This window comes from Garra rufa, chromosome 10 (genome assembly GCF_049309525.1).
Source record: "Garra rufa chromosome 10, GarRuf1.0, whole genome shotgun sequence".
NCBI lineage: Eukaryota > Metazoa > Chordata > Actinopteri > Cypriniformes > Cyprinidae > Garra > Garra rufa.
The window spans coordinates 39,222,133-39,366,311 of NC_133370.1; the positions used below are offsets into that span (position 1 = coordinate 39,222,133).

The following is a 144,179-nucleotide window of genomic DNA, read 5'->3' on the forward strand; positions in this document are numbered from 1 at the left end:
TTAAGGTGTAAAGTGTTTTTGAGCTGCTTTGTGCTCTTTAAAATCCTGCTTGCCGAGTCTCTCATCAGACAAGGAAGCAATTAAGTTGTTTATTGATGCAGAAGAGCAAATGTGTGATCCCACCATTCAGGAGGGTCTCGAAAGTGTTTTTTGCCCGCTTTGATCTTGCATGAGGACATCCAGCTGGACGATGAAGGAGCCGTCCAAATCACAAAGGAAAATGCCTTGGACAGACAAATGAACAACAGACATCACTGTAATGAGGTCAATTAGAAGGTTATTTAAGGATATGGTTCTTCTCTTTTCTTTTAATAATCTAAGAATCTTGCTCATCTAAGCAATTATTTTAGGAGACAAATAGGCGACTACAAAAACCTTAAAGAGAAATTGACTATGTTTTTACTTAAAGGGACAGTTCACCCAAAAATGGTAGTTTAGTGATCATTTACTGCAATTTTCATACAGTTGCTCCAAACCTGTATGAATTTATTTATTTTGCTAAGCTGTGTATCAACATTCTTTAAAATATATCTAATTAAATTGTATTTTGTTTTGTGTAAACATAGAAATGCATACAGGTTTAGAACAATTGGGTGAGTAAATGATGACAGAATTTTCATTTTTGAGGCAACCATCTCTTCAACTTAAGGTTTGATCTACCCAATGAATATGAGTTTATAGTTATTTAAGGAAATATAGTTTTATATTAGGGAATACAGTTTCATTTTTCTTTCACAAACCCAGATGAAAAGTTCACAGTACATAAATGTGACCCTGGACCACAGAACCAGTCATAAGTAGCATGGATATATTTGTAGAAATAGCCAACAATTCATTGTATGGGTCATAATTATTGATTTTTATTTTATGCCAAAAATCAGGATATTAAGTAAAGCTCATGTTCCATGAAGATATTTTGTAAATTTCCTACCATAAACATATCATAACTTAATTCTTGATTTAATTAATTAAATATTTTTTTTTGTTGTATCTCCACCAAATATTGTCCTATCCTAACAAACCATACATCAATGGTAAGCTTATTTATTCAGCTTTTAGAATAACTGACCATTATGACTGTTTTTGTGATCCAGGGTCACAAATATTGTTTTTAAACTTTTTTTAAAGGTCCCACATTGTACACATTTCTGGAGGTTTAGTTTAGTTGTTGATGTCCTTAAGAATATATATTTGCGTTATAAGTGCCAAAATCCATCTCAATATATTTTTACAGCTCCTTTTTTAGGAGCTCTGTCAAAAACAGGTCGATTTTGGCCCATCTAATTAATATTCATGAGCCTCTCTTCTGATTGGCCTGTTGTTTTCTGAGTGACCCACAGCCAGGCCAACCACAGTTAACTACGGTCATGTATGCTTTAGCCGATCCCAGAGCCATAGAGAGAGCCTAGCCTGCTGATACTCAACAGGATATTTCAGAATGATCATTAATGTTTTTTCTTTTTCAAACACCGAATGCAGTAAGCTACATAACTGTTGCTTTAGTAAAGCCCCTTTCACAATGCGCGCTGATTCTGGAAAATTACGGGAACGAGCGCTGTGTGAACAAAAGCCAGAACCATAAAGGCTGTGTTGTAGTGATGATGCACGTTATCATGCGACTCTTCACGACGAAAAAATACGTGCAAAGTGGAATGAAGCGGCGATCAGACAGAGCCAGCTCCGCACTATCAGCGCTGAAGCACAGTTTGTTCAGGTTAGTTTCAGTTTAGTGAAACGTACGCGTCACATTACATCTCACATCCAAATGTCACATGTCTTTATGGGTTGTGTGTAAAGCACGCACAGATTCCGGAAAACAACTGTGAATGAACCAAATTAAACAATTCGGGAACAAATCATGGGACACATTATCCGTGTATTTACCGGAATCGCTGTGTGAAAGAGGCTGAAGTTGACGTGCCAGTGGTCTCTTATATTAACGTTGTTCTGAAGCCTGTGCAATGATGTAGTTTAGACATCTATCGGCTGAACAGGGTTTTCTCGACTTGTTTTCGTGTTGTTGTTGCTTAGCAATGTTATGGACACGATATTGTCTGGGTTTGACAAAAGGAGGGTGGGACAGTGGTTGGTGCTCGGGGTGGTGACTGAAGGCGGTGACTGAGTAGATCGGACGTCACATCTTTGCGGAAGTCACAGTGGCTCGTGAAAATGAACAGCTACTTTAAGCAGGCTGTGTGCAGTTTACTGTGGATTGACTGTTTTGAAACTCATATGGTAGTTAAATAGCTCCTAGACCTCAGTTATTATGAAAAAAGCTAGGAGATTTTGACAATATGGGACCTTTAAGACTATCAGTTTTCTCAAATGAAATGAGTGAAATTGTCGGGTTTTACAGTAAATTACGTTAAATTATGTTTTTTTAGTAACTAGTTGATTGTTTGTTTGTTTGTTTGTTTGTTTGTATTTTCCAACAGTGGTTTGAGTTATGTTGATTTCAAACACAACTCTCTTAAATGTATTTATTATTATATATTATTTTGTATAAATTCTAGCTAAAATCACACTTTTGGTACAATTTTTGCTGACTAAAATATTGCTTTGATTTTTGTTTGTGACTTTAAACATTTTTGTGAATTAATGTTTTTTATTTATTTATTTTTTTAGTTGTCCAAGAATAAAAAATCCTGATAATTTAGTTTGTTTTATCGTTTCACTAGATAAAACTCTTATTCATTGGCTGGGATTGTGTAGAGCCCCTTGAAGCTGCACTTTCAACCTTCAATTCATTGAGCACCACTGAAGTCCACTATATGGAAAAAAAATCCTGGAATGTTTTCCTCAAAAAAAAAAAAAAAAAAAAAATTCTTTGCGACTGAAGAAAGAAAGACATGAACATCTTGGATGTCATGGGGGTGAGTAAATTATCAGGAAATGTTTATTTTGGAAGTGGAGTAATCCTTTAAATAGTCTAGAATATGATATTTATTACTAGCTATGTAATTCATATTTGTGACCCTGGACCACAAAACCAGTCATAACCACCTGAAAGCTGTGTAAATAAGCTTTCCATTTATATATTGTTTGTTAAAATAGGACAATGTTTGTCTGAGATACAACTATTTGAAAACCTGGAATCTGAGGGTGCAAAAAAATCAAAATATTGAGAAAATCACCTTAAAAGTTGTCCAAATGAAGTTCTTAGCAAAGCATATTACTAATCAAAAGTCAAGTTTTTATATATTTATGGTAGAAAATTTACAAAATATCTTCATGGAACATGATCTTTACTTAATATGCTAATGATTTTTGGCATAAAAGAAAAATCGATAATTTTGACCCATACAATGTATTTTTGGCTATTGCTACAAATATACCCGTGCTACTTAAGACTGGTTTTGTGGTCCAGGGTCACATTTAATAAATGAAACGCAATTTAATTACAGGCACAAATTTATGCTACATGATATAATGTGAGGACATTCTCCAGCAAAAACAAATTTGCAGTAGCTTTTTCATATGCTGTTCATCTAAAGTTTGTGCACTTTGTTTGACTGATTTTTGCCCTATAAAGGTTTGAAAATGACTCACTCCAGCACCTGCCATGACAAATGTTTAACACATTAATCACAACCACAATAACTAAACCACAGTACATTCAACTGTTCTCTTTGCAGTCGCAGTCCTCTAACAAATCAAACGCTGTTTAGCGGTTCTGCTCTAATTATTAAGTAGCCATTGTAATTTGAAGAGCTGCGCCCACAATGCTATGTTGAGAAGGCTGGAATCTTAAGCTAAAACTGCTGCAGGCAGTACAAACAGAGAAGAGAAATAATTAGACTTAATTAAGGAGGGGAGTATGTAACATAACATTCCATAGCAGCTGTTCTCCTTAAGGCTGCCTGCACCCCACCTGCCAATCATACAGATGAGGATATGTCACTGTCATAATCTGGGCTGTGGGTTTTCCCTCAGCCACCTGAGGTCGTTGTTTCCCTTCCCTGCACTGCACTTCCCTGATTGTCTACACCTGTCTAGTTGTCATTAACACTCATTTACACTCACACCTGTTGACACTTAACGGACTATAAAGTTGCGCTTCATCCACTACCCATCATGTCTGCATTGGATTCAGTTCTGTCTTGTATACTCTGTGTTCCTGATCCCTGGCCTTTTGATCATGTTCTTGGTTTTGTTTATTTTGTATTTAAGTTGAGTAGTTTGTGCCATGTTGGCCTTTTGCTTTGTTTGTTTATTTGTTGCGTTTTGTATTTTCTTTATTAAAAGAAACCTCTTACCTGCACCTGGACCCAGACCCCTTGTTTTCCGTGACAGTCACATTATTACAATTAAAGTCAACATTAAAGCAAAACTGACCCAATTTAATGCGTGTTCCAGTTCTCACTGTGAATAAATAATCAGCTCATGTTATTCCAAAGAAAGAAACTGTGTGTCATCATGATCTTTATTTAAAATGTAATTACTGACATTTCTACTGAAACATCCAGTGTGAAAAAGAAGTACATTGTAGCACTTTTTTGTAAGTACTTATTATAGAAATAATAAAAGAACATATAGGCTACTTAAATGTGAAATGCAAACATTATACTTAAATGTAGTTCTACTGGAACATGTACAGTTGAAACCAGAAGTTTACATACATCTTTCTGAATCTGCAAAATGTTAATTATTTTACCAAAATAATAGGGATTAACAAAATGCATGTTGTTTTTTATTTAGTACTGACCTGAATAAGATATTTCACATAAAAGATGTTTACATATAGTCCACAAGAGAAAATAATATTTGAATTTATAAAAATGACCCGTTCAAAAGTTTACATACACTTGTAATACACTCTTAATACTGTGTTGTTACCTGAATTATCCACAGCTGTGTGTGTGTGTGTGTGTGTGTGTGTGTGTGTGTTTTTTTTTTTTTTGTGAAAGTGAGTCCCTTGTTTGTTCTCAACAGTCAAACTGCCCACTGTTCTTCAGAAAAATCCTTTAGGTCCCACAAATTCTTTGGTTTTCAGCTCTTTTGTGTATTTGAACCCTTTCCAACAATGACTGAAAAAAAATTTAAGGAACAACGTTATAGGTAAAACAAGTTTTAACAGAAATAATGTAAATACTGTCAAAATAGCTGGCAACAAAAGTGAGTACACCCTAAGTGAACTTGTCCAAAGTGACAACATTTTGTGTTAGCACCATTGTTATCTGGCACTGCCTTAATCATCCTGGGCATGGAATTGACCAGAGCTGCACAGGTTGTTGCTGAGATCCTCATCCACTCCTCTATAATGACATCACAGAGCTGCTTGATGTTGCTTCTCCACCTTACACTTGAAGATGTCCCACAGGTGCTTAATAGGGTCCAGGTCTGGAGACATACTTGGCCACCCCATCACCTTCAGCTTCAGCTTCCTCAGTAAGGCAGTTGTCATCTTGGTGGTGTGTTTGGAGTTGTTATCATGTTGGAAAACTGCCATTCGGCCTAGTTTCTGGAGGGAAGGCATCATGTTCTGCTTCAGAATGTACAGTACATAAGGAAATCCATGTTTCGCTTAATGAACTACAGCTCCCCAGTACCAGCAGCACTCATGCAGCCCCAGACCATGATGCTACTACTACCATGCTTGACTGTAGGCAAGCATGGTAGTTTTTTGTTTTGCAAACACGATCAGTTTTACCAGGGATGAACTGCTGAACATTCGGCAGAACACACCACATAATATCCTACCGGTTTTTGATTATTCGGACGTTTTGCTGAACATAGTAGTTGGCGGAGCAGCAGCGCTGAGACGCTTTCGGACGCGCAGGACGCACAAGCGGGGGAAGCGCGCCGGCGTGCTCGTGAAGCTTCGTCACCGTGGATTCAGGCTGTCGCTGCCAGGCATACATCTGGCGAATCTCCGCTCTCTACCCAACAAAACGGACGAACTCCTTCTGCTCTCCAGGACAAATAAGGATTTTTCACATTCTGCTGCTCTGTGTTTCACGGAAACCTGGCTGAACGCGGCTATACCAGACAGCGCGATTCATCTGCTGGGATATCAGCTGTTCACAGGAGACCGCGACACAGAATCGACGGGGAAACCGCACGGCGGCGGGATGTGCTTTTACATCAATGAGAGGTGGTGTACAGATGTAACAGTGTTAAAGAAGATGTGCTGTTCTGATCTAGAAGCGCTTTTCATTAACTGTAAGCCGTTCTATTCGCCGCGAGAGTTTTGCTCGTTCATTCTCGTGAGCGTGTACATTCCACCGCAAGCGCACGTAAACCTGGCATTGCAGAAACTCGCTGATCAGATCACAGAGACAGAACAACAACACCCGGACTCTGTTTTAATCATTCTTGGGGATTTTAATAAAGCAAATCTCTCACGTGAACTGCCAAAATACAGACAGCACGTTACATGTCCGACCAGAGACAGTAATATATTGGACCACTGTTACACCACAATTAAAGGAGCATATCACTCTGTCCCACGGGCAGCTTTGGGACTATCTGATCACTGTCTGGTTCATCTTATACCAACCTACAGGCAAAAACTTAAATCTGCTAAACCTGTAGTTAAGACTGTAAAAAGATGGACCAACGAAACAGAACAGGTCTTACAATCCTGTTTCTATTTGACTGATTGGAGTGTTTTTGAAGCTGCTGCCGCTGATCTGGACGAGCTCACAGAGACTGTTACTTCATATATCAGTTTCTGTGAGGATTTATGCATTCCTACCAGAACCTATTTAACATACAACAATGACAAGCCATGGTTTACAGAAAAACTCAGACATCTTCGTCAGGCCAAACAGGATGCCTACAGAAAAGGGGATAGAGTCTTGTACAACCAGACCAGGAACACACTGAATAAAGAGATTAGAGTGGCTAAAAAGACCTATGCAAAAAGGTTAGAAGATCAGTTCACTTCGAATGATCCAAGTTCAGTGTGGAAAGGCCTGAAAACAATCACAAACTACAGGACACCACCCCCGTGCACTGAGGCGACTCAACGACTTGCTGAAGACCTGAATGAGTTTTACTGTAGATTTGAAACCCCCCAAACCTGTTTTGACGATCTCTTCACACAACCATTACCACCTCCAACAACCCCCCTCTCCCCCCCTCCTTCACTTCTAATCAGCGAAAATGAGGTGCGCCAGGTCTTCAGGAAGAACAAAAGAAGAATGGCACCAGGACCAGACGGTGTGACACCAGCCTGTCTGAAAACCTGCGCTGACGAGCTGGCCCCCATCTTTTCACAGATCTTTAACAGGTCTCTGGAGCTGTGTGAAGTCCCTCACTGCCTAAAACGTTCAACTATTATTCCTGTCCCAAAGAAATCCAAGATAACAGGACTTAACGACTACAGACCTGTGGCGCTAACATCTGTCGTCATGAAGTCGTTTGAAAAACTGGTTCTGGCTTATCTGAAGGACATCACCAGACACTTACTGGACCCCCTGCAGTTTGCTTACCGAGCAAACAGGTCAGTGGATGATGCAGTGAACATTGGCTTGCACTTCATCCTGCAGCATCTGGACAGACCAGGGACTTATGTGAGGATCCTGTTTGTGGACTTCAGTTCGGCCTTCAACACCATCATTCCTCCACTCCTCCACACCAAACTAAACCAACTTTCTGTTCCTAGCCTATCTGTCAATGGATCACTAGCTTTCTGACAGATAGGCAACAGCTGGTGAGACTGGGGAAATTCACATCAAGCAGCCGCACCACCAACACTGGCGCCCCTCAGGGTTGTGTTCTCTCCCCACTGCTCTTCTCCCTCTACACCAACGACTGCACCTCTAAAGACCCCTCTGTCAAGCTCCTGAAGTTTGCAGATGACACCACGGTTATCGGCCTCATTCAGGATGGTGACGAGTCTACCTATAGACAGGAGGTAAAAGAGCTGGCTGTCTGGTGCAGTCACAACAACCTGGAGCTGAACAAGCTCAAAACTGTAGAGATGATAGTGGACTTCAGGAGGAACCCCCCTGCACTTTCCTCACTCACCATCATGGACAGCACTGTGGCTACAGTGGAGACATTCAAGTTCCTGGGATGTTTCATGTCCCAGGACCTGAAGTGGGACACTCACATCGACTCCATTGTAAAAAAAAAAGGCCCAACAAAGGTTGTATTTCCTTCGCCAGCTGAAGAAGTTCAACCTACCACAGGAGTTGCTGAGACAGTTCTACTCAGCCATCATCGAGTCTGTTTTGTGCACATCAATAACTGTCTGGTTTGGCTCAGCTACAAAATCAGACATCAGAAGATTGCAGAGAATGGTTCGGTCTGCTGAGAGGATTACTGGTGCTCCCCTGCCCACCCTTCAAGAACTGTACACATCCAGAGTGAGGAAAAGAGCTCAGAAAATCACTTTGGACCCCTCACATCCAAGCCATCCCCTCTTTGAACTCTTACCATCCGGCCGGCGCTACAGAGCCCCAAAGATCAGGACTACCAGACGCGTGAACAGTTTTTCCCCCCAGGCAATCCACCTTATGAACAGTTAAAATGTTCCTCCCATTGTGCAAAAATGTGTGGAATAATCTGACTTTATCTACTGCTACCACCTCCACCCTAACACATCCCTGTAATCCATCCTATCACCTATAGCACAACTGTACATACATATTTATTGTCAATTTTTACAAATTATTATTATTATTTTCTATTTTTATTTTTGGTCTATTTATGCTTACATATGTGTATTTTTTCTTATTCTCTTATTTTTATTGTCTGTGCGTCTCTGTGTACTGGAAGCTAATAACACTGGAACAAATTCCTTGTATGCGCAAGCATACTTGGCAATAAAGCTCTTTCTGATCTGATTCTGAAACAGGATCTAGAATTACAATTCGAATTTGAATTAAAGGAAGCAGAATTGCAATTCAATACAAATTCAAAGAAATTCACATAACATAAGTGAAGTGTTTAACAATGAAGCTTTACAATATATGTCAGATATGATTTCATTACATATTCTATAAATTATATTAGTTTGAACTACTTGTAAAGATTGTGTTATTTGATTACTTTGAAATGAAAACATTTTGAACAAAACTAATCATTAAACATTGAGGGAGTAATTTATTTCAAGAATTTGATCAATATCTATATGTTGGAACAAAATGTATGCAGGGTTGAGGAGTGACTAGTTATGTGTAATGAAATTATGCTATTAAATTACAAAATTAATATAATTGTGAGATTCAACACATTCTTTCTGTTTTATGACTGTGTGGAATGTGTTTGAATTGCCATGAATTTAATTCCACTTCCTGTCATTCCAACTCCAATTCAAATTCAACTTCCTGTGGGGTGGAGTCAATTCAATTCAAATTCCAACTCATGAATTGAATGGCGGCCAATTCTGAAATTCTGAATTGTGCACAAGCCTGCTGACCACTGTAGTGTAACTCAGTTTCAGGGTGTTACTGAACCTCTAATAGTCTTGGCCATCTTTGTGGAGAGCAACAATTCTAATTCTCAATTCCTCAGAGAGTTCTTTGCCATGAGATGCCATGATTAACATCCAGTGGTCAGTATGAGAGAATTGTGTCTAAAGCACCTATTTTTAACTGCTCTAATACAAGATACACAACTTTGTATGGTCCTGTCAGGCAGACAAAATATAAACATAATGAATCATTGTATGAATCACATGTAATCATTGTTTCGGTAGTGACAAAGGGGAACACATAATCCTTTATTTAGAGGAAATAAACACAATTTTAGTACAGTTATGCAATTTTTTGGTATTTTAGTATGTTTTAGTAGTGTTTCAGTATGTTGGTTAAAAGTCTGTAATGTGATGCGGTCAACACCGAAAATGTGCTGTCACTGCTGAGATATGGGATGTTTTGTCAATAATAAAGTATACTGAATTATCAACTAAGATGTCATGATAGTGTTTTATTCAGTGTATGTTCAAACTAATGAATCCTTAAGTTTGAAATCAGTATGATCAACTTTTTGCCTTTTACAAAGAAAAATTGGATTCAAAATACAACAAATCTTATAGATTCCACTTGAAATATTGTTATATTGGGATTTTTGTTGGGAAAGTCGGGGGACAGACGCACACTTCGATTAGACTGGATAAACACATGCAGCATCTTAATTGTTAAGAAAATGGTATTCCTAATAAATGTCTCGAGTATTTTGATTATGTCCAATGCTTCTCTTTCTTTTTGGAAAGACACATTTCACTATGTCTTTTCAAATGCCTAGGTCTGTTTAATTTCCTTAATTATACAATGTCTAGCACTAATTTTAAACGTTTATTCAAGCAATGATATATACATTATCTCTTGTATGTGCTTGTTTAAAACCAGGGATTAAAAATGAATTCCAAGTAAAAACGGTAGGCTATTTTTTCTTTAGGGTAAATCCAGGTTGATTGGGACACATTTTGTAATTGAAATTACTTGGAAAAATTGTCCCAATAAACCTGAATTCACCCTACATTTCCAGAGAGCGAAACGAACGAAATTAAACATTACTTAATATATTATTCATTTGATACAACTATTATAGCTATACAATTAATATATATATAAAATAATATTATTTTGTCATATTCGTGATTCCTGAATTTATATATGAAAACTTCATTTTGAAGTGCATTCATCATGTTGGTATAAGAAAATTCGTTAACCTAGCCTATTAAGTTGATTTAATAGCTATTCTTGATAATTTTTATAATAAGTTAAAAGTTAAGAAAAAGTAATTAGCTTGTAGTCTATATATATTTAGGGCTATAGGCTAATCTTTTTCTTAACTCTTATTACACTGTAGATCGAAATAAAATAATTATTGATCATATTTAACATCGGAGAATCACTGACATAATTTAGAGTAGGCTACTTCGAAAACGAAACTATTTAAATATGTATAAAGGAAAGACAAAATAAAACAAGAACTGTTTTTCAAACTGTATTTTTCTTCATCAAGAACATTTCTTTTGACAAAATTAATTAATGCCGAATGATGTTTGACAGTGTACACATCTCCACCGCATAGCCGCATATAATCGCTGGTGTCAGTCGCAAATATTAAACATGCGGGTCAGGAAGCGGGTCGGTACAATTTTATTTTATTTTTTTTATTTTTTTATTTTTTTTTGGGTTCGGGTTGTTCATACATTGACCCGCGCATGGCTGATAGCCATTAAAGAAGAAACTCGAGTTCTTACCAGTCAAAATATCATTAGGCTAAGCACACTCTTTTTTTTTTTTTGACATCTGACAAGATTTTTTTTTTTTTTATTGGTGCTGTTATTATTTTTCCATTTTCCCTTGAATGTGTACTGGTATTTCAATATAATACCTTATTGTATTGTAACTTTAGGATTAAAATGACATAGAGACATATTTTTTTAAATGACACATAAAATGACATATTTTGGCTTCCACTCAGCAATAAATATGACCTGAATAAAATGGCTTCATTTTAATATGTTGTATATACACTCACTGAAAATAATACTTGACAAAGATATTATGCTTTTAATCCATTAAATTTGTTAAAATGCTCTAAAGTTAATACTTTATTTTAACTTTATAATTGTAACATTTTGCATGTGAGTAGAGAGCATCACATTTGTGTAAATTATTATTTATCAATTATTACTTATTAATATTCATCTCTACTAATACACAGGTTAGAATATCATCACAACACAATATTGGCCCTTTAAACCAGCGCATGCGTATTATATTCAGAGATGCTACTGCGCATACCGCGCAGGCGCCTAACAACGTCTAGTATCAAAAAAAGATACAATTAAAGAATATTTTATCATTATCCTACTATTACTACTTGCACAATTTCATATTCACCGCTGCAAATTCACTCAACAAAATCCTTTATTTATTAATTTTTAAAAATAGGTTCAACAGTATATCCAAACTATTTTATTATCCAAAAATCTTAAACTGTCAATTTGTTTCATCTTTTTAATTTATATTGTTAAAGGTTTTGTTTTGTATTTATTTTATTATTTTTAATTGTATTGTATACATGTATAATGCTGACATTTTTGTACTTTTGTGCTTTGTACCTTGACAATAAAAAAAAAAATAAAAAAAAAAACCGTCCAGTAGGTATTGGACCCGATCCATCTACGCAGCCTGCAGCGAGGACCTCTTGGCTGTATCCGAAATCGCCCTCTACACCCTCAAATAGGGCACTATTTGAGGGGACAGCCATTTTAAGTGGTGTTCGAAACCATAGTGGACGTTCCCGAGTGCACTCATTCAATCCCACAATGCACCGCAAAAACGAGTGTACAACCGATGTACGCTCAACAGCTAGAGATAACCCGCGTCTCGACAGACGATAGCGCCCGCAGCTGAATCATCCATCCGTTCGTTTTACAATGCGCTCGTTCACTGCGTAATACAGCGTACAACACAGGTACAAATTTGTTGGAAATTGATTATTAAATTGTTTAACCAGGGTTTATACGTAAACTCCTTGAAATAGTTCAAGATAAATCCTTTAATCTTACTACTCGAACTGTCTGTTTAAATGAAAAGCGGCAGTTCTTCCGGAGCACTTAGCGTCCGAATTCACTCACTCGTTTTCATTCACTCCTTCAAGTGAACTGTACGAGTGGACTAATGTAGGGAATAGTGAATAGGGTATAGGGGGCGATTTCGGATACAGCCCTTGTCGTTTTACAATGCGCTCGTCCACTGCGTAATACAGCGTACAACACAGGTACAAATTCGTTGGAAATTTATTATTAAATTGTTTAACCAGGGTTTATACGTAAACTCCTTGACATAGTTCAAGATAAATCCTTTAATCTTACTACTCGAACTGTCTGTTTAAATGATTGTTAAACAGTAAGCAATACTATGCAAAAGCGGCAGTCCTTCCGGAGCACTTAGCGTCCGAATTCACTCACTCGTCCCCATTCGGCACTCACTAAATTCCAGGGGTTTCATTACCACGACGTAAAATGGGCGTTTCTGGGGGCGTTAGGAAAACGCCCCTTTCTAAAAAAAAATTATTAAGAGAGGTCACCGATCATGCGCAGTAAGTCAGTTTTTTTGCGCGGGCATTTCAAAACCTAGGATCAGCACTGATGGATAATGAAGGACAACACAGTCATACAGGTTATTTTATGTTTTAAAATCTTACATTTAAACGATTTTCGAAAACAAATAAACAGCCGTTATAGAAATGCAAAACGTGTAGCGTCTATTTACGAAAATTAATCATGGTTTACAATGGTATCGTGTACAGGTATTTCAAGACACTGTATGTGAATATAAATATGAAGGGTACGAAACCCCTGCGATCGTGGACAGGTATTTCATGATACTGTATATGAATAGCCTATAATTATGAAGTGCACGAAACCCCTGCGACCGTGGACAGGTATTTCATGATACTGTATATAAATATGAAGGGCACGAAAACCCTGCGAACATGGACAGGTATTTCAAGACACTGTATATAAATATGAAGAGCACTAAACCCCTGCGATCGTGGACAGGTATTTCATGATACTGTATATAAATATGAAGTGCACGAAACCCCTGTGATCGTGGACAGGTATTTCAAGACACTGTATATAAATATGAAGAGCACTAAACCCCTGCGAACATGGACAGGTATTTCAAGACACTGTATATAAATATGAAGAGCACTAAACCCCTGCGATCGTGGACAGGTATTTCATGATACTGTATATAAATATGAAGTGCACTAAACCCCTGCGATCGTGGACAGGTATTTCATGATACTGTATATAAATATGAAGTGCACAAAACCCCTGCGATCGTGGACAGGTATTTCATGATACTGTATATGAATATAAATATGAAGTGCACGAAACCCCTGCGAACGTGGACAGGTATTTCATGATACTGTATATGAATATAAATATGAAGTGCACGAAACCCCTGTGATCGTGGACAGGTATTTCATGATACTGTATATAAATATGAAGTGCACGAAACCCCTGTGATCGTGGACAGGTATTTCATGATACTGTATATAAATATGAAGTGCACAAAACCCCTGCGATCGTGGACAGGTATTTCATGATACTGTATATGAATATAAATATGAAGTGCACGAAACCCCTGCGAACGTGGACAGGTATTTCATGATACTGTATATGAATATAAATATGAAGTGCACGAAACCCCTGTGATCGTGGACAGGTATTTCATGATACTGTATATAAATATGAAGTGCACGAAACCCCTGTGATCGTGGACAGGTATTTCATGATACTGTATATAAATATGAAGTGCACAAAACCCCTGCGATCGTGGACAGGTATTTCATGATACTGTATATGAATATAAATATGAAGTGCACGAAACCCCTGTGATCGTGGACAGGTATTTCATGATACTGTATATAAATATGAAGTGCACAAAACCCCTGTGATCGTGGACAGGTATTTCATGATACTGTATATGAATATAAATATGAAGTGCACGAAACCCCTGTGATCGTGGACAGGTATTTCATGATACTGTATATAAATATGAAGTGCACAAAACCCTTGCGAACGTGGACAGGTATCATGATACTGTATATAAATATGAAGTGCACGGAACCCCTGCGAACGTGGACAGGTATCATGATACTGTATATGAATATAAATATAAAGTGCACGAAACCCCTGCGAACGTGGACAGGTATCATGATACTATATATGAATATAAATATAAAGTGCACGAAACCCCTGCGAACGTGGACAGGTATCATGATACTGTATATGAATATAAATATAAAGTGCACGAAACCCCTGCGAACGTGGACAGGTATCATGATACTATATATGAATATAAATATAAAGTGCACGAAACCCCTGCGAACGTGGACAGGTATCATGATACTATATATGAATATAAATATAAAGTGCACGGAACCCCTGCGAACGTGGACAGGTATCATGATACTATATATGAATATAAATATAAAGTGCACGGAACCCCTGCGAACGTGGACAGGTATCATGATACTATATATGAATATAAATATAAAGTGCACGAAACCCCTGCGAACGTGGACAGGTATCATGATACTGTATATGAATATAAATATAAAGTGCACGAAACCCCTGCGAACGTGGACAGGTATCATGATACTGTATATGAATATGAAGTGCACGAAACCCCTGCGAACGTGGACAGGTATTTCATGATACTGTATATGAATATAAATATGAAGTGCACGAAACCCCTGTGATCGTGGACAGGTATTTCATGATACTGTATATAAATATGAAGTGCACGAAACCCCTGTGATTGTGGACAGGTATTTCATGATACTGTATATGAATATAAATATGAAGTGCACGAAACCCCTGTGATAGTGGACAGGTATTTCATGATACTGTATATGAATATAAATATGAAGTGCACAAAACCCCTGTGATAGTGGACAGGTATTTCATGATACTGTATATGAATATAAATATGAAGTGCACGAAACCCCTGTGATAGTGGACAGGTATTTCATGATACTGTATATGAATATAAATATGAAGTGCACAAAACCCCTGTGATAGTGGACAGGTATTTCATGATACTGTATATGAATATAAATATGAAGTGCACAAAACCCCTGTGATAGTGGACAGGTATTTCATGATACTGTATATGAATATAAATATGAAGTGCACAAAACCCCTGTGATAGTGGACAGGTATTTCATGATACTGTATATGAATATAAATATGAAGTGCACAAAACCCCTGTGATAGTGGACAGGTATTTCATGATACTGTATATGAATATAAATATGAAGTGCACAAAACCCCTGTGATCGTGGACAGGTATTTCATGATACTGTATATAAATATGAAGGGCACGAAACCCCTGGGAACGTGGACAGGTATTTCATGATACTGTATATAAATATGAAGTGCACAAAACCCCTGTGATCATGGACAGGTATTTCATGATACTGTATATAAATATGAAGTGCACAAAACCCTTGCGAACGTGGACAGGTATTTCATGATACTTTATATAAATATGAAGTGCACAAAACCCTTGCGAACGTGGACAGGTATTTCATGATACTGTATATAAATATGAAGTGCACGAAACCCCTGTGATCGTGGACAGGTATTTCATGATACTGTATATGAATATAAATATGAAGTGCACGAAACCCCTGTGATCGTGGACAGGTATTTCATGATACTGTATATAAATATGAAGTGCACGAAACCCCTGTGATTGTGGACAGGTATTTCATGATACTGTATATAAATATGAAGTGCACAAAACCCCTGCGACTGTGGACAGGTATTTCAAGACACTGTATATAAATATGAAGTGCACGAAACCCCTGCGATCGTGGACAGGTATTTCAAGACTGTATATAAATATATGAAGTGCACGAAACCCCTGCGAACGTGGACAGGTATTTCATGATACTGTATATGAATATGAAGTGCACGAAACCCCTGTGATCGTGGACAGGTATTTCATGATACTGTATATAAATATGAAGTGCACAAAACCCCTGCGACTGTGGACAGGTATTTCAAGACACTGTATATAAATATGAAGTGCACGAAACCCCTGCGATCGTGGACAGGTATTTCAAGACTGTATATAAATATATGAAGTGCACGAAACCCCTGCGAACGTGGACAGGTATTTCATGATACTGTATATGAATATGAAGTGCACGAAACCCCTGTGATCGTGGACAGGTATTTCATGATACTGTATATAAATATGAAGTGCACGAAACCCCTGTGATCGTGGACAGGTATTTCATGATACTGTATATAAATATGAAGTGCACAAAACCCCTGCGACTGTGGACAGGTATTTCAAGACACTGTATATAAATATGAAGTGCACAAAACCCCTGCGATCGTGGACAGGTATTTCAAGACTGTATATAAATATATGAAGTGCACGAAACCCCTGCGAACGTGGACAGGTATTTCATGATACTGTATATGAATATGAAGTGCACGAAACCCCTGTGATCGTGGACAGGTATTTCATGATACTGTATATAAATATAAATATGAAGGGCACGATACCCCTGTGATCGTGGACAGGTATTTCATGATACTGTATATAAATATAAATATGAAGGGCACGATACCCCTGTGATCGTGGACAGGTATTTCATGATACTGTATATAAATATAAATATGAAGGGCACGATACCCCTGTGATCGTGGACAGGTATTTCATGATACTGTATATAAATATAAATATGAAGGGCACGATACCCCTGTGATCGTGGACAGGTATTTCATGATACTGTATATAAATATAAATATGAAGGGCACGATACCCCTGTGATCGTGGACAGGTATTTCATGATACTGTATATAAATATAAATATGAAGGGCTCGAAACCCCTGCAATAGTGGAGGTATCTGAAGTAAATGGCTTTTCCCTAACTGCGCATGATCGGTGACCTATGCAAATTCTCAAACAGGCCACGCCTGCCTGGTGACGCAGTATCGAATACGCTGTACTGAAACCCCTGGAAAAAAAGTGCATCCCGTTTTCATTCACTCCTTCAAGTGAACTGTACGAGTGGACTAATGTAGGGAATAGTGAATAGGGTATAGGGGGCGATTTCGGATACAGCCATTGTCATTCAATTCACAGCACATTTGAAGTGGCTGAGTGCAGCTGAGAGCAGTATCATCATAATTGGTTTGTTTTTTCGGATCAGCTGATCAGACTAAATTGCAGTGTTCATCACCGGCTCCTCACCAACGCAACCTCTGTGTGAAAATTAAAACCTTGAGCTGATTTTTAATTGAGCGCTATTAATACCCACACAACCAGAGGCCACCGCAGATGTCTTTTCACTCTTTAATGTGTGAAGCAGATGAATGCATTTTCCCATGACTGAGCTTTCAAAGACCTCTCCGCCATTATTGGTCTCTGCTCTAATGCTGTAATTTGTCTTGCTGTTATACTGTATTAAATACACAACACTTACAAATGTTTTAACACTTTTAACAATTTTGCTGAAAGGACTACAAACGTTTTAGTAGACATTTAGTCCCCACAACGTGCTGAATACCAGGTACACACACACACACACACACACACACACACACACACACACACACACACACACACACACACACACACACACACACACACACACACACACACACACACACACACACAGACAGACAGCTTTTCCTTTTGATGTATTTCTAACACACTGAAAATAAATCTGTAAATTTCTTAAAATAGTGAACCACCCCCATCTTGTGGTGGCCATGAAATGTCCACTGTTCAATCCCAGGTGTACCTTTCAAATTTCAAATGTTCTCATCCCCCCCCCAATTTAGTGTTGCACAAATAAAACAATTAATTATTTAATGGCTCAAAATGTTTTTTTAAACACCCAGCAAACACAGAACATTACTGTTTAGTTATCTTTATTTTATTTTATTTCTTTTTATTTTATGTTATTTTATTTGTATTTTATTTTATTATTTTTAAAATAACATGAATGTTCTTTTGAGGGTTTTGCAACCAGAACGTTGCAAGAGGCCGTTTTTATGTGTGTGTGTGTGTGTGTGTGTGTGTGTGTGTGTGTGTGTGTGTGAGAGAGAGAGAGAGAGAGAGAGAGAGAGAGAGAGAGAGAGAGAGAGAGAGAGAGAGAGAGAGAGAGAGAGAGAGAGAGAGACTAAAGACAGCATACACAGAATATTATCTAATGTTTCTTTTTAAATTTTATTTTATAACCAAAAACGTTCCCAGTATGTTCTGGGAACTATAAAGTCGATAGCCGGTAGAAACATTTCCATATTCGTGAATATTTATAAAACATATCTGATTAATTATTTTGTATTTTAGGGCTGCAAACCTTCCTGGAAATAATTAAATAAATAAATTGTGATAAAATGAAAGCAGAAGATTGCACCCAAACAGAAACTAAATATAAAACAGATTGATCAATAATTCCTTGATCCATACACAGATGTGACCCTGGACCACAAAACAAATAATTTTTTGAGATTTTTAATTCTGTACATCTGAATAAATAAGCTTTCCATTGATGTATGGTTTGTTAGGATAGGACAATATTTGGCTGAGATACAACTATTTAAAAATCTGAATCTGAGGGTGCAAAAAAAATCTAAATACTGAGAAAATCGCCTTTAAAGTTGTCTAAATGAAATTCTCAGCAATGCATATTACTAATAAAAATAGATTTTTTTATATATTTACAGCAGGAAATTTACAAAATATCTTAATGACCTTTACTTAAAATCCTAATGATTTTGGCAAGAAAAAATCGATAATGTTGACCCATACAATGTATTTTTAGCTATTGCTACAAATACAACCGTGCTACTTAAGACTGGTTTTGTGGTCCAGAGTCACGTATTTGTTTCTTGTTTCCCCAATATTCTGGAATCAGTGGACTAATGATATTATTATTATCTTATTAAACGGAAGGATGCTTGACCGCTGGAAAAACTGACGCTGACCCAATTCAACGTCCGTTTGCCAGAGGTTACCGTCAGTGTCAGCCCGCCTACCTAAGACCCATTTTTACACCTTCATTGATCTGTGATTGACAGGAGAGAAATTAGAATGAAGACGGAATGAATGGTGCCTACTAGTCAACAAGCATCACAGCCCAGTGAGTCAGAGCGCATGCGCAGTGCTTACGCTCTGGATGCTGCTCAATATAGAAAAGCAACCTGCCTGTTCGCCAAGGTAACGCTTTAAAGCAGAAGAAATGCCTCGAAATAGTGCATCGGATAGGCAAGATGGAATGTATATTGCCAGGCAAATGACAAAATGTGCGGACGCCGATGCTTCTCCGCGCTCCGATGGTTTCATCTTCGGTCCAAAATGCCACTTGCTTAACTGACATACGAGGATAGAGACATAAATAGTCATCGATAAAGGAAAAAATCAAGCGAATCTACAAATATGAACAGTACGTTGCTTAAAAAACGAAGGCTGGACTGTGTGTATGCAGTGCTGTTGTGGCTCCATCACGCTGTGTGGATGTGCTGTTCAGCGGCCGAAGAGCATCATTTCAGCGTTGAGGTAAGACTGGCCCAACATCAGCATCAGCATCTTCAGCTTGAGTCATAAACACAAAAACGTGAGAATACGCGTCTTGCTTTTAGTAAGACCTACAGGAACGAGATATATTGCAGGTCATAAATAAATCAGGGCAGCACTTGCACAAAATCACATTGAATCACCTGGTGGATCTGCACCATGTGCGGTCTGAATGTGTGCTATGGTAAATACAGCTATCCTGTTCCAGTCTAGTCTAGTTTAATCTGTACTCAGTATACAAGAAATGCAACCCCGTTTTGTTGTTTGGTACACCTAGTAAACAGAAATGCTATAGTCTAGCCTGGTGTACAGTAGTAGAGAAGAATGCAATTCTATACTGTTCTATTCTGTTATTCTGTACACAGAGTAAAATGAATAGAAGAACATAAAAATAGACTAGACTGGAATGGAAGAGAATATAATTTCCGTTTACTTTGTGTTACAGAGTAGAACAAAATAATATGTAATTCCTGTTTACCTTCTATTACAAAAAAAAAAGAAAAGAGTAGAATATTAATCATGTCTACAAAACAGAATAAAGTAGACTAGGCTACTTGTAAACGGGAAGTATTGTATTGTATTGTATTGTATTGTATTGTATTCTATTGTATTCTATTCTATTCTATTCTATGATTTTGTATATTTATCAGAATTCTATTCAATTTTGTAATACAAAGTAAACTGAAATGTTATTCTATTCTGTTCTGTTCTATTCTATTCTGTGATTTGGTGCACTGAACAAAATTATTTCTATTTTGAAATGCAAAGCAAATTTGAATGTTATTCTATTCTATATAGGCAGGTCTATTCTGTTATTCTGTGTACTGAGGAAAATTCAATTGAATTTCTGTTATTATTAGATTAGATTAAACATTACCAGAATAGAATACATTTCTCCTATTCTATTCTAATCTATTCTTAATAGAAATTGGACAGGAATTCCATTCACTTCTATTTCAGTCTATTGTATAATTGTTTACTGAATAAACATACATCATATTCTATTCTACTCTTATCAGAGTTCTATTCAATTTTGTAATACAATGTTAACTTAAATGCTATTCTGTTCTGTTCTATTCTATTATGTGATTTGGTGCACTGAACAAAATTATTTCTATGTTGCAATGCAAAGCAAATTTGAATGTTTTTCTATTCAATATAGCCAAGTATATTCTGTTATTCTGTGTACTGAACAAAATAGAATATCATTCCTGTTATTGTTAGATTAGATTAGACACAACCAGAATAGAATAGAATGCTGATATTCTATTCTAATCTATTCTTAGTAGAAAGTAGACAGGAATTCCATTTAATTCTATTTCAGCCTATCGTGTAATTGTTTACTGAGTAAACATGAATTCTATTCTATTCTTTTCTATTCTATTCTATTCTATTCTATTCTATTCTATTCTATTCTATTCTATAATTTTGTATACTTATCAGATTTCTATTCAATTTTGTAATACAAAGTAAACTTAAATGCTATTCTGTTCTGTTCTATTCTATTATGTGATTTGGTGCACTGAACAAAATTATTTCTATTTTGCAATGCAAAGCAAATTTGAATGTTATTCTATTCAATATAGCCAAGTCTATTCTGTTATTCTATGTACTGAACAAAACATAATAGCATTCCTGTTATTGTTAGATTAGATTAGACACAACCAGAATAGAATAGAATGCTGCTATTCAATTTAATCTATTCATAGTAGAACGTGGACAGAAATTCCATTCGATTCTATTTCAGCCTATTGTGTAATTGTGTGCTGAGTAAACATGAATTCTATTCTATTCTATTCTATTCTATTCTATTCTATTCTATTCTATTCTATTCTATTCTATGATTTGGTATACTTAACAGATTTATATTCAATTTTATAATACAAAGTAACCTGAAAGGCTATTCTATTGTGTTCCGTTCTATTCTATTATGTACTGAACATAATTATTTATATTCTGTAATGCAAAGCTAATTTAAATGTTATTCTGTTCCATATAGCAATTTGATATACTGAACAAAATAGAATAGCATTCCTATTATTATTGGATAAGACTTAACCAGAATAGACCAGAATGCTGCTATTCTATACAAAGTGAACAGAAATACCATTCTATTCTGCAATTTTTAGTAATAAGCAAGAATTCTATTTATTCCATCTATTTTAAGCCTATTGTGTAATTTTGTACTGAGTAAACATGAACTCTATTCTATTCTATTCTATTCTATTCTATTCTATTCTATTCTATTCTATTCCATTCCAATTTCTTCCTGTGTACTGCTGGACAGAAATGCTATCTGAAGTATACCTTTAAACATGCTTCATACTTAATCATACACTGTTATGCAATTTAATTCACAAGCTCTTAACAGTGCAGACCTGAGGCATGAGTGAGAGAGAGAGAGATCAGCAACAATCAGAGATATTACTCCTTCCTCCGGTCCAAATCCATTCAGTCAGAGATGACAATCGTACGCCTCTGACTGGCCATGCAACGATCAATAGGGGTGATAGGGAAAGTAAGACCTTGATTCACTCAGTGCTACTCAACCGCAGACTCTTGCGATAATGTGAAGCACATAAAGATTATGTAAGTTGCTTAGCAACTCTCCCCCAAACTCCTTTGGGCTGGAATGGGCACAAATGTGATGTTTAGTGCTGCTGGCAGAGCTGGTTGACATTGAGGGAATTTGTCACCCACCCGGTCTTGTATGGCTGGGAGGCGAGAGTTGTAGAGGGCGCTGTGCCAATGGATCAGCTCATGGTGGACATGGTATTGTCATGATAATATTGATGCTCTTTTGGAGCCGACTGTATTGATGAAACTGTCTTTTACAAAATGACAATAGCGCCAGTGGGACAGAACCATCTGAATGCTAAATTAGTGGTCTTCGCTTTCTTGGTAAGTAGGACCTCTTTCTTCTTTTCAGCTCTCTGCCACCCATGTAGCTCCTGTGTGGGTTTTTGCTGGCAGGGCTGCAGTGGTTGGCAGCAGTTGTGAGCTGAGTGCACAGGTCAGTGGTCTTTGGGGAAGAGAAAGATTGTGTGTGTGTGTGTGTGTGTGTGTGTGTGAGATGAGTAATGACTGCTTGGAGGGGGGACCTCTGATCCTGAACTAGGAATAGACTAAAGAGCGCAAGGTTCAAGGATTCAGCGTTGAAATCAAGATTGGGCTCCCAGGGCTTTAATTACGCACGTCTTTCGCATACAGGTGCAAATGTGCTTAGCTTAGTGCTAAGTCTGAAATGACACCTCATGACTCTGGCTCTATATGTGATTAATAGGGAGTAAGGGGTTGTTGCTATGTGCTATTGACCACTGAGCTAGTGTAAACAGTCATATGTCTTATTAATGGTTTGGATAAGAGGGTGTGGGTTTTGTGGATGATAGAAGTAGACATAAAAGTACAGAACCTTAATCAATTTAAACTAAGTTTTAAATGCATTCGAGTCTGTCATGATGCCATGAAGGGAGGAGGAGTAAAGCAGGCGGTGATAATTAATACTGCTGCTGGCTAATCGTTTGTGCTATGGATATGAATATTAACTTGTCCCTTGCAGTGAACCACCAACACACTCTTATTGCAGTTCTCAACTTTTTTTTTCTGGCAAATTGGTGAAGAATATATGTGACCCTGGACCAAAACCAGTCATAAGGGTAAATTATTTTTAACTGATTTATACATCATCTAAATAACCTTCCCACTGATGTATGGTTTGTTAGGATAGGACAGTATTTGGAATCTGGAATCTGAGGGTGCAAAAAAATTAAAATATTGAGAAAATTGCCTTTAAAAGTTGTTCAAACTAAGTTATTAATGCAAATAAATAATCAAAAATTACGTTTTGATATTTTTACAGTAGCAAATTTACAAAATAACTTTTTGGCATAAAATAAAAATGTATTCAAAATTCATACAAATTCACCAACTATTCGCTAAAATGTCAGAATCACTCACAATGGGAGTAAATTTGTCACAACTGATAAATAATAAATTACTCATTGTTTCAGGATAGCCATGTCAACTATCAACTAATATGTGTTCAAATCATACAAATTCATATGCATTTACAGAATCACCACCAAACATTTACTAATTAAATTTTCTCTTAAGATTGGGTTGGAAGCTCGATGATAGAAGTTGGTAAACGTTAAATCATTAAATGTTAAAACTACAGTTAAGTAGTATAGCCTTGAAATCAATATGCATTAAAATTGTACAAATTTATACAAAAGCATACAAATTCACACAATTTCACCACCAATTTGGAAAAACATTAAACAGTTTTCCCATGTCAATTGGTTAAAATACTCAGTTTTAGTATAGCCACACAAACAATATGTGTTCAGATTGTAAGAATTCATAAAGCATTGTAAGAACTCAGACATTTGTCAGACATTGTAAGAAATTCACCACCAATTTGGCAAAACATTATAACATTATAATTATACACTAGGGATGTAACAATATTAAAATCTCACAATACAATAACATCACGTCCATGAAACAATATTATTGTGACATTTTAAAAAAATACAAATGAAGACTTGAAAACTTGAAAAAACGTTGTACATTTTAAAGCATTTTGAGTTCAAAATTAAGAGCTCCAACTCATGTCCTTAACTAAGAAAGAAAAAAGTCAATGAATTTTAAAGGGGACTCAACCGTCTTTTTATTTGTGGAATTTAGACTACAGTAACATTACACATTTAAATCGCTAATTGTCAGCAAATCGTACTGCACTTTTAAACTTTTATTTTGACCAAAATGGCAGCAGAGCTTTTATTTAGACGGAAAACAGACTTACAAAAACACATCTCACTATAAATCTAGTGAAATGCTGTAATCATCTGCCATGAAAATAAAGCATAACTAGTGGCCGTTGCATTCCCAAATGCACACTAAACTCACAGCAAATGCAATAAACACATGCACTGTTAACTGAGGTGTTCTGAGGCGGAAAACACCAGATCATGAGCTGATCGCTTGAACAAATTGTGCGCTTCGCTTTGAAACGCACAGCGAAAACAGGCTTGATTATGGCCCAAAACACAACTTTAAAGACCTTTTATGTTAGAATAAGAGGTTTAAATATATTTTCAAAACTACACTTTCTGACAATATCGATAATATCATGATATATCGAGACATCCCTATCGATAATATCATTACATCCCTATTATACACCTATGAACCATTACATTATGACCACGCAACGAGGCATTGATTCGGTGAGGTGGCAATAGTTCTACTGAAGTATCTGGCACAATAATGTCAACAGCAGGTCCTCCAATTCCTGTACATTGCTTTTCAATTGGGTTCATGTCAGGTGAATTTGGAGGACAATGCATGAACAGAAATTCACCATCACGTTCCTCAAAACACACAATTCTGGCAGTATTATCCTGTTGGTAACGACCATCACCGATAAGGAACACAGTTTGTCATGAATAGGTCAACTATGCAGGCCCATATGCAGAAGACTGCGGTTACACATTGCCCTGGTCACCACTGTTGTAGCTGCTGGTGATTTGTCGCACTGTGGCCCTGCAGTCGCTTGAACAATACTCGACAGTCTCCAGAAAACACATGGCTGGATGACGGTTCGTCATTTGACCATCCATGCACCTTTTTTGATGCATACTCACTACAACACTACTCAATGCAACTCACAATGCACACCGTTTCTGAGATCGAAGTTTAAAGGCACTGTGCCATCACAATTTGTCCTTTAGCAAACTCCGATAAATCAGCAGCTTTTCCTTTTCCAACACCGAACACTCTACCACTACTGGCTGTGTGAACTGCACCTGCAGCACCATTCGATTGTCCCATTGCTCTAGGCTGTATGTACATGTCATACAGTTGACAGATGAAAAATATGATGCAGAGTAAGAACTCCATAAATGCAGTTATGCTACTAAAATTCAAGATATTGGGAAAAAATGTCCCTGTATGCATTTTTGCCTCATATTTATATCATGATAAAGGGTAATCACATGAGCAGCGAGAACAATAGGCCTATCACACAAATGCTGTTTTGTCATGAATATCACAAGTTTAGTGTGATTTTATACAACAGCTAAAGGAGAAGTTCACTTTCAGAACAAAAATTTACAGATAATGCACTCACTCCCTTGTCATCCAAGATGTTCATGTCTTTCTTTCTTCAGTCGTAAAGAAATTATGTTTCTTGAGGAAACATTTCAGGATTTCTCTCCATATAATGGACTTCTATGGTGCCCCCGAGTTTGAACTTTTTGAGTTTTCCTCAAAAAACATAATTTCCTTACGATTGAAGAAAGAAAGACAAGGGAGTGAGTACATTATCTGTACATTTTTGTTCTTAAAGTGAACTACTCCTTTAAGTAAAAAAAAAGAAGTCAAGATTGTTACATTTTAACTGTTTTTTATTTTATTTTAAATATTACCTTTAAAGCCACTGCAAAACTGATATGCGTCTGTGAGCAACACATCCTGCAGTTTCTGTATGAATCTGCTGAATCAGCAGTTTGAATGAATCGAATGAATTATAAAGACATCTACCGCCACCTGCGGGCAGTTTTATTTTCTTATTTAGAGTATCATTTCATAAAAAAAAAAAAAAAAAGACTGTTTGTAACTAAGCTGTTTTGGACTTTCATTGTATGAACAAAAACTACTGAGATGTTTCTCAAATTATCTTCTTTTATGTTTCATAGTTTATATTAGGCCGTTGTAGCCTAAATGTTTGTGTGTAATAAATTTTATGTTGAATCAAATAAAATATTTCTATTTCTAATGTCTACTTGATACTTTCTCATTTAACACAATAATGACTTTAAATAATCTTTTGTGGGTAATTTCACAGCCAAATTTAATTTGCGATTAATTAGATTAATTAGAAAAAAATTGACGGACAGCCCTAATAATAACATGAATAAATTGATGTTCCATTGATGTATGATTTGTTAGAACAGGACAATATTTGGCCGCGATACAACTATTTGAAAAGGTAAAAAAAATACAAATATTGATAAAATTGCCTTTAAAGTTGTCCAAATGAAGTTTTTAGCAATGCATATTCCTAATCAAAAAATTTAATTTTGATATATTTATAGTAGGCAATTTACTAAATATCTTCATGGAACATGATCTTTACTTAATATCTTAATGACTTTTTAGCATAAAAAAACTATAATTTTGACCCATACAATGTATTTTTGGCTATTGCTACAAATATACCCATGCTACTTAAGACTGGTTTTGTGGTCCAGGGTCACAAATACTACTTTAGATTGAAGAAGAGACTTGAACCGGAAACACTTTAGCAATGACCTAAAGACACCTTAACAGCCACTTGCATTAGCTTACAGTCAATCACATGAAGTTAAAACCACTTAGCAACTACATAGCAACATCTTGGCAACCATCCACAACAGCCTAGCGTTATAACAGTGAGCTTTGCATGGGCAAGCTCCAAAAATCTGTATGAATATTGCTAGTAGAGAGTGAAAATAAGCCAATTTTCACAGTATCGTTGACTCATGTGGGCCTGAAACCTGTTTCAGCTCATAATGCACACCGTACACACACCCATGTGCTTACAACTGATTAAAGGCATAGAAAGTGGATAAAAGGGGTTGTTTGGCTCAGCAGGAAGTTGCAGAAAGAAAAAAGGAAAGGAGGGCGAGATAGAGACAAGCAAGTAGAGGAGATTAGTATATTCCTGGCTGCTGGTTAATGGGCAGACTATGTAGCAGTACGTGTGGGTTTACCCCTCTACAATTGGTTAGTTCTGTCAGTGACCCCTAGGAAATTGATGGCGTTGCACTCAAGGGAAAATATGGCAGCTTATTTGCACAAAGAATTGTTTGCCTGGAAACAGTAGCACATTTTTGGATGCAACTGCATTTCAACATATTGACTCCTGTAATTGACTTCATTGATTGGCTTTTGCTGCAAGATGCAAATGAGAGAAGCTAGAGAGAAAGTGAGAATGAGCTACAGAGAAAGAGCAAGTGAGAAAATTCTGCAGTGGAAAGAAAAGAAGGACGTGCTCCCTTAAGCAGAAAGCTGATGAAGTTGTACTCTGATCTGTTTATGTTCATGCAAAGCATGTAGTATTGAGTAAAATGTTAGATATTGTATTTTTTGTTTTTGTTTTAGTTATACAATAACTTTGATATAAATGACTGAACTGACTGCACTAATAGATTATGTAAAAGCACCCAGTCTCATCTCTCTCAGCCTCTCGTCAGATGTCACAATCAAGACATCATGTATTTATGATGGATTTTTCATCTTAGTGGAAACACTCAAGGGTCTCCATAAGGAACACGGTTGTTCCAATGTCCTCCAGAAGGATGTTTTTCATCATCATCTCGTCATGCCCCTTTTCTGTCTGTCTCTGCCATCTGGTATAAATGTGGCAGCAGCTTCTGGGTAATGATCATTTTCATGTTGTCATGGTAGGGCGAGATTGTGACAGGATGCACGCCACCACCTAATGACTAAGCACTTTGAATATCAAGAAAACCTGTCTTGGACTGGCTGGCTTTTGAAATCAAACCTCATGTTTAAAATAGGGTCTTTTCACAAATAGTGAAATGATTTATTTGTTTTGCATCTTATCTTTCTTTGGGTAATATTCACTTTTGTCAGATTCTGTCAAACAGAAATAATTCAGGTCTTTTCAAAGTGTAATCATGTAATTAAGAAAGCCTGTTTTATTGTAAATACATGTTGGAGAGATCATCTGGCTAGTTAAGATAAAATTTGTATTTTTTTCGCCTCCCAAATAAATATTAATGGTCACTCAACTTGCAGTGTTGAATGTATTAAGCCATTTAGTGAAGTGGGTGATATACAGAAAAGTAAATACTTAAAAAACAGCTGGTTTTACCATAACCAGTATGATTTGGAAAGTATAATAAGCAGGTTTTATTTAAAATTGTAAAACAAAATCATATATTCATAACGTGCAGTTGAGGTCAAAAGTTTACACCCCCCCCCCCTTTCAGAATCTGCTAAATGTTAATTCCTTTACCAAAAAAGAGGGATCATACATGTATGTTATTGTTTATTTAGTACTGACCTGAATAAGATATTTCACATAAAAGATATCTCCACAAGAGAAAATAATAGTCTAATTTATAAAAATGACCCCGTTCAAAAGTTTACATACACTTGATTCTTAATACTGTGTTGTTACCTGAATGATCCACAGCTGTTTTTTTGTTTAGTGACAGTTGTTCATGAGTCCCTTGTTTGTCCTGAACAGTTAAACTGTCTGCTGTTCTTCAGAAACATCCTTCAAGTCCCACAAGTTAAGTTCTTTGGTTTTCCAGCATTTTTGTGTATTTGAACCCTTTCAAACAATGACTATATCATTTTGAGATCCATCTTTTCACACTGAAGACAACTGAGGGACTCATATGCAACTATTACAGAAGGTTCAAATGCTTACTGATCCTGCACATGGAAAAATTATGGATTAAGAACAAGGGGTGAAAACTTTTGAACAGATTGAAGATGTGTACATTTTTCTGATTTTGCCTAAATATCATATTCTTTCACTTAGTACTGCCCTTTACAGGATGCAAAAGATGTACATGTTTCCCAGAAGACAAAATAAGTTAAATTTACCCTGATCCTCAAATTCAAAAAGTGAATGCATGGTTTTTCCTTTCTGGAGCATCAGTGAGCGTTTAAACCTTCTGTAATAGTTATATAATTATATTATCAGACTTTTGTTATTTCTTAGCTTGGTTCGTTTAATAAATAATACCAGCCTTGTGAAAAGGCTGAAAAAATATAAAAACAAATCTTGGACAGATTAGCTGACTCATTTGGACGAAATTCCTTTGGTTGGGGATGTTGGAACATTGTTGGACCATGGAGAAGATGTTAATTATACAATCATGTTTTCTGGATGTTTAATTTTTCACCTATTAAGCCTGTTTTTCATTGCATTGCTTTATTTATGCATAAACATGAGTGTGAAAGCGCCTGTGTGTTTACCCGCAGAGCAATCTTGGTTTTATTCGACACACATTGAGTATATTAACAAGGCATGTTTTTTTTCCCTTTCATTGACATTTTTAATGCGCATCATTTTGGCTGAGCTCTGTATTTATAGCTTCACAAGAGAGTGATTACAACACCCGGAGGATGACAAAGTTGATTCTATCTATGACTCTTTATCACCATGGTTACACCCTGCCATACCAGACCCCTGCGGCTCTGTAGCACATCTGTGTTTTCTTCATATAAATTAGTAATCAGCCCTTGTGTTGGTTAGAGACGCAGGGTCTGATTAGAGCTACAGAATCAATTTGGCTCTCAACCGCTTTTTGCTTTCTCATGAGGAGAACTAGGCCTACAAAGATGTGCTACATAATATTTGCATGCATATTTACGTATCATACGAGTACATATACAGAGATTCATATTGAATTATTGATTTATGTGGCGGCAGAGCACTAAAACGTTTAGTTGGCTTTTTGTTTATGGATTGTTTCAAAGTATGTTTGACCTCAAGTACATTATCTTAAAAGCTCTTTCCAGCATAATGTTGTTTGGAATGAAATGATCTTAACATGCACCTTCAGAATACCACTCTCCTGGAATCACAGCTCTCATAGGATGCGTTACAACAGCCCATTACAGTTCATTGCAACAGCTAAGAGAGTTCATGAAATGTTCCTTTGCTCACACCTAGCACTCTCTAGTTATGCCTTTTGCCGAATTCAGAACTGTATACTAACAGCCATATGGTAAAAGTAGTATGCTAGTATGCTGTTCCAAATTAATTCAGGAATTTAAATCCTGAGGCTAGAAATGTTCCAGAAGGTCTGTGTGTTACATGTTCAAAATTGTGTTGAAATTTTTGGCCTTTATTTAACATAACTCATTTTGAAAAAGTGTTTGCCAATTAAGTGTCCAAAAAATGGTCACAGCTCCATTATGATACAGTTACAGAAAGCAGGAAAGAAACAATGCTAAGTGCTAATATAATGTGTATAGTTAGTGTAGCAGCCAAAGTAAAAGAGAGGCAAGACACTTTGTAAATCTTGTGTTGTTGATGTCAAATGCCATGTGACATGTCCAGTCAACCTCGACAGTACCAGAAAATCCCTTGTGAGAAAGATGTACACTCTAGCAATAGCATACTTTAAAAAATATACATATTACAGAAATAATATGCTTTAAGTGAATATACATAAGTGTGAACTGATAAGGTTGAATGTTCTTTGACACCTAATTGAATCAGAATCAGAATCAGAATCAGAATGAGCTTTATTGCCAGGTATGTTTGCACATACTAGGAATTTGTTTTTGTGACAGAGCTCCACAGTGCTACAGAAAGACAGTGACAAGACGATACATATTATAAAAAGAACAATATAGAGGTATACAAGACAGACAATGTGCAAAAATAGCAAAGACATTTGAATGGAGTAAGTATGTGCTTTAAATAAATAACGGAAAAAAGAATAAAGAATGTATAGTGTTGTATGTTCCACGATCAAGTGTTCATGAGATGGATTGCCTGAGGAAAGAAACTGTTTCGGTGTCTGGTCGTTCTAGTGCTCAGTGCTCTGTAGCGCCGACCGGATGGTAACAGTTCAAAAAGTGAGTGTGCTGGATGTGAGGGGTCCAGAGTAATTTTGGCAGCCCTTTTTCGTACTCTGGATAAGTACAGATCCTGAAGGGTAGGGAGGGTTGTACCAATGATTCGCTCAGCAGTCCGGACTATCCGACGTAGTCTTCTGAGATCAGAATTTGTAGCTGAGCTGAACCAGATGGTAATTGAAGTGCAGAGGACGGATTCAATGATGGCAGAGTAAAACTGTTTCAGCAGTTCCTGTGGCAGGTTGAGTTTCCTCAGCTGGCGGAGGAAGTACAGCCTCTGCTGGGCCTTTTTCACAATGGAGTCTATGTGAATGTCCCACTTCAGGTCCTGAGAGATGGTATTTCCAAGGAACCTGAATGACTCCACTGTGTTTACAGTGCTGTTCATGATGGTGAGTGGGGGGAGAGCAGGGGGGGTTTTCCTGAAGTCTATGATCATCTCCACAGTTTTGAGCGTGTTGAGCTCCAGGTTGTTATGACTGCACCAGACAGCCAGCTCTTTTACCTCCTGTCTGTAAGCAGACTCGTCACCGTCCTGAATGAGGCCGATAAGTGTGGTGTCGTCTGCAAACTTCAGGAGCTTGACAGAGGGGTCTTTGGAGGTACAGTCATTAGTATACAGGGAGAAGAGCAGTGGGGAGAGGACACAACCCTGAGGGGCGCCAGTGCTGATAGTCCGGGTGCTGGATGAGAATTTTCCCAGCCTCACTAGCTGCTGTCTGTCTGTCAGGAAGCTGTTGATCCACTGACAGACTGATGTGGGCACAGAGAGCTGAGTTAGTTTGGGCAGGAGGAGGTTTGGGATGATAGTGTTGAAGTCCACAAACAGGATCCTCGCGTAAGTCCCTGATTTGTCCAGATGCTGCAGTATGAAATGTAGACTCATGTTCACTGCATCATCTACAGACCTGTTTGCACGATAAGCAAACTGCAGGGGGTCCAGTAAGGGTCCGGTGATGTCCTTCAGATAAGCCAGAACCAGTTTCTCAAACGACTTCATGACGACAGATGTTAGCGCCACAGGTCTGTAGTCGTTAAGTCCTGTTATTTTGGGTTTCTTTGGAATGGGGATGATTTCAGAACGTTTGAGAGAGGCGGGGACTTCACACAACTCCAAAGACCTATTGAAGATCTGTGAGAAAATGGGTGCCAGCTGATCTGCACAGGTTTTCAGACAGGCTGGTGTGACACCGTCAGGGCCTGGTGCCTTTCTTCTTTTGTTCTTTTTGAAGACCTTGCGTACCTCATCTTCACTGATTTGAATGGGAGTTGCAGGAGTGGGGGAGAGGGGTGATGTTGGAGGTGTAAATGGTGTCTTTTCAAACCGACAATAGAACTCGTTCAGATCGTCTGCCAGTTGCTGATTCTGCAAAGTGCTGGGGGATGATGTCTTGTAATTGGTGATTTGTTTTAGACCTTTCCACACTGATGAAGAGTCACTGGAATGAAATTGGTTCCTTATCTTTTCGGAATAATTTCTCTTTGCCACTTTGATCTCCTTTTCCAGTGTGTATTTGGCCTCTTTTTATGTGATTTATGATCATATAAAAAGGTATTTAAATTTAGATTCAATTCAATGAATTGAGCCATTTAGGTACGACTAGATAGCACAGATAAGCATTTGTGGTCATGTATTTAAATATATTTGTAATTACACATTTGTAACAATGACGTTTATAATATATTAACTTTAAATTTAACAAAAAAATTAATGAAGGTGTACTCTCTTTAAGTACACATATATTCAGGACTTGACATGAACTTTTTTGCTTACCAGCTGCTGTGGCTAATGTTTCTCAAAAATTACTAGCCACTCAACATTTTCACTGGCCACCATTTTGTTATTGGGTTTTATATGACTAAAGTTACTGCATACTAAAATTTATTGTAACTGATTTCCATGTCTTTTTTTGCCTACTTAAAGAGCATTTTTCCAACTAAGTCAGTATTAACACTGAAAAGCAGCTGAAGTGGCATTTAGATGCATTTACACATGTTTAATTAAGCTAAAATATAGCATGAAAGCATTTACAATATAAAACTGCAACAGTATAAATACCTGGTTCTGTCATGAAACTCTAGATGACGCAGACTGATGGGTTGTTAACGTAACTGATGATATCACAGAGTTATACGACTCGGCACAAGCTGATTGGTTCATGTTGCATACGCAACCAATGAGCTTGCAGCTATTTAAATGGCTCGAAGCATTCACTGGGCTTTTCGCAGAGCGCTTTTAGAGTTCCTCTGAAACCCTCCACCTTCCCCAGCTCCACCTGTATAGATCTGCTACAGGTTATTTTATGCTATTTGTGCAGCAGCAGTATGTCTTAAATACTCACAGCACCGTATCACCATATACTTTGGCAGTAGCAAGTTCTGTACTTGCTTGCAGCAGCAGCAGCAATAATCTACAACTTTAGCAATAACCAACAACAGCAGCAATTTAGCAGCAGCACAGCATATCTATTCCGCTAAGATCAAATACATTAACATTGTCATATCCATTAATATGTTGAACTTTTTCAAGTGTTGTCAAAAAAAAATAATGCAAAGATAAGCTACTTTTAAATGTGAATGTACACCGCCAATAGGTGGCAGCAAGTGACTGTCCTAAAGGGTTACTCCCCCCCAAAATTAAAATTTTGTCATTAATCGCTTACCTCCGTGTCGTTCCAAACCCATAAATGCTTTGTTTGTCTTCGGATCACAATTTAAGATATTTTGGATGAAATCCGGGAGCTTTCCCTGTTGAAAAAAACAGTCTTAGCTGGTTTATGCTGGTCCTTAGCTGGTCATGTTGCTGGTCAAGGACCAGCATAAACCAGCAAAGGACCAGCATTAACCAGCAAAGGACCAGCATTAACCAGCTAAAACCAGCATCCCAGCAACAAAACCTACCTAACCAGCATATGCTGTTTTTTTCAACAGGGTTGTCACTGTACCATTGACTTCCAAGTAAATAACACTGTCAAGGCCCAGAAAAGTATGAAAGATGTTGTCAAAATAGTCCATGTGCCATCAGTGGCTCAACCATAATTTTACAAAGCTATGAGAATACTTTTTGTACACAAAGAAAACAAAAATAACAACTTTATTCAACAGTTTGTCTCCTCCGCATCACCATAGCGTATCCACGGGACGCAAACAGTGTACGCTGTTCTGTGTCAGACACAACACATGGATTCTTATTACACATTTATTTATGCTTTGATTCAAATGAAAAACAGTGTATCCGCGTCACCATAGCGCAATTTTAGAGAGTATCCCCTGGACACAAACAGTGTATGCTGTTCTCTCCCTGGTGAAAAAAACAGCTAAAACCAGGTTTAAGCTGGAAGTAGCTGGTTTTAGCTGGTCTCCCAGCCTGGCCAGGCTGTTTTTAGCTGGTGGTTTCCCAGCCTGACCAGGTAAGACCAGGCTGGGAAAGTGGCCAAAACCCCTATAAAACCAGCCTGCTGACCAGCTTAAACCAGCCAACCAGCCTAGGCTGGTTTTAGCTGTTTTTTTCACCAGGGAGAGAACAGCATACACTGTTTGCGTCCAGGGGATACTCTCTAAAATTGTGCTACGGTGACGCGGAGGAGACAAATTGTTAAATAAAGTCAAAAAGTTTTCTCATACCTTTTTCACAATGGTATGGCTAATATGAATGTAATAGTAAGCCCAGTGTTTCTCCTGTGTGATTGCATGGTAAATTACACTTTTGCTGCTGTTAATGCATATATAATATTGTTAATATTCTTATTAAACAATTATCATTTCAGTTATTGGCATATACTGTACTAATATGCCCGTGTGGTTAATGTTAATCAATTCCAACGTTTGATTCAATTCAATTTTTGTAACTTTTGTATGCTAAACAATTTTGGTATTTTGGGTTACCATTTAATGTCCAATATACAATGTTGGTCCTCGAGCAAAACTGAAAATTGAAATAATTGAAGTGAGAGTTTCTGAACCCCTTAACCATGTAGGCTTCCTTCCAAGCCTTGCGAGGGCATGTTTAGCTTCTTATTCATTGTTTTGTTGTTCAGGCTACAGCTGAGCTTTGGGGTTTAGCTAGGGACATGTTGTCAACTTATATTTGTTCTGTCTTTTGCAGGCGTGGTTACAGAGGTATGGCTACCTCCACCACACACAACCTAACATGGCCGTCCTGCGATCAGCCCAAACCATGTATTCTGCTATTGCTGCCATGCAGCACAAGTACGGACTAAACATCACAGGGACACTAGACAAGGATACTATAGAGTAAGTACTCCTAAGCACACATATATACAGTAAATTCATACACAAAATGCACAGACATACTGTACCTACCAGCTAGAACAAACCAGGCCTGTTCTCATGAAGGTGCGCCGTTTTTGTGTATGAAAATGGCCTTGCAATATGCCTAACCCTAAAATGCTTTTATTAGAACTGTTACAATAAATCTGGAATTTATGTGTTAATTTGATTAGACAACTGAGCAAATTCCGTCAGTTTAATTTACCTTGTAATAAATCACACTTTATAACGGAAAAATGACCTAAAATGACTCAGTTAATGTGCCAAGCAATAAATCCAACTTTATAATAAAGAAAAAACAAACCATTCTCTTACAAAACATGTCTTTTGCAACAGCTATTTGACCCTGTTACATTCTAAATGTTGCAGGGTTGAGTGTTACTGTGATAAAGGTCAACACAAAAATGGCTAGAATATCATCACACCACATGAGTAAACATAATGACATTTAGTCAAAAAAAAAAAAAAACTTTGATGTCACTTCCTCTGATATTATGGCAGAAGCAAAGAAAGAAACATTGAAACCATGTTATTTTACACTTAAAAATAAAGGCGCTTTAAAAGGTTCTTCACAGCGATGCCATAGAAGAACCATTTTTGGTTCCACAAAGAACCATTCAGATAAAGGTTCTTTAAAGAACCATCTCTTTTTTTTAACCTTTTTATAATCTGAAGAACCTTTTTTTGCCACAAAGAACCTTTTGTGAAACAGAAAGTTTTCCAAAATTTCAGTAAACACTAATCATTAGCTCTATCAAACAGTCCAGTATTTATTTTCCATGGCAGTTACATCAGTAGTAAGTAATGTGCATAATTTCTAGTTTGATTCAAATTAATCACCTTTTCTTTGGACTGAAAGTTTCAACCCTGGTCGCTGATGTTTAACTTGGACGCCATAAGCCATTTTCCAATCTAATGTTTTGAGAACATTTTCTACTGCTTGTGTAAGTTATTTGAAGAGGACTGCACTGTGTTATGAAGTATGAGCACTCTCTGTTTGACCTTGGAGTCAATTTTATTCAGTTCTTTTTATTCTCTTTGTGTCTTTATGTTATGATTTATTGATGACAAGTTGAAGACGAGGCACTGATTTTCACATTCAGTGATATAAATAAATATATTATCTTTTATCTGAACATCTTGTGCTAGTGTGTTTGTAATTGTCAATGAAAGTAAGCTGTAATGCTGAAATTATGTAACTTGGAGTAAAATAGAACAGCATGTTTCAAGAGCAATTTTCGATGACACTTGGGATATTGTGATTTTGATGACTATAATTTGGTGCTGAATGCCTGTGATATTGATGTTTTGTGCATAGAATGTTTTGTGTATCTCCAGCACTGTAATGCATTGACTTCAAGTATTGCAGAATATATGCAGTTGAGGTCTAAAGTTTACATACACCTTGCAGAATCTGCCAAATGTTAATTAATTAACCGAAATAAGAGGGATCATACAAAATGCATGTTAGTTTTGTATTTAGAGAGGTTTTTTTTTAACATAAAAAGATGTTTACATATAGTTCACAAGAGAAAATAATAGTTGATCCACAGCTGTGTGTGTTTTATTTGTTTAGTGATAGTTGTTCATGAGTTCCTTGTTTGTCCTAAACAGTTAAACTCCCTGTTGTTCTTCAGAAAAATCCTTTAGGACTCACAAATTCTTTGGTTTTTCAGCTTTTTTGTGTATTTGAACCCTTTCCAACAATGACTGTATGATTTTGAGATCCATCTTTTCTCACTGAGGACAACTGAGGAACTCATATGCAACTATTACAGAAGGTTCAAACACTCACTGATGCGCCAGAAGGAAAAATTATGTATTCAGAACTGGGGGGGGGGGGGGGGTGAAAACTTTTGAACAGAATGATTATGTATACATTTTTCTTATTTTGCCTAAAAATTATTTTGTTTGTTTTTTCATTTAGTATTTCCCTTCAGAAGCTACAGAAGATACTTACATGTTTCCCAGAAGACAAAATAAGTTAAATTTACCCTGATCTTCAAATTCTAAAAGTTTTCACCCCCTAGTTTTTAATGCATTGTGTTTCCTTGTGAAGCATCAGTGAGCTTTTAAACCTTCTGAACAGTTATGAATAGTTGCATAATCGTCCCTCAGATGTCCTCAGTGTGAAAAGATGGATCTCAGATTCATACAGTCATTGTTGGAAAGGGTTCAAATACGCAATAATGCTAAACAACAAATAGTTTGTGGGACCCAAAGGATTTTTCTGAAGAACAGCAAGCAGTTTAACTGTTCAGGACAAACAAGAAATATCTTATTCAGGTCAGTACTAAATAAAAAATAATTGTATGATCCCATTTGGTAAATTAATGAACTTTTTTAGGTTCTGTAAGGTCACACAAGAACACTGATTCATTTTAAAAATCTGATGAGTATTTTTGATGAATAAACACAAGCAGTTAGTTTTTAAATCCATTCAAATACTTATAGTTATGCCTTAAAGCAGCAACGTTAGCTAACCTACTTTTTCATTGTGATGAAGGGCAGAAATGACCTCACACCTCATCCCTTTGCTCTTATTTTCTCCTCTAGCTGGATGAAAAAGCCCAGATGTGGGGTACCAGACCTGCTTGAAGGCACATCTGGATCCCGCAGGAAGAAGCGCTATGCACTAACTGGACAGAAGTGGCAACGCACACACATCACATACAGGTTAGAGAGAGACATAATGCCTCTGTCAGTGTTAATGATTTAACAATTTGGTCTATAAATACAGCACAGACATTACCAGACAGAACTGTGAAATGAAATGCTGGAAATTTATAATGGAGCTTTAAATAAGTTGTCTTAAAGGGACAGTTGTCTATACCTGAGTAAGCTAGTGTTAAGAACCTTATACTGCTCTGACCTGCAAATTCATATTACATGAAGCTATTTGACCATTAGAAGCTTACATTTTGGATTTATTATTATTTGGATTTATTACAACGTTTGGTTGCTATTATTTGACTCTGTTGTCCTTGACCATTCTTTATTTTGGTTGATATCACTTCCTGTTTACATATCGTCTGACATCTTGTATGAATACTGGCCTCTATCTGATGTTTAATTCTTAAGATGAGTAACATTGTACTGAACCAAAACCTGATAGGTTGAAACAGACAGATGTCGCTCAAATCATCCTGTAACTGCCATCCTATATGCTGCACTGCACTGAAGACACAGCCAAGCATATAATAACCTCTAGCATTCATTCTTTAACCTTCAAGAAACATATTTGAATTCCCCAAAGATTACCTTCTAAAGGGCTTGGAGGAAATAGAGTGTTCTCTCACCTCAATTTAGACTTTCCCGGTTACAGCGGCCGATAACGGAAATGATTTATTCAAATCCTGCTTTTTTTAATTGATGGGCCACCTATGCAAATGGAATGTAAATGAAGACAGGCTTGGCAGTGAGTGACTGGCCTCTATAGAGAAAAGTCAGCTGAGATTTTCAGGGCCTCTCAGTCTGTTAGAGGAAGATAAAGACTTCAATGTGGGAAATTTAGCAGAGATGCCAGTCTAAGGGCAGTTGGTGCAGTTCACTTTGGAAATTAAAATGCTCTCTCTTTTCTGTGATATTAACACATAATAGTGAGTTTTTTTTTTTACTATGACATTTGATAGTGATGGATTTTGATCATAGTGAAGGTTTTGATATTAATATCTTATTAAATCTGAAAAAAAAAAGAAAAAGAAAAAAACTCATCTAGACACAGTTTCAAAAACATATATGAAACAAAGTATTGCTGAAGATACTACAGACACGCTAACAGAGACAAATTCCCTCTGGTACCAGAGGAAACTGCATACATTTTTGCTTAATGAGACAACATTAGTAAGACAAATTAAGTTAGTAAGACAAATGAGCACTTAGTAAGACAAATTAATTTTGAAATTAAAGTAAAACATATATTATAATGTGTGTGTGTGTGTGTGTGTGTGTGTGTGTGTGGGCATGTTTTTGTGACATATCAGGACACAAATGTGTGTAATAACATGGGTATGACATAGGTATTACAAGGAGAGGGTGACTTATGAGGACATTGCCCATGTCCCCACTTTTCAAAAGGCTTATAAATCATACAGAATACGTTTTTTTGAGAATGTAAAGATATGCACAGTCTCCTGTGAGGGCTAGGTTTAGGTGTAGGGAAGGTGTAGGGTGATAGAAAGTACGGTTTGTACAGTATAAAAACCATTACGTCTATGGAATGTCCCCACAATTCACAAAAACAAACATGTGTGTGTGTGTGTGTGTGTGTGTGTGTGTGTGTGTGTGTGTGTGTGTGTGTGTGTGTGTGTGTGTTGGTTTTTGTGGTTTACAAGGACTTTTGACCTGAATACACACCAGCATTACAGGGACATTTGGGTTTATGAGGACAGGGACCATGTCCTTATAATTCCGGCAATGTAGAAGCCATTTTCTAAGTCCCAGGAACTCCCTCTCAAATTTTGGCGCCATGTCCTAATATACCACAAAACCCTGAAATCTTACTATACACTGTGTATCTCTGAACTCGAGAGTGCGCCCCTGGAGCCGGGACCCGGTACAACATCTGCGTCATCAAAAATTTGCATATTACACGCAAGTGTAAGTTTTGAGGCCGCTGATTGGCTAGATCGGTAACGTGGGCGGGAAATCGCGAAAACAAGATGGCGTCGGTGGGCGTGGCTTCAGCCCGCTTTAGTGCACAGCAGAGCCATATAAAAAGAGAGTTGCGACACGCTTTGATCTCGCCGCCGCACGGTCACGTGGTTCATGGAGCTCTCAATAGTTCCAAACAGCTCCGCGCTGTCAATGTGTTTGAATGGAGTTAAATAGGATAGACAGCAGTTTTACTTTATTTGCAGCAATTTCGAGTAATTATTAACACATAATGTGCATTGATTGTGTATTAATAACTTCTCTGAATACGCTTTACAATCGCATTTTATTCTGGGGAGTGATAAAGAGACATAATTAATATGTTCTCATACTCTTTGGCAGTCAAATGTGACCAAACACCTTAAGTGTAACTTTTATTCAATTAAATAACTGTAATATATATAGTTAAGTTCTATTTAGTAAATATTTTGAGGAGGTTTTTTTTGTACTTAATATGTGCAATAATGATCCTGACCATTTAAAAAATAACATTTTCTAATATAGTATTTAGATTACAGTTAGTGTAATATTTAAGGTTAAATACATCTGCATGTGTATTTGGACATGATCAAACACCTTTTTTATACAGTATGTTTCGATTTAACGATTTAATGTTAAATTTAAAAAAAGTAATTTACTCTTTTTTTATGATATTCAAATATACAACATAAGTGAATATTATAAAAAATGGCATTTAACATAATAGAAAAGATGAAAATAATGTTTAAAAAACACAAGGTAACGAATTGCATTCAGCATACATTTTTATCGTGTTTCTTGAATGCAGTCTTTACTGAAACTCATTCAACCTCCTACAGTGAGAGAAAGATTGCAGAAAGACTAAAAACATAAAAATATGACAACTAGTATCTGGTTATGGTCCCTATTACGGTGTTTCTCACGTTATCCAGCTGCATTTACAGTTTAACTGTTTATTTTTTAACGATAAACATTAACTATAACACGCTTCATAAAACACCACTATTGGCCAGTTTTCCGAGAGGTCAACTGATGCGTTAAAATGTAAAGAAATGCAGTAATTTCTTCAATATACTTGCGACTGTGCTTGAGAAGCGGTGAAATGAATGTGCTTCAATGGAGGAGCTATTGGTTGTTTGGAACTATTGACAGCTCCATGACACGCTTTACTTCCGCATTCCTCAGTTCCTATGGAAGCCTATGGGAGTGTCGCAACTCTCTTTTTATATGGCTCTGGTGCACAGTATCTTATAACATGTAAGTTAATGCAATTTAGATTATAAACCGAACCACACATTTAATTACTAGGCTTCATCACAATTATATATTAAATACATATTAGTATTAGTATTTAATTTTATATTAGTATTTTACAATTCGTTTATATTATAATCGTCGTGGTCTAATCAGAGGTCAATTTCCTGTTTGGACCGGACGCTGTTTAAGTGAAGACATCTGTGCTGTGGACCTGTAAGTTTGAAGCGACTGTAATGTAAAAGGTAAGTTATATTTTGTTTAATCGAATCTTTAAAAAGTTTATGGCTCACGTTGGCTTGTTTGTGCATGTTTTGTAAGCGCATCAGAGCTCGTTTTACAATTTTAAAGCAGCTAGCGCGTGATGCTAACGGTGCTAGCGAATTTCTACTGATTGCTTTCATTTGCAATATAGTTTTAACTGTTTTGTAAAATAGCATATCTGTAATAATAATCTGCTGGGGTATAAGAGATTAATAAACAAAGAGATGTGCATGTTTTACTCCTGAATAGTAACTTGCACTATCAGTCAAAACGATTTTTTTAAAGTCTCTTCTGCTCACCAAGCCTGCATTTATTTGATCCAAAATACAGCCAGAATAGCAGTAATATCGTAATTTTTTTGTATTATTCAAAGCTGAATTTTCAGCATAATTACTCCAATCTTTAGAGTCTCATGATCCTTCAGAAATCATTATAATATGCTGATTTGGTGCTCAAAAGATCTCTTCCTCTCTGTACATTTTTTATATATAAAACTTTATGAATGTCTTTATCACCTTTCATAAATTTAAAGTGTCCTTGTTAAATAAAAGTATTAATTTATGTATGTATTAATAATAATGTATTTATGTCTCCCTGAAATGCTGATGAAATTAAATTCTGATCTTTGGATCTTTATATTTAGCAAAGAGTCCTGGAAACAAATTACCCTACTGTTTTAAATATTGATAATAGTAATCATCAGAAATGTTTCGTGAGCAGCAAATCAGTATATTGGAATGATTTCTGAAGGATCACGTGACACTGAAGACTGGTGTGATTATGCTGAAAATTCATCTTGAATCACAGCAACACAATCAATTCAATCCATTTAAAATGTATTCAAACAGAAAATGGTTATTTTAAAGAGTAAACACATTTCAAAATTGTACAGATTTTGCTTTGGTTCAAATAAATGCAGGTTTGGTCTTAGTCTTAAAAATAAAAATCTTTTGGTTCAAAAACTTTTGACTGGTAGTGTATATTTCATCCCTGTAGAACTGTCAGTCTTAATGTGAAAACAAAATTACTGAATTATCTCAAATGAAATGCAGTGGTCAGTATTATTGAGGGTATTTTTCTATATGAGCAGACACATCAAATAATGACCGAGGTGAAAAGACGAAGAAGAAAACTCAAACCAGTCGAGGAGGCCATACAGTTTGCAATTGTGAAGAAGGACAAACATGGGCTTGAGGGCAGATTCATCAGTGAGTTTAAAGGTGAGTTAAATGTTCTGATTGATTATAGTTATAGGGTTAGTTCACTTAAAAATGGGTGTCCTCCAATAATATGACCACTACACAAAATGCAATTCACCAAGACAGATTCCTATTTTCTACTGACTTCCATGGTATTTATTTCAATGCTGTGGATGTCAGTGGGGACCAGCATTTGATGGGGAGTAAATCATAACAGGATTTTAATTTTTGGGTGAACTATTCCTTTAATGAACAGATTTCAGAATTGCTTAGAAACAAATGTAAACATAGATTGCCACAGTTATTTGAGACTGAATTCTGTTTAAGAGCACAGATGAGTGAGTCATAATCACCTACAGGACAGCTAACACAAGCACTATGGCACCATAGTCTCTCTTATGCACAGAAATGCTTGAACTAGTTGTTACTGAGATACTGAGTTACCTCTGTCCCGGTAATAACTAGTGTCCTCATAAACCAGGCTTTTGTCAAACTAACACAACACACTGAGATTCTTCAGTCAGATATCAAGAATATGTGATGATGGTCCTCATAAAACAGGTGTAAAGCTTCACACAAACTGACGTACTGTAATGAACACACATGTAATGCAGAAAAAGACATCATTACACTGAGTAATATTTAAATATTGATTTGAAAAATAAATATTGTGCTTTTATTTGTGCATTATCATGTTAAAATAAAAGCAAGGTTTTGAAGTCATTTTAAATCATTATTTCATTACATTACCAATTGTCTATGCATTTATTCCTTGGATATATTTCTCACATTCTGTTGGATTGATATTGTTCTGTATCTCATAGAGAAAGTGTTTCTGTATGTAAAGTGGTGTTCTAATTTTCAGATAACTCCTAAGACCCAGCTGTCCTCAGACACCAATGATTGTGGTGCGGTTGCTGTGGGACTAGATGAGGTAAATGTAGTTGTGCTGCAAGAGAATGATCATATGAAGCAAAGACATGTTTGTGAGATCTACGCTGTTAAATCAATGATACAAATGTCCAATTTTGTTTCATAGACTCTTAAAGAGGTTGAACCACCCACTCTTGAACTGAACAATCTATCCCAGTCTGAAGTGCGAGATGTAGAGAAGGTAATGTTTTTCTTTTTTTTCTTTCAATTTACAGTTTTTTACAGACGCGAGGGCACATTTCTCAGTACTTAGGTCACTTTTGCAAAACTCTTCACACAGTGAGCACAACAGAAGTCTATGTGGCTAAACTGAGGATCAATTATCATTGTTTTGGCACAAAATGCATTTAATAAGTACATCTCTCAAATTTCATGAATTCTTTTCTCACTCAGACACAACAACTGCCAAAAATCTTTGTACGTACAGGACATTTTGCACATGCTTACATACTGTTTTCAAAACTGTTAAACTTATGTTCAAACAATAACACAATGCAAAACTGAATAAGATGGCAAAATTCAACAGCAATATTTTAAACATGTTTCAAATCTAAAAATGCAGTTTAACCAGCCACAGCTGTTTCTTATTGTAGATGAACATCTACACAGGTGTTACTCTTTCAATTTCGTTACAAAAGGAGACAACTGCTGAATAGGTTTGTATTGTGATGTAAACGTGGACCCAGCCAGAAATAGAAATAGATTCATTCCAGTAACATATATTGCAGTTATAAACAATATATATTGCAATTATAAACAGATGTGTCCTTGTTTTACACAAGAAAACACTGCGTAATGCTACGTGTTGTTAGTGTTTTTTAGCTCAGTGTTTTGTGGGTGACAAAGTGTGTTTGTTGGCTGTCAACCTTTTCTAGTGTTCTGGAAGAATGAGTTTATTTGAGACCTGAATAAAGTATTTTGGTAGATGTAGTGCATTTTGAATGTGAAATGAACTGCTTTGCCAAACTGAAAGTCGGTTTGGAGAATTGTGTGAAGAGTTTTGAAAAAGTGACCTAAGTATTGAGAAATGTGTCCTAGCGTCTGTAAAAAACTGTAAGTGTTCAGTGTTAATGGAGTCCAGTATTTGTGCTGCTACTGAAGGACTGGAAACGGACCATTTCCAAATCCTTTGTCTTTAAAAAATGTTTGTTTTTCTTTTAATTTCAGGTGACTCCTGAGATGGACCAATTTTAATTAGAGAATAAAGACTGTGTTGAGAAGGATATGGTGAAGGTAATAAAGAGCATTGCATAATTTTAGGAAATGTTAGTTTGGTATAGTAAGAAACATCTCCATATGACCCTTGCTTCTTTAATTATGTTTTCAGATCTCACCTGCCAAAGAACATGTTTTAAGTGAGGAGCAGAGCTTTTGTGCCCCCACTGAAGCAGTCGAGGAGGTATTCACATATTTTGGTTGAATTATTTACACTGTTTCCTATTATTTACCTATATTCTGGTAACCTGCCACAGTCTAATTCATCTGCCATAGTTTTATAATGAACCAAAAATATTTTACATTTTTGCAAAAAAAATTGTAATGTCTTTGATATTGTCTTATAGTGTCTTTGCCCATTGTTTTGGAAAAAAGAATGCAGTTCAATTAAATACATAGGTTGCATGTTTCAAAGGAATAATAATAGCAAGCATTTACGCAAGCACATGGCTACTCTCTCACAAATCCTAAACTTGAAGAATAATGAACTAGATCAGGTTGCCGATTTCTTAGGGCATAACATCCGTGTCAACCGTGACTTTACAGGCTGCCAGAAGTCACTACTCAGCTTGCTAGAATATCTAAGTTACTCCTAGCCATGGAAAAGGGATGTCTGCCTGGGCCCGTATGTATAAAGCTTCTCAGAGTCAAATTTTAGTCTTAAGTGTTTCAAAATTCTAAGAGTGACGTAATTTTATTCTTATTTCTGGACTTAAGATAAAGAGTGATTCATAAAAGTTCTTAAGTGTTAAGACTAGGTCTCAGCTCCTAAATTATTTAAGAGAGTTGGAGAGGTCTCCTAAGCTAGTTAGGAGTAACACAATGGCAGCAAAAAGGAGGAAACACACACTTTACAATCAACATATGACATATTGGAGTTATATGATGATATGGAGTTGATAAAATGATACAATCGTGACCATCAAGCATTCTTTAATGTATTTATTTTTGTAATTGACCAAGTAATAAGCATAATAACTTAATCCACTCTACAAATCAATGCTCTAGCTGCAATAATATGTTTGTTTGTTTATTTATTTTCACTGGAAAATTTGAAAGATTGTAAAAATGCAGCAAAGCACTGGTGATGACACAGTAAGCAGGGTCTTAAATATTGTGACACTAACCTCACCAAACACATCAGTGACCAAAAGTGATGTGTGGAGGGTTTTAATGACCTCACATTTCACTTAAACCATCAAAATATGATAAAAACACTGATCAATGTTGCTAACTGCTTTCAATTGAAAGTAGTTAAAACAGTCACACAATGTAGCTGATGAGGACATAATGGTGAGTTGACTGATCTATATAATATAAATATATCAGTGGGAGAGTGTTGTAATCTAGATAAGGTTTAGTCTCAAAGTCTCAAAAGGGGGAAGGACGTCAACAAATCTAGTGACAAAATCACTAAACGGTCACCATTGACATTGAATACAACATAATCAGTTATTAATTTTGTGTTGGACCTCTCTTGTTTTTGCATGTGTTCATAATTTCTTTGTAGGACAGCAATGCCAAAAATTTTTTTTTAGTAAAACACATTTTACTGCATTATTATCAAAAAAATAAAAGTAAAACAATTGACTCCAAGCAAATATGCAATATGCTTACAAAATCAGTAAGACTTTTTTCTCTCTCTTGGCCACAACTTAACGGCAGTTTATTGACTTTCCAACTGACCGTCAAACCATGCTGCAAAACAAGAAACTTTTAAGTTTGTGGGCTTTCTTTGAGTTCTTAGAGCTGTTCACATCATTGCTCCAACTGTAAATGAGGAGACATGGATTTCAAAGCATTAATAATAATTTGTGATAATTTTCTACAATGCAAAGCATTTGTTTAAATACACTGAAAGAGATTTAGATTCTTTATAAAAGTCTCCTACTCTTAAAAAAGTCCTACTTCTTACTAAGAATTTTTTGACACTTAAGTCAAAGTTTAAGACTACTCTTAAGAGCATTTCTTAGAAGTTTTATACATACGGCCCCTGATCTTCAGGGCAAATCACTTGATGATATTGAAGTTGAAGGTATGTCCATCCTAGAGTAGGCAGTACAGTGTAGATCTTTTAACACTCATAGGGACATTTAAAGAAACTCTATGTTCACTGTAGGACGTAGTGTAATTTGTCAGGTTTCATAAATGGTGTGGTTATGTTGTTTGATTTCTCAGTACAGGTGTACATGTTTCTCATGTTCTAAAAATTCATTTTTACTTCAAGATGAGATCAATATGACTGATTCCGGTGACAATGATCATGATGAAAGTGATTCCGATGATTCTGTGGCTGGAGCGGCAGGTGCTTCTAGTAGTGCTGGTATGTCACCAACAATATATGTTATATATCAATATATACATATTTATAAACATTTTATATATTTATAAAATACAGTTGTGGCCATAATTATTGGAACACTTGTATTTTCACCAGCTAAAAAAATGTTTTTAAGTTAGTTATTTCTGTCTTTTGCTGTAGTGTGTCAGTAGGAAATATCAATTTGCTTTTCCAGACATTCATTTTACCATTAATTGAAATAATCCATTGAGATTTTTGTTAGCACAAGCAGTTGGACAACAACCATTGCACCACACAGATCTCATCAAATCATCATCATCATCATCCAGTCTGTCTGGAATGACATGAAGAAACAGAACAAACTGAGATGGGCTAAATCCAGAAGGTTTTAAGAAACTTACCTGCAAAACTAGGCACAAGCTGCTTTAAATGCAAAGAATGGTCATCATGGATGATTTAATTTAGTTAATAGAAGTTAATTGATAAAGAAAATCTATTCATGACATCGTTTTTGACAAGCGTCCTCATTTTAGAGCATTTTTACACAATTTTAAACACCTAAAACGTTTAACAGTACTGTGGTTTTGCAGGTAGGTTTCTTGAAGACTTCTGGATTTAGCCTATCTCAGTTTGTTCCATTTCTTCATGTCATTGCAGACAGACTGGATCTCTGTGTGGAGCACTGGCTGTTGTCAGACTCCTTGTTAAAACAAAAATCTCACTGGATTATTACAGTTAATGGCAAATTGAATGTTTGGAAATGTAAACTGATATTTCCAACTGACACACTACAGCAAAATATAGAAATAACTGACTTAAAAGCATTTTTAGCTGGTGAAATTATGGCAACCACTGTCTATTTTAGTGCAACGTTTTAATCAGAATATAACTGAAATTAAGGATGTGTCAGTATTTTCTTTCTAGTCTGTATCAACAAGTTGATATTCATTTTCATGTTAAAGAGATATTTCATCTTTTATTGTGATAACGTGTCCTCTCGTGTCAACACAGCACTCATGTGTCGTGGTGCTCTCGTGAACTAGCTCTCTGGGCCTTGAACATGGTAGTTGTGTTGGCTGTCAATGGAGGGACATGAACCCTTCAGCTTTTATTATAAATATCTTCAGTTGTGTTCTGAAGTTGAGCAAATGTCTTACAGGTTTGAAACAACCTAAGTACAACTACTTAATGACTTGAATTGAAAATGAATTTTAATTTTTGGGTGAACTCTCTTTAAAGCCAAAAACTGATAAATGATTGTTTGAATTTAAGTAAAAAAAAAAATAATGTTTAGCAGGCAATATCCTTTTGAATGTGTTATTTGTAATGTTTTTTCTGTTTGACTTCTGAGTTTCCTGATCATTATTTAACTGATTTCTTGCAGCTGTTCAGGAGATGCCCATTGAGAGAACTTCTGTTCCTCAAGGTACCAGGGTTAAAATTACAATACTACTATCAATGTACAGTGGAATCAAAATTGGAGACCATCTATAAATACTTGATTTTTTTTGTTCTAAGATATATTGTTAATCTTTATTGCTTACAATTTGAAGGAACATTAGCTGTAGCTATATAAAAAAAAAATATATAGAAAAAATATTTTGTGGAAAACACTGATCAAAATTAGGGAACAGTAACCACTGTAGCAGGAAATATTACAGCTAAAATTAGAGTTTTGAGTGACTTGAGCACATCTGCATAGCAGGACATCACTGGTTTCTCAGATTGGACTGGTGTGATCTTGGTTCACTTCTTTTAACTGTAGGGGGTTTCTCAGCCATATTTTATTTGCTAAGGGTTTTCTAGAGATTTTGAGTTGGGTTTAGATCAGGACTCTGCTCTGGCCATTTCACTGAACATGACATAATATTTCCCATCTAAACTTACTCATCACTATGTGAAGTTTAGACCAGTTCTCCTCTATCCTCCCAACATGCTCATGAAGGTGAGAGGAGAGGTTTTGGGGGGACTTGAATGAATTACTGTCATTGTAAAGATGCAGTATTCAAGAAATCACAGATTTGGAATGAATAATTTCTCTTGCAGTAAAAATTAGAGTAATGCTGCCAGTTAAATAGGGTTTGTCATTTTATATATATGTATGTGTGTATGTATGTATGTATGTACTGTATGTATGTTATACTAATATTATTATATTATATAATGCAGTTAATAAAATAAACTTAAACACTGCCCTTCTACTCCTGTTAGGATAACTTCAAATATGACTAAGCGATGACCTTGACATTTAGGAAACTATAGCTCATTCTCTAATTTTGATCTCCACTGTAAGTACAAGCTAGTTACAATTTACTAAAGTTTTTTTATTATTATTATTATTATACAGACAATGACAGCGAAGATGAAGTGGAAAACCCACGGAGAGGACGAAGAGTGTGCTGGTCAAATGCTGAAATTACGGCTGTAATGAAGCAATGAATTGGCCACAATGACTAAGTGCCAGCAAGTGCGCATGTTTTGAAATTTGTCAATGCCACTTTTCTCCCTAAAATGGCATGCCATGCTTATAAAACATGCTAAAGACTGAAAGGGGGGAAAAAAACAAAACATTTTTGTTATTTAAAGGTGCAATTAAATTGCTTCTAAAAGACATTGACACTGGTCTTTTTTGTCGTCTTAGTTCTGTTATGTATTAAGATCAGGCACTCTTTATTCACCATGGTCTTGGTAATGCAGCATAGGGTCATGTTAGTGTGCTGTGTATTGACCTGTGCCAGTAAATCACATCTGTCCCTATAATGTTGGAAGATGTGCAGTTGTGTATTGTGTTTATGATCCGGCACTCTTTATTCACCTTGGTCTTGGTAATGCAGCATAGCGTCATGTCTGTGTGTTGTGTATGTACAAGTCCTTGTAAAACACATTGGTCTCTGTAATGCAGGGAATTGACATGATTTGTGTGTTGTAAAATGAGTGTCCTTATAAACCGGTAGGACCCTACAAATCCCAATTATGTAATGGGCGGGAACATTTCAGGAGGGGTGTGGCTGTCCCCAAGTACCACCAAAATATCAGGTTGTCATATTATCTGTTTAATTATGTGTAGAGGGAAGTCTAAGCCAGATTCTTCATCTGCAGACTAAAACAAAATTTTTGATAGTTTTATCATCTCTGTAGGGCATTGGGAAAGGTGTGTCCCCTTAAACCACCATACAACTGGTTTGGCACTCAAAGTCCTGCTAAACCACAAAAACCAGTATGTGTGTGTGTGTGTGTGTGTTTAGCAAATACAAGATATTGGTATGTACAAGATACAGTTAAAAAGTCAAAAGTTTACATACACCTTGCAAAATCTGCAAAATGTTAATTATTTTACAAAAATAAGAGGGATCGTACAAAATCCATGCTATTTTTTATTTAATACTGACCTGAATCAGATATTTCACATAAAAGATGTTTACATATAGAGTTAATTTTGTAAACATGACCCCGTTCAAAAGTTTACATACACTTGATTCTTAATACTGTGTTGTTACCTGAATGATCCACACATTCTTTGGTTTTTTAACATTTCTGAGAATTTGAACCCTTTCCAACAATTACTGTATGAATTTGAGATCCATCTTTTTACACTGAGGGCATCTGAGGGACTCATATGCAACTATTACAGAAGGTGCAAACACTCACTGATGCTTCAGAAGGAAACACAATGCATTTGCAATAGAATTTGAAGATCAGGAACAATTTAACTTATTTTGTCCTCTGTGATACATGTAAGTATCTTCTGTAGCTTCTGAAATGCCGTACTAAATAATATATTAATGCATCGTTTTTCCTTCTGGAGCATCAGTGTGCATTTGAACCTTCTGTAATAGTTGCATATGAATCCCTCAGTTGTCCTCAGTGTGAAAAGATGGATCTCTAAATCATACAGTCATTGTTGGAAAGGTTTCAAATACACAGAAATTCTGAAAAACCAAAGAATTTGTGGGACCTGAAAGATTTTTCTGAAGAACAGCAGACAGTTTAACTGTTCAGGACAAACAAGGTACTCATGATCAACTATCACTAAACAAAACAAAAAACACAGCTGTGGATCATTCAGGTAACAACATAGTATTAAGAATCAAGCATATGTAAACTTTTGAACAGGGTCATTTTTATAAGTTGAACTATTATTTTCTGTTGTGGACTACATGTAAAATACAAATACATAAACTACATGTTGTAAAATATCTTATTCAGGTTGGTACTAAATAAAAAAAAATAACATAATAAAATAATTAACATTTTGCAGATTCTGAAAGGTGTATGTAAACTTTTGAACTGTATATGATTAAACAAGAGCACCGAACTGAATTAAAAAAAAAAGAAAAGTTTGCTTAATTTATGGAAGAATTTGTTGTATCAACTTAAATTTGGACTGTTTTTAAGCAAACATAACACAATTAGCTATTTAAACCACTGAAGCTAAGCTTTAATAAACCTAAATACAGTGCTCTCCACTAATATTGGCACCCTTGGTAAATATGAGCAAAAGTGGATGTGGAAATAAATCTGCATTATTTGTCCTTTTGATCTTTCATTCAAAAAATTCACAAAATTCTAACCAGTCATTGAAGTAAATTAATAGAACCTAGGGGTGAAATCTCACTATGAAATAAATGTTTTTCTCTAGTTCATGTTGTTCCACTATTATTGGCACACAATTATAGCAACGTCATTTTCCCAAGATAACAGTTCTAAGTCTTCTCCAACAATGTCTAATGAGTTTGGAGAACACCTGACAAGAGATCAGAGGCCATTCCTTCAAACAGAATCTCTCTAGATTCTCCAGAATCTTTCTCTTCCCAGCTTCATGTTGGTGGTGCTTCTCTTCAGTTTCTATACAGGGGTTCAGGTCAGGGAACTGGGATGGCCATGGCTGAAAAAAACAGCATATGCTGGTAAGGTATGTTTTGGTGCTGGGATGCTGGTTTTAGCTGGTTTATGCTGGTCCTTTGCTGGTTTATGCTGGTCCTTTGCTGGTTTATGCTGGTCCTTGACCAGCAACATGACCAGCAAAAACCAGCAAAGGACCAGCATAAACCAGCAAAGGACCAGCATAAACCAGCTAAAACCAGCATCCCAGCACCAAAACATACCTTACCAGCATATGCTGGTTTTTTTCAGCAGGGAGGAGCTTCATTCTGTGCTCAGTGACACAATTTTGTATTGATTTTGATGTTTGTTTTGGATCATCATCCTGCTGGAAGATGCAACCATGGCCCATTATAAGATTTCTAACAGAGGCAGTCAGGTTTTGATTTTTTATTTGCTGGTATTTTATAGAATCCATGAAGCCATGTATCTAAACACGATGTCCAGGACCCCTGGCAGAAAAATAGGTCCACAACATTAAAGACCTAGCAGTATTTTTAACCGTGGGCATTGGGTACTTTTTTAACCCTGTCTGCACCAAAACCATCTGGAGGGTTAGCTGCCAAAAAGCTATTTTTTATTTTCATCTGACCATAGAAGCCAGTCCTGTTTGAAGTTCCAATCATGTCTGACAATTGAATATGCTGGAGTTTGCTAGAGAGCCAGGAGAATTTTTTCTTGAAACCCTCTGGAACAACATGTGGTGATGTAGGAGCTGTTTGATCATTTTATTTTAGGCTTTCTGACTCCAAGACTCAACAATTCTCTGCAATTCTCCAACTGTGATCCTTGGAGAGTCTTTAGCCACTCAAACTCTCCTCCTTATCGTGCATTAGGTTGATATAGACACGTCCTCTTCTAGGCAGATTTGTAACATCTTTAGTTGATTGGAACTTCTTAATTATTGCCCTGATGGTGGGAATGGGGATTTTCAATGCTTTAGCTCTTTTCTTACAGCCACTTTCTATTTTGTGAAGCTCAACAAACTTGTTCTGTACATCAGAACTACATTCTTTGGTTTTACTTCTTGTGATGGATGATTAAGGGAATTTGGCTTTTGTGTTCCTCATATTTATAATCCTGTGGAACAGAAAGTCATGACTGGACAATTTTATACTCCTAGCCACCCTGGTGTGCTAAAAAATGTAATATTAATGGGAACAGTACCGCCGCTCCCTATACGCAGAGTACGCAGTCTGCATAGGGCACCAAATCCCAGGGGGGCACCATCCCAGCTGCTCAAAAAAAATATTTTTATTATTTTATTATTTTTATTATTATTTATTTTAGTTTTTATATAGCCTTTTTTAATAATAAATTAATATTAATAATATACATATACAAATAAACAAAAATATAAACGTATAGGCTATATTGCATTTTCTGTGAACGCAGAGTAGGCTAGTAAGCACACGTGATGACGCGCAGCGACGCGCCTTAACCTCTGTTTACGGCTGCCTATTTGGCCAAAAATGATGATAATAATTGATGAACAATATGCCTGGTCCTGGAAAGAGACATCAACAGTCCGCCGCCGAGAAACGAAAGAAAAAAAAGCCCAAGATGAAGCCCGTGCATCACTTAGGTACGTTCATAATCCTGTGAAACTTTATTTTATTCTGTCAACGTTAATAGTGTTTTAATGTCGGTAATAATTTCACGACTAAGGCATCTTTCTTAATATGAATACAAGCAGATCTAAGTAAACAAAATGACTTAAAATGCATTATATTAAAACACAGAGGCAATTATGATTATTGATTAATAATGACCATATGGTGACATTAAATAACAGTGTTAGAATACATAATCTAATACAAAAGTAACAGTTTACATTACAATTTTAATAGAAATGCCTGAAAAGGGCACCAAAGGCCTGGTAAATACAGTTGTTACACTTACATGATGATCGAATTCCTTGTTTAATATTGATCATTTCCTCAACAAAAATATATGGACATCATAACCCTTGTCTGCTTTATTGTCAAAACTGCCACATGTACAGTGCATGTACAGGTAAAAACACAGAATAAAAATATATTTACAAAAATACAGACAAATACAAATATTATATATTCTATAAAACACAATTTACAAGCATGGATATGATAGAAAGATAGATAAAAAGGCAGATAACCATGGTTTTTATCATAGTAAAACTGCTTAATTTCCTTTTTGTATGATTCTGAGATTATTAAATCAATCAGACAACTGTATTAATAAAATCATAGCCATTGGAGGTAACTCTTTTTTGTTGATAAAACTCTTGCTCTTGATCTTGCTATTTCACTCTTTATTTACCTTTTTGACCAAAAATAACTTCCGTAATATTTGGGGGAGGGGGCACAAAAGTAAATTTCTGCTTAGGGCACCCATTTGGCCAGCAGCGGCCCTGAATGGGAATATACTTTAGAGATATTTTACTTAGACAAAGTTTTAGAAGTGCCAATAAATGACGTTTGATTAAACAAGGTTCAGGAGGAGCACGATCAGATAATCAACCCATTCGGCACAGGTGCAACCTGTTTAACCAATCATTCAATCAGCGCATCCTCTATATATTACCAGCCGTCTTACCTCCATCCAGCGACAGTTTCTTGGCATCCCTCCTCCACCCCTACTCCCCACTTCTAATCTGTTTCTATCCTACACTAGCAGGGGGAGTTCTCTGGGTCCGGCCTGTATTCCGGCTCGGAACCCTTCCCCCGGACAGCACGCCAAAATATGCTTAATACTCGCTCAAGCAGATTAGATGTAAGGGCGAACTCGTGAATTGTGGCCAACGTGAACTAGAGAAAAACATTTATTTCATAATGAGACCCCCCCCCCCCCCCATTTTCCATCGTTAGAATTTTGTGAATTTTTTAAATGAAAGATCTAAAGGATAAACGATGCAGATTTATTTTCAGTCACCTTTGCTCATATTTACTAAGCGTGCCAATATTAGTGGAGGGCACTGTATGTCTAATTCATGTATCAGATATTCAAACAATCTAAGGTTGTATAGATTTATAATAATGCACTAAAACAACATTTACCAAATGAAACAATAATAAACTTTGTAACAAAATTGTAAGAATGAAATTACAGAAATGGTTATTTATCTGCATTCTGTGCTTGTCAAATTACTTTATTTGCACATGAAAAGCCCTTTGGTTTTAAGGCAGCAGGGAGCAATAAAAATCCTAAATCAAGCTTAAATCAAACCATAAACTGCACTTTGCTGTGGCTTGGTGTATATTTTCACTAGTAAATATTGTTGTTCCTGTTTGTTTTGTTTTTAGCATTAAAAATGTCACTCCTAAAGTGGGAGCACGAGAAACGCATGAGGCCATTCGCCGGGCGTTTGACGTATGGCAAGGTGTCACACCACTGCGCTTTGAGGCCGTGCCCTACAGCGCTCTGGAGAGCGGCAAACGTGACGTCGACATCACCATCATCTTCGCTTCTGGTTTCCACGGTGACAGCTCTCCTTTTGATGGAGAAGGAGGCTTTCTGGCACACGCTTATTTTCCTGGGCCGGGCATAGGGGGCGACACACACTTTGACTCAGATGAACCCTGGACTCTGGGCAACCCAAACCATGATGGTGAGAGAACGGCAGGTTAGGCCACATTTTCAATTTCAACAATTAACAAACAAATGAAGTTGCTATTTTAGCAGGAATGCGAGAGTGACAGAGCAGCTAAATCATTAATGACATCTGGAGACTTTCACGAAGCACCATTGAAAAATAAATAACTTCACAATACGTAATAGCTAAAGCTAAAAGCAAGTCTGCAAAACAAGACTTTCCATTAAGGTAATTAGTGCTATAATTTACATGCTGAAATGAGTGTTTTAATTAACTGTGCTGTTTGTAGCTTTGTATACTAGGGGGAGAATTCACTAAATTGCTGGACCACCTGTTCATTGTATTTAAGTACAAAATCAGCACCATATTCTCAACCAGCTTAAAGGTGCAGACTATGTAATATTGACATCTAGTAGTTAAAACTGGTGCAGTTCAAATTCAAAATATTGTTTCTCCCACTCACTCCTCCTCAGACGCGATGCTCACAAAGATTGTCAGATTGAGGACATGGAACAGGAATGAGCACAGCTGACAATAAAAGGCAACACGCTTTACACTGCAAGTTTATGAGTTGATTTGTGTGCGTTTTAATATGCCTCTGATCATAGAGCTTTTTAGATGGATGCCAGAGCTTTTATGTTGGGTAGAATCTCTGAGTCAGTTCGTTTGCTGGCTTTAATGGCTTCAGTTTAGGGATGCACCGGAATGAAAATTCTTGGCCGAAACCGAAAACCGAAAAAGAGGAAACCAAGGCCGAAAACCGAAAACCGAAAAACCGAAATTATGCCAATTATTAGTACCATTACATTTATGGCTATGACTGTGTACTAATCTTACTAAAATCAAGGTATTGTAATTGCATAAATGAATATTAAAGTTTCAAAGACTAAATCAATTGTATTAATTTAAACAATTATTATCAATCAAGTATTATATTACTAAAATAACATTTACATATATTTTACTGCCTTTGTTTAAATTGTTTACATTTTTATAACACATTATCTTGTGGATCCATCAGTTCACATTTACAACTCTATGTGTTTCTCTTCCAGCAGGAGGCGCTTTCAGATTGGTAGTAAACAAAGCAGCGCAGCAAATGACTTTGAAATGTGCAGCGCATATTTATTCAATGGATAGCCTTATAAAGTTTCCCCGCAATTCTTTCAGTCCCCACATTTAAGACCACCTGAAATCATAATTAAGACTTTCTTAACCCCTAATAACACTGCAGCCATCAATGAAAATTAAGAGCTTTATTTCAAGAACCGACTTTCAAAAACAAACTTTACACAAAATACGTTTCTTTTTATTTTTTTCCAACCATGTTCGGAGCACAAGAAAAATATTAGGGGACTAAATTAATATCAGCATATGAAGTATAATGGTCTCTCATTGTCTCTGAGAGAAAGCACGTCAGATGCTGAAAGCACTGTCAGTTTTTACTTTCACTTTAACATATGTGACCATGGACCACAAAACCAGTCATAAGGTTAAATTTTACAAAACTGAGATGTATACATCATATGAAAGCTCAATAAATAGCTTTCTTTTGATGTATGGTTTGTTAAGATAGGACACTATTTGGCTGAGATACGTCTATTTGAATATCTGGAATCTGAGGGTGCAAAAAAATCAAAATACTGAGAAAATCACCTTTAAAGTTGTCCAAATTAAGTTCTTAATAATGCATTTTACTAATCAAAAATTACATTTTGATATATTTACAGTAGGAATTTTACCAAAAAATCTTCATAGAACATGATCTTTACTTGATTTTTGGCATAAAATAAAAAAAAAAAAAAATTTTTGCAATGTATTTTCGGCTATTGCTACAAATATACCCCAGCGACTTAAGACTGGTTTTGTGGTCCAAGGTCACATATTGCGCAGTTTTCACGTTGCTTGTGTGATATCCATTGGCTCACCTCCATGGTTTAAAACATAAATATTTATAAAAACACAGTATATAGAAAAGACATTTCTATATACTGTTTGACATTTTTTTCAGTGACGTTCTATGTGTTATAGTGTTAGTTCACCCAAAAATGAAAATTAGCCCATGATTTAGTCATCCTCAAGGCATCCTAGGTGTATATGACTTTCTTCTTTCAGACAAATCCAGTTGGAGTTACAGTATATTAAAGATTGTCCTGGCTCTTCCAAGCTTTATAAAGGCAGTGGGTGGGTGTTTTTGTTCGACATCTCAAAGTCCAATAAAGTGCATCCATTCATACTAAAAAGTGCTTCACACAGCTCCAGGGGCTGAATAAAGGCCTTCTGTAGTGAATCTATGCATTTTTTGTAAGAAAAATATCCATATTTAAAACATAATAACCACTTTTCTTTAGCTTGTGCTAACTGTCGTACACAGAAGCCATTGTGGGTGGATGCATTGCACATGCGCCATTGAGAACTGACGAATGCTGAAGTAGAGAGAGCAAAACAAAACACCGGCCATGAATTAGAAGTACAAAAGGAGGATTTGTAATGAAAACTGTCAGAGTATTTTGATATAACCCAATAGGAGACTGGTTTTCCTTTGCTAAAGTAAGGAAACTTTGGTTCTTTTGCTCCTGTCAACAAACGTTGGTTTTCGCGGGATCAACAGTGAATGTGCAATGCATACGCCCTACATCATCCACCCAAAATTGCATTGATTTGCTACAGGAAGCCTACAGGAAAAACCGTGTGGAGTACTTTTTTATTATGGATGGATGCGCTTTATTGGACTTTTTTTGGACTGTTGAACAAAAACACCTGCCCACTGCCATTATAAAGCTTGGAAGAGCCAGGACAATTTTCAGTACAAGTCCAATTAGATTCGTCTGAAAAAAAAAAAAGTCATGAGTGTGAGTAAATCATGGGTTAATTTTAATTTTTGGGTGAACTAACCCTTTAACATTAGTTAATGCATTAGGTATCATGAGCTAAACTTTTGAATAATAGTGTATAAATAACTTGTTCAGTAATGAAACTCAAGAAAGATGATGTAGGCTAATAGATCCTTTACATGCAATCTGTTAGCAATCAGATTATTTACCACATCACATAAGCTGACTGGCATCTGCTGATTCTGCAGCCAATGAGATTGCTTGCTTAACATGGTTGAACATAGATTCAGTGTTCACTGTAAGCTAGTCCTGCTGCAGGTTCCTCTGAAATTCTCCACCTCCCCCAGCTCCACCTGTCTGGTTCTGCTATGGGATTTATGTATGCCTGTTGTATCTAGTCCGCCAAGACCAAATACATTACTAAACCAAATAGCATGCTAAAACTATTCAAAGAGTTGGAAATATTCTATGCTGTCAAAATTAGTGCATTAACACATGCAATAAATTTTTCCAGTTTAAGTCCAATAAATTGATAGCTTTCAGTTATACTGTAATGCTGAATGGCTGTAGTAAATGGTTCAATATAAGGAAAAAGAACATTTCAGAGAGACATCAGTAGTATTTACTATCAGTGATATTCGCCTTCAGTCATAAAAAGATGAGATTAAACAAATATTTAAAAATATACTGTCTTTATGTTGCTTCTACATTCATTTGAAGATTGGATGTGAAATTATTGCAATATAAAAGTATATTTAAAAACTATAATGTTAGATGGGATGATTAATCATAATTAATCACAATTATTTCAGAAATGTTTTTTTAAATATGCGCCTATGGTAAAAAATATACATACTGTGCCTTAAAAATCCACCTGTGTATTAGGCCTATAGACCAATTCAGTGTTTGCAAACATTGAAGACATTTTTTTTTTTTTTTTTTTGTGGGTGGAGATTATGGCAGGCATGGAATAAAAGTTAAAGCAATAAAAATTACATTTAAATTTATATGTTCCGAGATTATACCACACAATTCTGATAAGAAAAATCAGCTCACCATTCTCTTTTTTTCCCTCGGCTCAGAATAATGAAATAGAGCCCCTACTTTTTTCTCAGAATTGACAGAGTTGTTATTCTTTAATTATATCAAGTTATAAAGTCTAAACTAGGAGATATAAACTTGAATTTGTGGAGAGAGAAAAAAGGGAAGGAGCCACTAAATGTCATTTGTTACCACTTTACAATAACGTTCCATGTGTTAACATTAGTTGATGCATGAGGTATCTTGAAAAATACTTTACATACATATTTATGACCAGCGGGACAGAGTAAAGATGCTGATTAGGTTCTAAAACAATGTAAATAATCTTTTTCTAAAATTCATAGGGTATTCTTCCCTGAATATGTCTTAATGTGCATATGTTGATGTTTGTGTGCCATGTCAGGTGTCAGCTTTGTTTGATATGTAGTATTTGCGTTATGGTTGCACCCATTAAATGAGAGGTAATCAGATCCGTCTCTTCACTGCGAGCCCCACTTAGAGGCACTCAGCTTTAATTACCTGGGCCAACTGGATGCAGAGAGCTTTTAAGATGCTCATCTCCTTTCACAAAATGTCTCGGCCCAGACAGTAATGAATGGCTGCGACTACATTCGCGCTTGGCATTTTTACTGCCGCCTGCACTCAGGACCCTCGGCTGTTTGTTTTGCTGCCGTCTCTGATGTTACACGTGCCTGGCATAATAGCTTCCCGTGGTTTCAGGCTTCATTAGAGTCACCACAGTCTATATGGACCACACACTGTGTGGTTTTCTTTCTTTACATTAAGGCTGATTGGCAACAACATGTTACAAAATAAGCAGCAATTAGGGGATTATTTTTAACAGGTTATTTAGAAGTGAATGCCTCCCACAATAATCACTCACTGTTACCACATCAGATCATGCAAAGCTCCAAAAATGTACCATGAAGGTACCATAACAATAGTCCACCCAATGACTTAAAGTATACTTTAGTTTCACATTTCAAAATGCGCTTGTTAAAATTGTGTTTGTATAATACACTCAGATAGCCTTTTATTTAACTAATATTATATTATCTGAAAGTACAGTTCTTGAAACATATACCTTAATGTTTGAATTACACTACAACTGCACATTTAACTAGAAGCTAAAGTTCGATAACAAACTTTAAATGTTGGCTTGGAGAGCCAACCCGGGCAGTCTTGGGGCAAAACAGGCAGAGCACTTGTGTGTCCGGCGTTCTTGAGCTGCCCCGCTGCGAAAATGCGCCATTGATATTTCATATTCTAATAAAAAAAAAGCATACTAGGCTATGATAACAGGTTCAACAGAGTTGGCTAGCTGGATGTGAAAAAAATATATATTTTTATTGTTTTTATATGCTTGTAATTGTTTTCCCTGTTTGCTATTTTCAAAGTTCTCTCACCTAAATGAAACACTGTAAATAGTCTTTGAATTGAGATCTTGAAGGATTAGTTATCCTGTGGCCCCCTCTTGTGGACATTACCATTATTGCCTTCATCTCTGAATCATATTAACAATGCATAGTTTTTATTATATATTGATTCTTGTTAGAGCAATAAATAAATGCATACATAAATATATAAAAGAAGCCAAGACAAGCGAACAATGTTTTTTCTTTTTTTTTATGGAGTAACATTGAAGACAGAAAGCAGAATGCGGCCTCTTTAATGTTGAAATCCAAAATAATGATCCACAAACGATTTATTTCTCAACAGTTCATGTTCACTTGAATCATAGACAACTGTTTTCGATTATATTCGTTAAGCTATGGTGTATTTTGAAATGATCTTGTCTGTGTTTGTCCGAGAGAAGTGTTTCTTATTGGCAGAAGCGAGGATTAATGTAGTGTGGAGTGCGTGTGTCAAAGCCAGGACGCGTTGCTGTGCAGTTGACCACACAAGCAGAAATAAGCAAGCATTTGACCTTTGTGATATATTACTCTACTATTATTATGTTGAATCGCTGGAGTGTTTGTATTTAAATACCTTTAAAAGACGTGCAAATTATGTCTTTGTTGACTCGGAGAATAAAGATGTGTCGCCCATGTTATAGTGAAACAGGAAACCGCTCATTTGCACTCAATGTAGCTCTTTAAAATGTTCTTCTATATTTATTGTGTACAATCACTGGAGTGTTTTTATTTAAATGCTTTTAAAAGACGTTCAGTGATGTATAGTTCTCAGACTGAGAGCTCGAGCCGTGAAGCTCGTCTGTATAACTCACTCTGAAGACAGCGCTTTCAAATTGAAATAAAATGGCTCACAAGCGCCTGAATTTACATCTTGATGTGTTCTAATGGGTGGACTGACTTAGATTGCTGGAATATTTAAATTTTAAAGCCGGTCCAGTGGAGTGGAATTGCTCCTTTAGAGGGGGCATTTTTTCTCAGCCTATGCAAGTCTATGGAAAATTTTTCATGTTCAAAAATGAATAATGAATAAACTGTAAGTCTGATCAGTCTAAAAAGATATAGCAGCAATCTCGTGGTCAGGGCCCAGGTCTCTGCCAAGTTTAGGGATTATGCCATTAAAGACCTAGAGGAGTAGCGTTTGGAAAATTGTGGATCAGAAGAATAATAATAATATGTTTAAATAGAATAACAATATGTTGGCTCTCCAAGCCAACATAATAAAATACTTTACTGAGAAGAATATCTTGCATAACATTTTCATTCATCATTGGGTCAAGATGGAGGGTATTTCTAGTTACATATTGTATAATATAAAGCAATGTGGGATCTGTTTTGCATTCTGTTTCCAAAGCTACTGTCATGCCCACACACTTTACACATGCCCATTACAACATTAAGATGGCTCTCAGATCAGGCACTTGAGTGGTGAGTCATAACGCCAGATGCTTCTGATAGAGAGGAGTACAAGCACAAACAAAAACAAAGCAAATCTTATGTGTATATGCACTTGTATTTTGTATTTTCACTGTTGTTTTTATATTCTTTAGGTAATGACCTGTTCCTTGTGGCGGTCCATGAGCTTGGTCACGCTTTGGGACTGGAGCATTCTAATGACCCTACGGCTATAATGGCTCCATTCTATCAGTATATGGACACTGAGAGCTTCAAACTGCCTCATGATGATCTACAGGGCATCCAGAAAATATATGGTGCGTTTAAACTTCTGGTCCCATAATCCACTGGCTTCTATGTACAGTGCCTTGCGAAAGTATTCATACCCCTTCTTTGTTATGTTTTTTGTTATGTTGCTGCCTTATGTTAAACTGCTTTAAATTACTTTTTTTTCCCCACATCAATCTACACTCCATACACCATAATGGCAAAGCAAAAACAGGTTTTTAACATCTTTGCAAATGTATTAAAAATAAAAAACTTCAATGATTCCATTGCATAAGTATTCATACCCTTATCTGGGATAGTTGGAAAATTAGCTCAGGAGCATTCATATTGCTTGTAGATGTTACTACACTTTAAGTGAAGGTAACCTGTAGCAAATTCAATTGAATGGGTATGATTTGGAAAGGCACACACGTCTTAATAAAAGGTCTAACAGATAAAAATGCATATCAGAGCAAAAACCAAGCATTGTGGTAAAAAAAAATAAAAACTGCCTGTAGAGCTCAGAGACAGGATTGCATTAAGCCACACATTTGGGGGAGAGTTCAGAAAAAATTCTGCTGCATTGAAGGTTCACAGAAGCGTTGTAGTCTCTGTTAAGAACCTGATGGTCACTCTAGTTGAGCTCCATGATCAGTATGTGATGTGGAGATGGGAGAAACTTACAGAAGGACAAACATCACTGCAACACACCAATCTGGTGGTGTGGCAAGACTCAATCCTCTCCTCAGTGAAGACTCATAAAAACAATTTGAATTTGTGAAAACACATCTAAAGGACCCCCAGACTGTGAAAAACAAGATTCTCTGCTCTGATGAACCTCAATTCCAAACATCATGTTTGAAGGAAACCAGGCACTGCTCATCACCTGCAGAGTACCATCCCAAAAGTTAAGTGTGCTGGTAGCAGCCTCATGCTGTGGGGCTGTTTTTCAGCGAAAGGGACTGAGGGACTCGCCAGAGTAAAAGAAAAGCTCAATGCACCAGAATTTTAAGCCTTAATGAAAACCCAGTCCAGAGCATTTAGAACCTCAGACTGGGCAGAAGGTTCACTCTCCAACAGGACAATGACCCTAGAGTGGCTTATAGACAACTCTGTGAATGTCATTGAGTGGCCCAGCCAGAGCCTGAGCTTGAACCCAATCAAACATTTTTGGATAAACCTGAAAATGTGCGTCTCCCCCCATCCAAGCTGACAGAGCTTGAGAGGTGAAGAGGTGAGGCGAAGAATGGCAGATAATTGCCAAATATTGATGTGCAAAGCTTGTAGCTTCATACCCAAAAAGACTTGAGGCTGTAAAGGTGATTCAGCGAAGTACTGAGTTACAGGTATGCATATTTTTGTAATATACTTATTTCAGTTTAAAATTTTTAATAATTTACGATGTAACAATTCTGTTTTTGCTTTGTCATTATGGTGCACTGAGTGTAGATTGATACAGAAAAAAATAATTTAAAACAGTTTAACATAAGGCAGCAACATAACAAAACATGGGGGAAAAAGGTGTATGAATACTTTCGCAAGGGACTGTATCTGTTAAGTTATATATGTAATGAACCTGAACTAACAATGAACCAAATTTCTTTTGAACATAATAACAGCGTCCACTCACATGTATTGGAGAAGGGAAGAAAATATGTTATTACTTCTATCTCATGACATGTGTAGAGGAGTCAGTACATTTCTTGAAAAAATAAAACGTTTTACACAACCACTTGGCGCATTCATTTTCAAATATATCTTTAAAAGATTTTTCCTTTTCTTAACACTCTTGTGATTTGAATTCTGTATTCATTCTGCAGGTCCACCAGACAAAAATCCTCAGCCTACAAGATTGCTCACGACCGCTACGCCTCCTCGCCTGCACCTACCAACTGACCCTCGAAAGCATGACCGACAGGGTCGCCCTCATCGCCCTCCGCAGAAATCAAAACCAGCCCACCCCAACTCCAAACCCAACATCTGTGACGGAGGTTTCAACACTTTAGCGATCTTAAGACAGGAGCTGTTCGTCTTCAAGGTGTGAATAATGAACAGCTTCACTGAGAATTAGTGCAGCATAAATTGTGTGTTTCCTAACATCAGTACACTCTTATTAGGATCAGTGGTTCTGGAGGGTGCGAGATAATTCTGTGGTGCCTGGATACCCGATGCAAATTAGCTACTTCTGGAGAGGTCTGCCTCCCAAGATCGATGCTGTCTACGAAAACAGCGAGGGGAAGTTTGTCTTCTTTAAAGGTAAGATGCTTTTCCTTCTGACTTTTAAATCTTACAGGCTAAATATAGATGTGAATATGTGAAGCAAAGAGCTCAGTTTTTTAAGGGCATTTTTACACCTGGTTTGTTTGGAGTTTGTTTTTAGAACCTGGCATGTCTTTTCCCATTGTTTGGTTAATTAGCATGCAAGCATAATTGGCATCAGTTTTATTATTATAACAACCAATAATGATACTATTGTTATATGAAGAAGAAGATGCATTTTTTAACACTAAAGGCAGTCTTTCCATTTCTTTGCATTTCTGTAGGCAACCGGTTCTGGGTGTTTAAGGATACAACTCTGCAGCCCACATATCCTCAGGACATTTCTCTTTTTGGCACTGGAATGCCTACGCAGAGCATTGAAACAGCTGTTTGGTGGGAAGACGTGGCCAAAACCTACTTCTTCAAAGGGGACAGGTCAGTTTTATAGTTTCTAGCTACAGTGTACAATGGGACCCAGTGGATACCGCCTTCACTTGACTGTTCATAATGTCTGAGAGCATTTTTTCTGTCTGTCTACTATTACAGATACTGGAGGTACAATGAGGATATGAGAACCATGGACCCAGGATATCCAAAACCTATTACTGTGTGGAAAGGCATCCCAGACTCTCCACAGGGAGCCTTTGTGGACAAAGAAAATGGTGAGACATTGAAATGATCCGAGCTGACTATGCAGTGCCTTGCAAAAGACCCCAAACCAATTCGCTCGTATTACAAATTTAGTTTTAAAACATAGCCATTGAGTTTCACAATACTGGAACTCACAATGATTGCATTCGTATTAGTGCCATGGCCTGGTGGTTTGCACATATGTTCAGACACTAACATTGTACTGGAGTCCCCTACAACAGGTTTAAATGCATCTAAGGTCAGAAAACATTGTAATTTTCTCAGAATATACATTTAATATTATAATCATTTTGCAATTATTTAGAAATAATTTGTTCGAAGCAATTCTGAGCTTAAGGTTTGTAAACCCATCCCTTCCATAAGCCTACTCTGCTCTGATTGGTCAGCTGGCCAAGTCTGTTGTGATTGATCTTTCCATATACAATGCAAGCAAATTGTGCTCACAGCTAAAGTTTAGCTGCTAAACATTAAACCCTTCACAAAACAATAATGGTGGATACGTTAGCTGAGTGCTAACATGACTAACTGATGAAACAATACAGTTTGTAAACCAAAATACGTCTAAGTTACATTCTTTAATATTAAACAAAGTAATAAGAACAACAAAGTCTACCATAATCCATGCATTCTTTGGAAATAGTGGGTTCACAGCAAAGTATTAGAACTATTTCAGTAAAACAGTAATATCATGGTTTACCTGGAAAACTAAAGCTGCACTATGTATACATCACATATTAGCACTTACTTGAAAATGTACACATACAAATGAAACGTACTTACAGGTTGTGGTTAGGAGACACTTGTTGGTCCAAATAAGAAGGTACGGACTTGTTTTTTTATAAACAAGCATTTAGCGAATGTCTCGTTGAACTTGCCAAGATATGGCATATATGTAAAAATATTGGTGTGGTATCGTGGAAAAAAAAAATTTAACCACTGATTCTTCACATTGTCATTTTTCTGCAATGAAAACAAAACAAACTTTCACAGCGCTGAACACAGTGTCTTCTCAACAGGATGTAAGCACACTAACCAGCGGAAATGTTTGTGGGCAGGTCAGAGTGTTAGTATTTTGCAGGAAGGTGGGGATTATGCTAATGTGTTACCTGATGTATATCAGTAACTGGCAGAAGAATATGACGAATATGACAAAATACCACCTTAACGACTCGTTAAGGCAGTTCAGAGTCAACTTTTTTTTTTGAGAGATAATATCTTTGAATGTAATAACCCGCTCTTTAAGTAAAATTAAAAAATGACCAAAATTGTTATATAAAATGTCTAAATGTTTTAGTTACAAAGTGAATATTATGGAAATGACAAAAGTATTGGGACATACCTCTTAATTATTTTTATTCCACAGTCAACTGTAAGTAGTATTATTGGAAAGGGAAAACATTTAGGAACAGCAATAACTCAACCATGAATCAGATGACCACATAAAGGCCACCAAGTGCTGGGGTGCATGGTGCGTAAAACTTGCCAACGCTCTGCTGATTCCATACCTAAAGAGTTCCAAACTTCCACTGGCATTAATATCTGCACAAAAACTGTGCTTCAGAAGCTTCATGAAATGAGTTTGCATGGACGAGCAGCTGCATGCAACCCTCATTTCACCAAATACAATGCCGAGCATTGTATGGAGTGGTGTAAAGCTCTGGCACTGGACTCTGGAGCAGTGGAAATTGGAATTGGGCTATGCGCCTTACTTCCAATGAAGGAAAATCTTAAAGGTCCCATATTGTCAAAATCGAAATTTCCTGGCTTTTTTCATGATCACTGAGATCTAGGGACTATGTAACTACCAAATGACTTTCAAAACAGTCAATCCACAGTAAACTGCACACAGCCTGCTTAAAGTAGCTGTTCCTTTTCACGAGCCGCTGTGACTTCCGTAAAAATGTAACGTCCGATCTACTCAGTCACCGCCTTCAGTCACCACCCTGAGCACCAACCACCGTCCCACCCTCCTTTTGTCAAACAACGACAACAACGCGTCCATTCTATTGTTGAGCAACAACAACACGAAAACAAGTCGAGAAAACGCTATTCAGTCCATGGATGTCAGGAAACTACATCATTGCACAGGCTTCCGAACAACATTAATATAAGAGACCAGTGGCATGTCAACTTCAGCCTCTTACACACAGCCATTCCGGAAAATATACGGATAATGTGTCCCATGATTTGTTCCGGAATTGTTTAATTTGGTTCATTCACAGTTGTTTTCCAGAATCTGTGCGTGCTTTACACACAACCCATAAAGACATGTGACATTTGGATGTGAGATGTAATGTGACGCGTACATTTCACTAAACTGAAACTAACCTGATGAACAATCTTTGCTTTAGCGCTGATAGTGAGGAGCTCCCTGATCGCTGCTTCATTCCACTTTGCATGTATTTTTTCTTCGTGAAGAGTCGCAGGGTAACGTGCATCATCACTACAACACTGCCTTCATGGCATTCGGTTTAGCGCTCGTTCCTGTAATTTTCCGGAATCAACGCGCATTGTGAAAGTGGCTTTACTAAAGCAACAGTTACGTAGCTTACTGCATTTGGTGTTTGAAAAAGAAAAAACATTAATGATCATTCTGAAATATCCTGTTGAGTATCACCAAGCCAGCCTGTCTCTCTCTCTATGGCTCTGGTTTAGGCTACTGCATACATGACCGTAGTTACCTGTGGTTGGCCTGGCTGTGCGTCAGAAGAGAGGCTCATGAATATTAATTAGATGGGCCAAAATCGACATGTTCTTGACAGAGCTCCTAAAAAAGGAGCTGTAAAAATATATTGAGATGGATTTTGGCACTTATGCCACAAATATATATTCTTAAGGACATCAACAACTAAAATAAACCTCCAGAAATGTTTACAATATGGGACCTTTAATGCTTCAGCATAGCCATATATTTTGGAGAATTTTATGCTTCCAAACTTGTGGGAAGAGTTTGGGGAAGGCCCTTTTCAATTCCAGCATGACTGCCCCAGTGCACAAAGCAAGGTACATAAAGACATGGTTGAATGAGTTAGATTTTGAAGAACTTGACTGGCCCGCACAGAGCCCTCAACCCCACTGAACACCTTTGGGATAATCTGGAATGCAGACTATGAATCAGGCCCTCTTGTCCAACATTGGTGCCTGAGCTCACAAGTGTTCTACTTGATAAATCGGCAAATATTCTCACTCCAACACTCCAAAATCTTATAAAAATCCTTCCTAGAAGAGTGGAAGCTCTTGTAGCGGCAAACGAGGGGCTCAATTTTATTTTAAAGTCTATGTATTTAGAATGCGATATCGTTAATGTCCCCAGTCAGGTATCCCATTACTTTTATACAAGTGTATATCACCATGTATAAGTATTTTGTTGAGCCACTAGACTGTAGAAATGCTCTTCAACTCTTTCCATCTTAAAATCTCCCGAGTTTCAGGGTTTACCTAATTGGAGGAGAATGTGTTGGTGCCTACTGGTGGAAGAGAAGAAGTTTCTTTGAACTATGATCTCTGCACTCTGTGCATGTAGTGAGTCTTATGAATCTGGTGATCTTGGAGCTCCTTCACTGTCATAATCGGCCTCTCAGTGACTTCTTTTACAAATCTATTTGTTTATGCAAACAAGTTTTTGCTGGACAATCAGTTCTAGGAAGAATTTGGGATTATAAAATCTACTTTCTCATAATTTAACCAACAGTGCCAGATGGGGCCTTTAAACACAATTTATGCCATTGTTTTATTTTATTTGGAATGGCCTTTAGTGGATTTTTTCACAGGTAGAGGCAATTATTAGGCAATGGTGTCCTTGTTTTTGTACAATGCATGTACAAAATGCATGTACAATGCATATCAGACCTGATAATATGATGGCCCTCTTGGAGTACTCTTGGAACTTGGAGGACCATAAACATTATATATGTATAGTTGAAGTCAAATATTTACATACACCTCGCAGGATCTGCAAAATGTTAAACATTTTACCAAAATAAGAGGGATCATACAGAATGTATGTTATTTTTATTTAGTACTGACCTGGGGTGCGTTTCTCAAAAGCAACCATGGACGCAAGTTCCGTTGTTACCAACAGAGTTCAATGGAACTAACGACCATAGTTGGCTAACAATGCTTTTGGGAAACGCACCCCTGAATAAGATATTTCACATAAAAGATGTTTACATATAGTCCAAAAGAGAAAATAAGAGTTGAATTTATAAAAATGACCCCGTTCAAAAGTTTACTAAGACTGTGTTGTTACCTGAATGATCCACCGCTGTTTTTTTCTTTTTTTATTTAGTGATAGTTGTTCATGAGTCCCTTTTTTGTCCTGAACAGTTAAACTGTCCGCTGTTCTTCATAAAAATCCTTCAGGTCCCACAAATTCTTTGGTTTTTCAGTATTTTTGTGTATTTGAACCCTTTCCACTGATGACTGTATGGTTTTGAGATCCATCTTTTCACACTAAGAACTACTGAGGGTCACATATGCAACTATTACAGAAGGTTCAAATACTCACTGATGCTTCAGAAGGAAACGCGAAGCATTAAGAGCCAGGGGTGTAAACTTTTGAACAAAATAATATGTACATTTTCCTTATTTTGCCTAAATTTCACTATTTTTTCATTTAGTACTGCCCTTTATAAATGAAAGAAGATACTTACAAAGTTCCCAGAAGACAAAATAAGTTAAATTTACCGATCTTCAAATTCCAAAAGTTTTCACCCCCAGGCTCTTAATGCATCGTGTTTCTTTCTGAAGCATTAGTGAGCGTTTGAACAAATGGTTATGTTTTCCAGTATGCATAGTTCATTATGATCTGTCTTCTTTCTCTCCTAAGGATACACATACTTCTACAAGGGAAAGGAGTATTGGAAGTTCAACAACCAGCGGCTGAGAGTGGAGCCAGGTTACCCAAGATCTATCCTGCGTGATTTCATGGGCTGCGACGGCTTACCCGCCGACCCCGACTGGGACTGGAGCCCCCCACAAGAAGAAGAACCGCCACAATATGACAATGATGACGTTGATATCGTACTTAAACTTGAAAGCAGCGGTGGAGCGGAGAAAGCGGTGGCCATCGCCATCCCCTGCGTCCTGGCCCTGTGTATGATGGTGCTGCTTTACACCGTGTTCCGCTTCAAGAGGAAGGATACGCAGCGCCACATACTGTACTGCAAGCGATCCATGCAGGAGTGGGTCTGAAAATTAAAATCCCACTCCTTCTGCTAAAACAATGTCCATCTTGAAAATCCCTTCAAAGGTCAAAAAAATGGCCTTGAGACGCTGACTTTATGTCGGTATTTGTTGAAACGAAGGACGACGTAAATGAACAGCATGCCAACTTCCTGTTCCCATTGTCAGCCTTCGTAGTTGGCAATGTGTCATTTTTTGTATGGTTTTGGAACTCTGTGTGGCTTTGGGAGGCCATTTTGGTTCTCAGAGTCCCGTGCAGGAGTAAACTGCTACTCTACAAACCATAATTATGACTTTTTAATTGATTTTGAGAATTATTTATCATCGGACTGCTGATCTAGATACTCCATAAAGTTTGAACTCACCTGTGTCACTCCAAAATACTTGCTTGTGTTGAAAAACTGATACCCAAACCAAATATGCCCTTAGTGTCCAAAGAGGATTGCTTCATTCACATGGGATATTCTGAGATGACTGGCTTATCGATCATTATTTGAGTTCCATTTGGCTGCAGAATATATGGGACATGTCTGCTTGGAAATCAGAAGGACCTTGACATATAACATCGGGGCTACATGCAATATTTCGTCGAATGCCTTAATCACATATTGAGTTTATTTTTCTGTGTGTTAGTGTACATGTGCCTGTGTGAATGTGACCCCGTTCCATTACTTCCTTTGCTTATCACTGCTCTTTTGACTGAAGAAAACTTGCAGTAAGATTTAAAGTGCCACTGACTGTTTAAAAGTTTGAGTAAAAGAGTGTATGGCTGCTGTCTATGTTCTGTGCTGCTGCGTTTTTCCAGACTCCAAAGCTGCAGCTTAGAAAATTGGACTTTTGGTTTAGTGCTTCCAATCAAATATAGGGAATTTATTAAACGGAAGATTGCCGTTTAGCAGAAATACCTAATGAACCCTTCTTTAAAATCAATAGATTACCCATAAATAAGATTGTCTTTGAGATGTAAAGCCAGTTTTGACACGAAAGCTTAGCATATGTGTACAGCTGAATGCATTGCCATATTCCATTCATTACTGTGCCTAAACCCAGGTGATCGACACATGCAGACTAGTAAGTTTCATCTTTGTCCAGTGTCTCTGCTACTTTACTTCACGATTCACTATCAAATTATATGTAATATCTAATGAATTTTGAGGCACGAGTTTCTGAACATAATGAAGACTGCAAGTGTGGATATTGCAACAGGCTCAGGGTTAAAAAAAAAACCCTGACTGCATGCATACAGTATGCGCATACTATGCTGACTAAATTGACACTGTATGCATACCCTGGTGTATGCATAATATCCGAAGTGTATTTTAAGCTTAACAATAATGTAGCTATATTTAATTTGACATATATCAAAAAGACCCATTGAGGCATAAAAATGCAATCTGTTCAGTGGGATGTACCTCACTGTCAATCATCCATGTCTTTTCAAAAGGTTTCCAGTGGCAAGAAAACTTTAAAATTGTACAAGCTGTTGCATGTCTATCTTTCACAGCATTTTTAAAAATTTGGGTCAAATTAAGTATGCCTTTTATCCTAACTAAGATATATAATATAAAATAGATGATAAGAACAGAGAATAAGAATGCATACTAATGCAGAAAGTTGACCAAGCCATATAAAATAATTTTTTTTTACATTAAATAAATAAACAAAAAATGATTTGAGTTAAAATTATTTAATAATTTTACTTAAACATTATCTTATAGCTACGAACTACAATATAACTTAACAATCCAACTAGTAAAAAGACAAACACTGCAGTAGTATTAAGACTGAAATCCCCTAAGGTAATTTTCATTATAGTGCTTAACTGAGATGTAAGATGGCACCAGTTTTGTTTAGATGAAATGTGAAAGGGTTGATACTAGAGATATGAAAGTACCACCATTTTCAGTTACCCAGGTGAGTGGTCTGATATACAGCATTGCCGCAGATGGTGAATATTAGGGAATATCTGACGCTTAATGCTGTGATTAGTTAGAAAAGAGGAACAAAAAGAGAAGTTTTATTACAGTGCTGCTTTGTAAACATCCAAGGTTTACCTGATATAATCCTGATAAAGCTTGAGTGTCATAACATGGTCTACTGGCTGAATATAACACTTCAGTCACTCTTTTCAATCATGGGTTTGGGTAAAATAGCATTTGTTGCACAGCTTAAAAGGAAGCTAAGATACTGTATACTGCAATCAGAGAATTAGCTGCTTATTTCTGTTAAAAAATGCTTTCCATGTAAAAATATTTGTTAGCATGATCATTCTCAGAGTGTATCCGCCACTAAACACATCAAATGTTGCCGTTTGATATTCCTTTTGAGTGTTTCTTGGAAGTGGAGTGATGTATATTGTCATATGCCTTGTTTTATCTTTTGTTTTATGAACTGATTTTTAATGGACTATGGTGTTTCACCTCATGCCATCAGCGTCAGCCTTCCAGTTGCACAATCATAAGACGTGCACATGAGTTTCCATGCGTGAACTGTTGTTTTCATTATAAACAGAAGAGTATCTCAAGAATATGCCCCGTTCTACCTTTGAGGTCACTGAGTATTGGATGTGTATCTGAACATGCTGTATATATATCTCATGTAGTGTCTTTATTACGGATATGAAAGGCAAATTATGCAGTACATCAATAATAAGATATTATCTATTATCAGATGTGGCGTGTGAATCCTTCTTGTGAACTCTAATGAAGAAGTTAACAAAATGTACCAGGCAACCATAAGACATTAACATGTAATTTATCACTGAGATTCATGAAAGGTTGTTTGGATGATATAATAAAACAGTTATATATTAAATAATTTTGCTGACTCTTGTAATATCACATTGTCTCTGTAATATCACAACTTTAAGTTGTAAGGGGGAACTTAATGGACCAGTAGGATCCTGGGGAAGGTAAGATATTTCGTATTCTAACATATTTTGTAATGTCTTTTATTTTCTGAGGGCAAAGCTGAATTTTATATTTTCATATAAACCATGATACGTTTTTTTCTCAGGATTTTTTGAAGCATAGAAAGATTTTGATCCCCTGCTCATTTTGTATGTTTGCCCACTGATGAATAAATGATCAGTCTATCATTTTAATGGTAGTTTTATTTGAACAGTGAGAGACAGAATAATAACAAAAAAAATCCAGAAAAATGCATTTCAAAAAAGTTAATTAATTTGCATTTTAATGAGTGAAATAAGTATTTCACCCCTTCGCAAAACATGACTTAGTACTTGGTGGCAAAACCCTTGTTGGCAATCGCAGAGGTCAGACGTTTCTTGTAGTTAGCCACCAGATTTGCACACATCTCAGGACGGGATTTTGTCCCACTCCTCTCTGCACATCCTTTCCAGGTCATTAAGGTTTCAAGGCTGACGTTTGGCAACTCAAACTTTCAGTTCCCTCTACAGATTTTCTATGGGATTAAGGTCTGGAGACTGGCTAGGCCACTTCAGGGCCTAAAAGTGCTTCTTCTTGAGCCACTCCTTTGTTGCCTTGGCCGTGTGTTTTCGGTCATTGTCATGCTGGAATACCCATCCACGACCCATTTTCAATGCCCTGAGGGAAGGGGGTTCTCACCCAAGATTTAACGTCCCCATCCCCGTCCCCCATCCACCCTTAGCAGAAAAACACCCCCAAAGCATAAAGTTTCCACCTCCATGTTTGGATGGTGTTCTTAGGGTCATAGGCAGCATTCCTCCTCCTCCAAACACGGCGAGCTGAGTTGATGCCAAAGAGCTTGATTTTGACAACACTAACTGTTGTCACCTTCTCACCAAGCTGCTTGGCAATGGTCTTGTAGCCCAATTCCAGCCTTGTGTAGGTCTACAATCTTGTCCCTGACATCCCTGGACAGCTCTTTGGTCTTGGCCATGGTGGAGAGTTTGGAATCTGATTGATTGTTTCTGTGGACAGGTGTCTTTTATGCAGGTAACAAATTGAGATTAGGAGCACTCTCTTAAACGGAGTGCTCCTAATCTCAATTTGTTACTTGTATAAAAGACACCTGGGAGCCAGAAATCTTGCTGATTGATAGGTGATCAAATACATATTTCACTCATTAAAATGCAAATCAATTTATAACTTTTTTTGGACAAAACAACAAAACTTTTGTAGTAGTCTATATAAATACTTTTGCATAGGATTTTAAATTCACCGTTGCACTGTTATATTGTACAGACACTACACTGCCTATGTGTGTGTGTGTGTGTGTGTGTGTGTGTACCTGGTATTCATCACGTTGTGGGGACCAAATATCCCCACAAGGATAGGAATACCAGTAGATTTTGACCTTGTGGGGACATTTCTCAGGTCCCCATGAGGAAACAGGCTTATAAATCATGCACAATGAGTTTTTTTGATGAAGTAAAAGTGTGCACAATCTCCTGTGAGGGCTAGGTTTAGGTGTAGGGTAGGTGTAGGGCCATAGAAAGTACGGTTTGTACAGTATAAAAACCATTACGCCTATGGAATGTCCCCATAAAACATGTAAACCCAACATGTGTGTGTGTGTGTGTGTGTGTGTGTGTGTGTGTGTGTTTTAAGCCAGTGTAATATCTGCACAATATTACAGTTCAACAGGACAAATTCACTCATTCCAAAATAATACCCTACACTGATGGTTTATGTTCCTCTACCAATTTGCTCGCTTCACCCTGAAATGCAGTGACTGTAAAATAGGTCACACTCATGCCTTCCATTTAGTGTGGAGCTCTATTTGATGATGAACAGAGTCTGCTGTAGAGAGAGCAGATTGTAGGTGCTGGGTCACTGCATCTCAGAAGAAATAAAAGCACTGGGGTTCACTCATGTCACTGAGTTGAAAAATTTTGTGAACTCTGGAAAGAAAACCATTGGCACTGCATTAATCTAGGTCCGAAACCCTGAAATACCCACCTCGCTTGCCAGACAAAAACTGCACCGACAGCTCCAGGGGTTGTTCCATATGTGTTGTGCATGCATTACTAGCTCCAGAAAAGAACTAGCTCCAGTTATGTATGAACAGTGAAGGTAACTGTTAGAGCCATAAAGAGCATTTAGAAATTTGTAATATTTTTCTGTAATATTATATTATTTGTATTGAGAGTTATTGTTATTTGATATAGTTTGCATATTTTGCAATATTATATTGCGTACATGCCCTCTCATAGGTTAAAGGAACCGTATGTAGGATTGTGGCCAAAACTGGTACTGCAATCACTTTCAAAATACTGTAGAACGGTGTATCCCCCCTGACTCGAGGTTGCCAGCTAAGCTGCAGGATCCAGCAGGAACGTAGGCTGCTACAAGGAGCTTCCAATTGCAAGTGACGAGTCCTACACAGTAATTTTTTTTCTTCTGTTAATTATGTTTATGCTTCACGAGAGATGTTTTGCAAAGTAATTATGTATCGCAAAAATTTACTAATGGTGATTAGCAAAATATTCCGTAAAGATGTACTGTAATACCACATTTCAGTCGGAACATAGATTGTTTTCATACCCTGCTAGTGGTGCGATATAAAGCTTTTTATGAGCGCATTTAGCACGGGGGACCGTGGAAAATCGCTTTTACGGAAGCAAAGTTAGCCAAACATAGATGAATCTTACCTGTCCAGGAGAAAATTAGCAACGTTGGCGTCTGTCTTCAAATTCTTCTCCATCTTTCAAAGGCATCTCCTATACAAATCCTTGTTTTATTTCGGACTTTTGTCACGACGCATTTCGGATTCATAACGAGGTCTTTTAGGTTTCATAACGTTATACATGTTTTATCCGACACGTTCTTAGCTGCAGCTGTATCTAGAGCAGAGCTGGCCAGCCGGATGACGAAACTCTACTGACTTCGTGATTAGTCGATTGCTGGAGGGTGAAGCCTCAGACCAAAACACAAAATGACAACAATAACATCAGTCTGGGCTGCAACTGTCACTTTTAAATGACAATATCCTAGCCGGACCACTGTTGTCAGTGATATTATTTAAGTAATAAGTAATAAGTATTTGAAATGAACATGATTTCTTAATGTCTAGAGACATGTCAGGGCCATTTTATGATTAACTGAAACAAATTTCTTACATACGGTTCCTTTAACTGTAATCCCTGCTGAAAAAAAACAGCTAATACCAGCCTAGGCTGGTTGGCTGGTTTTAGCTGGTTTAAGCTGGAAGTAGCTGGTCTCCCAGCCTGGCCAGGCTGGTCAGGCTGGTTTTAGCTGGTGGTTTCCCAGCCTGACCAGCTAAGACCAGCCTGACCAGCCTGGCCAGGCTGGAAAAGTGGCCAAACCCCCTCTAAAACCAGCCTGACTTCCAGCTATGACCAGCTAAAACCAGGCTGGTTGACCAGCTAAAACCAGCCAACCAGCCTAGGCTGGTTTTAGCTGGTTTTTTTACCAGGGATGTCATACGTAATACGTATGTGTAAGCAATCGTTGAAGAAGGAAGGGGCTTGATGGTAGACAGTCTTTTGACCGTTCTTTGAAACCATAATTAAGTTGAAGCTTGAAAAAGTGTAAATAGTTCATAAGTTTGATTTTTGTTGTATCCTGACAAACGAAAAGTAAACTGTTACACTGCAAGTTTGTGGTTTTAATCCTTTGTGCCGATCCCCTATGGCGGAAAACTGAGAGGAATAGATCGCCATTACAGTAACGAACTCTTAAACATGTGAAAAACGTGAACTTGAAGAAGTGAAAATTGGACAATATGAACTATGAACTATGAACACTGAACAACTTGAAACTATCTATCAAGTGTGAAGATGCTTAACAAAATATGGGAACTAAACGAATATAATCAGAATATAAACCGGCCTCGCATACAGTAGGTACGTGGTGGGAAATGGTAGCAATGTTTTCAGCGCTTTTACGGCTATCTCGGGATATTCTGCTTTGGTTTTGATCCAAAAACCAGCCAGAGAGGTTTGCTCATACACACTCTTAAAACCACCGTCATTTGCAATTTCGATCAACTGATCTTCCTCCTGCGCTGACAAGTTAGGACTATTCGGGATATTGACAAATGGGTTGCGGACCCACTCAGGCCTATATATAAAATACATACGTATATAATTTTGAAACACAAAATAAATGTGGCTCAACCATTAACAAACGTACCTGTTTATTTTAGCACTTCGGTCAGTAAACAAGCAGCCTACAAAATGCTAACATAAATAAAATAAATAATACATTTAAATAAGAAAGTAGCCTAAATAAAAATGTTAAATAGGCCATTAAACAAACATTCGTTGCAAAAATTCCTAACAACCTCGCCCGGACCTTGTCCGACAGCACATCAGAATTATGCTGTGTTCCAGGCAGTTTTTTTAACTGGTAAATCACCACTTAAAACCACGACTCACGACTTTGTAGTGTTCCAGGCAAGTCACACCAAACTGCCTGGGCACATTTATGAATTATTATTATTTTTATATTATTATTAATTTGATTGCAACGTTATATTGTCCTAAGCTCTATTTTTCCACCGTGTGCAACTTGCATAAACATCGCAAGCATTAGGGCTGACTTTGTTGTTTCACGGGCTATGTTACGTCAGAACTCATAACTGGGTGTACATCGATCTAGTACGAGTTCACGAGCGGGAAGTCACGGGTTTGACTGCCGTTCCAGTGCACTTTCACTGGTAGAAGGTCGGAAAAACACGGGTTACGGGTTGTCTGGAACGCGGCATTACTGACCTGAGTCCGACTGAAACCGGTCGTTTTTCTCTTTCTCTTCCCCATTACACAGCTGCTGTTTTTAATAGCAAAGTGATTACATTTATTTTCGTTTCTTTAATTTATTAAGTTAATTTAGAGATATGTTTGGAAACGTTTTGTTTGTTAAATTTGAGTTTTTGTTTTTTAAAGTAACGACCAAGCGGCCAGCGGCAGATAGATCAATTTAGCCAGACCTCATCACGATTTAAATTAAATATTTCATAGATATAAAAAACTTAAACCATATCACAATGTTAGTTTTATCGTTTAACCTAGATAAATGTGTGCTATTAGGCGCATACCCAATCGCTTGTGCTGAGAGTGAAAGCTGAAGAGCTTTGCAGGACATGGAGGCGCCAGTGCGATGTGAAACTTTTGCTCATAAAGGTAAGAGTAATGAATAATGTATCATCCGGAACTGTAAAAGGTCTACTTTAGTTTGTGTGTACTCACATTATCAACAAAACGTGCTTTTAAAGAAAACAAACAGATATGCTTTCTGATGTTGAACAGGAGCGCTTCACAAAAAAATACCGAAACGCAATTGCCTCAGACATGATTAGAAAGCTTTAAATTATTACTTTACTAAAATGAAATAATTCAAATTCAAAACAAAACTCTTTCATTAGCTATGGGCCTAACCATGAAAATGCATTTAGGCATTAAAGGCGCGGCCATTGAGCAGATGGCGAGTCAGGATCGTCAACTTCATCTTTGCGAAATACTAGTTTATTAATAAATAATTTGAAAATCTCCTTACTTTTCCCCCACACATTCTCTAAAGATGTTTGCTTTTTGTTGCTCATTCTAGCAGTTTAGCTAACTTCGTGTGACACTACTGTTCACCAAGAACTGATCAAGTGAAGTGAGCTGAGCTGAGGCTGCGCAGCGCTGAAGCCAATATGTAAAGTGTAAAGGCGGGACAGACAGACGTAAGGAAAAAGACCTTGCAAAATGCAAACATGCGTGCAATCAAACAACTGCATATATGCCTATGGCATGTAAAAACGTGACATTATTGCGAATTAAATTGAGTTTATTTAGTTTGCATGCATTTTTTTAAATTCATGTTGTAGGCTACAGCCCGGTTAGGAATGTCCTGCGGCCCGGTACCGGGCCCGGTGGTTGGGGACCGCTGTGTCAAGGGACGGGATATATTAGGCAGCAAATGAGCAGTCAGTTCTTAAATTCCATGCGTTGGAAGCATAAAAAATGGGCAAGCAAAAATATCTGAGTGACTTTGACAAGGGCCGAATAATTATGGCTAGACAGCTGTGCCAGAGCATCTACAGCAACTCTTGTGGGTTGTTTCCAATAAGAAGTGGTTGGTACCTACCAAGAGTGACACAAGGAAGGACAAGTGGTAAACCGGCATCAGGGTCATGGGCTCCCAAGGCTCACTGATACACATGAGGAGTGAAAACTAGTCAGTCTGTTCTAAACACACAGAAGAGCTACTGTAGCTCAAACTGCTGAAAAACAAAAGCACCAAACCACTAATTTGTGGAATATACAATATTATAATCTAGAAGAAATTAACCTGATTTTGATTTAATATTAACTTGGGCTAGGTTTCCCAATAAGGTCGCAATCAACATTTTCCATTACCTGCAAAAAGACTGCTGTAACAAACATTCTGCAGCTCTTTGGCACAGGTGTGTCTTTGCAGTGGTGGGATGGTCCTGCGGGTAAAAGGGTAATAGCTGCTACACTGGTAGTTCCACTGAGCTTTTCCTCTACCTCAGACCACTTCCAGTTGTGGAACAACAGTTTGTGGCTTAAGATGTTATGTGGAGAGTCAGTATCACAAAGCTAAGGTCAGATCATTCTGTTTTAGCATTACATTTTGATATTATACAATGTAATTAACATCAAAAACTGCTCATGCTCTATGTAGCATCTTTTTTATATGTATTTTTTGGATTATAGGATAAAGGATTGTGATTAAAATGCAATGATTCTGCAACTGTTTTATGGAAACAACACATAATACAGATTTTTTTGGTCAAATCGTCCAGCAGTAATCCATATACAGTTGAAGTCAAAAGTTTACATACACCTTGCAGAATCTGCAAAATGTTAATTATTTTTGCAAAATAAGAGGGATCAAACAAAATGCATTTTATTTTTTATTTAGTACTGACCTGAATGAGATATTTAACATAAAAGACATTTACATTATAGCCCACAAGAGAAAATTAAAGCTGCAAGCAGCGTTGACCGGGCCCTCACCGTCTGGCAGTCGCCATCCCGATAGCATCAGGAAAACGGTGCCCAGTTGGCACATGCATTCACAATAACCCTTTGGACTAACCCTAACTGTCTCTCCTCCTGTCTGACTCTTTCTCTTACCACCCATCCCACCTCCTTACACTCAGCCACTTACCACACAAACACACACATAGAGTGCAGAGCAGAGTGAGATCAGATTTGTTTTTTAATTTTCTTTCATTCGTGGAGTTTTATATAATTATGAAATGAACTGTGTTTAATCAGAATGAATAGTTATTTGTATGAAAAAAGTTTCAAAGAGTTAGGATGCTGCACTTTAAATATATAACAAATCATTGAAAATTGAAAATGGGAAATGAAATTCTAGGCACGCTATCTGCCTCAAAAACACAGGAAACAAATATTTGAATGTATTTTGTATTTTGTATTTTTTTTATTTGCCATGGCAACAGCATTTGATGCATCAGGGACACCTTTACAGACTCTCATCAGCCGTGTTTTTACATCATTCTGATGAAGTTTGAAGAAAATCGAGTACAAATATATTGTTCGTTGTTCGTTCGTGTGTTAGTTCATTAACCAATGTTAACAAAAGAGACCCTATTTTAAATAGTTACCATGTTTTATGATCTACATCCATTTTTTAATATTATTTTAATGATCTATAAGCATCTGTGAAATAATTATAAACAAATATATTAAAAATAAATACATATTTACTTAGTTGATGTATTTGTTTCTCATTCTAATTAAGTGAACTGAGCAGTATAGTGTCATACTTATAAGATTTTTTATTCTATCAGTGAGATTGTATATATGTATATAAATCATATAATTTTTCCTTAAAAGATTAAAAAAAGATTTTAATGCTCTTTAAGCACCTATACAAAATAATTATGTAAAAGTACACTGACAGTACAGTCTATATCAACTGATTCTATTGATTATTTTCATTCTTATACACTGAGAATGAGCTAAATAGCATTAGAGGTCAAACGATTCCTTATCTTATGAGGACCTCTAGTGTTCATCCCTGGTATTAGAGCTTTAATCTGACAAATTTATGTGACACTTTTAATGTTTTTGGGGCCTCTGAGCATGATAACATTTTGAAACTACACGTATTTCCTAAGAATTTCTTGTTCTTTATATGTAAAAAGTTTTGATGAGTTAGAATAATGCAATTTAAAGATATATGAAAATAACTCTTCATCTTTTTTATTGTTACTTTCATAAATCACCACATCAACACCGTTCAAGATGTCCCAAAGCCGTTCACAATTTAACATCTTCAGTATCTTGGCATCATGTTGACAAAGTTTGCTGTGAACTGTCTGATTCTGCTATGAGTGATATGAATTTATTCACAGCTATATTTAAAAACACAGGAAACAAATGTTAAAGTTTGACATGTTGCCATGGCAACAGCATTTGATGTATCAAGGACCCCTTCACAGATTCTCATCGGCCGTGTTTTGATATTATTCTGATGAAGTTTGAAGCAAATTGAGTAAAATTAAGAGGTTGATTTAAAAGCGTTTTGCAAGCAACACACTTCCTGCTGCCAGTTGGTGGCGCTATAACTTTGACTCATAATAGTCACATCTCTGTGATCGGTATCATACGACGAACAAACTGCTTAAGTTTGGTCAAAATCAGATAAAGTGTGTCAAAATTATTAGACATTTCCTGTTTCTCATTTCTCGCCATAATTTGTCGCCCTGCCACGGCCAAACCGTTCGAGATACCAAAAATCCCCTGGCAATTTTGCATTCCCAATATCTTGAGATCATGCTGACTGAGTTTGGTGGCCATCGGTGGAAAGGTCTGGGAGGAGTATTTCAAATTCCACAGCTTGATTTTTCAAAAAATCCATATTTAAATAAAAATAGCTGACTTCCTGTTGGTCGTAGCTAATGGGTGTAAATTAGAAAGTTGTCCGGCTTGATGAGTCCAATATATGTACCGAGTTTGGTGACTGTAGGACAAAGTAACCCCCCAACTTTTGTCAAAAGGTGGCGCTATGGAGCGCCTGCTCCACGCCCATTTATGGGCTTTTATCAGTGTTTAACTGTCATTAATACAGATGTGTGTGTTGAGTTTCATGAAATTCTAAGCATTTTAAGTGGCTCAAAAACACAAAAAACTAAAGTTAAAGTTTGACACGTTGCCATGGCAACATGATAAAAGTTATGGATAACGCCCTTCACAGATTCTTATCGGTCGTGTTTTGACATTATTGTGATGAAGTTTGAAGCAAATTGAGTAAAATTAAGAGGCTGAGTTTAAAGCGTTTCTAAAACGTCACGCTTTCTGCTGCCAGTTGGTGGCGCTATAACTTTGACTCATAATAGTCACATCTCTGTGATCGGCATCAGACGGTGAACAAATTGCTGAAGTTTGGTCAAAATCAGACAAAGTATGTCAAAGTTATTAGGCACTTCCTGTTTCTCATTTCTCGCCATAAATTTGTCGCCCCGTCACGGTCAAACCGTTCGAGATATCAAAAATCCCCTGGCAATTTTGCGTCCCCAATGTCTTGAGATCATGCTGACCGAGTTTGGTGGCCATCGGTGGAAAGGCCTAGTAGGAGTATTTCAAATTCCATTGCATGCACTTTTTAGACATCCCTGAATAGCCGACTTCCTGTTTGGCGAAGCATGGACTATGAGTGTGAAATTTGTTCGGCCCGATGAGGTCTATATGTGTATGAATTTTGGTGACTGTAGGTCAACCGTTGTGCGCTCCAGAGCCCTTCAAAAGTCGCAATTTTTAACGCTGTGCCATGCCCCCCCCAGGTGACCCCCCCATGTCAAAGTCTGTCCGGCCCTGATGGCCGCAGGTTCCAATGTGTGTGCAAAGTTTCAAGAGTTTTCGTGTATGTTAAGGCCCCCGAAATCCCCCAAAACATTGAAAAAAAAAAAAAATAATAATAATAATAATAATAATAATTAAAGCTGCAAGCAGCGATGACCGGGCCCTCGCCGACTGTGCAGTCGCCATCCCGATAGCATCAGGAAAACGGTGCCCAGTTGGCACATGCATTCACAGTAACCCTTTGGACTAACCCTAACTGTCTCTCCTCCTCTCTGACTCTTTCTCTTACCACCCATCCCCCCTCCTTACACTCAGCCACTTACCACACAAACAAGAGTGCAGAGCAGAGTGAGATCAGATATGTTTTTTTTTTTTTCTTTCATTCATGGAGCTTTTTATAATTATGAAATGAACTGTGTTTGATCAGAATGAATAGTTATTTGTATGAAAAAAGTTTCAAAGAGTTAGGATGCTGCACTTTAAATATATAATAAATCATTGAAAATTGAAAATGGAAAATGAAATTCTAAGCACGCTATCTGCCTCAAAAACACAGGAAAAAAATATTTGGATGTATTTTTTATTTTTATTTATTTGCCATGGCAACAGCATTTGATGCATCAGGGACGCCTTTACAGACTCTCATCGGCCGTGTTTTTACATTATTCTGATGAAGTTTGAAGAAAATTGAGTACAAATATATTGTTTGTTGTTCGTTCGTGTTTGTTAGTGCATTAACCATTGTTAACAAAAGAGACCCTATTTTAAATAGTTACCATGTTTTATGATCTACAACCATTTTTAAATATTATTTTAATGATCTATAAGCATCTGTGAAATAATTATAAACAAATATATTAAAAATAAATACATATTAACTTACTTGATGTATTTGTTTCTTCTGCTAATTAAATGAACTGAGCAGTAAAGTGTCATACTTATAAGATTTTTTATCATATCAGTGAGAGTGTGTGTATATCATTTTTCCTTTAAAGATTAAAAAAAAGATTTTAATGCTCTTTAAGCATTTATATAAAATAATTATGTAAAAGTACACTGACAGTACAGTACATATCAACTGATTCTATGCATTATGGTCATTCTTATACACTGAGAATGAGCTAAATAGCATTAGAGGCAAACGATTCCTTATCTTATGAGGACCTCTAGTGTTCATTCCTGGTATTAGAGCCTTAAAATGAAAAAGATATATTGCACTTTTATAATGTTTTTGGGGCCTCTGAGCATGATAACATTTTGAAACTACTCAGATTCCCTAAGAATTTCTTGTTCTTTATATGTAAAAAGTTTTGATGAGTTAGAATAATGCAATTTAAAGATATGTGAAGATTACTCTTAATCTTTTTTACTGTTACTTTCATAAATCACCACATCAACACCATTCAAGATATCCCAAAGCCGTTCACAATTTAGCATCTTCAGTATCTTGGCATCATGTTGACAAAGTTTGGTGTGAGATGTCTGATTCTGCTATGAGTGATATGAATTTATTCACAGCTATATTTAAAAACACAGGAAACAAATGTTAAAGTTTGACACGTTGCCATGGCAACAGCGTTTGATGTATCAAGGACCCCTTCACAGATTCTCATCGGCCGTGTTTTGATATTATTCTGATGAAGTTTGAAGCAAATTGAGTAAAATTAAGAGGTTGATTTAAAAGCGTTTTGCAAGCAACACACTTCCTGCTGCCAGTTGGTGGCGCTATAACTTTGACTCATAATAGTCACATCTCTGTGATCGGTATCATACGACGAACAAACTGCTAAAGTTTGGTCAAAATCAGACAAAGTATGTCAAAGTTATAAGACATTTCCTGTTTCTCATTTCTCGCCATAATTTGTCGCCTTGCCACGGCCAAACCGTTCGAGATACCAAAAATCCCCTGGCAATTTTGCATTCCCAATATCTTGAGATCATGCTGACCGAGTTTGGTGGCCATCGGTGGAAAGGTCTAGGAGGAGTATTTCAAATTCCACAGCTTGATTTTTCCAAAAATCCACATTCAAATAAAAATAGCCAACTTCCTGTTTATTATAGCTAATGAGTGTTAATTAGAAAGTTGTCCGGCTTTATGAGACCAATATATGTACCGAGTTTGGTGACTGTAGGCAAAACTAAACCCCCAACTTTTGTCAAAAGGTGGCGCTATAGAGTGCCTCCTCCACGCCCATTTATGGGCTTTTATCAGTGTCTAAATATCATTAATACAGATGTGTGTGTTGAGTTTCATGAAATTCCAAGTATTTTAAGTGGCTCGAAAACACAAAAAACTAAAGTTAAAGTTTGACACGTTGCCATGGCAACATGATAAAAGTTATCGATAATGCCCTTCACAGATTCTCATCGGCCGTGTTTCGACATTATTGGAATGAAGTTTCAAGCAAATTGAGTAAAATTAAGAGGCTGATTTAAAAGCATTTAGAAAACGTTGCGCTTTCTGCTGCCAGTTGGTGGCGCTATAACTTTAACTCATAATAGTCACATCTCTGTGATTGGCATCAGATGATGAACAAACTGCTGAAGTTTGGTCAAAATCAGACAAAGTGTGTTAAAGTTATTAGACACTTCCTGTTTCTCATTTCTCGCCATAACTTTGTCACCCCGCCACGGCCAAACCGTTCGAAATATCAAAATTCCCCTGGCAATTTTGCGTCCCCAATGTCTTGAGATCATGCTGACCGAGTTTGGTGGCCATCGGTGGATACACCTAGGAGGAGTATATCAAATTCCATTGCATGCGCTTTTTAGACATCCCTCAATAGCTGACTTCCTGTTGGGCGAAGCACTGACTTTGAGCATGAAAGTTGTTCGGCCCAATGGGGTCTATATGTGTATCAATTTTGATAAATGTAGGTCAACCGGTGTGTGCTCCACAGTCCCTCAAAAGTAAAAAATTTTAACACTGTGCCACGCCCCCCCCCAGGTGACCCCCCCATGTCAAAGTTTGTCCGGCCCTGATGGCCGCAGGTTCCAATGTGTGTGCAAAGTTTCAAGAGTTTTCGTGTATGTTAAGGGCCCCGAAATGACCCAAAACATTGATGAAATAATAATAATAATAATAATAATAATAATCCTTAGAAAAACAATAGGGCCTTCGCCCATTCTGGGCTCGGGCCCTAATAATAATTAAAGCTGCGAGCAGCGATGAACGGGCCCTCGCACCCGGGCTCACCGCCGACCGGTGGCTTCAGGAAAACAGCAAACGGTGGGCAGTATGCTTTTAATACAGTAAATGTAGGAGAAATATGTCAAAGTCACTTAATTGTGCCAAACTTGCCGCTGCCAGCTGGTGGCGCTATGCCTATAACTGATTATTGGCATGTAGATGTGTTCAGGCCAGCACTATTATCAAACATATGAAGTTTGGTGCAGATTGACCTTGGTATGTTTGAGTTAGTGAAATATATGAGATATCCTGCTGCCAACAGGTGGCGCTATGATAATATCTGAATATTGGTCTTTAGGTGTCTTCAGGCCAGGACTCTTACCAAACCTGTGAATTTTGTGGCAGATCAGACATTTTCAGGCTAAGTTATAACCACTTCTATGTCTATGCAGAAACATCAAACTTTGTCAGGCCACCACGGACATGCCCTTTAATGAAAACTCAAGATCTTCACAATTTAACATCTCTAAGGCCTCAAGATCAGACTGACCAAATATAATGTTGATTTAATTAAATGCAATCAATGCAAGGACTTCAGATAGATGCCAACTGTGAACCAGTATGCTACAAATGATGATAAGAACATGATTCATGATGATAGCAAAATGTTATTATTGCTTCCTTTACATCCACCACTTCTGCTTAAATGTCATTGTTACCTATCTGTACAATTTTTGTGTGGATATTGCTTTGCTGGTGACTCCTGTTATAAGACATCACTCTTAAGTGCTACATAACTAAGAATCAATAAGGAAGACGGTGCCCAGTTGGCACATGCATTCACAGTAACCCTCTGCTAGTTTGGATTTAAAGTTTACAGAATTGAAAGGGTTACACTTTAAAATCAACACACAGACACATACACACAAAATATAAAATGTTGCCATCCAGTTTCATTTGTTAAAATTAACTATATTAGTTAACATGACCAATAAATAAATAGCATTTATTAATGTTAATTAATATTAAGCTAAAAAAAGTATTCATATAAAGTTTATGTACTGTAAATTAACATGAACATGAACACAGTTCATGGGGGTGTACAGCAATACACAATAAAGTGCTCTATAAACTCTTCATTCTTTCAAAATATCTTTAAAAATCAAGTTGAGTATTTTAACGGGGTGATATATATATATATTTATAACTGATCTTAAAATTATGGTTTTCAGATGTTTTGAAGAAATTAACAGTAACGTTTGTTTTGTTGTCAAAGTTTGTCATAATTTTTTATTATTATTATTTTATATTCAATAAATAACACTATGTAAATATTGTCTATCAATGAAGATAAATTGATCATGCTAAAAAGTTGTATTTTTTTAAATCTTTTGCTATGTGACTGAATAGGACAAGTTCATGGTACAGTTAAGTAAAAAATAAATAAAAAACAACAACTGCAAAATACGAACAATGAAAGACTAAGTGACCCTTTATATTTTCTCAAAATATCAGACTCTCAAAGATCAGACATATTTATGTAATTAAAATACATATGTGCATTTTTTGTTCAAAGATGGTCTGTAGGATGGCTCTCTACTCTGTCACCCTCTCTGCCTCTCACCCCTCCCCCCTGCAATAATGAGCTTCTCTGTGCCTGACTGAACGCACACACATACTGTAGAGACATTCACCAGAGTGACAGCAGGTTTCTGAGTTATTTTTTTAATTTTCTTTAATTCATTGAAGCTTGTATAAAATTAATATTTCCAGCACTTGCTCAGAATGATTAGATCTCTGTGTGAAAAAAGTTTTAAAGAGTTTGGATGCTGCACTTTAAAGATATAAAAAATTAGGGTTATGTTTTTTACTATATCTTTAAAAAATCACCACGTCAACACCGTTCGAGATATCCAAAATCCGCTCGCAATTTAACATCTTCAGAATCTTCTCTTCATGTTAAAAAAGTTTGGTGTGAACAGCTGGTTGTTCTTAGGAGTAGTGTGAATTTGTTTACTACCTGATTTTTCAAAAAATCCACCTTCAAATCAAAATAGCCGGCTTTCTGTTGGTCTTAGCTAATGAGTTTGATTTAGAAAGTTGTCCAGATTGATGAGAACAATATATGTACAGAGTTTGGTGACTGTAGGAAAAACTAACCCCCCAACTTTTGTCAAAAGATGGCGCTATAGAGTGCCTGCTCCACGCCCATTTATGACCTTTTGCCAGTGTCTAACTATCATTAATATTGATGTGTGTGTTGAGTTTCATGAAATTCTAAGCATGTTATCTGCCTCGAAAAGACAGGAATGTAATTTTAAAGTTTGACACGTTGCCATGGCAACAGCATTTGATTTATCATCGACCCCTTTACATATTCTTATTGGCCGTGTTTTGACATGATTTTGATGAAGTTTAAAGAAAATCGAGTAAAATTAAGAGGCTGATTTCAAAGCATTTTGAAAATGACACGTTTCCTGCTGCCAGTTGGTGGCGCTATAACTTTGACTCATAATAGTCACATTTATGGAATCGGCATCATACAACGAACAAACTGGTGAAGTTTCATCAGAATCAGGCAATGTGTGCAACAGTTATTAGACACTTCCTGTTTCTCATTTCTCGCCATAACTTTGTCGCCTTGCCACGGCCAAACCGTTCGAGATATCAAAAATCTCCTCGCAATTTAGCGTCCCCAATGTCTTGAGATCATGCTGACCGAGTTTGGTGACAATCCCATGGAATTCCTGGGAGGAGTACGTTAAATTCCAGAGCATGCGCTTTTTAAACAGCCCTAAATATCTCACTTCCTGTTGCGTGGAGCCCATGACATAGAGTACAAAAGTTGTTCAGCTCGATGAGTTCTATATGTGTACCGAGTTTCATATGAGTACGTGCAAGTATGTGTGCGCAGTACATCAAGTTTTCAAACTGTGTTCCAGGGGGCGCTGTAAATGCCCTGAACCACGCCCGGGTCCCAGCCTCTGTGGCGTCCGGACGACGGCAGATTCCAACGTGTGTGCAAATTTTCAAGAGTTTTTGAGTATGTTAAGGCCCCCAAAAGTGCCCCAACGGTTGAAAAAAAAAATAAATAAAAAAACAAAAAACAAATTAAAGCTGCAAGCAGCGATGACCGGGCCCTCGCCATATGCGCAGTCACCATCCCGATAGCATCAGGAAAACGGTGCCCAGTTGGCACATGCATTCACAGTAACCCTCTGCCAGTTTGGATTTAAAGTTTACAGAATTGAAAGGGTTAATTAAAATCAACACACAGACACATACACACAATATTTAAAATTTTGCCATCCAGTTTAATTTGTTAACATTAACTATATTAGTTAACATGAACAATAATTAAATAGCATTTATTAATGTTAATTAATATTAAGCTAAAAAAAGTATTCATATATTATTAAAAGGTACATTGGTACATTTATTTATATTTGTTAAAAATATTTGTGGGTTCATGTATTAATAATACATAATAAGGGTATTCTTAAGGCATTATAATGAATGCATAATAAATTATAAAAAACCTTATAATATGTTGTATCATCTCATGAGCATTCATAAGAACAGTTTCAATGTATTAGAATTTTTACTTTTTTTTATTATAGCTTTTATGAGTATGATTACCTCTTCATAGTTATAATGTATAAGTCTCATATTTTGCCATCTTACTGATGTCACTTTACTTAAATCATACAAAGACCACTTATAAGTAATAATAATAATAATTCTCAAATAGCCATTAGATCAGGTATCAGATCAGATGAATGTATAATATGATCAGTTTAATTATTTTGATGGTACCCGTTAGACAGCTTTTTATAAGTAACTCTGCAACTGCATGTCAGCTAGCAGTAATTATTATTTGTTGTGGTAAATATATGCTAACACTGTATTTAGACAGTTCCCCAAAAGACAAACTGATTATAAGTAACTTTGCAAGAACATGAACCTTCTACTTAGCCTAACATTAAACTAAGTCTACACTGTAAGGAGTGTTAGTTGGTGAGAGTTAGTTGTTAATAGTCAATAGAATAGAGTATAATGTAAACAAAATAAATCTAATATGATATAGTCCATTACAAATGAAGTAGGTTTAAAATGGTGTCTACTGTGTGTTATAAATAATCATAATCTTAAAAGTTATAACCTCTAATATTTAAGTATTATAATGTATGATAATTGTTGTTATGAATATTCATTGGATGATATAATATATTATACGTTTTTTTATAATGCATTATGCATTCATTATAATGCATTAGAAATACCCTTATAATAGGGGCTTCATAGAAAGTGTTACCAAATCAGTGAGGGACAAACAAAACATTTCATAATTTTTCATTAAAAAATAACTATTTTTTATGCTTTTTAGTGTTTATTTTAAAATTATGTAAAAGTATTCTGACAGTTCAGTACAGTACATAACAACTCCAAATAAATCTATGCATTTGTTTCCTTGTTGCACATTGAGAATGAACAGAATAGGATTAGAGGTAAAAAAATATTCCTTATCATACGAGGACCTCTGGTGTTCATCCCTTGTATTACAGTCTTCATTTCTCCCTCTCTCACTTCTGGATACTTTTAATGTTTTTGGGGCCTCTGAGCATGATACAATTTTGATACCAAGCGTATTTTCTAGGAATGATTTGTTCTTCATATATACAAAGTTTTGAAGAGTCGGTATTAGGCACTTTAAAGATATATGAAAATGAATGCTACTTTTTTTTTACTGTGACTTTAAAAAATCACCACATCAACACCATTCAAGATATCCCAAATCCGCTCACAATTTAGCATTTTGAGTATATTCTTATCATGTTGACAAAGTTTGGTGTGAACTTCTTATTTCTGCTTTGTTTAGTATGATTTTATTTACAGCCTGATTTTTCCAAAAATCCACATTCAAATAAAAATAGCCAACTTCCTGTTTATTATAGCTAATGAGTGTTAATTAGAAAGTTGTCCGGCTTGATGAGACCAATATATGTACCGAGTTTGGTGACTGTTGGCAAAACTAAACCCCCAACTTTGGTCAAAAGGTGGCGCTATAGAGTGCCTCCTCCACGCCCATTTATGGGCTTTTATCAGTGTCTAAATATCATTAATACAGATGTGTGTGTTGAGTTTCATGAAATTCTAAGTATTTTAAGTGGCTCGAAAACACAAAAAACTAAAGTTAAAGTTTGACACGTTGCCATGGCAACATGATAAAAGTTATTGATAATGCCCTTCACGGATTGTCATCGGCCGTGTTTCGACATTATTGGGATGAAGTTTGAAGCAAATTGACAAAAATTAAGAGGCTGATTTAAAAGCATTTAGAAAACGTTGCGCTTTCTGCTGCCAGTTGGTGGCGCTATAACTTTGACTCATAATAGTCACATCTCTGTGATTGGCTTCATACGATGAACAAACTGCTGAAGTTTGGTCAAAATCAGACAACGTGTGTCAAAGTTATTAGACACTTCCTGTTTCTCATTTCTCGCCATAACTTTGTCGCCCCGCCACGGCCAAACCGTTCGAGATATCCAAAATCCCCTGGCAATTTTGCGTCCCCAATGTCTTGAGGTCATGCTGACCGAGTTTGGTGGCCATCAGTGGAAAGGCTTAGGAGGAGTATTTCAAATTCCATTGCATGCGCTTTTTAGACATCCCTGAATAGCTGACTTCCTGTTTGGTGAAGCACGGACTTTGAGCATGAACGCTGTTCAGACCGATGAGGTCTATATGTGTATGAATTTTGACAACTGTAGGTCATCCGGTGTGTGCTCCAGAGTCCCTGAAAAGTCGCAATTTTTAACGTGATGCCACGCCCCCCCCAGGTGACCCCCCCATGTCAAAGTTTGTCCGGCCCTGATGGCCGCAGGTTCCAATGTGTGTGCAAAGTTTCAAGAGTTTTCGTGTATGTTAAGGGCCCCGAAATGACCCAAAACATTGATGAAATAATAATAATAATAATAATAATAATAATAATAATCCTTAGAAAAACAATAGGGCCTTCGCCCTTTTGGGCTCGGGCCCTAATAAGAATCCTTAGAAGAACAATAGGGCCTTCGCCCTTTTGGGCTCGGGCCCTAATTAAAGCTGCGAGCAGCGATGAACGGGCCCTCGCACCCGGGCTCACCGCCGACCGGTGGCTTCAGGAAAACAGCAATCGGTGGGCAGTATGCTTTTAATACAGTAAATATAGAAAAAAATATGTCATAGGTCATTTAAATGTGCCAAAATTGCTGCTGCCAGCTGGTGGCGCTATGCCTATAACTGATTATTGACATGTAGATGTGTTCAGGCCAGCACTATTATCAAACATATGAAGTTTGGTGCAGATTGACCTTGGTGTGTTTGAGTTAGTGAAATATATGAGATATCCTGCTGCCAACAGGTGGCGCTATGATAATATCTGAATATTGGTCTTTAGGTGTCTTCAGGCCAGGACTCTTACCAAACCTGTGAATTTTGTGGCAGATCAGACATTTTCAGGCTAAGTTATAACCACTTCTATGTCTATGCAGAAACATCAAACTTTGTCAGGCCACCACGGACATGCCCTTTAATGAAAACTCAAGATCTTCACAATTTAACATCTCTAAGGCCTCAAGATCAGACTGACCAAATATAATGTTGATTTAATTAAATGCAATCAATGCAAGGACTTCAGATAGATGCCAACTGTGAACCAGTATGCTACAAATAAGAACATGTAATTCATGATGATAGCAAAATGTTATTATTGCTTCCTTTATATCCACCACTTCTGCTTAAATGTCATTGTTACCTATCTGTACAATTTTTGTATAATATATTTTTGTATAAAATCAATTGTTGTCATAACTAAGAATCAATAAGGAAGACGGTGCCCAGTTGGCACATGCATTCACAGTAACCATCTGCTAGTTTGGATTTTAAGTTTACAGAATTGAAAGGGTTACACTTTAAAATCAACACACAGACACATACACACAAAATATAAAATGTTGCCATCCAGTTTCATTTGTTAAAATTAACTATATCAGTTAACATGACCAATAAATAAATAGCATTTATTAATGTTAATTAATATTAAGCTAAAAAAAGTATTCATATAAAGTTTATGTACTGTGAATTAACGTGAACATGAACACAGTTCATGTGGGTGTACAGCAATACACAATAAAGTGCTCTATAAACGCTTCATTCTTTCAAAATATCTTTAAAAATCAAGTTGAGTATTTTAACGGGGTGATACATATATATAACTGATCTTAAAATTATGGTTTTCAGATGTTTTGAAGAGATAACAGTAACGTTTGTTTTGTTGTCAAAGTTTGTCTTAATTTTTTATTATTATGATTTTATATTCAATAAATAACACTATGTAAATATTGTCTATCAATGAAGATAAATTGATCATGCTAAAAAGTTGTATTTTTTAAAATCTTTTGCTATGTGACTGAATAGGACAAGTTCATGGTACAGTTAAGTAAAAAATAAATAAAAAACAACAACTGCAAAAAATGAACAATGAAAGACTTAGTGACCCTTTATATTTTCTCAAAATATCAGACTCTCAAAGATCAGACATATTTATGTAATTACACTACATACAGTATGTGCATTTTGTTCAAAGATGGTCTGTAGGATGGCTCTCTACTCTGTCACCCTCTCTGCCTCTCACCCCTCCCCCCTGCAATAATGAGCTTCTCTGTGCCTGACTGAACGCACACACATACTGTAGAGACATTCACCAGAGTGACAGCAGGTTTCTGAGTTCTTTTTTAAATTTTCTTTAATTCATAGAAGCTTGTATACATTTTTTATTTCCAGCACTTGCTCAGAATGATTAGATCTCTGTGTGAAAAAAGTTTTAAAGAGTTTGGATGCTGCACTTTAAAGATATAAAAATATTTTTTACTATATCTTTAAAAAATCACCACGTCCACACCGTTCAAGATATCCAAAATCCGGTCGCAATTTAACATCTTCAGAATATTCTCTTCATGTTAAAAAAGTTTGGTGTGAACAGCTGGTTGTTCTTAGAAGTAGTGTGCATTTGTTTACAGCCTGATTTTTCCAAAAATCCACATTCAAATCAAAATAGCCGGCTTCCTGTTGGTCTCAGCTAATGAGTTTGATTTAGAAAGTTGTCCAAATTGATGAGATTAATATATGTACAGAGTTTAGTGACTGTAGGAAAAACTAACCCCCCAACTTTTGTCAAAAGATGGCGCTATAGAGTGCCTGCTCCACGCCCATTTATGACCTTTTGCCAGTGTCTAACTATCATAAATATTGATGTGTGTGTTGAGTTTCATGAAATTCTAAGCATGTTAACTGCCTCGAAAAGACAGGAATCTAATTTTAAAGTTTGACATGTTGCCATGGCAACAGCATTCGATTTATCATCGACCCCTTTACATATTCTTATCGGCCGTGTTTTGACATGATTTTGATGAAGTTTAAAGAAAATCGAGTAAAATTAAGAGGCTGATATCAAAGCATTTTGAAAATGACACACTTCCTGCTGCCAGTTGGTGGCGCTATAACTTTGACTCATAATAGTCACATTTATGGAATCGGCATCATACAACGAACAAACTGGTGAAGTTTCATCAGAATCAGGCAATGTGGTCAACAGTTATTAGACACTTCCTGTTTCTCATTTCTCGGCATAACTTTGTCGCCTTGCCACGGCCAAACCGTTCGAGATATCAAAAATCTCCTCGCAATTTAGCGTCCCCAATGTCTTGAGATCATGCTGACCGAGTTTGGTGACAATCCCATGGAATTCCTGGTAGGAGTACGTTAAATTCCAGAGCATGCGCTTTTTAAACAGCCCTAAATATCTCACTTCCTGTTGCGTGGAGCCCATGACATAGAGTACAAAAGTTGTTTGGCTCAGTGAGATCTATATGTGTACCGAGTTTCATATCAATACATGCAAGTATGTGTGCGCAGTACATCAAGTTTTCAAACTGTGTTCCAGGGGGCGCTGTAGAGGCCCTGAACCACGCCCGGGTCCCAGCCTCTTTGGCGTCCTGATGGCCGCAGATTCCGACGTGTGTGCAAATTTTCAAGAGTTTTTGAGTATGTTAAGGCCCCCAAAAGTGCCCGGAAGGTTGAAAAAAAAAAAAAATAAATAAAAAAAAATAAAAATAATTAAAGCTGCGAGCAGCGATGAACGGGCCCTCGCACCCGGGCTCACCGCCGACCGGTGGCTTCAGGAAAACAGCAAACGGTGGGCAGTATGCTTTTAATACAGTAAATATAGAAAAAATGTCATAAGTCATTTAAATGTGCCAAACTTGCCGCTGCCAGCTGGTGGCGCTATGCCTATAACTGATTATTGGCATGTAGATGTGTTCAGGCCAGCACTATTATCAAATATATGAAGTTTGGTGCAGATTGACCTTGGTGTGTTTGAGTTAGTGAAATATATGAGATATCCTGCTGCCAACAGGTGGCGCTATGATAATATCTGAATATTGGTCTTTAGGTGTCTTCAGGCCAGGACTCTTACCAAACCTGTGAATTTTGTGGCAGATCAGACATTTTCAGGCTAAGTTATAACAACTTCTATGTCTATGCAGAAACATCAAACTTTGTCAGGCCATCACGGACATGCCCTTTAATGAAAACTCAAGATCTTCACAATTTAACATCTCTAAGGCCTCAAGATCAGACTGACCAAATATAATGTTGATTTAATTAAATGCAATCAATGCAAGGACTTCAAATAGATGCCAACTGTGAACCAGTATGCTACAAATAAGAACATGTATTTCATGATGATAGCAAAATGTTATTACTGCTTCCTTTATATCCACCACTTCTGCTTAAATGTCATTGTTACCTATCTGTACAATTTTTGTATAATATATTTTTGTATAAAATCAATTTTTGTCATAACTAAGAATCAATAAGGAAGACGGTGCCCAGTTGGCACATGCATTCACAGTAACCATCTGCTAGTTTGGATTTTAAGTTTACAGAATTGAAAGGGTTACACTTTAAAATCAACACACAGACACATACACACAAAATATAAAATGTTGCCATTCAGTTTCATTTGTTAAAATTAACTATATCAGTTAACATGACCAATAAATAAATAGCATTTATTAATGTTAATTAATATTAAGCTAAAAAAAAAGTATTCATATAAAGTTTATGTACAGTGAATTAACATGAACATGAACACAGTTCATGTGGGTGTACAGCAATACACAATAAAGTGCTCTATAAACGCTTCATTCTTTCAAAATATCTTTAAAAATCAAGTTGAGTATTTTAACGGGGTGATATATATATTTATAACTGTTCTTAAAATTATGGTTTTCAGATGTTTTGAAGAGATAACAGTAACGTTTGTTTTGTTGTCAAAGTTTGTCTTAATTTTTTATTATTATTATTTTATATTCAATAAATAACACTATGTAAATATTGTCTATCAATGAAGATAAATTGATCATGCTAAAAAGTTGTATTTTTTTAAATCTTTTGCTATGTGACTGAATAGGACAAGTTCATGGTACAGTTAAGTAAAAAATAAATAAAAAACAACAACTGCAAAATACGAACAATGAAAGACTTAGTGACCCTTTATATTTTCTCAAAATATCAGACTCTCAAAGATCAGACATATTTATGTAATTACACTACATACAGTATGTGCATTTTGTTCAAAGGTGGTCTGTAGAATGGCTCTCTACTCTGTCACCCTCTCTGCCTCTCACCCCTCCCCCCTGCAATAATGAGCTTCTCTGTGCCTGACTGAACGCACACACATACTGTAGAGACATTCACCCAGAGTGACAGCAGGTTTCTGAGTTCTTTTTTTAATTTTCTTTAATTCATTGAAGCTTGTATAAAATTAATATTTCCAGCACTTGCTCAGAATGATTAGATCTATGTGTGAAAAAAGTTTTAAAGAGTTTGGATGCTGCACTTTAAAGATATAAAAAATTAGGGTTATGTTTTTTACTACATCTTTAAAAAATCACCACGTCAACACCGTTCGAGATATCCCAAATCCGCTCGCAATTTAACATCTTCAGAATCTTCTCTTCATGTTAAAAAAGTTTGGTGTGAACAGCTGGTTGTTCTTAGGAGTAGTGTGAATTTGTTTACTACCTGATTTTTCAAAAAATCCACCTTCAAATCAAAATAGCCGGCTTTCTGTTGGTCTTAGCTAATGAGTTTGATTTAGAAAGTTGTCCAGATTGATGAGAACAATATAAGTACAGAGTTTGGTGACTGTAGGAAAAACTAACCCCCCAACTTTTGTCAAAAGATGGCGCTATAGAGTGCCTGCTCCACGCCCATTTATGACCTTTTGCCAGTGTCTAACTATCATTAATATTGATGTGTGTGTTGAGTTTCATGAAATTCTAAGCATGTTATCTGCCTCGAAAAGACAGGAATGTAATTTTAAAGTTTGACACGTTGCCATGGCAACAGCATTTGATTTATCATCGACCCCTTTACATATTCTTATCGGCCGTGTTTTGACATGATTTTGATGAAGTTTAAAGAAAATCGAGTAAAATTAAGAGGCTGATTTCAAAGCATTTTGAAAATGACACGTTTCCTGCTGCCAGTTGGTGGCGCTATAACTTTGACTCATAATAGTCACATTTATGGAATCGGCATCATACAAGGAACAAACTGGTGAAGTTTCATCAGAATCAGGCAATGTGTGCAACAGTTATTAGACACTTCCTGTTTCTCATTTCTCGCCATAACTTTGTCGCCTTGCCACGGCCAAACCGTTCGAGATATCAAAAATCTCCTCGCAATTTAGCGTCCCCAATGTCTTGAGATCATGCTGACCGAGTTTGGTGACAATCCCATGGAATTCCTGGGAGGAGTACGTTAAATTCCAGAGCATGCGCTTTTTAAACAGCCCTAAATATCCCACTTCCTGTTGCGTGGAGCCCATGACATAGAGTACAAAAGTTGTTCAGCTCGATGAGTTCTATATGTGTACCGAGTTTCATATGAGTACGTGCAAGTATGTGTGCGCAGTACATCAAGTTTTCAAACTGTGTTCCAGGGGGCGCTGTAGAGGCCCTGAACCACGCCCGGGTCCCAGCCTCTGTGGCGTCCGGACGACGGCAGATTCCGACGTGTGTGCAAATTTTCAAGAGTTTTTGAGTATGTTAAGGCCCCCAAAAGTGCCCCAACGGTTGAAAAAAAAAAAAAATAAAAAAAAAAAAAATAAAAAAAATTAAAGCTGCAAGCAGCGATGAACGGGCCCTCGCACCCGGGCTCACCGCCGACCGGTGGCTTTAGGAAAACAGCAAACGGTGGGCAGTATGCTTTTAATACAGTAAATGTAGGAAAAATAGATCAAAGTCACTTAAATGTGCCAAACTTCCTGCTGCCAGCTGGTGGCGCTATGCCTATAACTGATTATTGGCATGTAGATGTGTTCAGGCCAGCACTTTCATCAAACATATGAAGTTTGGTGCAGATTGACCTTGGTATATTTGAGTTAGTGCAAGATATGAAATATCCTACTGCCAATGGGTGGCGCTATAATAATATCTGTATATTGGCCTTTAGATGTCTTCAGGCCAGGACTTTTACCAAACATGTGAAGTTTGAGGCAGATCGGACATTTTATGGCTGAGTTATAACAACTTCTATGTCCATGGCGAAACATCAAACTTTGTCACGCCGCCACGGACACGCCCTTTAACGAAAACTCAAGATCTTCGCAATTTAACATCTCTAAGGCCTCTAGATCAGACTGACCAAATATAATGTTGATATCATTAAATCTCTAGGAGGAGTTTGATACAAGTCATTTCCTGTTGCCAACAGGTGGCGCTGTGATTATAATAGAATATTGGCCTTCAGATGTGTCCAGGCCAGGACTCTTATCGAATATGTGAAGTTTGAGGCAAATCGGACATTTTATGGCTGAGTTATAACAAGTTTTATATCCATGGCGAGACCTCAAAATTTGTCAGGCCGCCACGGACACGCCCTTTACCGAAAACTCAAGATCTTCACAATTTAACATCACTAAGGCCTTTATATTAGACTGACCGATTTTGGTGTTGATCTGTATAAATCTCTAGGAGGAGTTGGTTGTAGAGTACAGCATGACACTTCCTGTTGCCAGCAGGTGGCGCTATGACTATAACTGAATATGGATATGTAGATGTCATCAGGTCAGGAGTGTTATCACACATGTGAAGTTTGGGACAGATCGGACATTTTATGTCTCAGTTATAGCAACTTCCTTTTTCATGGCGAAACATCGAAATTTGCGAGGCCGCCACGGACACGCCCTCCAATGAAAACTCTAGATCTTCACAATTTAACGTCACAAAGGGCTTTAGATTAGACTCAACAAATTTGCTGTTGATCGGAGTAAATCTCTAGGAGGAGTTCGTTCAAGTACGACGCCTGAAAATGGCAAAAATGACACAAATTTTGCTAAGAAAATTAATAATAACCGACTTCCTGTTGGGTTTCGGATTTTGTCCCAGGAGGCTTTTTTGTAGGTATTGGTGAGTTACATGTGTGTACCGATTTTCATGCATGTACGTGAATCATAGCTGAAAGCGCACACCGCGGAACGTGTAAAGGTGGCGCTATCGAGCCGTTTTGCCACACCCATCTCTGAAACCCATATCAGACATCCATTTTCGCCAGGTTTGATGTGTGTGCAAAGTTTCATGAGTTTTCGGGTATGTTTAGGCCCTCAAAAATGCGATTCATTCCGGAGAAGAAGAATAATAATAATAATTAAAGCTGCAAGCAGCGATGGTAGGGCCCTCGCACTCGGGCTCACCGCCGATCGGTGGCGAATGGTGGGCACTATGCTATTAACACAGAAAATGTAGGAGGAATATGTCAAAGTCATTGATATGTGCCAATCTTCCTTCTGCCAGCTGGTGGCGCTATGCCTATAACTGAATATTGGCATGCAGATGTGTTCATGCCAGTGCTTTTATCAAACATATGAAGTTTGGTGAAGCTTGAACATGGCATGCTTGAGTGTAAGTCATGACATATCCTTCTGCCAACAGGTGGCGCTATTACAAAATATTGGCTTTTAGATGTCTTCAGGCCAGGACTATTGGCAAACATGTCAAGTTTGGTGCAAATTGTACATTGCATGCTTAAGTTAGTGTAAAACAAGTAATTTGCTGTTGCCAGCTGGTGGCGCTATGACTAAAACTGAATATTGGCATGTAAATGTATTCAGGCCAAGACTCTTATCAAACATATTAAGTTTGGGGCTGATTGGACATTGCATGCCTGAGTTTCAGTAACTTCCTGTTTCATTGCATTAAGAGTATGCTTTAGCACTTAGCTAAATGTTGCTAACATGTTTCTAGCATGTTGCTACCCTATTTAACACTTGTTGATATTTTTAAAATGTAGCTTGGCATCCACAACAGTATTAAACATGTGACTTCCTGTTGCCAGCAGGTGGCACTATCACTATAACTGAATATGGGCATGGGCTTGTGTTCAGACCAGGACTCTTATCAAACATATTAAGCTTGGGTCAGATTGGACATTGTATGCATGAGTTACACTTATTTTTCTTTGTATTAATATCATGCTTTAGCTCTCAGCTAAGTGTTGCTAGCATGTTTTAACATGATTCTAGCATGATGCTAGCCTATTTAAAACTTGCTGACGCTTTTTATTATGTTGCTAGGAGTCCGTAACACCATTAAACGTCACTTCCTGTTGTCAGCAGGTGGCGCTGTGACTATAACTGAATATGGGCATGTATATATCTTCAGGCCAGGACTGTTATCAAACATGTGAAGTTTGGGGCTGATTGGACATTGCATGTCTGAGTTACAGTAACTTCCTGTTTTATGTCTTTAACAACATGCTTTAGCACTAAGTTAGTGTTGCTAGCATGTTTGAGTACGTTTTAAACTAGTATAGCACTCAATGGCTTTTTTAGTGTGTTGCTAATAGTGTGTCACAGTGTTAAACATGTCACTTCCTGTTGACAGTAGGTGGCGCTATAACTATAACTGAATATTGGCATGTAGATATCTTCAGGCCAGGACTGTTATCAAACATGTGACGTTTGGGGCTGATTGGACATTGCATGCCTGAGTTAGAGTAACTTCCTGTTTCATTGCATTAAGAGTATGCTTTAGCACTTAGCTAAATGTTGCTAACATGTTATAGCATGTTTCTAGCATGTTGCTACCCTGTTTAACAGTTGTTGAATTTTTTTAAAATGTTGCTAGGCATCCACAACAGTATTAAACATGTGGCTTCCTGTTACCAGCTGGTGGCGCTATGACTATAACTGAATACGGGCATTGGCGTGTTTTTAGGCCAGGATTCTTATCAAACATGTTAAGTTTGGGGCTGATTGGACATTGTATGCCTGAGTTAGAGTAACTTCCTGTTTCATTGTATTATTAGCATGCTTTAGCATATTAGCTAAGTGTTGCTAGCATGCTTTATTATTTTTGTAGCATGTTGAATATTAAGTTTGGGTCAGATTCAACATTATATACATGAGTTACAGCAATTTCTTTTTGTATTTGTATTAATAGAATGCTTTAGCTCTTAGCTAAGTGTTGCTAGCACGTCTTAGCATCTTTGTAGCATGTTGCTAGCCTATTTAAGACTTGTTAACGCTTTTCAATATGTTTCTAGGAGTCCGTAACAGTGTTAAACATGTCATTTCCTGTTGTCAGCAGGTGGCGCTATGACTATAACTGAATATGGGCACTGACGTGTGTTCAGGACCGGACTGTCATCAAACATGTGAAGTTTGAGGCAGATCGGACATCGTATGCCTGAGTTATAGCAACTTCCTTTTTCATGGCGAAACATCAAAGTTTGTCCGGCCGCCACGGACACGCCCTTCGACGAAAACTCTAAAGCTTCGCAATTTAACATCGCAAAGGCCTTATGATGACACTCAGCAAATTTGAAGATGATCGGATAAAAACTGCAGGAGGAGTTCGTTAAAGTATGAGGCCTGAAAATGGCAAAAACTGCACAAAAATCGTACAGGAAATTCAATATAACTGACTTCCTGTTGGGTTTCGGATGTTGCACCAGGAGACTTTTTTGTAGGTATTGGTGTGTTACATATGTGTACCGAGTTTCGTACATGTACGTGAAACGTAGCTCGAGGGGCACTCCGTTGAAATTTTATAGGTGGCGCTATCGAGCCATTTTGCCACACCCACTTTTGAAAACCATATCAGATGTAAATTTTCGCCAGGTCTGATGCGTGTGCAAAGTTTCGTGAGTTTTCGGGCATGTTTAGGCCCTCAAAAAGACTTTTCACTTTGGAGAAGAAGAAGAAGAAGAAGAAGAATAATTAAAGCTGCAAGCAGCGATGGTAGGGCCCTCACACTCGGGCTCACCGCCGATCGGTGGCGAATGGTGGGCACTATGCTATTAACACAGTAAATGTAGGAGGAATATGTCAAAGTCATTGATATGTGCCAATCTTCCTGCTGCCAGCTGGTGGCGCTATGCCTATAACTGAATATTGGCATGCAGATGTGTTCAGGCCGGCGCTTTTATCAAACATATGAAGTTTGGTGAAGATTGAACATGGCATGCTTGAGTGTAAGTCATGACATATCCTGCTACCAACAGGTGGCGCTATTACGAAATATTGGCTTTTAGATGTCTTCAGGCCAGGACTATTGGCAATCATGTCAAGTTTGGTGCAAATTGTACATTGCATTCTTAAGTTAGTGTAAAACAAGTAATTTGCTGTTGCCAGCTGGTGGCGCTATGACTATAACTAAATATTGGCATGTAAATGTATTCAGGCCAGGACTCTTATCAAACATATTAAGTTTGGGGCTGATTGGACATTGCATGCCTGAGTTACAGTAACTTCCTCTTTCATTGCATTAAGAGTATGCTTTAGCACTTAGCTAAATGTTGCTAACATGTTTCTAGCATGTTGCTACCCTATTTAACACTTGTTGATATTTTTAAAATGTTGCTGGGCATCCACATCGGTATTAAACATGTGACTTTCTGTTGCCAGCAGGTGGCACTATGACTATAACTGAATATAGGCATGGGCTTGTGTTCAGACCAGGACTCTTATCAAACATATTAAGCTTGGGTCAGATTGGACATTGTATGCATGAGTTACACTTATTTTTCTTTGTATTAATATCATGCTTTAGCTCTTAGCTAAGTGTTGCTAGCATGTTTTAACATGATTCTAGCATGATGCTAGCCTATTTAAAACTTGCTAACGCTTTTTAATATGTTGCTAGGAGTCCGTAATACCATTAAATGTCACTTCCTGTTGTCAGCAGGTGGCGCTGTGATTATAACTGAATATGGGCATGTATATATCTTCAGGCCAGGAGTCTTATCAAACATGTGAAGTTTGGGGCTGATTGGACATTGCATGCCTGAGTTACAGTAACTTCCTGTTTTATGTCTTTAACAACATGCTTTAGCACTAAGTAAGTGCTGCTAGCATGTTTGGGTACGTTTTAAACTAGTTTAGCACTCAATGGCTTTTTTTAGTGTGTTGCTAATAGTGTGTCACAGTGTTAAACATGTCACTTCCTGTTGACAGTAGGTGGCGCTATAACTATAACTGAATATTGGCATGTAGACATCTTCAGGTCACGACTGTTATCAAACATGTGAAGTTTGGGGCTGATTGGACATTGCATGCCTGAGTTACAGTAACTTCCTGTTTCATTGCATTAAGAGCATGCTTTAGCACTTAGCTAAATGTTGCTAACATGTTATAGCATGTTTCTAGCATGTTTCTACCCTTTTTAACAGTTGTTGATTTTTTTTTAAATGTTGCTAGTCATCCACAACAGTATTAAACATAAGGCTTCCTGTTACCAGCTGGTGGCGCTATGACTATAACTGAATACAGGCATGGGCGTGTGTTTAGGCCAGGATTCTTATCAAACATGTTAAGTTTGGGGCTGATTGGACATGGTATGCCTGAGTTAGAGTAACTTCCTGTTTTATTGTATTATTAGCATGCTTTAGCATTTTAGCTAAGTGTTGCTAGCATGCTTTATTATTTTTGTAGCATGTTGAATATTAAGTTTGGGTCAGATTCAACAGTATATACATGAGTTACAGCAATTTCCTTTTGTATTTTTATTAATAGCATGCTTTAGCTCTTAGCTAAGTGTTGCTAGCATGTTTTAGCATGTTTGTAGCATGTTGCTAGCCTATTTACGACTTGTTAACGCTTTTCAATATGTTGCTAAGAGTCCGTAACAGTGTTAAACATGTAATTTCCTGTTGTCAGCAGGTGGTGCTATGACTATAACTGAATTTGGGCACTGACATGTGTTCAGGACCGGACTGTCATCAAACATGTGAAGTTTGAGGCAGATCGGACATCGTATGCCTGAGTTATAGCAACTTCCTTTTTCATGGCGAAACATCAAAGTTTGTCAGGCCGCCACGGACACGCCCATCGACGAAAACTCTAAAGCTTCGCAATTTAACATCGCAAAGGCCTTATGATGACACTCAGCAAATTTGAAGATGATCGGATAAAAACTGTAGGAGGAGTTCGTTAAAGTACGAGGCCTGAAAATGGCAAAAACTGCACAAAAATCGTACAGGAAATTCAATATAACGGACTTCCTGTTGGGTTTCGGATGTTGCACCAGGAGACTTTTTTGTAGGTATTGGTGTGTTACATATGTGTACCGAGTTTCGTACATGTACGTGAAACGTAGCTCGAGGCGCACTCCGTTGAAATTTTATAGGTGGCGCTATCGAGCCATTTTGCCACACCCACTTTTGAAAACCATATCAGATGTAAATTTTCGCCAGGTCTGATGAGTGTGCAAAGTTTCGTGAGTTTTCGGGCATGTTTAGGCCCTCAAAAAGACTTTTCATTTTGGAGAAGAAGAAGAATAATAATAAACGGAGCAATTCCAATAGGGTCCTCGCACTGTAGTGCTCGGGCCCTAATAAACGGAGCAATTCCAATAGGGTCCTCGCACTGTAGTGCTCGGGCCCTAATAATAAACGAAGCAGATCCAATAGGGTCCTCACACCATCGGTGCTCGGGCCCTAAAAAACAAATAAGAATCCTTAGAAGAACAATAGGGCCTTCGCCCTTTTGGGCTCGGGCCCTAATTAAAGCTGCAAGCAGCGATGAACGGGCCCTCGCACCAGGGCTCACCGCCGACCGGTGGCTTTAGAAAAACAGCAAACGGTGGGTAGTATGCTTTTAATACAGTAAATGTAGGAAAAATATATCAAAGTCACTTAAATGTGCCAAACCTCCTGCTGCCAGCTGGTGGCGCTATGCCTGTAACTGATTATTGACATGTAGATGTGTTCAGGCCAGCCCTTTCATCAAACATATGAAGTCTGGTGCAGATTGACCTTGGTATGTTTAAGTTAGTGCAAGATATGATATATCCTGCTGTCAATAGGTGGCGCTATGATGATATCTGAATATTGGCCTTAAGATGTCTTCAGGCCAGGACTCTTATCAAACATGTGAAGTTTGAGGCAGATTGGACATTTTATGGCTGAGTTATAACAACTTCTATGTCCATGACCAAACATCAAACTTTGTCAGGCCACCACGGACAAGCCCTTCAACGAAAACTCAAGATCTTCACAATTTAACATCTCTAAAGCCTTTTTATTAGACTGACCGATTTTGGTGTTGATCTGTATAAATCTCTTGGAGGAGTTTGTTGTAGAGTACAGCATGACACTTCCTGTTGCCAGCAGGTGGCGCTATGACTATAACTGAATATGGGAATGTAGATGTCTTCAGGTCAGGAGTGTTATCACACATGTGAAGTTTGGGACAGATCGGACATTGTATCCCTGAGTTATAGAAACTTCCTTTTTCATGGCGAAACATCGAAATTTGCGATACCGATTTGGACACGCCCTCCAATGAAAACTCTAGATCTTTGCAATTTACCGTCACAAAGTGCTTTAGATTACACTCAGCAAGTTTGGCGTTAATCCGGATAAATCTCTAGGAGGAGTTCCTTCAAGTACGAGGCCTGAAAATGGCAAAAATTACAAAATTTGCTGAGAAAATTAAAAATAACCGACTTCCTGTTGGGTGTCAAATTTTGCTCCAAGAGGCTTTTTTGTAGGTATTGGACCCTATTTTAAATAGTTACCATGTTTTATGGTCTACAAGCATTTTTAAATATTATTTTAATAGTCTATAAGCATCTGTGAAATAATTATAAACAAATATATTAAAAATAAATACATATTAACTTAGTTGATTTTTTGGCCTTTTTGTATTTGTTTCTCATTCTAATTAAGTGAACTGAGCAGTATAGTGTCATACTTATAAGATACTTTGTTCTATCAGTCAGAGTGTATATATGTATTTAAATCACATAATTTTTCCTTAAAAGATAAAAAAAAAATTTTAATGCTCTTTAAGCACCTATACAAAATAATTATGTAAAATTACACTGACAGTACAGTACATATCAACTGATTCTATGGATTATTGTCATTCTTATACACTGACAATGAGCTAAATAGCATTAGAGGTCAAACGATTCCTTATCTTATGAGGACCTCTAGTGTTCATCCCTGGTATTAGAGCTTTAATCAGACGAATTTATTTGACACTTTTAATGTTTTTGGGGCCTCTGAGCATGATAACATTTTGAAACTACACGTATTTCCTAAGAATTTCTTGTTCTTTATATGTAAAAAGTTTTGATGAGTAAGAATAATGCAATTTAAAGATATATGAAAATAACTCTTCATCTTTTTTATTGTTACTTTCATAAATCACCACATCAACACCGTTCAAGATATCCCAAAGCCGTTCACAATATAGGGAACATTTTCCCTATATTCTGATGATGATGATAAGAACATGTAATTCATGATGATAACAAAATGTTATTATTGCTTGTTTTACGTCCACCACTTCTGCTTAAATGTCATCGTTACCTATCTGTTCAATTTGTGTGTGGATATTTCTTTGCAGGTGACTCCTGTTATAAGACATCGCTTTTAAGCGCTACATAACAAAGAATCAATTAGGAAAACGGTGCCCAGTTGGCACATGCATTCACAGTAACCCTCAGCCAGTTTGGAATTAAAGTTTACTGAATTGAAAGGGTTAAACTTTAAAATCAACACACAGACACATGCACACAATATATAAAATTGCCAACCAGTTTCATTTGTTAACATTAACTATATTAGTTAACATGAACAATAATTAAATAGTATTTATTAATTTTAATTTTAAGCCAAAAAAAGTATTCATATATTGTTTAATGGTAAAATAGTATATTTTAACATTAGTTTATGTTCTGTGAATTAACATGAACATGAACACAGTTCATGTGGGTGTACAGCAATACACAAAGTGCTCTATAAACGCTTCTTTCTTTCAAAATATCTTTAAAAATCAAGTTGAGTATTGTAATGGGGTAATGGGTTTCACTCTCTCTCTTCCTTTCACCCCTCCCCCCTTCAGTCTCTCTTACTGTGACTCAACTACGCACACACACAGAGACCCAGAGTGACAGCAGGTTTCTGATTTCGATTTTTAATTTTCTTTAATTCATAGAAGCTTGTAAAAAAATTATATTTACAGCACTTGCTCAGAATGATAAGATCTCTGTGTGAAAAAAAGTTGTAAAGAGTTTGGATGCTGCACTTTAAAGATATAAAAAAATTACGGTTATGTTTTTTACTACATCTTTAAAAAATCACCACGTCAACACCGTTCAAGATATCCCAAATCCGCTCGCAATTTAACATCTTCAGAATCTTCTCTTCATGTTAAAAAAGTTTGGTGTGAATACCTTATTTTTCTTAGAAGGAGTGTGAATTTGTTTACAGCCTGATTTTTCCAAAAATCCACATTCAAATCAAAATAGCTGGCTTCCTGTTGGTCTTAGCTAATGAGTTTGATTTAGAAAGTTGTCCAGATTGATGAGAACAATATATGTACAGAGTTTGGTGACTGTAGGAAAAACGAACCCCCCAACTTTTGTCAAAAGATGGCGCTATAGAGTGCCTGCTCCACGCCCATTTATGACCTTTTGCCAGTGTCTAACTATCATTAATATTGACGTGTGTGTTGAGTTTCATGAAATTCTAAGCATGTTATCTGCCTCGAAAAGACAGGAATCAAATTTTAAAGTTTGACACGTTGCCATGGCAACAGTATTTGATTTATCATCGACCCCTTTACATATTCTCATCGGCCGTGTTTTGACATTATTTTGATGAAGTTTGAAGAAAATCAAGTAAAATTAAGAGGCTGATTTCAAAGGATTTTGAAAATGACACGCTTCCTGCTGCCAGTTGGTGGCGCTATAACTTTGACTCATAATAGTCACATTTATGGAATCGGCATCATACAACAAACAAACTGGTGAAGTTTCATAAGAATCAAGCAATGTGTGCAACAGTAATTAGACACTTCCTGTTTCTCATTTCTCGCCATAACTTTGTCGCCTTGCCACGGCCAAACCGTTCGAGATATCAAAAATCCCCTCGCAATTTAGCGTCCCCAATGTCTTGAGATCATGCTGACCGAGTTTGGTGACAATCCTATGGAAACCCTGGGAGGAGTACGTTAAATTCCAGAGCATGCGCTTTTTAAACAGCCCTAAATATCTCACTTCCTGTTGCGTTCAGCCCATGACATAGAGTACAAAAGTTGTTTGGCTCAGTGAGATCTATATGTGTACCGAGTTTCATATCAATACGTGCAAGTATGTGTGCGCAGTACATCAAGTTTTCAAACTGTGTTCCAGGGGGCGCTGTAGAGGCCCTGAACCATGCCCGGGACCCAGCCTCTGTGGCGTCCTGATGGCCGCAGATTCCGACGTGTGTGCAAATTTTCAAGAGTTTTTGAGTATGTTAAGGCCCCCAAAAGTGCCCAGAAGGTTTAAAAAAAAAAAAAATAAAAAAAAAATTAAAGCTGCAAGCAGCGTTGACCGGGCCCTCGCCGTCTGGCAGTCGCCATCCCGATAGCATCAGGAAAACGGTGCCCAGTTGGCACATGCATTCACAATAACCCTTTGGACTAACCCTAACTGTCTCTCCTCCTGTCTGACTCTTTCTCTTACCACCCATCCCACCTCCTTACACTCAGCCACTTACCACACAAACACACACATAGAGTGCAGAGCAGAGTGAGATCAGATTTGTTTTTTAATTTTCTTTCATTCGTGGAGTTTTGTATAATTACGAAATGAACTGTGTTTAATCATACTGAATAGTTATTTGTATGAAAAAAGTTTCAAAGAGTTAGGATGCTGCACTTTAAATATATAATAAATCATTGAAAATTGAAAATGGAAAATAAAATTCTAGGCACGCTATCTGCCTCAAAAACACAGGAAACAAATATTTGAATGTATTTTGTATTTTTATTTATTTGCCATGGCAACAGCATTTGATGCATCAGGGACGCCTTTACAGACTCTCATCGGCCGTGTTTTTACATCATTCTGATGAAGTTTGAAGAAAATCGAGTACAAATATATTGTTCGTTGTTCGTTCGTGTGTTAGTACATTAACCAATGTTAACAAAAGAGACCCTATTTTAAATAGTTACCATGTTTTATGATCTACATCCATTTTTAAATATTATTTTAATGATCTATAAGCATCTGTGAAATAATTATAAACAAATATATTAAAAATAAATACATATTAACTTAGTTGATGTATTTGTTTCTCATTCTAATTAAGTGAACTGAGCAGTATAGTGTCATACTTATAAGATTTTTTATCCTATCAGTGAGATTGTATATATGTATATAAATCATATAATTTTTCCTTAAAAGATTAAAAAAAGATTTTAATGCTCTTTAAGCACCTATACAAAATAATTATGTAAAAGTACATTGACAGTACAGTCTATATCAACTGATTCTATGGATTATTTTCATTCTTATACACTGAGAATGAGCTAAATAGCATTAGAGGTCAAACGATTCCTTATCTTATGAGGACCTCTAGTGTTCATCCCTGGTATTAGAGCTTTAATCTGACAAATTTATGTGACACTTTTAATGTTTTTGGGGCCTCTGAGCATGATAACATTTTGAAACTACACGTATTTCCTAAGAATTTCTTGTTCTTTATATGTAAAAATTTTTGATGAGTTAGAATAATGCAATTTAAAGATATATGAAAATAACTCTTCATCTTTTTTATTGTTACTTTCATAAATCACCACATCAACACCGTTCAAGATATCCCAAAGCCGTTCACAATTTAACATCTTCAGTATCTTGGCATCATGTTGACAAAGTTTGGTGTGAACTGTCTGATTCTGCTATGAGTGATATGAATTTATTCACAGCTATATTTAAAAAACACAGGAAACAAATGTTAAAGTTTGACATGTTGCCATGGCAACAGCATTTGATGTATCAAGGACCCCTTCACAGATTCTCATCGGCCGTGTTTTGATATTATTCTGATGAAGTTTGAAGCAATTTGAGTAAAATTAAGAGGTTGATTTAAAAGCGTTTTGCAAGCAACACACTTCCTGCTGCCAGTTGGTGGCGCTATAACTTTGACTCATAATAGTCACATCTCTGTGATCGGTATCATACGACGAATAAACTGCTTAAGTTTGGTCAAAATCAGATAAAGTGTGTCAAAATTATTAGACATTTCCTGTTTCTCATTTCTCGCCATAATTTGTCGCCCTGCCACGGCCAAACCGTTCGAGATACCAAAAATCCCCTGGCAATTTTGCATTCCCAATATCTTGAGATCATGCTGACCGAGTTTGGTGGCCATCGGTGGAAAGGTCTAGGAGGAGTATTTCAAATTCCACAGCTTGATTTTTCCAAAAATCCATATTTAAATAAAAATAGCTGACTTCCTGTTGGTCGTAGCTAATGGGTGTAAATTAGAAAGTTGTCCGGCTTGATGAGTCCAATATATGTACCGAGTTTGGTGACTGTAGGACAAAGTAACCCCCCAACTTTTGTCAAAAGGTGGCGCTATGGAGCGCCTGCTCCACGCCCATTTATGGGCTTTTATCAGTGTCTAAATATCATTAATACAGATGTGTGTGTTGAGTTTCATGAAATTCTAAGCATTTTAAGTGGCTCAAAAACACAAAAAACTAAAGTTAAAGTTTGACACGTTGCCATGGCAACATGATAAAAGTTATGGATAACGCCCTTCACAGATTCTTATCGGTCGTGTTTTGACATTATTGGGATGAAGTTTGAAGCAAATTGAGCAAAATTAAGAGGCTGAGTTTAAAGTGTTTCAAAAACGTCACGCTTTCTGCTGCCAGTTGGTGGCGCTATAACTTTGACTCATAATAGTCACATCTCTGTGATCGGCATCAGACGATGAACAAACTGCTGAAGTTTGGTCAAAATCAGACAAAGTATGTCAAAGTTATTAGGCACTTCCTGTTTCTCATTTCTCGCCATAAATTTGTCGCCCCGTCACGGTCAAACCGTTCGAGATATCAAAAATCCCCTGGCAATTTTGCGTCCCCAATGTCTTGAGATCATGCTGACCGAGTTTGGTGGCCATCGGTGGAAAGGCCTAGTAGGAGTATTTCAAATTCCATTGCATGCACTTTTTAGACATCCCTGAATAGCCGACTTCCTGTTTGGCGAAGCACGGATTATGAGTGTGAAATTTGTTCGGCCCGATGAGGTCTATATGTGTATGAATTTTGGTGACTGTAGGTCAACCGTTGTGCGCTCCAGAGCCCTTCAAAAGTCGCAATTTTTAACGCTGTGCCATGCCCCCCCCAGGTGACCCCCCCATGTCAAAGTCTGTCCAGCCCTGATGGCCGCAGGTTCCAATGTGTGTGCAAAGTTTCAAGAGTTTTCGTGTATGTTAAGGCCCCCGAAATCCCCCAAAACATTGAAAAAAAAATAATAATAATAATAATAATCCTTAGAAAAACAATAGGGCCTTCGCCCTTTTGGGCTCGGGCCCTAATAAGAACCCTTAGAAGAACAATAGGGCCTTCGCCCTTTTGGGCTCGGGCCCTAATAACCCTTAGAAGAACAATAGGGCCTTCGCCCTTTTGGGCTCGGGCCCTAATAATAATAATCCTTAGAAAAACAATAGGGCCTTCGCCCTTTTGGGCTCGGGCCCTAATAATAAAGTAAAGTTTATAGTAAAGTTTATATACACTTGATTCTTAATACTGTGTTGTTACCTGAATGATCCCAAGCGGTTTTTTTTTTTTTTTTTTTTTGGTGATAGTTGTTCATGAGTCCCTTGTTTGTCCTAAATAATAAAACTGCCCACTGTTCTTCAGAAAAAAACAATGACTGTATGATTTTTAGATCCATGTTTTTTACACTGAGGACAACTGAGGGACTCAAAGGGGTTCAAATGCTCACTGATGCTACACAAGGAAACACGATGCATTAAGAGCCAGGGATGTAACATTTTTTAATTTAAAGATCAGGGTAAATTTAACTTATTTTATCTTCTGGGGAACATGTAAGTATCTTCTGTAGCTTCTGAAGGGCAGTACTATAATGAAAAAAAATAAATAAAAAAAAAAATAATAATATTTAGGCAAAATAAGAAAAATATTCAAAAGTTTACACCCCTGGCTCTGAATGCATCGTTTTTCCTTCTGGAGCATCATTGAGCATTTGAATTTTTTGTAATAGTTGCATATGAGTGAGTGAAATATCTTAGTCAAGTCAGTACTAAATAAATAATAACATGCACTTTGTATGATGCCTCTTATTTTGGTAAAATAACATTTTGCAGATTCTGCAAGGTGTATATACACTTCTGACGTTAATGTATCACTAAAATGCTGTCACTCACTTAAGATCAGGGGTGTAGTGTCTGGGTGCACGTGCATATGGGCCTGGGCTGATTGGCTCATTGACCTATACAGTCCACAGCAGTCCAGTCCGTGGAAGATTTATTTGTCTTTGTATTCTATCCACTTTATTTTCAAGTTTATGTAAACAACCTGCACTGAAGTCTTTGGATGCTGCATCACATCTTGCTGGATTTGAGTCATGACTTTGAAGCAGTGGAGGGCCACCTCTTTAATACCAGTGATGCCACGGCTATAGAATATGCATTATTTATTCAACTAATAAATATTATACAGAAATGCAGTATAACAGTGCATCACAGACAGGCTCATGTGGCGAGAATGAATGCTATTAATAAATGTTTTTTGAGCAGCAAAATAGTTTTTTAAATAGCAAAATATTTAAAAATTTTACTGCTTTTGCTGTATTTTAGATTAAATAAAAGCAGGCGCGTGAGCAGAAGAGAAAAAAAGCATTAAAAATCTTACTGTCCAAAAACTTGCCTTGTAGTGTATATGTAGTAACTGAAAAGAACCAGCAGATGGCACCGTTCTACCATTTTCTGTCCAATGTTTTGCTGCATGTTCAATTACCTGTGCCATTATAAATAAATACATAAATACATAAAAATAAGAATGAAAATACAGTTAGAATAAGTATTAATGCCTCCTGACACATTTAAATGATCTCTGATGTCTGTCTTCTCTAATTCTCATGCTTATTTCATTGTATTCCACTTGTTTTCAGCTGTAGTGATTCAAATAAAGGAAAAAAAAAAATTCGGCATATCATCACACATTACAAAAGTAAAATATCTTAATATAAAAACACACATTAGAAGTAGTGCCTTGGGTATTTGTTTGAACCCTATTTTTGACACTTGAACAGGAATGTGGAACAACTTTGGATTTGCTCAGAGCCTTTCTGCAAATTTGAGAGTTACAATCCTCCATGACAGGGATTTGAGAAACAGTGCGTGAGACAACAATTGTATATGCATTTCATAAATGGGTGCTAGATGAAAGTTTTTGTTGACAAAAAGTCAAATCACATCTCAGCTGGTGTTTTCTTGTGAGAGATTCCACAATTTGGAGGAAAATTCTGCTATTTGATGGGACCAAAATGGAACTTGAAACTGAGCCTCTCTCAGAGCGCTCTTTTAATAAATAAAGTAGGGGCATTAGTTTTTTTTTTTTTTTTCCCTGTTAATGTATTTACATATAAACTTGCACTAACATTCAAATGTTTGGGGTTAGATTGCATGGTTAATGTACTACTGAATATGTTGTTCTGTTAATTTGTTAATTCTGACTAAAGGTAATAGGTGGTAAAGATACGTACATGCAGTAAATTATTAATATATTAGCCTAATAATTCACATACCTGGCCAGAAATGATAAGAACAAACACGAATGTTGTCAAGATTCTTGCCCTGGAAATCCTGGTTCAGTTTGACCTGGTTCAGAAATGCCTTTTGTTCCTCAGACAGTTTATTTCCTTCATTTGTTATAATGTTTGGCAGTCTATAGTACTCCAAATGTTTTTTTTTTCTGGTCCAAACGATTAGTATGGCTCAAAACATGACAATAATTGATCACTTTCAGCAGTAATAATCTGGAAAACACGCAAGTTTCATTCAGTTCAGTGGCACTGTTTATATTTAGTGCCAAAAAAACTGATAAATATGTGCAAAAATTATTATTTTCAACCCTAATTCTGATCCTGTTTTAAAGGGTTAGTTCTTTACTCACCATCCAGGCATCCTAGGTGTATATGAGTTCCTTCTTTCAGACAAATCAATAAACAGAGTTAAAACTTATCCTGGCATCTCCAAGCTTTAGAATGGCATAGGCGGGTGTTTCTCTAAATCAGTCCAAAACAAGTCCAATAAAGTGCATCCACATCCATAATAAAAAGTGCCTCATACGGCTCTGGGGGGTGAATAAAGGCCTCCTGTAGTGAATCGATGCGTTTCTGTAAGAAAAATATCCATATTTGAAACATAATATTCCCTTTAATCTAGCTTGCGCCAACTAGTCGTACCCGGAAGCTTCTGATGGTCAGGCCACTGAGAGGGCCTACTGAGAGGGCCCGAGAGGGACGTGGTAGGCCGCAATGGCCGCCACATAGTCCTTCAGGGTGAAGTGGGTCTTGCACTGTACGAACTGGGCAGTTAACTGGGTCAAGCTGGTGGTCTCCGGACCAAGAAGTGAAGAGTTTCCACTTCAAGGCGTACAGTTTCCTCATGGCAGGAGCTCTGGATTGGAGGATGGTCTCCACAACCTCAGTTGAGAGACCGGAAGCTATGAGCTGGTCCCCCTCAGAGGCCACACCCACAGCTTCCACAGCTCCGGGCGGGGGTGGAGAATGTGACCCCCACGCCTGTAAGAGGAGATCCGTCCTGACTGGAATCTCCCAAGGAGAACCGCCGAGAAGGGAAATCAGGTCCGAGAACAAAATTCGGCCCGGCCATTACGGGGCTACTAAGAGAAGCCGAACCCCGGCCCGGCACACTCTCTCCAGAACTCCCAGGAGCAGTGCAATCAGGGAAAAAAGTGTACAGACGTAGCCTCGGCCTTGGCCCATGGCATCCAGCCTCAGGGGAGCTGGATGATTCAGAGAGAACCAGAGGGGACATTGCGATGTTGCTTGAGTCGCAAAGAGGTCCACCTGAGCCTGGCCAAACACTTTCCAAATCTGCTTCACCACCTCGGGGTGAAGCATCCATTCCCCGGGCCTTGGCCCCTGCCTCGACAGGATGTCTGCTCCCACATTGAGGTGCCCAGGGATGTGCACTGCTCTCAGTGAGAGGAGTTTTCCCTGGGACCACAGAAGGATCTGGTGCGCGAGCTTGTACAAGGGGCACAAACGCAGACCTCCTTGGTGGTTGATGTAAAAGACCACAGCACTGCATTGTGATCGAATCCCACACCACGCCTAGATAAGTGGTCCTCTGTAATGGAGAAACCCCAGCTCTTTCATGTGAGACAGAACAACATCTCAGTGTTGAACTGCCACCTGCTCGGAGTGAGCCAAAGTCAACCAAATGTCGATATAATTAAGTATGCGGATGCCCTGGGGTCGCAAAGGAGCCAGAGCTGCATCCATACACTTTGTGAAAGTGTGGGATGAGAGTGCATGGCTGAAAGGAAGTACCCGGTATTGGTATGCTTCGCCCCTGAAAGCAAACCTCAGGAACTTTGTGTGTTGAGGAAGGATGGAGACATAGAAGTATGCGTCTTTTAGATCTATTATCACAAACCAGTCCTCGGACCTGCTCTGTGACCTGCTTGATGATCAGCATTCTGAACTTCAGATGCTTGACCGAGCGATTCAGCAGATGAAGATCTAACTGTTCGGGGAACCTCCGTGGAGGTAGCAAGCCTCCCAGCACCGCTACGATGTCGGGTGGTAACTGAGAGAAGCACTCGCAAGGGACAGCTTCGCTCTGAAGCACCGGAGGTGGCAGGGTTAGCAGAACGGTCCCCTGAGGGCACTGAGGAGAGACGGGCACCATATAATGAGGTGTTTGCCGCTCTTTCCCAGAGGGGTTGCCCCCAGAAGCCCTGGACCACAGCAGTCAGGGCTTCTTAGTCAGGGTCTTCTTGGCCTGCAGGACCACCCTCAGGTCAGTCTTGGGCTTTGAAGACCCCGGCTTAGAGCGTGCCACGGGGGGAGGTGCGGGAGGCGACGTTCTGTTTTTGAGCCTCCCTGTAAGAGGAGCTTCTATGCAGGGAGAGCTGCTCATGCCCAGCAGCCCCCTAAGCTGGAGAACGCTTTCATGTCAGACAAGGTCAACCATAGGTGCCTCTCCGCAGCCACCATAGCTGCCGTAGACTTGCTGAGAGCATGGACTGTCTCTTTGGTGGCACAGAGAGACAAATCAGCGGCCCTCCTAAGCTCGGCGATGTCATCGGCCTTAGCCTCCTCTCCTTCCTCCAGCTCTTTGCAGACAAGCACCAGCCTGACCCGCTGCAGCATACCCTTCGCCCACCAGCGCCGAGGTGGTCCTCATGGCTCATCAAGGACGATGCCATGCCGGGGGACAGATAGCCTGTTCTACCCGAGGCATCGCCTTGTATGCGTGCTCAGACATCCCCGCCATATGATCATAATGGAGAGAGGCGTGGCTGTAGAAACGCACCAAGTATGGTCTTATCCAAGACCTTGACACCTCGGTGTGGAGGTCGGGGAAGAACAGCAGGCTCCGGCGAGGAGGTGGTGGCTTTTCTGTGGTTCAGCTTGTTTCTCAGCCGGCCAATCAAGTTTTAGTGCGGCTATGGCACAAGAAACCACATCCAAAAGCTCCTCAAACTGGGGGGACTGAGGGGGCGAATCCTCATCGACGCCCTTCACATCAACCTCGGAGGAGGAAGATAGGCGGAGCGTCGAGCCCTCTCCCCGGGGGTAAGTAAATAAAAAATAGCAAAAAAAAAGCTCTTTCGATGTTCGGCCGTATAAATTATATCGAACAATGATGTGAAAGAACAAATAGAGCCATGCATTAATGCAGCAAACATGTTGGCAGTGTGGAAGGATTTAAAAGGATTTATCTGAGAAAGACGCAAAAATTATTACAAGCACCGACAGCGCGAGACTGTTTAGTATTGCATCGCATGTTTTTCATTAGAAGAGAAAGGGGTGGTTGTTGCTGGTTACTGTATGATGACAGAAATCGCAAAATGCCCTTAGTAAATAAACTACAGAACGTTATGTTGTTGTTACACCCCTGCCTGGTTGTGTTTTTGTGTTTGTTTTTGGCAAGAGTTCTAGGCCAGAGACTCCTCCTTGGTGGGCGGGCCTGTTCTGCTGAGAAGGAGCAACACCTGTGGCACCCTATTTAAGGAGCTCCTGGTTTTTGCCTCAGTCTCTCTCATTTTTGTTTTCTTGTTTGAAGAGTGAGATTGGAGTTTTTGTGTTCTCATTTTGCTTCCACACTTCCACAACCTTTTGGAGAATCCCATTTCCAATCATTTATTGATTTGATTTTGTGTTGTTTTCCCTAGATTTGTTTTGTTTTAAATAAATACTTTATCTTTTTGAATACCAACTGTGGTATGCGTCCTCTTTATGTTGTGATCTTGAGCCGGGTCATAACATAAATTGGGAGCTCGTCCGGGATATTTATGTTATGACCCGGCTCAAATGGGATTCTCCAAAAGGTTGTGGAAGTGTGGAAGCAAAATGAGAACACAAAAACTCCAATCTCACTCTTCAAACAAGAAAACAAAAATGAGAGAGACTGAGGCAAAAACCAGGAACTCCTTAAATAGGGTGCCACAGGTGTTGCTCCTTCTCAGCAGAACAGGCCCGCCCACCAAGGAGGAGTCTCCGGCCTAGAACTCTCGCCAAAAACAAACACAAAAACACAACCAGGCAGGGGTGTAACAGTTGTCTAATACACGCACAAATTTTATTTATTCTGACAGGGCTGCACAAGCTCGTTAGCCAGGGTTCAAAGTCCAAAGCATGTTTCCGCCAAAATAAAAGTCTGTTGTTCTGTAAAATAAAATAAAAAAGCACAAAAATAATGATAACAATCATTGCAACAGCTCTATTACAGTTTTTTTTCTATCGCTAACAAGCGCTTACCCATACTTCAGATATCTTTTCTAAACAAATCTTAACACAGATTCGCACCTACAAAATACTATTCGCCAAATGGATAATTTTCTTCTCAAAAATACATTTTGTTAAATATATACTAACTCTTCATTTCAAAATAGAACACATCTTTCTCTGCACACACTAACTTTACCAAAACACTGGAAATCTGACTCAAAATGAAATTATTCTGTCAAAGAATAACACTTGTTTTCACTTCACAAGGTACATGCAGTCAATCAAAGTACACCAGGTTTCAAAATACTGGCTATTGTTGACATTACAAAAACTGCATAGACTTTTATGTTTCAGTTTTACAGGTATTTGCATGCAAAACATGCAATCCACTGTTCTGACACTAAATTTCTTGGTTGGGAACTGTATATCCACATGTACAGTAATGTTCACATTCAAAAGCATTCCAGTAAAAAGCAAATACGTTTTTGTTTTCCTTTACTGTTTACTACAGGAGGTACAGTAGAAACACGGTATGATAGAACATAAAAAGTTTTACAGTATTGCTTACAGCGAACAAAATATCCATGAAACACACAAGAGCATTCTGAACAAAAAAAAAACAACAGCAAAAAGCCCAGATAAAAGGGGGGGGGGGGGTCTAAAAAAAAAAGCACAAAATTACTGTATATAATCTCTGCAATCTTTAGGGTTAGGCCACATGTTTCCAAAAACATCACTCCTCAAATTCCTCCTTTTACTGTATAAGTGTAAATGTAATAGAAAAAAATAACCCCTGCCACAGTCTAAGCCAGACTGGAATCAGCTGTGGTTGGCCCAATTTACCCAACATAAATCAGCTGTGTGTCAATTATTCAATTGTTTGTTTATTATCAGCTGAGAAATATTTTTGATATTGATATTGTTTTTGACCTGATATCATTGCAGAAGCAGAGGTTTTTATACTGTATCTAAGGTTTGGTATATTGTTTTTGCTATTGTGGGATGTTGTTTGTTTATTGTTTGTTTATTTATTTAGCAGGACAGTGCATATTAAAAACAGAGCATCTGTAACATGCCAGAGTTAGCCAAAGGCTAATTTTCATCTGTTGTCCTGTAGGCCTGTTGTACAGTGGCCCCCTAGAAAAAGCATAAAATGTATAAACAGTGAGGTAAACAGCAATAGGAAACGACATGTTTGCGCAGGGTTGATTGATGTTGTGTGTTAACATTCGTAAATACTACTAAAACAATCCATAATTTTGTTGGGAGGTATAGCTTGTCTGTTAAGAAAATGTAAGCATTGTGGAAATGTGTTCACTGACTGCATATTGGGTGAAAACGACATGAAATGTGTGAATGGTATGGCCACAAAAGACCAATGCTGTGCTAATTGTGTTTAGAGTTTTGAAAATGTGACAACTGGTTGGACAAACACTTGTTAGCGTCTGAAACAAACTGTAATACATTTATTATAACATTCTCCTTTGCTTAGCAACGCTGCATTTATTTGTATATAAAAAACACGTGCCTGATTCAAGAAGGGGATCTTAAAAATGGCCAAAGAATATTATTTTACTAACTTATTAATTTTAAGTTAAATTGTGCTTTGTTTGTAGGCTATCTATGTCTGCTACAATTTTTTAAATGTTCAGTGTTAAATAATATTTTTAAATTGTTGTTTTGTAATTGATTTTTTTCTTTGAAAAGCAAGACAAAACTGTAAAAAGCAAATATTGGCTATGTATGCAATGGTAAAAAAAAAATTGGCAAAATACATGGGAGAAAAACATGAAAAAACGTGTTCTGTAATTGGTCTTCGGCCTTCCGCCTAGTGTGTAATTTTGTTTGGCTTCGGCCAAGAATTTTTATTCCAGTGCATCCCTACTTTCACATAATTTATCCTATTGCTGACAGACTGAAGCGCATGGACTGTTAGAAAGCAAACACACATCTGTAAACTGTATCCATTGTAGACAAGATAGCGGCAATGATTGTAATTTCTATTTGCTTTTGGCGCAATACGACACTCACATTCAATGTTTCAGCCGTTAAGCGACTCATGGCAGTGGGTGGGGCCTATGGTGAGAAGATGACTATTCGTCAATGCCTTGCTCTGGAGGCAGTGTTTATGCAAAGTTTGTGCCAGGGTGACGTCATCTTGCACCTTAGAGCCAAACGAGCCATTTTTGGAGCTTGATTAAATAAATGCTTTGTTTATAATGAGGAAGACAATTTAAGTATCAAACTTGGTACAAAGACCACTTATATGCCAAAAGATCAAGGCACATTTGATTTCTCATGTCATGACACTTTTAAAAACATTTACATGCACTTTCTTGTAGATATCAGCATGATGCTTGATGTAGATGGTTTGTCCATGCAAATGCCTTCCAGGACAAATGATGAAAAATCAACAAAAGTACTACGAAGAAGCCAACAGCAGCACTGGAAATGTAGCTTTTGCCTGAGGCTGCATGTTTTCTGTTTTGACTTTATATTTGATCAAAAGAAGGAAACAAGTCAATGACATTTATCTCTCCGAAGACTCAAGATGTTAACATCTGTCATCAACACAGTGGGTGCTTTATTCTTCTGAGGTTTGAAATTGAGATGCAAAACACCATTTCTCATCTCTCTCCTTCAAAGCCACGAGCCCACACTGAGAGAGCAGGGCTCTCCATAAATTAGTCAGTGGTCTTGCTGGGAGATCGCGATGGCGAATGAGGTGATTTCGGTTCTTTTTCATACTTCTTTGCTGTCACTTAGCTTTTCCTCCACAACAGAGCGGAGTGAGTTATCACATCAGCAGTGGTAATGAGAGCCATAATGCAGATGAGCTGCACTCAGAGTTTTGCTGCATGAAAATCCATTGGAAAGGCAGTCAGGTGCTTTCTAAAATGGTAAGTGAAACATGTTCTGGCTAATGCGCCTACCTTACCTCTCTTGTGTTCATTCTAGAGGGAAAGTTAATTTACACCCATGTTTACTGTAGTACAATTAACCATTAATCAGTTGACTGATAAAGTCAACTGAACACCACATTGTGTACATATAGAATTACAATACATTTTCCTGTATATGTAGCATTTTACTGTATATGTTTTGGATCTTAGCATTATGATCTTATATCCTACAACATTTTAAATCTGAAGCTAGGTCTATGACAAATGATTTTGCCCCATTAAAGTTTTTTTGTGTGTATGTACATTATGTATCAAGAAGGCAGAAGTTATTTCCAGTAAAAACTGTAAAATTGTCAAAAATATTTCTGTTACTTAAAATAAAATTAATGTTAACTGATCAGTTAACATTAAGATCTAGTAGCTGCAACATTTCTCTAGGCCTATATATCAGCAAATATCGTTTCATATGCTTTGCATACTTAGTAAACTATATTTTACAATGATATGACATAATATAATTTCCCATGTGATTTATCATTTACGCTGTTAATGAATTTGTAAACAGTGCATCCGGAAAGTATTCACAGTGCTTCACTTTCTCCATATTTCTCCACAAACAATACACCATATTCACAGCCTTTGCTCAATACTTTGGCACCTATTACAGCCTCAAGTTTTTTTTTTTTTTGAGTATGATGCTACAAACTTGGCACACCTATTTTGGCCAGTTTCTCCCATTCCTTTTTGCAGTTCCTCTCTTGTTCCATCAGGTTGTATGGGGAGCATTGGTGCACAGCCATTTTCAGATTTCTCTAAATCAATCGGGTTCAAGTCTGGGCTCTGACTGGGCACCTCAAGGACATTAACAGAGTTGTCCCATAGCCACTCCTTGGCTGTGGGCTTAGGGTCTTTGTCCTGTTGAAAGATGAACTGTTGCCCCAGTCTGAGGTCCAGAGCACTCTGGAGCAGGTTTTCTCTTCACAAGAGCAGTATGTTTCTGTACATTGCTATATTTATCTTTCCCTCGATCCTGACTTGTCTCCCAGTTCCTGCCACTGAAAAACATCCCCACAGCATGATGCTGCCACCACCATGCTTCACAGGAGGGATGGTTTTGGCCAGGTAATGAGTGGTACCTGGTTTCCTCCAGACATGATGCTTCATCAGACCAGAGAATTTTGTTTCTCATGATCTGAGAGTCCATCAGGTGCCTTTTGTAAAACACCAGGTGGGCTGTCATGTGCCTTTTACTGAGGAGTGGCTTCTGTCTGGCCACTCTACTATACAGGCCTGATTGGTGGAGTTCTGCAGAGATGGTTGTTCTTCTGGAAGGTTCTCCTCCAACCACAGAGAAATGCTATCAGGTTCTTTGTCACCTCCCTGACTAAGGCCCTTCTCTGAGGTCTACAGACATTTTCTTGGACTTCATGGCTTGGTTTGTGCTCTGACATGTTAACTGTGGGACCTTATATAGACAGGTGTGTGTGCCTTTCCAAATCATGTCCAGTCAACTTAATTTACCACAGGTGAACTCCAGTCAAGTTGTAGAAACACCTCAAGGATGATAAGTGAAAATAGGATGCACCTAAGCTCAATTTTGAGTGTCTTGTCAAAGGCTTTGAATACTTACGTACATGTGATTTTTTTCTTTTCTTTATAAATGTACAATGATTTCAAACAAACTTGTTTCACATTATCATTATATGGTATTACTTGTAGATTTTCTAGAGAAAAAATAAATCTAATCCATGGCTGTAACAAAATGTGGAAAAAGTGAAGCGCTAAGAATACTTTTCAGATACACTGTATATGCATTTAGCTTGAATCGCATATATCTACTTTTATGTAATGTGTAATGTACTGTTGCAGATTTGCCATTAATTTAGCTACAGCTCCCAATCACTGCAGACGATCCATTTCTTTAAATTGGTTCACATGAAGAAACAATTACATTGACATCCTGGCTGTGCGAGTACATTTTTAGCAAATGTTTATGTTTGGGTGAACTATTCCTTTAACTGTTTTCTAACAACTGAAAAGCTGAAGTATTCTTGTTTCAGTTCTGTCAGGACCACTATCATCAAATAACTTACAACAAGCAAACTTTTTAGGTTGGGGGTATGGTTCTGTTCTGGGCAAACACTCCCTGTCCATCCATGCATCCTAGCATGGATAAGAGCAGGGAGACCATAAATAACCCCCCTACATGGTAAACAGAACAGAACCAACATCAATGATTAATGTAGCAAATATCATTAATGTTTTTAAGTGATATTATTAAGCGTATTATTTTATGTAACACAATCCAGTGGTCTGACTCAACAAGAAATATCCAAGCCAAGTCCTTACTGGACAAAAGGAGGAGCTGGGGATGGAGATGGGTAATTATCTCCTGAGCAAAGTGATATCTGCTGAAAAATGATTAAAAGGACCTTATAAAGTGAATTATAATTGGTGTCGTATTCCTATAGGTAGACATCGATCAGCTGAGCATCAGTTGATGTGAGCTTGACTAACGTGGCCTGCCAGAACTAACGCTGTGCTCCATTTAGCTGAGGTGTAACAGGTGTCTGTTTCACATCACATGGCAGAAGCCAGGGCAGTTATCTGAACTGGCCTTGAAAACAACACACAGTTTTTAGCATTTGAGGTTTCTTTAATGTATACACCTTATTTTGCCATTTGTGAAATTTATGGCTCTGGCTTCCGGTCTCATCCACGTCCAGCTATTTTTAGCTGTACCATACAGCTTGTTGTTATTCCTCTTGTTATTTTTCTATAGCGGCTAATGAACCTAGAAGTCTTGCCCATACTTTTGCATTGAAGAAAATGGTGGATAGAATAACAATCTGGGACAAACGTACATGTTTAAATTGAATACTTACATTTAGGTTTGCTAAATGGCCAAAAAAAGGCTTTCTTCTGGGCTGCTTCTCTCACAGAGGAAGCTTCTGCCTGACTGTATACACAGCATTTTTGGCACAGCACAAACTGAACTCTTCTCTCAACACTTCAGATGTGTTATGAGAGAACCACGCACTGATATGAATCTCCCAGTCTTGCGCCAAACAATCTCTGATTTGCATAAACTGTGATGGGTCACAAGTCTATCAAGCAGAATAGAGAGATTATGCTGAACTAATTCACACCCAAGGCTGCAGAACCGTGTCAGTTTGGAATAATCTTCTGCCTGATGCTTCCACAGATGTATCAAGATAAAGTTTATCCACCAATCAAATGATTTATTTGTTCAGGTGAGATACAGGAATTGGTCATAAAATAAAAACAGGCATCAAAGAGATGACTTATCTGCATGTAAATTTGAGTTTTAGGAGAGCTCTGAGCCAACTCTTTTTTAACCAAGGTTTAAAGATCAAACTTATGCCTTTAGAATCACAGAGATCATGATTGAGGGTGAATTCATGTAATTTATGGGCCATTTAAGCTTGATTGTAGTGAGTTCAATGTGTATGCACCACCCTGTTGAAAAAACTATTATATGCTGGTCAGGTATGTTTTGAAGCATGGCAGCTGTTTTGAGCTGGTTCAAGCTAGTCCTTAGTTGGTCATAAGCTGGTTTAAGCTGGTTATGAGCTAGTTGCTTATTGCTATGGATTATCTTAAACCAGCTCAAACCAGTTGCCATGCTTCAAAACATATGCTTATCTAACCAGCATATGCAGTTTTTTTTTTCAACGGAGAGGATATAAATCTAATTAAATTCTTACACTTAATTTTTATAGATCACTTTAGACATCTATAACTGTCATTAGAGTATTAGTAGACTGTTAGGTTAGGGTTGGTCGAATATGGTTGACATGTATGTGCAAAGACAATCATGGTATCAGAAAATGCATAGTCCAGAGTGAGAAATATACAATTGTATATGACCAAGAGTCCATGCAGCAAAACCAGTAGAGTATATAAAAATGAATACAACCCCAAATACAGAGGGTAATTGCAAAACACAGGTGCATGGAATCATCAATTAACAAAACAAGGACAGGAACCTGACCAAATAAGGCAAAACAGGAAATAAAACCATGTCAACACAAGACAAAACAGATCCATAGCCCTGACATTACGCCCCCTCCTGAAAGGCGCGCCCTCGCACCGTAAAAATAACAGAGCAAGGCATAGTTAGAATTTAGAGAGGAGGCTCGGGAGCAGGACAATGAACAGAGTCCATGGGGGAGGGGGGGTGGTGGAGGGAGGAGCCAAGGAAGAAACAGTAGAGACCAGGGCGGACCAGACATAGACAGGAGGGACTTGGAGCAGGAGGAGCCAGGTGGGACCCAGGCCACAGCCATAATAACAACCCACGGTGTAGCCAACAGAGGGGATGGAGTCATGGAGGAGGAAGGGCTTAGGACTCCTAGGGGCCGACTGACGGTGGCAGCGGAGACGGAGAGCCAACAAGCCAGGGGCATGTCAAGGATCCGGGGGGCAGGGTAGAGCCAAGGGCTCTGGCGACCAAGGCGGAAGTGGTGATCCACGGCAGAGCCAGAGCAAATGAGGACCAAGGTGGAGCTGGTGGGAGGGAGGAGCCCAACAGAGTCAGTGGGACAGAGCGACAAGGTGCAACTAGAAGAGCGGAGTCCAGAGGTGATATAGCCGGTCGACGCCAGACCAAGGCAGAACCAGAGGGGCAAGGTGGAGCTGGTAGATCGTCAGAAGATAGATGAGGCGAGGGAACTAGAAGCCAAGGTAGAGCTGCTGGGTCTACGGGCTCTACTCAGGGACTGAGTCTCTCTCTCGGTTGGACTGGGAAACGGGAGTCCACTCTGGGCTGGAGATGAAGGAGGGCTGAACAGGATCAGCAGGGATGAAAGAGAGAGAAGAGGGAGCAAGTCGGCCTTCAGATCTGTTTCCCAGTCTATACAGTCCCCCTCAATGTCCAGCAGTCCCAGATGTATGATCAACTCACCCTCAGCAGCAGTGCAGGGAGCAGTGCTCTAATTCACACTCACACCGTCCATGGCTTGCTCCCTTGCGACGGGCGCGGTCACCGGCTATTGCACTTGGTCTGACGGGTTGGGGTCTGCTTTATACAAGACTTCAGCTGCTCATTAATCTGTGGTCATCATTGCTTGATTGTTCTTGGACTGATTCTTTGTCTACGAAACCATGATGTTGTAGCACATGCAGAATAAGACATGCCATTGTCTTGATCTAGTAACCATAAACTTCCCATGAAAGATGTGTTTAACACACGGAAATGTTCATTTAGCGTTTTTACGTTCGATGTGCAAAAAAAGAATGGCATCCACTGTATTTCGCCTAGACTCCAGCACCCGACCAGCAGAGCTGAAAGTGAGCTCACTTGATGCGCTTCTGGCTGGCAGCAGGAGCTGCTTGGCACTTTCGTGACATGTCACGTGAAGTTTTGGGACATCACGCAAGTTACTTTGCTACGTACTAGGCCTTCGTATTGTAATCTTATCAAAGAACTTAATAAAATATGACTAGAGATATTCTCAAATATTTAATATAGGCTATAGGGAATTGCACGCAACATAAATAAATTGACAATTTCTTTATTTACCCATTACACGTTACCCGCGGGGTTATGAGTCGACCCGCGCATCTCTAGTAGACCACAGGTGTCAAACTCAGTTTCTGCAGAGTTTAGTTCTGACCCTGCTCCAACACACATACCATCCCGGCATTCCATTCGGAAGGGCTCATCCTTATGCCCTAATCCCTTCAAAGGGTTCACCCTCCGCAGTGAGAGCTTCGAAGGGTTGAAGGGTGTAGGGGACCAAATAACTGTTTCTTGAAGTGCCTTTCTGCGCCATCATCCCATGCCCATACATAGGCGCCGGCATCATGCAAAGAATGTGCACAGAGGATCATGGGGGCCTGAAGTGTCCATCAGTTGTACCCTTCAAAATCTTTCATTCTGAAGGGCTTTTTGAAGTTGCTAGTTCTGAGCACTTTGGTTTGGAATGACACTTCAATATGGCGGCCATGATTGTTTTCACTCCAAAGTGCCATTCGGAGGGTGATACATTTAATTTGGAATGCACCGCCTGTCTTTTTTAAATAAACCTGTGGGATGTGATTAGCTGGATCAGGTGTTTAATTAGGGTTGAACCTAAACTCTGTAGGGTTGTGGCCCTCCAGGAACTGAGTGTGACCTGTTGAAGATTGTTTCAAAACAGTTTAATTTGAATATTCAATAACCCTTTCACTTTTATTGCCGCTGTCCCGGCTCTTGCACTTGGTCTGACGGGTTTTTAACATATCTAGTAACTATTAAAAACATTTTATATTTTGTATTTAATTCATCATAATAATTGGATCATAATATAAAAGTGTACTTTGATTTTTATTCTTATTTTTTTTCATTGATCTAGTATTCTGACAATCCAAAACTTAAGTGAATTATGGTTTTAAGACAATTTCCCACAATATAAAATAAAGTGGTGTCAAATTTTTCATTTTTAGCTTTAATTCAGCTAGAGCAAGCAGAGTATGAACAGTGCCTTCAAGTGATGACATCTGAAAACAGCTAAATACTGAGTCAGCATAAATTAAAATGGGCTAAAATATAATCTAAATATAAAAATAAAAATAAGCAACTAAACTGACAGATCAGCTGTCAAAAAATAGATAAATATATGATATGTGCTATATGACATCAAGAAATCATATCTTTGAGGGACATCAAAAAGGCTTGCATAATAATAAAAGTCTTAATATTACTTTTATGTTCACAGAAGAAAGAAAATCACAAGTTTGGAACAACATGAAGATGAGTTTTAGTGATTAATTTTGTTATAAAGTTGTTTGTTTTTGGTCAACTATTTCTTTACGTAAAACTCAAGACTATAAGCATAAAAATATACTTAAAGGGCACCTATTATGCCCATTACAAGATGTAATATTAATCTTATGGCTCTCCTGAATGTGTAATTATTATAACTTGTTGAAAAGTGTCATTTTTTGGGCGGGTCTAAAAAGTGCTGTTTCAGGGGTTATGTTCCCATGAAAATGAGCTGCAACTTCCCGCCCAATGCCAGAAGGGAGCATAGGCTATAAATCTCTGTACATGCCATAACCAGACTCAGATTCAAAACAAGGACAGGCTACAGAAGAAACGTTCATGTGAATGAACCAGAATTTCTCGGTATGGTAGTTTGAATCATTTATAGTTTTTCACAGCCGCTTTGTAACAACGGCCAGAAAGGATTTAATAAAGTTCAATAACGTTATCCACTTTAATAAAAAACAACATACACAAATATATACTGTTAAGACATTAAGATTAAGAAGCAAACCACTAAAGGGATATGGTTATCTGCTTGTTAGCAGCAATGCCATGTACATTACAGTACATACAATTTCACTTACCACATAAACAGAGTAAGAAGACGACCAGGCACGTGCACAGGTATGGCTCAACCTGTGCAGAGCACATGCCCTTTTTGTAATTACACTCGGAAGTGCCCTTTTTTGGGGGGAGTTTTTTTTTTTTTTATAAATCAATGCTGTTGGTAAACCTTTATGTCTGTTTGTCTTTTTAAAGCAACACTAAGTAACTTTTCCCTCAACGCTCCCTCTACAGGTTGGAAGCGGAATTGTCTATTACCGCTGTCGTAAATAATTTAGCCTACAGTCGTGTCACATGCACGTTATTTGTTTGGAGGCTATCCAGGACCGGCTTTGGAAATAGCGATGTCCAGTGACAAGGTAGAGTATGTTGCATGACTTTACGAAAGTATGAAAACGAAATAAAACATAATAATGACATTGTTTGCTATTTATTTTTGTGTGAAACTGACATAATTTTGAAATGGTCTAGCAATAGCCAGATAGGTTTACACAAGGAAAAAAAAAAGTATTGCCTAACAGTTTAGTATGTAATAGCCATTTGCATTGTCTGGGAAAATCTTGAGAATGTTATTGTAAAATGTTATTGTAGAATGTTATTGTCTTGTTTTTTGCGCGACTAAAGTTCTAAATTACGATTCATGCCTACGAGTATTTGACCTTCGTACAGTTACCGTAATAAGTTCGTAATTTAGTTTCCCAGTCAAATGTCCTCCATCACAAAAAATCAACTCACAACTTCACTAACTCAAGCATGCTAGCAATCAAAAGCACAAAACACAAACTAAGAATGAACAACTTTGGAAACGATCGAACATTTGGGGTGATTTTGGCAGTTATTGTCATCCTTCACTGCATTCAACTCAGAACATCAGTGGTAGAAAACGCCGTATAAACACAAACTTACGTGCTTAGCAAAATATTAACACAATACCTAACGCCTTAGCTAACATGAGCCAATCGATATAAAACAATCTACAATGTATCGTACACAGATCTATGCACACTGTTGGGGTGAAAAAAGATTATTACTTACAAGTCCAGCAGCAACAATGCCAAGTGAGCATCAGTGTCGCATCTTGTAGCCTCCTTCAACTCTCGCCAACGAGTGAAAGCCGGTACAATGTTGACTCTAGTTCGAGCTCTTTCTCTATCATGCTTCTGTTTTCTTTTCTTCACCTCCTCCGACACACTCTTCCTTTTCTTTGCAGGCTCCGTCATGACGAAAATTGTTCAAGCTACCTGCTACTAGGTATCTTCCATTTCATGTACCTGCCGAGTATGCTCCACCCAGAGAGCCTTGCAGGATGCTACACCTACCGGCTTTTGTGAAGCCTGCCGTAAAGCAAGTCGCATTTGTAGTCTCATTTGAACTACAAAACCGCGACCCAATGACCCAAACTTACATAGTGCTGTTATGGCTGATAGAGGGTCGGAAAGTGAATACGAAAGTGCCGTTTCACCCTGTTATGAATTGATGAACCACTGACATGAGTTCGGAAACATTACTTTAAGGTAAAAAAAAAACTACTTAGTGTTGCTTTAACAAATATTTAACCAATTAAAGCCATTAAAAAGCGCATCTCTTAGAACCGCTCAAACTGTCAGTCAAACTTCACTACCCCGCCCCCTGAGTCATAGAGCAGAAGCAGATGAACGTCTTCGTCTTGTAACGGTAACATATCTTGTTGTTTGAATAAGTGCATTATGAAATAAACACTAGTATGTCTATAAAGGTTCATATAATGCATCACCACACCGGTGTGATGTTGACTAATGTGCAGGCACGTGCACAGGTAGGGCTCAACCTGTGCAGAGCACATGCCCTTTTTGTAATTACACTAGTGATGGGTCGTTCTTGAACGATTCGTTCATTTTGAACGAATCTTTAATGTGACTCGGGAAGAACGTTGAGTTATGCATATAACTACTGTTCCCAGAAGGAGGGAAACAAGGTACAACACATTACTATGGGATATCGCGCTCCTGCGCCGTCTGCTGAAGACACTTATAAACACGCCTGGAAGGCAATTGACACATGACGACGTGGGCGGTGACGCCTACCCACAGCATATAAATGCAGTCGTATATGTGTCATTACCTTTGTTCAGTCCAGCTCTTCACCGAGCCTCCGACTGTGCGGGGCAAAGGTGTGTTGTACCGCGTTTCCCTCCTTCTGGGAACAGTAGTTATATGCATAACTCATGTTCCCATTCAGTCGGTTCACTCGGTACAACACATTACTATGGGACATATAATCACGCCCCGTAAAGTCGCCGAACCAAACATAAGGGACCAGCACCGCCACTTAACCCATGCTTTTCACGGGAGCGACGGGCCTTGGACTGCAACCCCTGCCGTAAGCACGGACCGGGCCACTGTTGCTGCAGTGACGTCCAGTCGGTAGAACCGAACAAACGTGTGCGGTGATGCCCAACTAGCTGCTGCACAGACGTCCTCTACAGACACTCCCCCTTGTCGAGTGTGCACGCACCCCCGTAGGTAGGGGTAAACCTCTGCTTCTGTATGCAATAGAAATCGCCTCCACAATCCAATGTGAGAGGCGCTGCTTAGACAGCGGTCTCCCCCGAACCGGGTTGGCAAAACACACAAACAGCTGATCAGCAGAACGCACAGCGCGTGTCTGCTCCACATATGTACGTACAGCCCGCAAAGGGCATAACGCATGAAGCTTCCTGTCCTCCTCAGAATCAATAGAGATGTTTGACAGAGAGGGCAGCTCAAATGGGAGTGCATTAAATTTTCCTGACGAGACTTCAGGTGTATATGCCGCGTTCGGACGCAACACCACCCTAGATCCATCCAACGCAAACTGGATGCATGTGGGATGCACTGACAGCACATGCAGATTCCCCGCGCGTTTCGCTGACGCTAGCGCCAACAGCAGAGCCGTCTTATATGATAGCATCCTCAGATCTAGGGAATCTAGTGGCTCAAAAGGAGGTTCCCACATGGCCTCCAGAACGAGAACCAAATCCCATGAAGGCACCATTGACTTTGCAACGGGCCTCAGACACCGTGCCCCTTTAAGAAATCAAAACGGCCAGCGGATGCGCACTTGGCGCCACACCATTTATGCCCTCATGACATGCCAATATAGCCGCTAGATACACTTTCAGCGTGGAGTGTGCGCGGCCCCCTTCAAACAACTCCTGCAGAAAAATCTAAATCTCAGCAATCGGGCACTGATACGGTGATAGGAATTTACGGCCACACCATTCTTCAAAAATGCGCCACTTCAGCGCGTAAAGCCCTTTTGTCGATGGCGCCCTAGCACTCTGGATCGTGGCCACCACGTTGATAGGAAGTCCCGCTGCCATCAGCCTCTCCCTCTCAACGGGTAAGCCCACAGAGCCCAAAGCCTTGGCTGAGGATGCAGAATCTGCCCCGCTGCTTGTGACAACATGTCGCTCCGCAGGGGGAGGCACCACGGAGTACCCGACAGCAACGTCATGATCCCCGCGTACCACGTCTTTGCTGGCCAGCAAGGTGCGACCAGAATTAGAGACAGACCCTCCTGACGCACCCGATCTAGAGTGGGCTGTATTAGATCCACCGGTGGGAATGCATACAGCAGGGTCCTGGACCATACCTGTGACAGGGTGTCTACACCCAGCGGCGCGCTCCTGTCTGTGATCGAGAAAAACAGCGGGCAGTGTGTGTTTTCTGCTGACGCAAACAAATCCACTGCAGCTCTGCCGAACCGTTCCCAGATCTGTGTTACTATACGTGGGTGCAAGCACCATTCCCTGGCTTGTGGACCGCCCCTGGACAGCATGTCCGCCCCAGCATTCAGATGGCCTGGGACGTGCACTGCCCTGAGCGATGCTAAATATTCACTGCTCCATATCAGAAGCTTCCGTGCGAGTTGCAACAGGGGAAGAGATCGGGTACCTCCTTGCCTCTTTATATACGACACTACAGTCGTGTTGTCGGTTCTGATTAACACATGACTGCCCCACTTGCCCAGCTGAAAATGGGCCAGACAGCTGCGAAAATCCTCCGCCCTTCGTACCGACAGCATAGCTGTGTTCTGTACGGAATCTATCTCTAAACCGAGATATGAAATCTTCTGACTCGGGAACCAAGGAGCTCTTTTTTAGATTTATTAAAAATCCCAGACCCCTTAAATGAAACACAAGTATTTGTGTCTGTAACATCGCCTGCTCTCTGCTGTCTGCGGCCAGGAGTAGGTCGTCCAAGTAGGCGAACACTCTCATGCCCTGACGTCGTAACAGTGCCAGCGCCGCTTCCACACACTTCATAAAAATCCGTGGGGCCAGGGATAATCCGAAGGGCAGGACCTGAAATTCGTATGCCGTCCCCTCGAAGGAGAACCTTTCTGTGCCCCAGGTGGATCGTGACGTGGAAATACGCATCGGTCAAATCCACTGATACCAACCAATCTCGGGGACGCAGAGAGCACAGAAGCTGGCAAACCGTGAGCATCTTGAATTTGAAGCGTCTGAGGTGTTTGTTCAACTGGCGTAGATCCAGTATAGGTCGAACACCCCCGCCTTTCTTTGGGAGGAGGAAGTAACGGCTGTAAAACCCCTGTTCCTTTGTCTCTCGTGGAACAACTCGAATTGCTCCTTTTCCCAGGAGAGTATGGATTTCCTCCCTCAGAACTGGGGAACCCCTTTCTGACACTGAGGTTGCGATTACTCCGCCGAAAAAGGGGGGGCGCGCAAGGAACTGCAACCTGTAACCCCACTGAATCAAGCGAAGAACCCATGGTGTTGATGCGCATGCGCGCCACTGTTCGAGGCAGACAGCGAGGATCCCCGTCATTACTCGGGGAATCCCGGCATTCATTCGTTCCTGATGCTGGATATGACAAACCACCCCATCTTTCCTTTCTGCCGGCACATGGGCCGATTGCACGGTTAGTGTTTCTAACCCATTTTGATTTTGCTGACCAATCAACACATGAGGCATTGTATGCTGAACACAAAATCTCTTAATTGAAAACGAACTTAAAGTTGGACCCGCTCTCTTGCAGGTTTTTTTCTGTGACGAGAGAAGAACGCGGCTGCCTCTGTGCCGACATTCTTCCCTCCTCTGCAGGCTAGGGACCGGACTTGCCTTTCTTCCTCGTGGAGGAATGACCCGCTTTCGCCGGGGACGGATCTCTCCTCCTCGGTTCCACCTGCTGTCTTGACTGCGTGCGCTCCCGCCCTGACCCCCAAGTACTGGGCCTTGGTGAAGACACCCTAGATCCTGGGTGAGCAGCCAACTGTGCTGGTCTGTTGAACCTCCTCGGCATCGAACCTTTTAATGACTCTGCTTGTTTCTTAGAGTCCTCGAACCGTGCCTGAAATGCGCCGAGGCCCTCTCCAAAGAGCCCAGACGGGGAGATCAGCCCGCTGAGAAACGCACTCCGGTCCCACTCCGGCAGGTTCGCCAAGGTTAGCCAAAGATGCCGCTGCGCAGGGCTGGGCGATTAATCTAAGGCGATTGTCGTGCGCATTTTGTCAATAAAGCCAGTTCTTTGATTAGCCGTAAATCTCCAGCACCTGTTTTGAGATGAAGCAGCATGTAGTACACAGAGCCGTAGTTCACTTAGAAGCTACGCCTAATCGTGTTCATAATCGAAATCGATTTAATCGAACGATTATAAAATCGAAAAGAAATCGTTTGCGATAATGAGAGCTGTTTGCGTAGCTTCTCAGTGAACTACGGTGCTGTGTAAAAAATGGTGCTACATCTCAAAGCACGTGAAAATACCACATTTAATAATATTTTTACTTCAAACTTACTTCATAACGTCAGCCAAGTGTTTAAAATGAATCCGTCTGTGAAATGATGTGGCTTCTTAGACATAATAACGCACATAACATAGTTCATAATATTCTAAGCAGTGATTAACGCATTGCATTATAAGTATACATTATTCTAATGAAAATTACAATAATACGAACTTCAGTAAACCATATATTGTCATAGTAGTGTGTTTATTAATCATGTTGAATGAATGAAAGCAGTTAAATCTTCCGTTTATTTAGCTGCTGCTATAGGTATTCTCTAGGTTTCTCCTTCAGGTGTTTTTGGCGTTTCCGAGACACAGAGCGCCCTCTGGCCTTTGGATGAAGATTTACTGCTGATCACAGATCACCGTGCTTCACTAAAAGATACGCATGACAATCGCAGCTTCCGATTAATCTCGATTTCGATTTCATGTCGATTTATTGCGCAGCCCTACCGCTGCGCCAACACAGTGCCGGCCATGGCATGGCCCAGCGACACCAGCGTACTACGGGTTGCACGCAGAATGTAATCGGCCGTGGAACGCACTTCTCCCATAAGTGCGTTGCACAGTCTCCCCACTGATACAGCGTTACTCAGCTCTCACAGGCAGATGGCTTGATATGTCTGTAGTAAAGACATAGAGCTTAGCGCTCTAGCCGCGCAGGCTTGATCGCAGTAGATCCTGCCCAGCTGTTTAAAGAAGAACCTGCAAGGGGCCGTCGGGAGCGTGGGGGTACCCGCGATGCCGCTGTTCTGCGTGGGCACCAGGTATGTGGCCAGAGAATGCTCCATCGCGGGAGCTGACAACAACCCTGCTTCTCCCGCCCCCTCGAGGTCTGTGAACCTGCCTGCGCCCGGCACTGGAGGAGGAGATGACATGGGTTTTGGCCATGAAGATGTGAGCTCCGCTACACAATCTGGATAAAGCGGCAGGCGGGTCCTCACCACTGTCTGCACAGGAGAAAGGTAAAACCCCCCGAAGCACGAGCTCTTCTGTACCGGAGACGGGGCCGGCCAATCCACAGATAATTTCTCAGCTGCTCTTCGGTAGAGACTCATGAAGGGATCCTCACCGGGTTCGCTACCCCCTGCCGCCTCGGAGAGCGAGGGGGAAGCTGTTATTTGTCCTGCCTGAAATGCGTCATCAGAGAACTCTTCGCCCGCATCCAGCGAGACAGAGTCATCATCCCGACTGCCAAATTCCTGACCGAACTCATGAGCCATCAGAGGGATACCTCCGATCTCCTTGGCCTCCACACGATCGCCCCAGTCCCCCATGGCCTTCCCAAACACGGCCAGCGCCGCCTCTGGATCAGCCTCTGAGGATAGAAGCGGACCGTGACTGGCCACTGTCCCGCCCAGCACACGCTCCACCAACGCCACACGCCGATCAAGCGTGGAACGCCGGAGCCGTCGGCAGTGTGCACATGCCCCGGTGGTTGGAGAGAGCCATCCTGGCATGGACAATCCCCAGACATACCGGGCAGTGCTCGTGGGTATCCTTTCCGGACAGTGAGTACCCACATTTCATGGGACAGGTGTGAGAATCTTTATTTTGTTGTGACATAACTACTCGAAAAAGAGCTATCTAGCCCGTGTTAGCGTGGCTAAACATGAGCTTAATAACTCTGTTCTTCGTTTGTCTGTTTTCTTTTTGCTTAGCCTCAACAAGGATCACCACAGTGGGTTTTCTCTCGTGAATGTGGCGTGATGTGTCCTAGCAGCACGGTGAAGAGCTGAAGAACAAAGGTAATGACACATACGACTGCATTTATATGCTGTGGGCAGGCGGCCCTGCCCACGTCGTCATGTGTCAATTGCCTTCCAGGCGTGTTTATAAGTGTCTTCAGCAGATGGTGCAGGAGCGCGATATCCCATAGTAATGTGTTGTACCGAGTGAACCGACTGAATGGGAACGAGTCGTCTCAGGGAGTGATTCGTTCAGTCGCGCATGCGCAATTGCGCAACTATGAACGAACGACTCAAACCCGAACACTCGAGAAATGAACTAATCAATTCTGTTTCCGGCTCAGGCAGCATAGGTAAAGCGTATGGGGCTGTCACGTGATGAACGAACGACTCAAACCTGTACAGATAGAGGTGAGGGAGCTAATCATAGACCCAGGTAAACAATGAATTAACCTTTTCTTTTTCTATTAGTATTATAGTTTTGTCTTGTTTGTAGTGTAATCAACGTTTGTACAAGCAGTACATGTGTTATGGAAGTAACACGTAGCTTTTTAATTATATTTTGGTAAAATGAACGAAATGAACGAAATGACTCGAAAAAAGATTCGTTCATTTTGCTGAACGAGACTCAAAGATCAGAGTCGGTAAAATGATCCGAACTTCCCATCACTAAATTACACTCGGAAGTGCCCTTTTTTGGGGGGAGTTTTTTTTTATATATAAATCAATGCTGTTTGTAAACCTTTATGTCTGTTTGTCTTTTTAACAAATATTTAACCAATTAAAGGCATTAAAAAGCGCATCTCTTAGAACCGCTCAAACTGTCAGCCAAACTTCACTACCCCGCCCCCTGAGTGCCGCGAACTTACATTACAACTTACAGCACATCAGTCAGAGTCATAGAGCAGAAGCAGATTCGTCGTGTAACGGTAACATAAATCTTGTTGTTTGAATAAGTGCATTATGAAATAAACACTAGTATGTTTATAAAGGTTCATATAATCCATCACTACAACGGTGTGATGTTGACGTAATGTGATGTTGTCGTTTTAATGATGGACAAATTGCACACATTCGCTGGTCAAAAACCCACGGTGTAACTGCATTTGAGTTTGACACAAAGCAACCGAGTGATCCTTGTCAGCTAGGTAAAATAAATTATAAGAAATTTCTATTTTGATTTTATCAAGAGTGTTGTTGTAATTAGTTTTGAAGATACGCCTGCTGAAAAAAACAGTCTTAGCTGGTTTAAGCTGGAAGTAGCTGGTTTTAGCTGGTCTCCCAGCCTGGCCAGGCTGGTCAGGCTGGTTTTAGCTGGTGGTTTCCCAGCCTGACCAGCTAAGATCAGCCTGACCAGCCTGGCCAGGCTGGAAAAGTGGCCAAAACCCCTCTAAAACCAGCCTGCCTTCCAGCTATGACCAGCTCGTAAAATTTTAAAAAATCTGGTAGCCCTTCCGGCAGGTACTATTCAGATTTTGATAGCCCAAAAATTAATGTAACTAGCCTATATATAACTATTGTGACGGGCGTCCCGAGGAGCAATCAGCGTCGCCCTGGCAACACACGAGGACCAGCTGGATCCACTCACCACGGACCAATCGGTCACGGCTCAGCCCGCTTTATAAGCAGTCTGCCACAACCAGAGAGTGAGATACATCTCCACATGCACTGTGAGACTTACCTGACCGCTGTATCCTTTCTCCTGCAGAGTCGCCGTGACCGCTTGGTCCCCCACTTCCGGGTTGCACGTTTGGGGTTAAAGCACGTCCTTGCACCAACCCCCTGCACCGGCCACCGTCACCAGGAGACACCAGCACTCAGAAGAAGCCACCCTGCACCTCAAGGAAGACGTCCTCACCACTTCACCCACCGTATTGTTCATTTTTCCTGCACTCCTGTCAATAAACGCACCCTCCGGGGCTCACTCAACTCTTGTGTTGTTGTTGCTGTTCTCCGCCCGGCCACAAGGTGGTGGAGAATGCGGGCATGAACGTTCCTAGCGCCGGCTGAGAACACCAACAAACAAGACGTTGTTTACACCGCCATTTTGTTGCCCCTCTCACCTCCGGCTGTCTTTTTTCTTTCTTTTTAGGCTCGCTCCTCCCCGCAACGATGGAGGAACTTGTAAAACAGCTTACGGAGGTTAGCGTCCGCCAGCAGCAGTGCTTCGAGCTGCTTACCGAGCAACACAGCCACATTCAAGGGTATTTGGCCGAACTTCGCTTACCGGCCGCCCAGAACATCCCTCTACCGGACCCTCGAGTCACCGCTGCCCGTTTGCTACCCAAGCTGACCGCAAATGATGATATTGAGGCCTACCTTAAGATGTTCGAATCACTCGCTCGCACCGAAGGGTGGGCGAGAGGTACGTGGGCTGCGACACTGGCACCGCTGCTTTCCGGTGAGGCGCAACGAGCATATTTTTCATTACCAGCGTCTTCCCAAAATAATTATAATGAGTTAAAAAAAGAAATATTAGGCCGTCTCGGCCTTTCTGCAACCGTTGCCGCCCAGCGCTTCCACGAATGGGAGTTTAAAACACGGTTGCCAGTCCGCGCCCAGGCCGCCGATCTGATGCGGTTAGCTGAGCATTGGCTACTGGAAGATTCACCCTCCCCAGCTCAAGTGACCGAACAGGTAGTGGTAGACAGGCTGCTGAGAGCCTTACCCCGCTCGATGAGGCAGGCCGCGGGTATGCGGGGGCCGAAGACCATCGCCGAGGTGATCGACGCCGTGGAGCTGGCGGACGCAACCTACCACCGGGACGTCGGGGAGCGAGCGCAGCCATTTCCCCGGAGGGTGCCCCAGGAGCGACGCCCGCCGGAAGGCACCCCACGACCAGTACACAGGCCGACCAGCCCCCGCGACGAGCCCATGCCCACAGAGCCGTCGACCCCCACCAAGGCTTGGATGGCAGGCTGTGTGGTTCACCAGAAAACACCCCCTGAAGCGCCTACGGCCACTGTCAGGATCCGAGGACGCCACTTCCGCGCCCTGTTGGACTCCGGCAGCGCAGTTTCCCTGGTGCGGCCCACCACCCTTGGGCCCCGGCCAGCCTCCAAGGCGCTGATGCCCATCACCTGCGTCCACGGAGACACGCGTCAGGTACAAACTAACCTTCTTACCTTTCACAAGGATGGTCAAGCCTGGACCTTGGAAGTTGGAGTACTGAAGGACCTACCTGTCCCCTTACTACTGGGCAGAGACTGGCCGGGGCTTGACGCCGCCTTGGCCTCCACCACACAGCCTGCCCGTTGCCGCCGCAAACCGCGGCCACCGCCGTCGCGGGGGTCCGGAGGTCGCTCCAGCCTACTCACGACGGACAGTGGGAGAGAGGGTGAGTCTGCCGGCCAACACGCTAATCTATTTCACGATGTGTTTCAACAGGTTACTGGAGGAGGAGACTTTGGGAAAGCCCAAAAAGAGGACGACAGGCTCAAGCACTGCTGGCGGCAAGTACGGGTGCTCGAGGATCAAGAAATTCTGCCGGCCCCTCACCCCCTCCCACATTTCATCGTTCGGAATGGCCTGTTGTACTGCGTCGCGGAGCGACGGGGGGAGGTGAAACGACTCTTGGTAGTGCCGAAGCAAAAAACGGAGATGGTCCTGGAGCTCGCCCACGCTCACCCTATGGCCGGCCACCTGGGAGCCCAGAACACTACCCAACGAATCCGGGACAGATTCCACTGGCCAGGGCTGGAAGCCCAAGTAAAGAGCTTTTGCCAAGCCTGCCCTGAATGCCAACGCACGTCTCCTCGGAAGCCTCCCCCCAGTCCTCTGATCCCTCTACCCATTATCGGGGTGCCTTTCGAGCGGATCGGGATGGACATCGTAGGGCCAGACTAACGTCCTCTCCCACGACATCCGCACTCCTCCTGGCGTCATCGTCCGGCAACGGCCCTATCGAGTCCCCGAGGCCCGCCGGCAGGCTATAGAGGAGGAAGTCCAGAAGATGCTCAAGCTGGGGATCATTGAGCCCTCTCGGAGCCCCTGGTCCAGCCCGATAGTCCTGGTCCCGAAGCCGGACGGCACCCTCAGATTCTGCAACGACTATCGACGCCTCAACGAAGTCTCGGAGTTCGACAGTTACCCCATGCCCCGGGTGGATGAACTCCTGGAGCGCCTGGGAAGGGCCCGGTACATCACCACCCTGGATCTGACCAAGGGGTATTGGCAGGTCCCCCTCTCCGCGGATGCCAGGCCCAAAACCGCCTTCTCCACTCCGTCGGGGCACTGGCAGTACCGGACCCTTCCCTTCGGTCTACATGGCGCTCCAGCGACGTTCCAGCGCCTCATGGATGTGATCCTCCGGCCCCACCAGAGCTACGCTGCGGCCTACCTGGACGACGTGGTCATCCACTCGGAGGCGTGGGAAGACCACCTGGATCGACTCCGGAGGGTGCTGTCCGAGCTCCGTCGGGCTGGACTAACAGCCAACCCCCGCAAATGCCACCTTGCCTTAGAAGAAGCCCGGTACCTGGGTTACCGTGTCGGGAGGGGCCTTGTGAAGCCCCAAGAGGACAAGGTAAAGGCAATCCTGGAGGCACCAACGCCACGCAACAAGACCCAGGTACGGGCCTTCCTGGGGTTGGCTGGCTACTACCGTTGCTTCATCCCCAGCTTCTCCTCTATAGCCGCCCCTCTGACAGACCTGACCAGGAAGGGGCAGCCGGAGCTGGTGCGATGGTCCCCGGAAGCGGAGCGCGCCTTCCAACGGATCAAACAGGCCTTAACTACGGAGCCAGTCCTGCGCGCTCCGGACTTCAACTGCCCCTTCCTGCTCCAAACGGATGCTTCGGACACGGGATTGGGGGCCGTGCTCTCCCAAGTCCAGGAGGGAGAGGAGCATCCGATAGTCTATATCAGCCGGAAGCTGACCCGGGCCGAGAGAAACTACGCTGCCGTGGAGAAAGAAGCGCTCGCCATCAAGTGGGCAGTCCTGGAGCTCAGGTATTATCTGCTAGGCCGCAAATTCACTCTTTTCACAGACCATGCCCCGCTGCAGTGGATGGCCCGGGCCAAGGACACAAACGCCCGGGTCACAAGGTGGTTCCTGTCGCTCCAGGACTTCCACTTCGATGTGCGCCACCGGGCCGGTTCCAGCAACAACAACGCCGACGGGCTCTCTCGGTCCTGGGCAGCGTACACAGGTCTGTCAGGGGTCACTCCTCACCCACCCCCTGTCTCCCCTCTATCTTTTTACCTCCAGGACCAGGACGTCGCTTGGGGGGGGGAGTGTGACGGGCGTCCCGAGGAGCAATCAGCGTCGCCCTGGCAACACACGAGGACCAGCTGGATCCACTCACCACGGACCAATCGGTCACGGCTCAGCCCGCTTTATAAGCAGTCTGCCACAACCAGAGAGTGAGATACATCTCCACATGCACTGTGAGACTTACCTGACCGCTGTATCCTTTCTCCTGCAGAGTCGCCGTGACCGCTTGGTCCCCCACTTCCGGGTTGCACGTTTGGGGTTAAAGCACGTCCTTGCACCAACCCCCTGCACCGGCCACCGTCACCAGCACTCAGAAGAAGCCACCCTGCACCTCAAGGAAGACGTCCTCACCACTTCACCCACCGTATTGTTCATTTTTCCTGCACTCCTGTCAATAAACGCACCCTCCGGGGCTCACTCAACTCTTGTGTTGTTGTTGCTGTTCTCCGCCCGGCCACAAGGTGGTGGAGAATGCGGGCATGAACGTTCCTAGCGCCGGCTGAGAACACCAACAAACAAGACGTTGTTTACACCGCCATTTTGTTGCCCCTCTCACCTCCGGCTGTCTTTTTTCTTTCTTTTTAGGCTCGCTCCTCCCCGCAACGATGGAGGAACTTGTAAAACAGCTTACGGAGGTTAGCGTCCGCCAGCAGCAGTGCTTCGAGCTGCTTACCGAGCAACACAGCCACATTCAAGGGTATTTGGCCGAACTTCGCTTACCGGCCGCCCAGAACATCCCTCTACCGGACCCTCGAGTCACCGCTGCCCGTTTGCTACCCAAGCTGACCGCAAATGATGATATTGAGGCCTACCTTAAGATGTTCGAATCACTCGCTCGCACCGAAGGGTGGGCGAGAGGTACGTGGGCTGCGACACTGGCACCGCTGCTTTCCGGTGAGGCGCAACGAGCATATTTTTCATTACCAGCGTCTTCCCAAAATAATTATAATGAGTTAAAAAAAGAAATATTAGGCCGTCTCGGCCTTTCTGCAACCGTTGCCGCCCAGCGCTTCCACGAATGGGAGTTTAAAACACGGTTGCCAGTCCGCGCCCAGGCCGCCGATCTGATGCGGTTAGCTGAGCATTGGCTACTGGAAGATTCACCCTCCCCAGCTCAAGTGACCGAACGGGTAGTGGTAGACAGGCTGCTGAGAGCCTTACCCCGCTCGATGAGGCAGGCCGCGGGTATGCGGGGGCCGAAGACCATCGCCGAGGTGATCGACGCCGTGGAGCTGGCGGACGCAACCTACCACCGGGACGTCGGGGAGCGAGCGCAGCCATTTCCCCGGAGGGTGCCCCAGGAGCGACGCCCGCCGGAAGGCACCCCACGACCAGTACACAGGCCGACCAGCCCCCGCGACGAGCCCATGCCCACAGAGCCGTCGACCCCCACCAAGGCTTGGATGGCAGGCTGTGTGGTTCACCAGAAAACACCCCCTGAAGCGCCTACGGCCACTGTCAGGATCCGAGGACGCCACTTCCGCGCCCTGTTGGACTCCGGCAGCGCAGTTTCCCTGGTGCGGCCCACCACCCTTGGGCCCCGGCCAGCCTCCAAGGCGCTGATGCCCATCACCTGCGTCCACGGAGACACGCGTCAGGTACAAACTAACCTTCTTACCTTTCACAAGGATGGTCAAGCCTGGACCTTGGAAGTTGGAGTACTGAAGGACCTACCTGTCCCCTTACTACTGGGCAGAGACTGGCCGGGGCTTGACGCCGCCTTGGCCTCCACCACACAGCCTGCCCGTTGCCGCCGCAAACCGCGGCCACCGCCGTCGCGGGGGTCCGGAGGTCGCTCCAGCCTACTCACGA

General features: G+C 39.0%; 1 protein-coding gene across 2 annotated transcripts; it reads left to right on the forward strand.

The window, feature by feature from the left end:
* Positions 1-19,641: 19,641 nt before the first annotated feature.
* Positions 19,642-74,027, forward strand: mmp16b (matrix metallopeptidase 16b (membrane-inserted)). 2 transcript variants are annotated; one of them, XM_073849029.1, is made up of 10 exons: positions 19,642-20,012; positions 35,752-35,900; positions 38,493-38,612; positions 55,901-56,220; positions 63,028-63,189; positions 64,960-65,177; positions 65,257-65,395; positions 65,683-65,833; positions 65,945-66,060; positions 70,878-74,027. In XM_073849029.1, the coding sequence occupies exons 1-10, from the start codon at positions 19,893-19,895 to the stop codon at positions 71,240-71,242; spliced, it is 1,860 nt and encodes a 619-aa protein (XP_073705130.1). In that variant the 5' UTR covers positions 19,642-19,892; the 3' UTR covers positions 71,243-74,027. The 2 variants fall into 2 exon arrangements, with proteins under 2 accessions (XP_073705130.1, XP_073705131.1); XM_073849030.1 differs by having other exon boundaries at positions 55,901-56,205.
* Positions 74,028-144,179: the final 70,152 nt, after the last annotated feature.

Excerpts from the sequence above, each read along its gene's own strand:
- mmp16b (XM_073849029.1), top strand. The coding sequence starts at position 19,893 with ATGAACAGTACGTTGCTTAAAAAACGAAGGCTGGACTGTGTGTATGCA. Across the intron at positions 20,013-35,751 it reads AGCATCATTTCAGCGTTGAG|GCGTGGTTACAGAGGTATGG; the intron begins GTAAGACTGGCC and ends TGTCTTTTGCAG. Across the intron at positions 38,613-55,900 it reads CGCACACACATCACATACAG|CATTAAAAATGTCACTCCTA; the intron begins GTTAGAGAGAGA and ends TTTTGTTTTTAG.